Source organism: Phytophthora cinnamomi (genome assembly GCF_018691715.1).
Source record: "Phytophthora cinnamomi strain GKB4 chromosome Unknown Contig37, whole genome shotgun sequence".
Lineage (NCBI taxonomy): Eukaryota > Oomycota > Peronosporomycetes > Peronosporales > Peronosporaceae > Phytophthora > Phytophthora cinnamomi.
Window position 1 is genome coordinate 1,212,877 of NW_027150970.1, and position 144,179 is coordinate 1,357,055.

General features: G+C 54.0%; 6 protein-coding genes across 6 annotated transcripts in view; 5 read left to right on the top strand and 1 right to left on the bottom strand.

Annotated features, from left to right (window-relative positions):
• Positions 1-39,390: 39,390 nt before the first annotated feature.
• IUM83_11927 (L-aminoadipate-semialdehyde dehydrogenase-phosphopantetheinyl transferase-like) lies at positions 39,391-77,537 on the top strand (the record flags this gene model as incomplete). Its single annotated transcript, XM_067936519.1, has 3 exons — positions 39,391-39,792; positions 76,729-76,878; positions 76,950-77,537. 3 exons carry the CDS (start codon positions 39,391-39,393, stop codon positions 77,535-77,537), a joined length of 1,140 nt encoding a protein of 379 aa, XP_067792175.1.
• Positions 77,538-78,992: 1,455 nt separating this feature from the next.
• Positions 78,993-84,418, bottom strand: IUM83_11928 (uncharacterized protein; the record flags this gene model as incomplete). The annotated part of the gene is made up of 2 exons (XM_067936520.1): positions 78,993-79,125; positions 82,536-84,418. 2 exons carry the CDS (start codon positions 84,416-84,418, stop codon positions 78,993-78,995), a joined length of 2,016 nt encoding a protein of 671 aa, XP_067792248.1.
• Positions 84,419-85,267: 849 nt separating this feature from the next.
• Positions 85,268-85,759, top strand: IUM83_11929 (putative RxLR effector; the record flags this gene model as incomplete). The annotated part of the gene is made up of 1 exon (XM_067936521.1): positions 85,268-85,759. One exon carries the CDS (start codon positions 85,268-85,270, stop codon positions 85,757-85,759), a length of 492 nt encoding a protein of 163 aa, XP_067792177.1.
• Positions 85,760-86,254: 495 nt separating this feature from the next.
• Positions 86,255-110,228, top strand: IUM83_11930 (uncharacterized protein; the record flags this gene model as incomplete). The annotated part of the gene is made up of 3 exons (XM_067936522.1): positions 86,255-86,845; positions 108,408-108,962; positions 109,218-110,228. The coding sequence occupies 3 exons, from the start codon at positions 86,255-86,257 to the stop codon at positions 110,226-110,228; spliced, it is 2,157 nt and encodes a 718-aa protein (XP_067792142.1).
• Positions 110,229-141,608: 31,380 nt separating this feature from the next.
• Positions 141,609-142,268, top strand: IUM83_11931 (Carbohydrate-binding protein; the record flags this gene model as incomplete). The annotated part of the gene is made up of 1 exon (XM_067936523.1): positions 141,609-142,268. The coding sequence occupies one exon, from the start codon at positions 141,609-141,611 to the stop codon at positions 142,266-142,268; it is 660 nt and encodes a 219-aa protein (XP_067792188.1).
• Positions 142,269-143,568: 1,300 nt separating this feature from the next.
• Positions 143,569-144,179, top strand: part of IUM83_11932 (Carbohydrate-binding protein) — a gene marked incomplete at both ends in the record, with an annotated part of 672 nt that continues 61 nt past the window's right edge. The window contains one exon of the mRNA XM_067936524.1: positions 143,569-144,179. This exon is cut by the window's right edge and continues 61 nt beyond it. Within this exon, the coding sequence (XP_067792189.1) occupies positions 143,569-144,179 (611 nt within the window).

Consider the following 144,179-nt stretch of genomic DNA (forward strand, 5'->3'; position numbering starts at 1 on the left):
GATGAAGGCTACCGCGGGCTGCTTGTGAGCGTTGGCCTGAGGTTCGAGACGAACCCTGGGGATTTTGAAATCGAACGCACGCTGTTGCGTAAAAAGACAGGGGGCACTAGTGTTACCTTCGATATGGCTAACGGTGGCGGTGGAATCAGGGTTGTTAGTACGATATAAACTGGGCATGTAAGACGCTAGAGCAACGTACAGGTACTCCATTTTGGTAAGCGATGGTGATGCCCACGATGGAAACACTTCTACACTGATGTGAATGAGCACTCTGTAGTAAACACACCATATTAATCCTGCCACAACACATGAAAAACAAGTAAACTGGAAAACTTACAAGGTTCGAAGTCCTTGACACGTTAGATGTGAGCGCGAAAACCATAAGCCGCAATCGTTATTCTATAACGTCCTTGGGCATACTTACCCACACTTTGCGATAACGGAAAGAAGAAGTGGATGCCTGGTGACGTCTCTGAACTGCGGAATTAGTTTGCGGTACTGTACTAATCGTAAGCACTTCATAACGCTACTTTGTTGATATTGTTATTTGTGTCGAGGTCGCTGAAAGGAACCTTCCTGGTACATTTGATTTTGCATTTGTGCTAGCTGATTCTCCAAAGCCTTGATCTGGTTTCGACTCTTTTCGAGTTGTCCTAGCTGGTGCTGTAGTGTTTTGATCCTGCTTCTACTGTCTTCGCCATCTTTGATCAGCGTCGTCACCGCAAGGCGAACTTGGTGGCTATCCAGACCTTGTAAATAGACATCAGACTCGATGTCGCGGATCCGCTGCTTCGTTTTACCCGGTTCCACTTGCGCGAGGGAAATTCCGTCCAGCACATCCTCTTGGGCGGCGCGCTCTCGTTCGCGATCTTCACCCCAGCGGATAGCATGACGTGCCCAACGCTTGTCGAGCTGCTTGACGAACCGGGCGAGACGCTCGGAGATTGCCCCTACCGCACCCTTCCGGATAGAATCTGCCGCCTTGATCGAGTCGGTGTAGCACATAGGACACTCTTGCTCCCTAAGGACGCAACACGGGACACCTTCGCCAACGGACTGTAGATGGACGCGGACCTTCTCACCTTCTATATTGTAGGTCATGAACGTTTTCTTCAACGCCATGAATGTCTGCATCCAATTGGCTTCGTCGTTGATCAAACTCTGCACATATGTATCCCATGCTTCCGAGAGCGCGTCGGGGCTCGAGCGGGATAGAGGATCGTACCTCATGCCCTTGGACTTGGCGTAGAAACGTTTCTGGAAGAACAGGTCAATCAAATAAACACGCGAATCCCAGACATCAGGAATGATGACGTGGGACAACTCCTTGCAGTCGAACAATGCCCTACCGCGACCGTTCTTCCGATGCCCACCCATCAACGGCATGAAGTCGTCCAGCCAGGGATAGTGAGTGTTTGTCAAACGGAGACCAAGTGGTTCGGCTCCACCAGTGATCACACTAGCAGATCCAACGCCACTCTCACCGTGACTTGAATTACCGCCGGTGATAACACCAGCAGTATTCAACGCGTCACCATCCCCGATCTCGTCAACTTCGTCCGAGGTGACGACTGAGGCGTGCGGGCTTACACCGCCGACGTAGAAGGCGGGTTCTTTCTGGCGAACGGGGTCGATCGGTTGGGTCGAAAGCGGGATCTCCGGATCGGACCTCGGGGTGTAGGCGTCGTCGTCGCTTTCCGTCTTTCTTTCGTTGCTCGATCCATGCTTGGGTCCATTGCGAGTTCCCAAATGAGGACTGTCGATGGTGGTTGGAATTGTACAGCTGAGGGAGGAAAGAGATGACATAATTTGCGCTTTTGATCACTGTATGAAACGAGGAAGGGCGACATTGCCGAGGTTGACGTGCCTGTCGCGATACAATAACTTCATAAACTCAGGGTGGGCGACGTAGTCCCAACGATATGGCGCAAACAATTATTACGAATTGGGTACGAGGACCTATTTAGTAATTACGTCCACACCTTACCCATTTGCTTGTAAAAACCCTGTGTGACGTCATGCGATGATGTCATGCAGGCAGCAGCAGCAACGCACAAACGGCCGACACGAACGTGTCTCCGTCAAACACACCCAGCTCGATAGCCATCGGAGACGCCATGCCGGCTCTGGGAGCGGGCGGTGCGCCGGCCACGGAGCCACCAAAACGGACTTCCAGACGACGTGTAGCCACGCTCAGCGGTGGGGGCAACACAGCGACGATAGCCGACCCACCCAGCTCGATAGCCATCGGAGACGCCATGCCGGCTCTGGGAGCGGGCGGTGCGCCGGCCACGGAGCCACCAAAACGGACTTCCAGACGACGTGTAGCCACGCTCAGCGGTGGGGCAACACAGCGACGATAGCCGACCCGCCCAGCTCGATAGCCATCGGAGACGCCATGCCGGCTCTGGGAGCGGGAGGTGCGCCGGCCACGGAGCCACCAAAACGGACTTCCAGACGACGTGTAGCCACGCTCAGCGGTGGGGCAACACAGCGACGATAGCCGACCCGCCCAGCTCGATAGCCATCGGAGACGCCATGCCGGCTCTGGGAGCGGGCGGTGCGCCGGCCACGGAGCCACCAAAACGGACTTCCAGACGACGTGTAACCACGCTCAGCGGTGGGGGCAACACAGCGACGATAGCCGACGCGCCCAGCTCGATAGCCATCGGAGACGCCATGCCGGCTCTGAGAGCGGGCGGTGCGCCGGCCACGGAGCCACCAAAACGGACTTCCAGACGACGTGTAGCCACACTCAGCGGTGGGGGCAACACAGCGACGATAGCCGACGCGCCCAGCTCTTGCGACAAGGAAAGCGCGATGGAGGCGATAGAAGCGTGCGATATTCCCGCAACAGAACTTGGGAGGTCCCCATCGCTACCCAGACGAAAACGACGACTGACCACCAACGCTGCCAAAACCATTAGATCAGACCCGCGAAAGAAGACGTGTGTAACAAGTAAAGTATCGCGAGAATTGAAGGAAGGGGATACGACTGACCAGCGTGGAGTAACGCTGCAAGCCTTGCTGGATTGTTTAAGCGGAGACGTTCCCGTGGGTACGGGGGCGACGAATCAGCAATTGTTGGAGGCGATATCCGCGCTACTGTCCTCTCCGGATGACGGCAGTGCTTCCGAAGAAGCTGATTTGGTGGTGGGTGAGTATAATGAAGAGCAAAGGGAAAGAGAGGAGGAGGTACAAGCCCATGAAGAAAACGGGGTGCGCCATCGGGAAGCCGATTTAGCTACTGACAGGGATGTGAATGTCAGCCTAGAAGATGAACTGGGTGATTATGAAGAGCTGACATCGGACTGTTCGTCAGAGTTTGACGAAGGATCGGGATCTGAAGATGGGGATCTATTGCATGTGAACTACAACGCCGAATGGAGTGATGAAGCTGTTGCTGCGTACATGGAAACGTTAGGTGACGATATCAATGACGACGATACACTCTTAAAACTGGCCAAAAACAGGAACGAGATAAAGGCTTGGGAGGAAGCAGGATGGGAAGAAGGTAATGCATTCATTGCGTGAAGATCGATTTTTAACAGAAAAATTTACTTACCATCTTCTGTTGTTGCGTAGTATCTGGCAGCGTTGAACCTCAATCAGAGTATCGTGGGATCTACACAGGCGAATGGGGGCCGACCCCGAATGTGCTACGCCATGCAGAATCCCCAATCGATATTTTTTGGTTTTTCTTCCCAAAACGTTTGCTCCGACAAATTGCTGACGAAAGCAATCGCTATGCAGCCCAAACTGTGGTAACCCGCGCTCGTAGAATCAGAGACCGGCAAATTTCCAGCCAACGCCGCGGGTCCAGGACAAAGGAGGTAGAATCATTGGCGCAGATACGACAGCGACTTCGGCAGATGAGGATGTTTCAACCGCACGAGTATGCGGTAACCTTTGGGTTGTTGATTGCGCGCATGTTGTGTCCACAAAAGCGGCGTCTATCTACGCATTGGAGCACATCGAGTGTTGGAGCTCTGCCAATCGGGACATTCGGAGCGTGGATGCCCCGTAATCGGTACGTAGCATTTGAATCGTTATACAACTAGATTCCTCCCGCTGATGCGTATTTGGAAATGCATATAGGTTTGACGAAGTTATGCAACACCTCCATTTCTCGGATAATCAGAGCGAGATGGCAAAATATGATCGAGCATGGAAAATCAGGCCAATTGTCGACACGTTACAGTCAACATTTTTGAGTGGGTACAAGCCAGGGGTTTCCTTTCGTTTGACGAAGGTATGATTCCTTCTCATTCAAAATACAATGGCACGCGGATGTATATGCGCGATAAGCCACATAAATGGGGAACGAAGCTGTTCCTCACGTGTTGTCCAAAAACATCGTACTGTCTCAGGTACGCTGGTTCAGTATAAATATGGTAGGTCTAGTATTAACCAGATTCGCATGTACTACTACCAGGCTGGAAGTCTACTGCGGGAAGAAGGCGCATCTTGGTGGCCCACAAACGATTGATGACAAGTCGGGCCCAGCAGCCGTACTCCGCAACTTGGATATGGTGCTACCTAAAGATCGCCAATCGTACCACGTTGTCGTCGTTGACAGGTTTTATACATCGGTTGCGTTAGCTCTTGAGCTATTAGCTAACAAGATATATATTGTTGGAACGATTCAACAACGGCGAATCGGGTTTCCCTCGGCGTTGAAAGAGAAACGAAAGAAGCGACCAACCGAAATTTCACGGGGATCGTATAAAGTGGCGCGGTCGAAAGCAGTGCCAGAGATGTCAGCTTGCTGCTGGTGGGACTCCAAACCAGTGCATTTGCTTGCAACTGGCGCAAGTCTACAAGAACTGACTGTTGGTATGAAAAATGTAGCACTAGTGTATGGTGGTGGTGTACTGAAAGATTGTCTACGTGATATAGGGCGCAATACCTGGGCGGAAGGAGAACCATCCGAGATTCCATGCCATAAACTAGTCAAGGATTATCATTACAACATGGGGTGTGTGGATGTTCATGACCAGCTTAGGCTACAACGCTTCTCAGTACAAAATGCGTTTCGGTTTAAGAAGTACTACAAGGCGTACGTGATGCAGCTTTTCAGGATCTGACATACCGAAACTAACTAAATGTTGTGTTTTTGAGTGCAGACTATTCCTAGGTCTTTTGGACCTTGCTCTAGTGAACGCATATCTTGTACACCGGACGCATTATTCCCGAATGGGGAAAATGGGAATGTCTCACTCAGGTTTTCTAGCCATGCTTCACGCGCAACTTCTCGCAGTGAAACCGACCGATATGGAGGTAATTTCTACAATCTTGGCAAGCGAACATATTTCCCGCTCCTTCTAATCACAAATATTTTTTTAGGAGCAAGACGATCCCACACCATTTCAGCAGCCACTAGCACGACGCTACATCAATAGGTCGGATCATGTACCTTCGGAAACGCAAGATTTTCATGGCGAAGTCGGTGATCCAGATAGAAAACGTATGCATAGGGCATGCAAAGTCTGCAGTATACTCGCTGCTCCTGGAAAGCGGGGCAAGAACACGAAATGGCTCTGCGAGACATGTTCTGAAGGTCGGACTGGGGAGTAAGTGCCCGTGGAATTGATGCGAATTCGGTTTTAGAATGATAACCTAACTGTTTGGCTTGTTGCAGCGTTTATTTGTGTCAGCTCATCCGTCACGAGTCCTTTGGTATCAAGAAATCATGTTTTTCAATATGGCATGAGGACTGGGACTCTGGAAAACGCCTCCCGGTTCATGTCGACAAACGGATTCAACATCGAAGGCCAACCGGGAAAAAGCGCCGACACCAGACGGGACAAACGATTTCCCAGACAATAATGAATTCAGCTAGACCCAACGTGATCGAAAACAACGGGTTCGCAAACTAACTAACGTTGTGCTCGGGTAGGTGCAACTTCCTCGGAATAAGCAATGAATCATAAAACCGATTCGACCGAACGTACATCGGACTAAGGAGTTCCAATAGCAAAGTTAGGTCAGCCAACGACTTTTCTCTCAGTAGCTCCATATGTATATGTAATTTTGTCCGTAAGTTTCACTCTCCTATCGCCTCCAGCGATCACTAGATGTGGTAGCAGTGGTTCAGCGTGTCATGGTCAACTCCCTTTGCTCACAAGCGAGGATTGATACGTGGTCATGATGTTAGTATGGGTGTGTATACATCTGAGTTGGTGCTACGAGATCGTGCGGCGGAGACGCTGGCGACGGTGCAGCTGGTGGTGACCTGCAAGGCCGTGGTCGAGGCCCCGCCCAAGCGCAAGGTGGGGTCATTTGCTTGACGCAAGTGAGTCCAAGTCCAACTCACGCATTAGCATTGCGTCCTCCTCCTCGAATGCCTTATAAGCAGCAAGCACGATTTCGCCCATGGCAGCAATCAGCTCCTGCATCGTCAGCAAAACTACCTCATATCCTTGAAACAGCGTTTTCCGTAGTGGATTCGGCAGGTGGTTGGACTCCACCGATTGAATCGATTGGTTTTGATGGTAGGATCTTCACAGCATGACAACGACTCCGACAGACTCGTGCGGTTCAAAATGACGTAGATCCACGGCGTGCACACCACGGGCTGGATGTTCACGACCGCCCAAACCACCTCCACTGAGGCCACAATGTATCCGGGGTCCATGATAAAATGCGTTGCGTAGTTGCTCTCAAGTGCATGCTGACGCGTTGACACGCGTCGTTCGCTTGCGCTCGGCTGACCTTTGGGTGCGCGAGGGTGCGATACAAATGCTTGGTAGCGCACACACAGCACTGTCATTCTCACCACGAAGGAGATCTGGTCGCCGTGTCCCGAAGCATTGTTCCGGCTTCACAAAGGAACCGAAGCGTGACACCATGTCCACAAGCTCCAGCTTCCGTGGCGTTGACAGTTCTTCCAGCTGCTAGAGCGTGAGGGACCCCACGTGGTTCAGCGCGTGCGCTCGCGAGAGGGGGCGTCCACTTTGAAGTTGAATTGGCAGCGCTTGCGCTCGACACTCCACTTGGTTGTTATCAGGTAGAACGTCGTGCTGCCGTAGCCACCTTCGTCCACTACCACGTGCCGACACATGCTCGACGATACAGTAATAAAACATGACGCGAACTGTATCAACCAAATGATCTATCCTATGTTGAAAACCTTATACAAACAACACTGGCAAATGGTGGTTTCCTCTCACAGCTATGGTGCTGCCGAGAGCACGAACAGACCCCGAGTGACAGATCCGCCACGGTACCGCACGCCACACTACAGCAGGCAGCAACCAAACCAGCGACCAAGGCCGCTGCAAAAGAAGACTACGCGCCTATTACACGTTGAACACCAGATGCCCGTCGTGTAGTTGCGCAATTAGTAAAGCCGAAACAGCAGAAATGAACAATACAGGCGTCTTAGAGTCTGCCATGGAGGAGAAACATGGTTGAGATGGCGACCGCGGAGGAGGAGGGCACCCGAGGGAGAAATAGATTCCTAGTGCAATCGAAGCAACTACCGGAAAGCTTCGAACAAAGCACACATATGCGGACACTGTGTGACGACCTCAACAGCACGATCCAGCAGGAACACCTCAATGATGGCGGTATATACATTGCGCTGTCAGTCTCCTCCCAAGACATCGGGCACCTTCAAGGCAGCCATCGCCACGACGACTCAATCGTCAACCGCAAGAACTATCTGGTGTGGTGTGGCACGCAGTACCATAGCTATGGCATATATTTGCTGGAGTTCCCGATTCTGTCATTTGACGCACAATTTGAAAAAAATATTACGAAATAGTTCCCGAATCTGTTATTTCCCCACACACGCACCTGGTATTTTTGTTCTACATCGTCTAACTGCAGTATATGATGTATGATGTTTTGCAATGCGTTTGTCGCTGTCACCTAGTGTTTTGCCCGAGTTATAATTTCTGGCGACCGAAATAAAAACAGATGGCCACTAACTCGACCAAGTTATTTTACCAGCCTCGATATCGATCTCGATTTACGCTATCTGTGGTCGAATTGCCGATCCAAAAACGCAATTCGGGCCGATTTATTTAAATCGCGATGACTGTGTACGGATTATAATGCTTCGCTTTAAATATGTATAATATGCAATTGGACACTTACATCTGGACACTTTACGAGTGGTCGGCAGATCGCGCTGCCGATCTGTCGAAGCACCGCAGTTTCCGAAAATCTTCATCGTGCACAAGTGCAGAATGCACTCTCTCGACTACCGTTGTCGAGCAGTTTTTCTTATGCATGTGTATGGAATCTGTATGCAGTATGTTAGTGATATATTTTGACCCAATGTGCGAACACTGCAACGTTGGTACAAGTTGTTTTTGACCGATGGTCTGGAGATCGAACTAACCGCTCGTCGCGTTGGCCGAGTGCCGTGGTTACCCGTGTTCGAAAGTACGTGAAAGCGCACCCTACATTTTATTTAGAGGAGCTACAGCAGTTCATACGAAACGCGTTTCCTAAAGTAAAATGGTAGTGTAGTATCATGTGGTCTTACATGGCGGGGAGCAGCTCGCGCGACAGAGAAGCGGAAAGCCGAGTGATGCAGGAGCCGCACGTGCACTCACAGACGAAGCTAATGAGCCGTTAAACACGTCCAGCAGAGCCGTACCGGAGTAGCAGTGGCCGGCGACGTTACCTCGGTGTCCTGAGAACCAACGATGCGCCCGTTATGTTAAGTAGGAAGAGGTGATGCGACTTACCTACGCCTGGAGGTCGATTTACTACCGTCTCGCATTTTTATGTCTTCGAATTATTTTATCTCAGATATCGATATAAGCCCTAAATCCGAGCGACAAAATATCTGCAAACCACAATAACTTATAATATGCATGCTTCCTTTACATGATCCCAAACCCTTTATTATGCCTACAAATTATTTAAGCCAATGATAGACACGAAAGGTAGGTTTATTAGCCAATCAGCTGCAAGCGCCGGACAAAGCTAATCCGTCGCAGCCAGGAATCCTCCTCGTTGAGGTCCCTGGGTTGTCCTTCCTCCCATACTACCCTACAGCTACCTAACACTTGCAGGCAAAAACAGTGGCCTCTGTTTCGCCTGGAGTAGGCGGACACAAGATAGACCCCGTAGGAAGATTGAGCTCGTTGAGACGCTCCACCCCTCCCTCCCCCCCCTTACAAAGATTAGTATTAGAAAAGTGTCCAAGTCCAATGGAACATTGGCTTGGCCTCTAACTCTCTCTCTAAGTAAAAACTAAGTCTTTCAACTTCATTCCTTTAGACAAATCGATGTCTTTCTTCCTCGCGGCGGCTATGTCGCCGTCCTTCATCGCTTGGGTAATTGCGCCGTCATGGCCAAGGAGTCGCAGTGCCATGTCAACAGCATGCTGCGCGCAATCATTTTGATTGCTTGGGCGTGCTTGCATGAGACGGGCGAACTGGGCATGCGCTCTCGCCCATCTCATGAACGGCTCGGTTGCACCACCGGACTTCCAGGTCAGCACGGCCTGGAAGTACCAGTCGGGGATGCCGTCGTCCTTGAGCATGGACGCCGGCTCCCAGGTGGTCTCGGCGTAGTGCCTCCACGCCACCAAGAACTGCTCCGTGCTTTCCTCGGTACGGTGGTCGATGAGCATGTCGACCTCGTACCGAGGAGCAGTCCTGCGCGCGCGCTTGGCGGGAGGCCCTAGCATGCCCGCGTACGACACCGCGGGCGTGGCGCGGAGGCGCTCCGACCGCCGAGCACACACCACTACTGGTGTGGTGGCAGCAGCCACCGAGGTCTCCTGTTGCTGCGCTTGGGCCCCAGCCTGCCCGATATGAGAACATTGGGGCGGCCGCGGGCTCATTGCGCTGCAGCTTGAGACCTCGGTGGCGCTGGTGTTGTTGGCTGACGGGGTGGAGGTCTTCTGGGTTGACGGGGCGGAGGTCTTCTGGGTTGTCTATGCGTGAGGCAGAGGCGTGGACGGGCTTCGAGGAGCGAGCAAGAGTTGAGGCAGTAGTGCAAGCATTGTCGATGATGATGATGATGATGAATTGAATAATGAACTTGTTAATGTTGTGCTCTAGTTGGTATAGACTCTAGTTGGTATAGATCTACCTACTTTCTACAGCTAAGTGCATCCCTGCCACAGCCACCTGCTGACCATCACCGCTTGCTGCGGTATGGTAGCAGGTGGCCGCTCCAGTGTCGTTGCTCCGTTGAAACCTTGTCGCCGCGCCCACGCTCTCAAAGACTTGCAGCGCTTGAGCACCGGCATGCTGCTGCGCCAGTAGGAACATGACGCACGCGTTGGTGATGCCCTGCAGCAACTTGTGAGTCGCCTTGGGCTGCTGGTACAGGAAGGTCTTGAGCAGCGCCTTGGTGTTGCTGTAGCTGCCCTCGATCAGGTAGCATATGAGCGTGAGCGGGGCGCCCACGAAGCCGACGAGCAGCACCTCGCCGTTGATCTTCTGGCGCGCCAGATTGAGCTTGTCCAGCATGTAGTCCAGTATGTAGTCCAGCATGTAGTCCAGCGAGTCCTCGATGTCGTGTCGCCAACTGCGCTGGAGAGTGAGCACTTCTAGAACAGGTTTCTTTTGTTTGAACGCACTCAACCAATCGGCCGCTAACTCGCGTATTGCACTTGCATCGTTGTTATCTGCAGCTCGAGCATTGGCCTCGCGTCGTAGCTCCTTGAAGCCCTTAGTCTTGTACAATTGCGTCCAGCGGTTGGCGACCAGTTTGAGGTCTAGTTCTTGAGACAACGCTGGTGCGAGCTTTGAGTCGATGCTGCTGCTTTCAACCTCCAGCGCCAATGTCAGGGCGTCTTTATAGTCTTCGTCTGCTCCATCGAATCGTGCGAGAAGGCTGCGCAGGTCGCCATGCAGCACATGTGCTTCGATCCTCTCTCCTGACTTCAGCGGTTCAAACGTCACCGCGATATCACACGCATGTAGCGCATGCTGCGTAGCTGTCACATCATGCTCAGACTTGACCACACGCCGCGAGAGCGTCGCGCAACGGTGAAGCCCCGTTCGCACATGCTCCGGCACCTGCTGCTCCGATGGTAGCACGCGTCTCGTCAATAACCTTTCCGTCACTTACGTTCACACGAGTGTCGTCACTCTCTTCGGTGGTCGATGTCCGCCACGCGACCATCGAGAATGCCCAAGACGACGCCGAGTACACGACCGCGAGCTGCACCAAGTAGGCGACCACCAAGCCCGCCAGCACGAGTTTGTAGGCTCGATGGCGGTTCTTCTCTCGCCGTAGTCTCCTCCTGGTCTCGGGCTGCGCGGGCGTGTCAATGGCGCAGCCGAAGCGCTTGCGGAAGGCCGCGTCTGCCTGTCGGTAGCGCTTCTCCCAGCGGCGCTTGTCCTCGCCGCTCTTCCACCAGCGGAAGTCCTCGTCCAGCTCCACCTCCTCCACTTCCTCCTCACTCGTCCCCGTATCTTGGTGGTAACTCTCGAACAGCTCCTCAGCACTGGGGTCGTCTCCTCCTCCTTATATTCTTCTTCTTCAATCTCCCGCCCTTCTCCTTCTTCCTCTTCCCCTCCGACGGCTCGTAGTCGCTCTCCGAGTCCTTGTTCGAGTCCGGGAACGTCATGAGGTGGAATGCAGTGCGAATACCTCGCCTACGCAGCGCCGGGGCCTGTAATAGTGGGAACTCTTCCGGCTGGGGTGGTGTGTCAACTTCAACAGGGCTCGGGCCCGTCGCGCCCTGCTCGGCTGCGACCAGCTGCTGCTGCTTGAGGTCAATAAGCATCGTCGTGGTGGTGACGGCGGCGCCAGGCGTCTCCACTGCTGGGCGCGGGGCCGAGACGCCGTCGCCGCTGACTGGGAAGCTCAGCATTGCTAATCGTCCGTTTCGAATGCGTTTTCTGAGACCGACATGAGACATGAATAGTATTCCCATAGTTTATAAAACTATCCACTCAGCGCGGATTTTATCGATCGGAATGCAAGTTGATTCGCTGAAGGGAGATATGAATTATAAGGCGATGTAGTTTACGGCCGCGTGACTGCTTCATTTCACAATTTCTTCGAGAAGCTCCAGGTAGCAGTGCAGGACCAGGCCCAGGCCTAGACGACATGACCCGTGGCAACCAGCGAGACGTGGACCGCGCGGTGCGTACTGACAGCTAGATTTGCTGCCTTGCAGCGCTGTTTGCACCGTTAAAAAGTCCAGAAACTCATTGGTTTTGCCGTGGTGTTGCTACTGTTATGCTGCTGCTCCACCGCGCGCCCAGGCGCGTCAGCGCCAAGAATGCCAGCCAGGGTAACCCGCTGGCCAAGCGCAAGGCCGACGCCAAGGCGCTGCAGGACAAGATCGCGCGCAAGGCGGCCATGAAGGCGGAGGGCGGCGACGCCAACGCCAACGGCAACTACAACAAAAGCGGCAAGCAGCAGCCGAAGAAGAAACAGAGAACGGACCCATCGGGCGGTCAAGGGAGGGTGAAGAAACAGGGGAGACCGGGATTAGAGAGAGAGAGTTCTCTGCGGACGGACGAGTTGGTGGCTCTCGAGCCAAAGGGACCGTAGGGCAGATCATGTACTACCACGTCAAATGTGGTCTATCGCACGCAGCTCTTAAGCAGGTGAGGGAGGGGCGACGAAGCTGTTGTAGGAGACGGAGAGAGCGATGAAGCGTACTTTTACTCTAGCATGGCTCGAAAGTCGGCCTGGTTGATGCGGCCGTCGTGGTCGGCGTCCGCGCACGAGGTGAGCACGTCCAGGTCTTCCTCCGTAAGCGCGCCGTAGCCCAGACGCTCGAACACGTAGCGCAACATCTCGCGCGAGATGAAGCCCATCTCCTCCGGGTCGTAGGCCTTGAAGGACTCCGCCACGGGATCGAAGTTCTTGACTCGTTCGGCAGCATCAGAGCGTTCAGGTACTCCTCCGTGAGCTCGGCCTCCTCGCTGAGCAGCAGACGCACGTCCTTGAGACTCATGTTGTCGCAGAAGATGCCCAGGCGAGAGCGCAGGTTCTCGAGCGTCACGTGGCCACATCTAGGAACTGGAACGACATCCGGATCTGTTCCGGCGTCACCAACACTCCGCCGAACTCCTGCGCGAACCATTGCAACAATATCAAATGTCAGTAGTCTACGCGTGCAGCAACTAAGTGCAACCATCGGGGACTCACATTTTGGGGCACTTCCGAGGCAAACGAGTCCATCTGCGAGGCACGGCGTGACATGCTTCGGTAGCTTCATGCTGCATCGCATGTAGCAACGGAGCTGCGCTCCACCGCTGCAGGAGCGGTATTGATAGGGGTTTAGCTAGAGCTAGCAGTGCGTCGTTGACTGCAGTCAATAACATAAGGCCCAGAAAGAATGCAAGCTGCAGGAATGGGAGCGTCGTCCCCGCCGTCGTCGGGCAGGGAGAGCATACTTGCTTTATGAGGCCCAAATTCGGAGCCCAAATGATGCAAATATCGGACCTAAATACCATACCCAAAATCGAATATTTGCGGACTGAAGACGATGGACCCGGCGGCGTTACCTCGCCGAGCTGCTGCGCAAGATGCCGCGAGTGAGACCATCGTGTAGCAGGCGGTATTCACCCCCGAGAAGGCCTCGGGCGGCCAGACGGTGCTCGTGGCAGCCACAAGCTCGGGGCTACTGCACATCTACCAGCTCGGCCAAGTCATGAAGCCCGCATACTGGGACCAAGTGGGGCGGGGCGAGTACGTTCTCGCTCAACAAAATGCGCCACCTGCTTATTCAAAATTTGAGCACTAAGTCTTGCGTAATGTACCCATTTTATTGTGTGTGTACCGAAGCCTATGTTATGCCATGCACCAAAGTGTAGTTACAGAGCCAGTGACGGTACGTCTTTCTATTGAGAGTGATGAAACTCACGTGGTATATTCACTTAGCGCTACAACGCGAAATGCGTGGTCGAAGTCATCGTCTAAGCTAAACTCACCAACTTCTCGACCAAATGATCTCGTACTGAGCACTGCATCAACGACGTCTTGGTCATTTTCGCAAACTACATCCTCATCATGCTCAATGTTGGGGTGCAGGCCCTCATCCAGCAGCTCGATCAGCTTGCAGTTTGATCCGCGTTGTAGATCCGACTTGCTCCTATATCCTCTGCTTTTGCCTTCAACTCCTCAGCAAATTTGAGAGCAATTTGATCGAGCTCGGGAGGGCGAATCTGGCCCTGTCGCGTTCGTCAACGCAGCGAATATCGATGACGCGCTTTGAAATGGCTTGCCAGCACCACGAGGCCTTGAACGGTTTGATACCAGCGTCCTCAGCTACATCTAGCGCTTGAATGCGCAGCATGGTCGACGTGACTGGCACACCTTCGTCACGCATGCCATTCACCCACCGACCTCTCTCTCCATTGGCAGAATGGTGGCCTCACCTTTCTGGCGAGCTTTTTTCTTGTTGGCACCTCCGCGTTGGGTACACAATGCTTCGAGTTTGGCCTGAGACCGGCGCCATGCCAGAATTAGGGTCCTGCGGTTGTTGGCCTAGGCTGCAGGCAGGTCCGGATAGTAATGCAGAATTGTCTACATAGCATCGTTGTGGGCCTCGAGATGACGTAAGACGTCAAGCTTGTGTGCTGCAGAGAACGAAGCAATCTCACCTTGCGGCCAAGGCCGCCCGGCAAGCGCTTTCTTCCTTTGGGTTGTCTCGGAGCCATCAAATGGCAGAATAAGCTCGGGAGAGGTAGATGGGGCGCTTGTACGCGATAACAATGTTATCATAACATAGGTTGCTTCCGGATAGCTCTCTCATTGGCTAGATTGGCACTGTATGCGATAACATATAGTATATGATATCATAGGGAATTCGGTACAGGGCGACCGCCTTCCCCAGCCCAAACCTCTCGTTCCAGGCGCACTCGACGCAGATCTACTCGCTCCGTTTTGCTGGAGATGACGCGGGCCATTATTCTTTGGTATCAAAAACTGCAGTCAATGTGACTGCCAGTACTACGGCAAGCTCTGACAAGATAGTTTATTTTTAAACTATCGACGACAGTGGGAGAGACCAGGACTTTCGCGTGTGGAAGTGGAAGGACATTCTGGCGGCGGTGAAGCACCCGGCAAGCACCAAGAAGCTGCAGCTAGCGCACGTAGACCACTTGAAGCGGCGCACGCTTGGTTTCCGAGGGGCTCTGCCGCCAGCCTAGGAGGTGAACGATGTGGCCGTGAGCAAGACATCGGAACATTTGTTCCTGGCCGGAGGAAAAGCGTCGCGCACGAGTGGGATGTCGCCACGCAGCAGTTCACGCGACAGTTTGAGGGGCACGAAGACTTCTTGCACGCCGTGCGCCACCTGCAGCATTCACAGGAATTGGTGACGGGGTCGGAGGGCGGCACTCTCGGCGTCTGGGACGTGCGTCAGGAGAAGAAGGTCGAGTTCCTGCGGCCTCAGCCGGCGACGCAATCGTCCTCAGCATCACCGGCCTTGCCGTCGCTGTGGGTTGGAGCTGTTGCTCACGATGAGTCTGAGATGTGGCTGGCATGTGGTGGTGGCAGTAGACGGTCTCCTGGAGGCCGATCGAGTTCTGGTGGGTTCCTTAGAATGTGGCATCTGCCCTCCCGAGTGCCTGTACACTACACCCAGACGAGTGATGTTCACGACGTCGTGTTCCACCACATAGAGCTGCTCGGCGTGGGGAATGATGCCAGTCTGAAGAAGTGGAATCGCAGCTCGGGTCAACTGCTCGCGGCTGCCAGATCGACGTTGCCCTCCTGTCATTTTTGTGTCGCTGACCACGCTACGGATGTCATTGCCGTGGGTGGCGTCGCCCGCGCGATCGACATCTACACGATGCCTGGTGTCGTCAGCTTTTAGCTGGTTGCTGAGAACGAATCGAGCTCTAGCTTGGCGATGTCCATGGGTGTGCAGGGGGGTTGCTGCAGCACGGGGCCCACCTTGGGCACTATCACGACTCCCATGCCCATGGCCTGCGGGATCACCAAAATGTTCGAGACGATGCTCACGGCATCCATGTGGTAGCGGTGCAGCAGCTGCAGCCTCACTTCCACCGCCAGCTCTGGCACGCAGCACAGGTCGTAATCATGACGCAGCCTCTCGCAGAACTCTGGTAGGTGGCTGTGCATACAAAGAGAGCATAGCGGTAAGGTTTACGATCCGTTGGGCCACAGGCAGCTCAAAGGGAAGCGGATCTGCTCACCTTCCGGTCAGACGCATGCACCACACGGATACGCACTCAGTTCGGTCGCCACACAGCAGCCGGTCTTCTTGAGCTTGGGCAGCTGGCCCAGCGGCACGCGCTCAAGCGGCGTGCACGTCATGAGGAAGGGCAGCGGCTTACTGGGCTTCGATCCTTCTTGCTCTTCTTCTGCTGGTGCTGCACGATGAAGGCAGCGGCCGAGAGCGCTGTGACCAGCGGCGTAGTGGTCACTTCGCCCATGGTGGGTAAGGAGGAGGAAGCGGAGCGAGAGTTGCGGCGGTCTGGCGCTAAAGGCGCGGGCGGACGCCATTGGCTGGAGGAGACGGGCGCTTTTCGGCGAATGAGCGCGCTGATATTACCGGCTAAGTTCACTTCAACTTCGCCCTGGTAGTGCTGCACTGCTGCACTGCTCCGGGTGCGTGTTGCTGTTTGACACGAATGGTCAGTATGGTGCTGTGTGGAGTGAGGGCAACTCGCCGGCTTTTAAAAACAAGGTTTTTGCTTGTCCGAAAGTTGCAAGTGAAGATTTTGCTTTGGTGGTCACTTTATCTTCTCGTATTTTTGTTGTACTGTAGGGGTTGGAATGGCTAACCGAACTTACTGAGGGTCTGTGCTGCATATTCCTCTTTGTGCTTAGGCTGGTCCGTACCACCACAACTCTCCTAGAGCTTCCGAGTTATTTGTTCATTTCCATGACGAGTTTGTACACTATTCACCTATCCTATCAGTCGAACCTGTCTACTCTTCTTTCTCTCGTTGGCCTTCCAACTCTCGAATGTGTCTACTTCGGGTAATTAGATAATGTCAAAGAAATCCCTTCCACGGGTGATCTCCCAGCGTTACAGGTCATTGCGTAGGAGGGGCTTCCGTTTGTTTGTTCACTCCCCAACGTTGCTAAGTACGAGAGTACGTTGGAGATGGTGTTTGTGCATTGCACAATGTGCAAGACATACCTGCTTGTTGCAGCGGGTTTCTGAGCGAAGTCGATCCAATACGACTTTCCCAAGCTGTTGCGGGTCAGTTGACAGCTCCAACAACAGTAGAAATTACAGCAGGCACGATGCGTTGCCACGGTTCTGCCTCGACATAGCGGACGACGAATCGCTAGTTCCGACCACCGCAACGCTTTCCATTCTGAACCAATTCGAGACCAATGTTTCCAATTTTTGTGATGCGTACCCTAGCAACGTGTCCGACTGCGTCCTTGGTCGGCAAACGCATAGACGACGACACCTGCAAGAGGGTGTAGTCTCGCGAGTGTTCATCGGAGTCCGAGGGTCCCGGAATCTGCTTCAACGAGAACATTGGGAGGACCGAGTGTGTCTACTCACAAGAGACGATCGATATGCGCAAAGATGAGATCGCGGCCGGCTGTAGCTGTGACAAGGTAGAGGCGAAGTGGCTAGATTGTAAATGGACAGCGAGATACCTTGACACCATTAGGTCTCGTTATTGATTGCGTCTCGTCATAATAGTGACTCTCCTGCCGCAGGAATTCTGCTCGCCGAATCGTAAGTCACCACGCCCAGAGCCTGCAGGTTCTCGGAGTCCTACTACTATCCATGCTGACTACAGCACGCCTTGGTCGACGATGTAGAGTTGCGTGCATAGTACGTTTCCGCCTGGTACTCCTCGTGGCAATACGGGAACGTGGCGCCGTTCGAGTCTAGGTTGAGCAGGTTCTTGCTCGCGTAGAACATGACGTACACGCCGAGGATCGTGGCGACGACGATGGTCAGCATGGAGCCTACGCGCTCGCGCATGGGGAGTTTGTTCCAATAGTGCTTGGGGTAGAAGATGAGCGGTAGAGACAGCCGAAGCGCTCGTGAAATTGACGAGGTCGGCGAAGTGGTCGCGCACGAAGATGGAGGCAACCACCGGCGGCGCCAAGATGCACAGACGCAACAGGATGTAGCGCAGCATGTTGAGCTTTGCCGCGGAACTCGGCGAACTCGGCCTTGTACTTGACCGCCACCTGGAGGTTTCCGTGTAGTTGCACTCGATGTCCGGGGTCGCTGGCGACGCGACGGGGACGGACGAGAACTTCTCGACGATCTCGACGCTCGACAGTGGGTGTATTCTTGTGCGTGCCCAGCCGGAACCGCTCCGCCATGACGATCGCCGAGAAGGCGATCACGATGCGCACGTGCATGAAGAGGTAGGCCATGATGACAACGCCGTGGTTGGGGACAAAGCCCACCACGGACGTCGCGTACGGGTCGGGGGTGTAGACAGCCGAGAAGAGCGGGTTACCTGAGAGCTGGCAGCGTCCGGCAGCGTACCCCGCGATGGCGATGGCCATGAAGATCACGGTGCCGACGTTCATGCTGACGGTGATGATGCGCGGCATCTGCTCCGGCTGCATGTGTAGGCACTGCAGGTCGGGGTTCACAACGGCGGCGCCGTACGCCAAAGCGAGTAGCACACGCTAATTTGGGCTTACCCCCCCCCCCCCCCCGCTACCGTCGGCTGCAGTGAGCCGGGAACGTCTGCTGCGCCAGGATATCCACTTGGTTCTTCTTCATGAGCGCCTTGATATTGTCCAAGGCCGTGTTGGTGGGCTGAGGGGAGCTCAACGCGACACCATCTAAGCCGAGCGGTTCCCCTGCGAGCTGCTTGGACAGAGAGCTTAGACCGCTGGAGAGGGGAAGGGAGACCGGCCGCATAACCTCTTCACCGTGCACAGGACCAGCTTCGTCATTGCAAAACAATGGAAACTATTATTTTTGACCAATCGTGAATTTTAACTGTTTCCCCCAATTTTCGCAGTGTCAGCTTGTCACACGTCACAAAACTTGATGAGTGACACGTAGACTGTACAGATCACATTTATGTTTTCGTTTTCCTAATCTGCTATCATGTCTGCGGCTCCGACCTGAATATTTTTGTGTCGTCGGAGCCTCCGACATTGGTGAATGGGGGGTTAACGTGACTCCGAGGATCGAGGTGGCAATTCATCGCCCACTGTAACGGGGTTACACGTACAAGTGGCTGCAAGCCACTTGTGAATTTAACAGATAGGTTATCTGTTAAAGGTTTTGGATACTTCCTCACATTGGTGTAAGACACACCGATGGATACATTGAAGTGGACCACCACAGTGAGTGGTCCACACATACCCAAAGATCCTATTGGTAGAAAGCAGCATCTTTCTACCAATCAGAGACACATATTAGCGGGGCTCTGACAGCCAGCCGCTGTCAACCCCTTTCATAGATGATAAACTGTTTTAGCAGATTTTAGAGGAAGATCAATTCACAAACAATACAGTTCTCATTTTACCTTAAACTAGCTACTTGGAGTCTTGTCTAAGTTAACTTATATTTGTGTACTCAAATATAATTAACCTAAGTAATTACTAAGTACTTACGCTTCCTCATACACGTAGCGCGACGTGTAAGCAAAAGTAGTGAGTCCAGTTAGACCCACTACACCTGGTAGCACTTTGTAGTCCGTCCAACGACCGACTGCTTGACGTTCGTACGCGGTGTACGAACGCGGAGCCGAGAACCACATGAGCACGGAGGTGCCCATGGAGAGCTCCAACACGCCTGCAACGCGTGTTGCACGCGCTGACTGCCCCCACCTGTCTGACCCAGAGTGGGAGGCCCTCCAACGACTGTCAACAGTCATTGGAGAAGCGGCGATAGCTACAATGCTGCGTACGCTATCGCCGACGGAGCAACATGGTGTTGCTCTGGGGTTCATCATGAAGGAGCAGCGTGACGCTGCTTCCTCAGTGACGGCGTCGTCAGGGACGACACCGCGCGCTCAACCATTAAAGTTGAGCGTAAGCAATTACGTGGGAAGAGAGGGCGAGCCTCTCCTCCGTGGCTTGTCGAACTCGACACAGCCATAGCGGCTCGACGCATCGTCGACCCGCTGTCGAAGGTTGCGTTCGCCATGTCCTGCCTTGGCGGACGCGCGAGGAGTTGGGCGTATGGACGCCGACTCTCAGATCCTACGTGCTTTAGCACGTACGAGATATTCAAAGAGGAGCTCAGGCAAGCGTTTGAGCCCCGCAAAATGAGTTCCGGTCGAGGGCGGAGTTCCTCGACCTTCAGCAGGGTAAGTATGACGTCCATGCTTACGCGCAGCGTGCACGGTACTTGGTCTCGAACATCGTGACCAACCCGATAGGCGAGGCGACTAAAGTCGTCACATTGATGAAGGGACTGAGAGATGGGCCTGTGAAGACCTATCTCTTCCGAGAGTACCCGAGTACTCTCGAAGCTGCGATTACTCTCGCAATGCAAGAAGAGTTTAGCCTGCGGCAGGCTAAACTGCATGCGAACGTGCCGAGGTCGCAACCGCGCCCGGTGGCGAGGACGAGAGGTCCAGAACCAATGGACCTCTCGAACACAACAACCGCTGGTTACCAACAGCAGGGAGGTAACGTGCGATGCTTCCGTTGCGGAAGGAGCGGTCACTTTGCACGGGAGTGCACAGCTCCCATGCCTCCTGGGGGTGGCCGTCGTGGCGATGCTAGGCATCGCCGCGGGCCAACAAAAAGACGCGAACATCCAGTAGGCGCGGGGCGCCCTACTGGTAATGCAGTCACGCGTGCCGACATCGGGCACGCGACACTGAGGACTGCAGCCCCCAGTGAGACCAGCTCTCACTGCAAGAAACAAGATGACAGGCCGAACCTAGTCATCTTGAAGGTTTACTCGAAGAGAGCGAGTGACTCTCTTCGAGCATTGGTAGATTCAGGCGCGTCGAACAACTTTGTTCGACTACGGAGCCTGCTGAGTCTTAACTTCGAGGAGGCAAATGTACCTCGAAGTCTTCTGGAGGTACGACTGGCAACAGGTACCATCGTGAAGACCAAGAAGCGCGTCGTGAACGTGCGCTTCTCGTACAAACAACGGGTGTTTGTCGAACACTTTATCGTCCTGGAGATGGACGATAAATTCGACGTAGTAATGGGCATGCCGTGACTTGCACGGCATGATTCGGTGATAGACTGGAAGAAGCGCACGCTCGTGCGCTTCGGTCGCGACTGCGGAAGAGAGAGCGATGGCCCTGTTACCGCAGCGCACGCACCAGCAGGTGCGCGCGGCTCACCAGTCGAGACAGCGCATAATGCCGCTGTCCCGGAGCGCCCAAGAAGTGCGCGAGGGCGCGCACAAGTGGGATCCACGTCGGCGGTGCTGCCGACGTCGGAAGATGAGGATGTGTCGGTTCCGGGAACCAACACTCGCGTTCAAGTACGCATGGGACAGTCCCTGACCCGAAGAGGTCAGGTCGACGACGATGCGTCGGCTCCCGGTCATGAGGGGCTCCGCCAATGAATGGCGTCGAGGTGACGAAGGCGTGTCAACTCCGGGAGTTGACGCCGCAAACAGTGCGGACGGTTGCAAACGTACCACACTGACGCAATTTGCATGCTGTCGTGCAGCCGGGCTGCACGACGAAGCGCCATGCGATCAAGCCAGGCTTGATATCGCGCGCCCGCAGACAGGGTCTGCCGAGGAAGGAACACATTACCGTGCAGCCGGGCTGCACGAAGGAAAATGCGGTCAAGCCGGGCTTGATACCGCGCGCCCGCGGACAGGGTCCGCCGGCGAACAACTGTCCACGGCCGGGCCTGGACCAGAAGAACAACTGTGCGGAGCCCGGCTCCGCACAACAAAAAGACGGTGCATGCGGAGAACGCTGCGCAAGTCTCGGTCCGGGACCGAGACGCAACAAGAGCAGTCTGCTGGGCAGACTGCGGCGGTGACGCCGACTGTCAAGACGCTAAGCGTCTTGACGCGCACCGATACTGGATTCCAGTATCGTGACATGGAACTCGCTAGTCCTCCGACGACGGCGTCGGAGTTGACTTCGCTTCCAGCCATGAGCTGGAAGCGCTTCACGCGCGACTTGCACGATGGACGCATCGAGCAGGTCTGCGTTATTTCGAACAGCGAAAGAACGGCGAGCGAGAGCGAAGAGCTGAGGCAGCTCTTCATGGGAAGTACCACTGAGAGTGAAGACACCCTCAGTGCGAAGACGAAGCGAGAGCGCTTCGAGGAACAAGGTTGGGACTCGCTGAAGTCGAGTCCCTATTACGAACTGTTGAGGGAGTACAAAGACGTACTCCCGGAAGAAATTCCTGCGGAGCTTCCGCAGGATAAGGGCATTCAGCACGAGATTGATCTCGTGCCTGGCACGAAGTACTGTGTCACGCGGCAGTGGCCACTGCCGCGAGAACAAGTGAAAGCGATCGACGACTTCTTTGAAAGTCGTCGCAAAGCAGGACAAGTGCGGGAATCAAAGTCCCCGCACAGTGCTCCGACGTTCTGTGTCAAAAAGCCACAGGGCGGATGGCGCATCGTTCATGCGTATAACAAGCTGAACGATGCGACGGTACCGGCGCAGAAGCCGATACCGCGAAAAGATGTTATCATCGATTCGATGGCCGGGAGCACCGTTTACAGTGCTCTCGACTTGCGAGATGGATTTTATCAGATCCTAATGCGTGAGAGCGATATCTCCCTCTCACAGCAGTGAGTACGCTAAGCGGCATGCTCTGGGAGTGGCTAGTAATGCCACAGGGGCTTAAGAATGCCCCTGCGACTTTCAACAGGTGCGTGACGCACTTGTTGCGCTCGGTGCGCGACTTCGCACCGAGCTACTTCGATGATGTATTCATCCACAGCCGGGCTGTGGACGGGAAGACCGACGTAGAGATGCACAGGTTGCATCTCCGGAAGCTACTTGTGCTTATGCTTTCGCATAAGCTCTACGCGAACCTGAAGAAGTGTATCTTCGGGGCGAGCGAGATACCCGTCCTCGGGTGTCTCGTAGGGAAGAATGGTGTTCGCCCTGACCCGGAAAGGTCAGAGTGATTAATGAATGGCCAACGCCTTCAAGTGTCAAGGAACTGAGGCAGTTCCTTGGCTTGGCCACGTACTTGTGCAAGTACGTGGAGGATTACGCGGGCAAGATCCGCCCGCTGTCACAACTTCTTAAGACAGAAGCTGTGTGGAAGTGGACAACCGATTGCCAAAAGGCATTCGATGCAGTCAAGCGGGGCTTGACTGAGGCACCGATCTTGGCAGTGGCTGACCAAGATCGCTCATTTCACGTAGTGTGCGACGCATCCGACTTCGCGATCGGATGTGCGTTGATGCAGCACGATCACGAGGGCCGTGATCGTGTCGTCTACTACCAATCGCGTCAGCTGAAGCCAGCTGAGCGCAACTATCCGGTGCATGACAAGGAACTCCTTGCCATGAAGTATGCACTCGCAAAGTTCCGAGTGTACTTGCTTGGGAGTAGACCATTTGTGGTCTACACCGACCATGCTTCACTGCGCACCGCAGTGAAGTCGCCACACATTTCACAAAGAATGGCGAGATGGCTCTCATTCTTTGCGGAGTATAACTTCCGGGTCGAATACAAACCCGGAAGATTGAACGTGGTGGCCGACGCGTTACCACGTCGGCCGGACTATGCAGAAGCTGTTGACGGCAATGCCATTGACGCCATGCGATCGAGCAAACCCACATCATCTCTGTTGGATGACGTGAAGGCCGCGTACGCGCACGACGCGGACGCGAAGCTCTTGCTGGCCTATGGCACAACACCTTCTGACAAGGCTCGTCAGAAGTTGCCCAAGCACCTTCGTGCGCGTGCACACCGATATCGGGTGCACGACGGACTGCTTCTTTATAATGCAGTCGACGACAACGCGGACCGCGTTGTCGTGCCAAATGACCATGACCTGCGACTCAGGATCATGTGCGAGTATCACGATGCCCCGTCTGCGGGACATCTCGGACGTGAGAAGACATACGTCCTTCTCACGCGTGACTTCTACTGGCACCATCAGTACAAGTGGGTGCGCAAGTACATCCGTGCTTGCGAGGTATGCCAACGCGTAAAGCCTGCGCCATTCGCGCAGGCTCCATTGCAATCACTACCGACTCCGTCGGAGTGTTGGAAGTCCATGACATTGGACTTCATCTTTGGTCTTCCCCCGGACAGCGGAGGGAATACCGGTGTTGTGGTCTTCGTCGACCGCTTCAGCAAGATGGTACATCTTGCTTCGGTGCCGGCAGAAGTGACCGCAAAGCAGAGGGCCCGTCTGTTCGTTGACATGATGTTCAAACACCATGGCATGCCGACCGACATCGTGTCGGACAGAGACCCACGCTTCACAGCGCACCTGTGGCAAGAAGTGTTTACACTTCTTGGGAGCCAGCTTTCCATGTCGACTGCGGATCATCCGCAGACGGACGGTCAAACCGAGCGCGTGAATCGCGTGCACGTCGATATGTTGAAGAGCTACGCTCACTCGTTCTAATACTGGAGCGAGTGCTTATCGATGGCAGAGTTTGCCATCAACAACTCAGTGCATGCCTCGACCGGGCATACACCGTTCTACGTGAATGCCATGCGGCATCCCCGTCTGCCGAGTTTACTCGGAGTGATGGCTCCCACTTTAAGTGGGGGAGGATCTACGACTGCGATACAGCAGCCGCAGAAAACCGCTGACACTTGCACAATGTCAGCTGCAACAACGAACAAAACGCATGAGTATGCGCAGGGCGCAGACTCCTCCAACAACAAGGACAAAGACCACGGGTCTGCGCAGGGCGCAGACACCGCGAAGAACCGGTCACTCAAGCGGACCGCGCCTAGGAAGCATTTCGCGCACTGAAAGCCCTCGGGCACAGCGCACGGCACAGTAGCCTCCTCCGCAGCAACGTGGAGTTGCTCCAATTTGCCATGCTTCGAGTACGCCTCGAAACGATAACGCACTTGCTTAATCCGATCACGGTAAGCATTCGGTTTCTTGTTGAAGTTCTCAACAAAAGCATTCCAACTTTGACAAAGTGCCTGCCACTCGGGCACTTTGCTGCGAGAAGATGTCGTCTTGCTTTGAAACCATCGGAGCTCATGAAAGAGTCCGATGTAGTAATCGCGCCTTTGATGCGTTTCCGCATCAAAGTGCAGCTCGGCAGCCACAGCGCCATCTTTGATGGCGCTGCATACGTATAACGGCACCTCATTCGGAGGTACCGAGTTCCCATACCGGTCCGAGATCTCGGACGCGGACGGCATCCATGGATCGCACGCTGCAGGCGCAGCGCGCGGAGAGCCTTGAGCTTTAACATCACGCGCTGCAGCAGCAGCGCGCGGAGTACTGAGAGCCCCAGCTGAAGCGAGTGGGGTATCACTCTCAGTACGCGAACGCTTCGGACTCGAAGCGTCCGATTCGTCCCCTTCACGCGGGCGAACGTTCTTGGCGTGAGGGTCGAGCGATTCGCTCGACACTGAGTCTTTACGCTTTGAGGGCGAGTCCTTCTCGCCCTCCATGTTTTCATCGTCGTCGTCGAAGTCGACGACGTCGCCATACTTCGCCAGGAACCCCGCGCGTCTAACCTTAGGGGGGGGGGGTAACGGAGTTACACACACAAGTGGCTACAAGCCACTTGTGATTTTAACAGATAAGATATCTGTCAAAGGTTTTTAGATACTTCCTCACCTTGGTGTAAGTCACACCAATGGATACATTGAAGTGGCCACCACAATGAGTGATCCACACCTACCCAAAGATCCTATTGGTAGAAACCAGCATCTTTCTACCAATTAGAGACTTGCATATTGGCGGGGCTCTGACAGCTAGCCGCTGTCAACCCCTTTCATAGATGATAAACTGTTTTAGCAGATTTAGGAGGAAGATCCATTTACAAACAATACAGTTCTCATTTTACCTTAAACTAGCTACTTGGAGTCTTGTCTAAGTTAACTTATATTTGTGTACTCAAGTATAATTAACTCAAGTTATTACTAAGTACTTACGCTTCCTCATACACATAGCGCGACGTGTAAGCAAAAGTAGTGAGTCCAGTTAGACCCACTACACATTGTGACTGTTTTCTACCTACCTGCGACGTGTACTCGGGGCTCTGGATTGATTTGGCCTCCCCGGTGCCATCCTGGTAGCGTAGTGCGTTGCAATGTCTGGACTCAAGAGATTAGTTCTCTGTGTTCGACAGTAGGACACTCTAAACGGTTTGGTAAGGTATTGGCGTGCGTCTCGCACTTTGGTTTGGTCCCGCAGAGTCGCTGCGGTAGGGGATCTCTGGTAGATCTCGTACATATTGTACAACAAGTTCTCGTACAGTGGGAAGATTTACCTCGCTGTACAAGTGTGCCCGTGACATAGTTAACTGAAGTTTCTGCCCGCGAGTGTACTACCCCCCCCCCCCCCCCAATACTCGTCCCTTCACATTGCACGTCTTCTAGGAATTACGCTAGAAAAAGATCCGCGTCTTGCTTCAAGGGTACACAAGGTGAGGCCCGGAGATCCTGAGGATCTCTGGGAGTTTGGCTTGCAGGGGTACCCCCCCCCGTAGTTGCGTGACAGGACACGTGTGGGAGTTTGTTCGTTTTTATCTGAAGGGCTCCACCACAACACCGCCGTAGACCATGAAACCATCCTGCCATTGCTAATTCGAGAGGACACGGCTCTCACTCCTGTCGACTTGTGGACTGCACCTGGTACGGTCGACACCACAGGGGTTCCCGGTTCAACTCCGCTCGGTGGTGCAGTTGGTGTCCTCGGTCCAGGACCGGCCCAGCCACCGGATGTGGCACTCCTGCCTCATACTACCGGCCAGTCCGGCATCATAACGTCCCTCTTGACGGCTTTGATGGCTCAACAACGTACTGCTACTGAAGCTACGCAGGCATTGGCTCGTCAGGTGGCCACACTAACCACCCTCGGTCAAGACCAGCACCAGGCGCCACCACTCCGTACCGGCGTTCCCGTCCACCGCTCGGTGGACCAGCTCCACCTTGCCTACAAAACCCTGGCACAACATGCCCTGGATCCAGAAGACGTCGCGGACCCCCCGCGTTCACCTCGTGGCTTCCTGAATGCTCACGGGCGGAGCCATGTTCCAGCCCTGCGAGACCGCTCTCACACCGCGACCGATCGTTGTGGCCAGTCGCCACACCGTTCCCGTTCCCGGTCCAGGACCAGGTCATCGCGACCGAGCTCGGAGTCAGACTACGTCGCGCCGCTCCCGTTCATGGCGTCGCATGCTTCAGAGCAACTCACCAGCGCACCAGCGCTACACAGGCCGCGTACTCAACGATGTCATGCTCAGGACAGACTTCCACCCGCAGGACCCTGGGCCTTCTACTCACGGGGACCAGTACCACGTCCCAGCTCATAACCCAGGCCGCCAGGCGGCTCGATCGCGCCCTGCTAGCGGCACCACGACCCGACCAGGTCGGACGATCATCCATCCAGCTATCCGCCTGGATAGGTCACCGGGTGAATTGTTTGATGGTTTGGAAACTTTGACCAGTCTGGTGTAACGTTCACCGACTTGAACGCACTTTCCAAATGGCCGGGAGGTCGAAGCAGCGTAGGACCAGGGATACTACCACAAGTTAGAACCCCAGAATATACACCCTTCCAGATAACCAAATACAAATGCAGAGTTATACACACACAAATGGCCGCCACTAATTCTTAGACTCTCGGGCGGTGGGTCGTACGCCAGTCAACTATCAACGTTCAAGGCACTGGTCAGCCTAGAGCGCTTCTTCCTTCACGCACACCACTCTCCAAAGAGAGATATACACAAACCAAATACAATCGCTTCTTGTACGCAGTCGATCAACTATTCCAGGGGGTGACCGCTATGTAACCACCCGAGATAACCTTGTGAACATGAAATGGGTAACCACTCTTACCTACACGCAGTGGGCCCAACTGGGATATGGAATACGCGGATCACTTAGGCGCCGGAGCCACCGATCCCCACGTAATTGGACTTGAGTGTGTGGGGAACCCCGCGCTGACCTTGTCCTTGGTGATCAGCGGATCCGATTCCTGGCTGACACTTGCTTCCACGTGCGCAGTAGGGGGTAAAAAGAACTCTCTGTTTGTTATCTGCTAGACTATCACTAGGGGTATGTAAAGGTATCCTTCTTCGGTGTTCTTCTATGTTCATCGTCGGCGTCTGGCGAAATGCTTGCCTAGGTTATACTTGGGGTAGTTTGTCTTGACTTGAATATACCAGCCGTTCTTGCCTTGACTTGGTTATATCCATCTTGGCTTGATTATACTGGCCAGCTGTTGACGTCGACACTTCCGGGCTGGATCTTGCACAGCTTCAAGGTACGTATCTTTATGCGTGACTGGCTTCTCGGGGGGCTTCGTACACAACTGCGGGCAAGGTTCCACGAGTCCATCCATATCTGATACTGAATTTCATAGTCAGCCGTTCTTCAACGCAAGTGTATCCGGTATCTGCGTTCAGGGATAACTTGCACTCAGGGGCTTTGTCTTGCCTGAGGCTCTGCGGTCACAGGCAGGATGACCCCACTTGGTAGCGTGACGACTGGCTGGGCTTGTCTCGGGTGGCCAGCGGTCTGTGCACTGTGCACTTGTCTTCAAGGGAATCTCTGGGTTCCGGGTGCACGAAATCTGTGTGCGTTCAAAACCTAGGCGAGGCGGGACACCATAGACGATACGTTCGTGCAAGCGTTTTCGACATCCCTCTTTGTGTCAACCCGCTTAAGGATGGGGGCGGCTTGTGCGGAGATCCTCGCTCAGGGTTTCTCGTCTCAACGCGGTCTTCCAAACCTAAAGGGACCATCGTAGGTTTCTTCGCACTTTGTTCCGCGGAACACAGTCGAATTCCGACTCTGAGCTTGTCGCACGGTGCAAAGCCGGGTCCGGGAACAAAGCCAGCCAATCAGAATGACGGATTTAGCCACGCCACCGACCGGGTCAGTAAGCAATTGGTGGCTTTCGAGAAAATCCTTTTCAGCCTCGTGTCACTGGCACAGGCTTCACTGCTTCAACAGCGTAAAACGCACGCTCCGTGGCACCCCGCGCGCTATGCGTCCGTATGACGCCCAGCCATCACATGACCCAGTGCCTGGCATAGGCCTCACGGCTTCGCCTACGTACGACACAACACTTGCAGCACACAGCGCGTTAGGCACAATGTCAATGAACCTGCGTACGTCTGACGCACATACAGCGGCACCCCGTACGCCTGGCGTTCGTCCTTCCGGCTCTGACGCTGGTTGGCCCTAGTCCTGTATTGCCAGAAGTACCTGGTGCTCTTCCTGTGATGTCGCCGACGTCTGACGTCGTTCGTTCTGGCACAGTCCCAATGGATCTGCGTACGTCTGACGCACATACAGCGGCCTCCAGTGCGCCAGGCGCTCTACATCCGATGTCTTCGGCATCCGACGCCTCCCTGTTCACTCCAACCACGGCGGTCACGGGCGGTCACCTCGTCGCGGCTTTCGACGGGGGCTGTCGCCCCGAACGGGCAGAAGCGCGTACGCTTGGTGTGTCTGGTCGGCTTCCCATGAGCTTCTCCAGTGGGAGGCTCATACATTCGGTGACGTCCAGACCAACAACGCCATGGAGGCCCAGGGCTATCTCTCGTGTCTCAGGTGGCTGCGACTGCGCGGTCACACCGCCAGCGTCCATGTGTTCGGTGACTCAGAGTTCATCGTGGGCCAGGCCCTCACGCAGTCTGAATGCGAGGCTTTACACCTCCGCCCGTACGTTGCTGCTATCCGATCCTTGGGGGCGGTGTTGCTCCTCACTAACTTGCGGCACGTACGGCGGGAGTTCAACACCACGGCTAACGCGCTGTGTAACTGGATCATGGATACCACCTCCCCTGGGGTGGACGACCATATCCGTGGCGGTGCCTGGGCTTACCAGCTCCAGCCCAGCCTGGCTCAGAGCCCCGCTGTACTCTGCTCCCTTACGGGCTGACCGGCCCATGACTGACAGACGAGCTCCCTTGCGGGCGACCTGGTCGCTGGTGATCTTCGAGCTCCATACGCTCGACCGCCATCATTCGAAGGCGATTTGCGCCGCGGTGGCCAGATCGCCCAGTGCGCGATCCAGGGCGTGATCGACCGGCGCCTAGTTAAGGCTACACCACCGCCCGAGTCCTGAAGTCCGAGTTCGATATCGACATCTCTCGTTCCTGGGTCGTGAACGGAGTGCTCCTCTACATTCCAGCGGATGTCTTCAACACACTGCGATCTACCGCCAGGCTGTTTAACATCCCGCTCCTGTGGATTCGGCGTTCCTGGCTACAGGTTCTTCGCCGTTATCTATCCCTCTCGTCGATGTTGGCATCCTGGGTGCCCTCATCGTGGTTCCCCGATTGGGAATTACCAGGGCATTGCGCGCATTTAGAGGTCAGACCTCCGACGCCCCTCGACTGAACAAAGCGCTCCGCCCATGACAGTACGAAGTCCGCTTGGCCACGTATCCGTAGCTCCGGCTCCTGTGTGCCATCGCCACAGACGGCATCGTTCCTCCATGGACCAACGCCGCCTCACGGCGTGGGGTGCGACCCCTTCCAGATAACACTGGCGGTGCCGAGGCCGGCGCGGCAGTGGTCATCGACAAGCTCCTCGCTGCCTACTACAAGGGACGCTGGTTGATAGTGAACCCAGGACTCCATTCAAGTTCGTTTGCACTGGTGCCCAAGAAGGAAACACCTCTCCACATCGACAGGCGTATCATCCATGACTTGTCGGCGCCGCCTGGCGGCTTGGTTAATGATCAGACCAATTCCCTAGCATCTCCTGACGCTATATGGAATCCATTTGATTCAACGCGCGCGATCTCCATCGCCGGTACCGTGGGTACGCTATCTACGCCGTGGTCGCGGATATCGCTGACGCATTCCACCATGTCCTCGTACATGCTGATCACGCGTCCGTGTTTGGGAGAAGAATACCGCGTTCCCACCATGACATAGTATCGGGCATGGCCATCTTCAGGTGGACGTCACCTCCGGGTTTCCTGGCGGTGTTTGGCTAGCTGTCAGACACTACCAACGCACTGGCGCATCAAGCGTTCTCGACTACTCGGAACCGTTTTGGATATTCCAGTGGGTGGACGACATCATCATCATCGAAGTCGACATCGGCAACCGCCTTCAGAAGGAACTGCAACGTGTCCACGACGGTGTCAAACTCATATTCGGATCAGCAGGCTGGTACGAAAGGAAGGTTGCGACCTGGTCGCGATGTTTCCACGCTGTCGGCATTGACTTGGACATTCCCAACGAGCTCATCTCGGTTCCTCAGAGGAAGATCCAGAAAATGCGCAAGACATTGGACGACATCGCCAGGCGAAAGTTCGTGACAATGAAACAGCTGGACAGCCCGGTTGGAGTCCTGCGGCATGTCATCAGTTTCATCCCGATCACAAAGCCTTTCATCCAGCGTTTGGTGGCCATCCAAACAAGATGCCGGAGACGTCACAAGGCCGGTGTACCAATGCTGGAGACCCTTCAGAAGGACATCCAGTGGTGGAGAGAGCTAGCCTTCCAAAACGAGTTCGCCGGGATCCCCATGGAACTGTTCGAACGCAGAGCGCACATCGACGACGTCTGGCTGGTGCAGATACATCAAAACGGCCTAGCGATCTCAAGTATGGTTCTCAGATAACGTCTCCTGATCACCTGCACCGATACCGTAGTGGACGACGTTGAATTAACCCATGGGATCACAGGGTAACCAAGAAATGGGGACCATGTCCAACTACAAAGGACGCCTAGCGTCACGTTACTATCAACAGCGAGTACCGCTGGGTCACGTGAATCATCGAAAGGTTGAACCGCCTTTCACCTGAAGGGCAGGAACACCCGCGCCCGTGCGCTCCGAACCAGGCTCATCACTGGATTCACCATTCGACTTACCCGTTCATGGAACCATGGAGAAGACCTCAAGTGCGATATACATACTACTACTAACCGGTGCCACTATGATGAACAGATAGCGATCGCTGTCGAAGGATCGAGGAAAAGACAACACAGCTCAATGGGCTGCCATTGCCAAAAGGACCTCGGACGATACAGATAGAAGTGCAAGTTCTGGGAGTCGTTCTACAACCACCTCCGTTTCCTGCATGGATTGACGAACTGCCCAGGGCATAACAATCCAGGATGGTCAGCCTGGTCGCCGCGTTGTGCGCCTCAGAGGGGCACAACAAGTCCAGGACAAGCAAGAAGTGCCAGACGTTCGACCAAAGATGGCGGCGACAGCATTCGTACACAGGCAGTTCGGAATGCCAGACTCGACTACCGCGACCCGTATTTGAACTCACCACTCATGGATACAAACACACGAACAACCAAGCGGACAAGAATCAGCCAGTCCTATACCGAGGCTGCGCAAGATACGAATTCTCGTCCAGCTCAGCGAACCGCAGGACTCGCTCGTACGGGGTCAATCGTCCGAGGATTCTTCCTCTGGATAGAAGCTCAGAGCTTGAGGGTCCAGTGACGACCGACAAATCGGTCGGAACCTACCGAGGGTATTGCGTCATGGCGCACAACGTGATCATGAAGGACAAGCACGACAGAAAAGCGAACCCATCAGCCTCAGAGGCACATTCAGTTGACACACTGTTCGAGACCCACAAAGGCGGCCGAATCATCAAGGCATGACGGTCAGGTACTACAGATCCCTTGACTCAACACTGTGTCCGGTCAGAGCAGCTCAGAGCTGCCTCCAAGTCCGCGCAAAGTGGCTCGCGGGAAGGTGGTCCAGGGCCTCTACCTCACATCGATATCAAGAAAGGAGACAGTCAAGAAGGCGAAGACAGCCAGCAGCAAGGCAGCTGCAAACCCATGGAGCTGTCCCCGAAGAACTACTCCTGTCACTCAATCTGAACCAGACGCGCCTGTGCGCTTCTAGCAGCCGGCAAAGGTGACCTGGTCATCGGATCATTGGGAACATGGTGAAATTGGTTTTCTGCACACATCATAGTACAACCCGACATGATCTGCGACGCGGCATGTAACATGATCAAGGCCTCCGCTTGGGAGTGCCATGAGCCAAGTCTCATACCGCTCTAGGGGAAACCAGCGAGTCTAACTCTCCGAGCTGATCAAGTCTACTTGCCCCATTCGCAGTGAGTCACGAAGGAAAATAACTTTGGGTAGCGTGAGTAACGTCGGTTCACAATCCAAATGAGCGGCCCACTTGAGGACCAAACGGTCGGATATCGGGAGATAAAGCTCTCTATGAGATCTGGATAGAAGCTAGCAGTGACGGTGGCACAGACATCACGTTGGCGGCCGGGGGGGGGGGGGGGGAGTGGCTACATGAGCCTTGGAGGCGGACGCCGTCGATGGGGCTCTTGTGACGTAGGTGCAGCAGTCTAGTGTGTCTATTGGCAGGGGTTTTGGATTTGTTTGGTCCCAATCACCCCGGAAGTGAAGGTACCTCCATACCACGAGGTGTTCGTTAAATGGATACATCTTCGTCTTCATTGGCTTCGTCCAGGAAAGCTTTCACCCACCTCGCACCAGCATCGCAATCCATTACCTCACGCATTGTGTGACAGGAAAATAGCAATACCGCTCTGAGATTTCCACTCGCCATTGCCAAATCATATGTAGCAAGAACTTGTCTGCGTTTGTTCTGCTCGTACCTAATTGAGATGAATCTATAGTGCTATGGAGACTATGAAGAGGCACAAACGCAAAGCCCACCATGAGCACCAGAAGCACGTTGAAAGATCGTTACGATCTCACCAGGCAAGGTGAGGCCACCAAGAGCAATGTCATAGGCAAGAAGACGGTGTAAATGTACCGCCGAGGAATCACTCGTTATCTGTGCTGGCTCTACCAACACAAGAGGACCGCATAACATGCCGATCACCAACACCTACAGACCGTATTCGTCCTACAGGAGTCCCACCTCATGTTCACATGCCGCTTGCAACCGAAAATCAATCAGAGCAGTTTAGAAGGCTGCCGCTTTCGGTAAACTCGGTGGCACCAGCTGTGATTTCGCTCATGGAATTTGAATTTAGTTCTCAGGTGCACCTGTTATCACCTGAAGCTCTTGATGCCAGCGTCTCCCGCGCGCTGAACGAGTGTGGCGTTGTTGAACTTCTACAATCTGTTCAAGTGCAATGCGAGTCACAGCCGCGTCTACACGTTGATACTGGCTCAGCTTTTCTTTCTGGTGAGCACCATTCAAACCAAGAAGCTTCTGATACTCCAATCACAAACTTGCGTATGCAAATCTCTCGCTTGACACGAGTTCGTGCTGATTTTGCTATCCCACCATGACTTTAGAACGTGCGTGTGAGTGCTGGTGTTGTGGCACTCCATCGGGTGATTATGGATTATTTCGCTTTCTACAGTGGCAAGATCTTTCAAGTGCCACAAAACGCAAACTCTTTCGCACTACCGATACATGCCGATGGAAGTTCAAACGAGAGTCATTGCACGATCAATCAGGCTTGACCACCCGACGATAGAGCAAGCGCGCCCAATGCTCGAGACAGTGTTACTGGACCTACCGATCAGAGTCGTTACAGCTAAGAATCGTCAGCGTCGTAAGAGACAACTCATATCGCCAAGTTCTTTACAGGAAATTCGAGCAAACCGTAGAAATCCCGGTGGGAATAACTGTACATGCAGTTTAATTATACTTGGTGTTTGTATATAAAGGGCTAGGAGAGGGTCCGGGGAACCGTCATGAGATGTGATTATTGTGTGTGAGCAGTGCTAAAACAGCCTTAAACTGCATTCCGATCACCAATTCTCCCTCGTAAATGTTGTTGTATGCAGCATTATGAGGAAAACGACGAAGCGGCTCTCGAACAGAGCCTGAACACACTCAGCTTGGTTGCAACATTGCTTCTCTAAATATCGGACAATGAAACTTCCCATACAAGCATGCATATACACAGATGGGGTGTCACCGCTACAATCTAACGCAATCATTTGATGCTGATGAACTGGGGTTTTGCGCGATACAAAAGCTAAATCAAGTAGATAACCAGCCGTTTCAGCAGTAAGTATTCAGCGTGAAACGGTTGTAAAACGGTTTCTCATGATGTTCCTTGGAATGTGTGTGAGCGTAGACAAGGTTACCAGGATGCAACTCTAGATGCGCACGAGAGAAGACAGGCAGAGAATCAAAGGCGTTTCATACGTATGCTTACGCTTAGTCACACAATATGAGCTGTAAACGTAATTATCCTGATGTATTCAGGTAGTGGTAGAAGCGCGTCGCGCGCCGGAGCGGAGGATGGAACAGACTTTGCAGGTCCGCTGTCGTCGTTTTGTTTGTGAGACTTCATTTCTCCACTCATTCCTTTGACGTGCTGTATGCGTCGACGACTGAGTGCTGGTCGAAATTGCTCCATACGCCGTTTGGGTGAGTGAACGCCGCGTTCCGAATGTATTTCCTTCATACATGTCCGATGGCTGCAGCTGGCACAGCTGCAGGTGCAACGGCTTCATGTACTTCACGTGGGTGAGTGGCCGTCTTGTGAAACTACTCATGAACAATGTATCCATTCACGATAGCCACATCTATCAATCCGAGCACTAACGACTTGTAGTACTTGTAAAACCTTAGCACACGCTGAAGAGAGTATTGTTGTAGTCGTAGCTGACCATGGACGTCCACGCCTCCCTTGAGGGCGTGGTAATACTTGACCACCCTGGGGCACGTGTGGTGTAGCAGACGTGCCAAAATTGTTAGCTTCCCACTCCCACACCAACAACACCTACGATCGTCGAGCGTAGGCTTGTCGGGTGATCCGAAGATCGCCCAGTCCGTTTACAGCGGTGTAGTGGCTCCTTCCCAGACACCTGCCAAGCCCTTCCAGGAGCCGTGCCACGAGCACACAGCACGCTCCCCTTACTTCGTCCACCTCTTCTTCTCCTTCTTCTCCTTCTCCTTCTCCTCCTTGAGCCCGTGCCCTCCACCAAAGGATGGACGGCGGCTTTCGCCTTGATGGGCCGTCGGTACCAAACTTAATTCGCTGGCGGGCCGAAAACCCGCGCTCGTACGTTCGACGAGCTCCTTGCCCTGGGGGCTGATGTCCAGAAACCACCACACACTCGCACACGCTTCTTGGACTTGCCGGGTGGCCAAGATCACTTCCGTCACTTCGGTAAGCCGATCTCAGCGGTGGGCATGATCTAGTCCTACGGGGACGGTAGTACCTCGAAGAGTCGCTGCGTGCCGCTTGTGTTGGACCCCGAAAATTCCACTCTGTATTTATGTTTGATTTGCTGGGCTCAACGGCCCTCGCTAAGGTCCCTATACAAATTTCCAATGAAAATGGGCTGTTACGGCCTCTCCCATACTAAAACTAAGTCCCTTCGCTGACCGACCCTTTAGCTCGCCGACCTATTTGGCGAAACTACCCGGGTCAGTGTCCCGTGTACAGACATGGACCAGACTGGCTCTGGTCACCGAATTATGTACCTAAGTGTGGAATCAGAAATCGCTTCACCACAACCTTCCTGATCGGGGCCCGAACCTAGCTGGCGAGTGTCCTGATCATCACTCTCAGACAGCGATTCTCTTCTCCATCGAATACCAACTGCCAGTTCGCAGAGCTCCCACGTATCGGACACCATGAGCGGCGCTACGGGTGACGCTCCACCTCTTGCGCCCCCTCTGGTAAGTAGTCACCTCGCGCATCATCTTGCCCACCGATCCGTCTGCTCACCTGTCGTCGTCTTGTTCCCGCTATTGTCTGGCAGGCGGCGATTGACTTGACGTCGAGTCTCGCGCCGGCGAACGGGGAGCCGCCTGCATCCGCTGTTTCCGTAGCTCCTCCGACCTCCGGCACGCCTCTCACGGTGAAGGTCGAGCGCCAACGCGTGCTGACTGCGTCAGGGCTTCATGCGCCGACCGCGCCTCCGCCGACCCCGGGGTCAAAGGTGATGCAGGCTCGCCCGGCGACTTGGAGCGAGTTTTAGCGCTGCGCGATGACCGTCTGGAGTTCTCGATGGCTGAACAGGAGGCCAAAATGTGCAAGCTGCTCGCGTACATGTTCGCCAAGCCTCCTGTTGGTCCTTCGCCCGAGCTCTATCGCCGGTTGCAAGGTGCCTCGTCGATCGTCGATCGACGTTTCAAGCCGAGCGCGCACGTCATGCTGCTGAGGTCCAGGACAATAACCGCCTAATCGCGACCCAGATGGGCGATTATCGTCGAGACTCAGCGAATCGTCAGCTCCTCCTCGGTCGCTGTTACGAGTTGAACGAGCAAGTCCAGCAGCTGTCCGGGGCGATCTTAATGCAGGGCGGATCGGGGTACGCCATCCTGAAGCGCCGACACCAAGACAAAGATCGCGAGATCCGCACATTGGTCCGAGCTCTCAAGTTCTCGCCGCTAGTCAGCGCATTCCAGAGGCAGAACCCTTTTCTGACAGTCGCTGCGATGCTCGGTAAGTTCTTCGTGCCTATGTGGTCGCCATTCACGCCCTCATCGATCTTGTCCTCTCGTCGATCTTATTTTCAGGTCAGCCGATACCCGGCTTGACAGCGGACGAACTTGCGGCTTTTCATGACGCTTCCGAGACACTGCGCCAGGCTGGGCTTGGAGCGTTCAGTGACGCTGGGCAGCATACCCCGCCTTTACCGCCACCAGCTACCCCCGTCACTCCTGCTCCCCCCTCTCGGCCTCAACTTAGGTCGTCGGGGCCTGTTGTTTCGAGTCGAGGTTCGCGTGGACCCCTTCATCCGCCGCGAAGTGAGCCTGCTCACTCGTCGGGCCAGCAGTTGGACGATTCTGAGCGTCGTCTTCAAGCGAGATCGTCGCGCGATGGTCGGTTTCTGGAGCGAGCCCAGCGATCGCTGAGCTTCTCACACGCCAGCACATCGGCCCCGCCTGCTCCCGCGGGTAGTCTCTCGTCGCCGGTTTCCGCTCCACCCGAGGTCGCCCGATCGCGATCTCCTTCGCTGGTCGTTAATCGCTCCAAGAGGCGTCGGTCCCTGGATCCAGACGCAGACTCGTCCAGTACATTATGCGACGAGGGCTCTCCTCGTCCGGCGGTGAAGGCAAAGAAGCAGAAGAAGGCCTCAAAGGTTCGTCGCCGGCTGGATCACGAAGCTGTCCCGCCGAGACAGAATGCGTCGGTCAGGAAGAATCGGTCGCCGAAACAGAAGACATCGGATCGGTCGGCGAGCTCAGAGACTGTCGTCGGTGGGGTCCCAGCCTCGGCTTCACCGGTCGGCGACACTGCTCTGCCTTCTCGTTACCCTACTCGGGCCGCAGGGTTGACTGGATCTACAATTCAGCGAGAGGTACGCGCCCAGGAGTGTGCGAGTGACGCTGAGGTATTTGGTGATGCTTCGTTCGTTGAAGCTACTGCCGACGAGTCGCAGGTGGTTGAGGTCGTTGCTGAGTTAACCTCGGTCGTCGAGCGAGCGGCGGCTTTCGACTTCGGAAGCGGTCGAGTCTACCTCTCTGGCGGCCGCGGAGTGCTCTTCCCAACACCAGGGCGACAAGGCGGTGCTCGGTGTTTCCCCAGGGACCTCCACCAAGTCGCCGGCTCTTTCAGCCGCGTCGGATGCTCCGACTGAAGAACTCGGTTCCTCTGCCCCTGGTACGTCTCTTATTACGGATAATTTCGCCGGCGAAGAAGGCCGAAGCAGCTTCTACCCTTGCCTCGCTGGGAGCCAAATCCTCTCGTCTCACCACCAACTCTGTCATGATCCGGGTTTTGCCTCCTCGGAAGCATCCGGCTTGGAGTCCCCGCGATCCTGATGGAAGCGAGGACGAGGGTTCCGAAGACAGCCAGGGGTCTTCCGAGTCGGACGGCGAGACAAAGTCGGCGAGAGACAGTCTTGCTGCAACTTCCCTCCATTCGCCGACGAGACTCGCTGAGTCTCCGTGATTCTGATGCTGTGTCCGTTCCTCGCTCGCTCGGAGATGCCCTTGCTCAGGTACCCGAGACGGGTTCTAAAGCTTCCGCAGTCCAGGCGCCAAGTTCAGTGCCTCCTCCGCTTCAGTCTGTTCGTGTTAGGAAGACCAAGGCTGCGTCGTCAACCAAACCTTCGAAGGTTCCAGCCCGGTCGACGAGATCATCGAAGAAAATCTCGGCGAGCCATCCCACGGCCGCTTCTAAGAGGAAATCTGGAGCTAAAGCTGCCAAGCCCAATGTGTCCAACCCCAAACACAAGGCCCGAGTCAAGCAGGAGGATGGTTCCCCTCCTCCTCATACTGATGTAAATGTTTTAGTGGCTCGCGCTGCGCAGTCGATTCGGTTGGAATCTCGCGAATAGGGGCCGATGAAGCGTCTCCGAAGTCTGCCGTTCTTCAACAAGGCTTCCCGCCGGTGTTGGGACAAAATCTTGGCCACGTGCGTCCCTAAGGTGGTCTATGAGAAGGCTGACGATGGTGAACGAGTGCGGCCAACGCCGTGTTCAATCGCTGGGTTGGTGGCTTTCACTAATTTCGACAGCTCCAAGCATCCTTGGCGTGTGGCATTTCACCACACCGTCTCCCCAATAGCATGATCTTCGTCGACGATAACGTGCTGGATGGGTTTCCTCCTGTGGAGAACGGCAAGCGGTCGACGAAGCCCAGATCGCCTTTGGAGTCGCTCAGTCTCGGCCTATGCCGATCGCGTCGTATCGCTCGCTGGGACTTGTTTTTGGCGCTCTGGGAGCGAATGCATTGGATTGTTGAGTCCAGTGTTAACATCTGGCTCGCCGAGACATACTTGGCTTCGAAAAACCCTGACAAGATCGACGAGAAGTTCACGGAATTATGGTTGAAGTTGAAGCGGTATCTCCACGATCGCAAACAGCGTTCGGATCTTCTACGCTTGGCGATGAAAGAGCTCGGTGATACTATTGTGGAGGCCGTGAACCACAAGATCGATGACCAGCCGGTTCCTTTACCGGATACAGAGGTATGCTTTGATCCTGCAATCCCATTCTGCCCTCTCGTGAGCCTTCCATGGTTACCGAAGTCGGCCAACTGGGTCGCCGAGCTAGCCAAGATTGACAGCCACGACCCTTGGCGGAACTGGTGGCTCAATACACCCGGGCGGCACCCATATAACACCATTTTTTGCCACGATCATCCCGACTTTCTACTATTCCTCCCGGCGGGCATGGATTCGGACGCCGTCGGCAGACTGGTCGAAGATGAGCCGTTGGTCGATGAGCACGAGCCACCAGTTCTGCATTCGGCGACTGAAGTTCCACCAAATCGCCCGGGCCAAACCTCGTTCGTTCCACTGAACGTCGTTCACTCCGCTTAATTTCTCGTTCTTCGCCGAGCTGTGCGGTTCGTCAAGCTTCAAGTAATATTATGATGCAGTCGTCTTTGGAAGTTCCTTTCTTTTCGCAGTGTTGTCCTCTTTTCCGCACAGCGCCCAGTCCATATCAATCAAATTCAATTCAATTTATGCAGTAGTTGGTACAGTCGTGATATACTCGACGAAGGCCTGTACCCTCCCTCGCCGAGGTCAATATATAGTACAGTAGCTTAAATGCATAGTTCGGCAGCCTGTACCCATCGTCGATGGATTCCTGGCGCTGTTGCTAACTTTCATCGGCAACTTGAACCATTTGGAAGCGGTTCTCGCGCTTGCGCTGGAGGAGGTAGTCAAACAATAGTCCTCCGCACGATAAATTTGATACTTGTTTCCAAGTCGGTTCGTCGTAGCCTCGCCACTTAACGTAGAATTCGCGCTGGGTGCGCTCTGTAGTGGGCCTACTTTGGCTCACTACTTTAGCTTACACGCCGCGCTACGTGTATGAGGAAGCGTAGGAGTTTATTAATAATTTGAATTAAGTATACTTGAGTCCACAAGTATAATATAAATCAAATAAAACACCAAGTAGCTAGTTTAGGGTAAAATGAGAACTGTATTGTTTGTAAATTGATCTTCCTCTAAAATCTGCTAAAAACTGTTTATCACCTATGAAAGGGTTGACAGCGGCTGGCTGTCAGAGCCCCGCTAATATGCATGACTCTGATTGGTAGAAATATGCTGCTTTCTACCAATAGGATCTTTGGGTATGTGTGGACCACTCACTGTGGTGGTCCACTTCAATGTATCCATTGGTGTGTCTTACACCAAGGTGAGGAAGCATCCAAAACTTTTAACAGATAACCTATCTGTTAAATTCACAAGTGGCTTGCAGCCACTTGTGCGTGTAACCCCGTTACACCATCCCCCCCTTAAGGTTAGACGCGCGGGGTCTCCGCACGTCAATCTTCGGAATTGACCATTCGTCAATTCTCCGCGTTTGGAGAAGAAATCCGCGCTCATTCAACGATGAGCGCGCCTCAGAAGAAGTCCGCAAAGTCGGTGGGGAGTCATCTCTCCATCGACAACTACTTTGAACGCCAGAAGGCGGAGTACGGTGACGTCGTCGACTTCGACGACGACGATGAAGACATGGAGGGCGAGGAGGACTCGCCCTCAAAGCGTAAAGACTCAGTGTCGAGCGAATCGCTCGACCCTCACGCCAAGAACGTTCGCCCGCGTGAAGGGGACGAATCGGACGCTTCGAATTCGAAGCGTTCGAGTACTGAGAGCGATACCCCACTCGCTTCTGCTGGGGCTCTCAGTACTCCGCCCGCTGCTGCTGCAGCGCGTGATGTCAAAGCTCAAGGCTCTCCGCGCGCTGCGCCTGCAGCACGCGATCCATGGATGCCGTCCGCGTCCGAGATCGCGGACCGGTATGGGAACTCAGTACCTCCGAATGAGGTGCCGCTGTACGTATGCAGCGCCATCAAAGATGACGCTGTGGCTGCCGAGCTGCACTTTGATGCGGAAACGCATCAAAGGCGCGATTACTACATCGGACTCTTTCATGAGCTCCGATGGTTTCAAAGCAAGAAGACCTCTTCTCGCAGCAAAGTGCCCGAGTGGCAGGCACTTTGTCAAAGTTGGAACACCTTTGTCGAAAACTTCAACAAGAGGCCGAGTGCTTACCGTGATCGGATTAAGCAAGCGCGTGATCGCTTCGAGCCATACTCGAAGCGTGGAAAGCTGGAGCAACTTCATGTTGCTGCTGAGGAGGCAAATGTGCCGTGCGCTGTGCCCGAGGGCTTTCAGTGCACGAAGTGCTTTCCAGGCGCGGTCCGCTTGAGCGACCGCGACCTGAACGGGTACACGTCGTTCCGTGTGCCCAAGAGTCTCAAAGAGCTCCGTGCTAAGTTCTTAGCACGTGCGGGTTCGGGCGCTAGCGATGATCGCAGCGCTCGCACTACTTCCGCTGCGCCAGCGCGTACTGCTCCTCGTACGCCCTCACCATTTCCGGAACGTCCTCCAGCAAGACGTTCCGCGGCTCCCATGTATCTTGATGGGGAGGAAATCCTCTCCAACGAATACGAAAACGAGCCCCTTGAGGGTTCGTTTTCGGGATACTATGGTCAACAATCCGCTCAACAATCCAGCGGGTTGAGCCGCGGGCGTCACGGATCGGCGGTGGCGGGGGTGGGAACACGCCCCGGGTTGATCAGTACGCGCCTCTCCACGACCGGGTGACCGCCGTGGAGCGTTTGCAGGGCGCTGAGATCGCCGCCCTGAAGCAGGCGCTGGCGAACCAGAAGGCCCAAGTCGCGGCGGTCTCACAGACAATTACGGCTTGTCTTTTGGTGATGAAATTGATTGCGTCCGAGCTGAAGTCATTCAGCTCGCTCTCCGCTAGAGGCCCGGCCTCTGCGTGGTTCTTTGCGGTGTCTGCGCCCTGCGCAGACCCGTGGTCTTTGTCCTTGTTGTTGGGGGAGTCTGCGCCCTGCGCAGACTCATGTGGTTTGTCCATTGTTGCAGCTGACACTGTGCAAGTGTCAGCGGTTTTCTGCGGCTGCTGTATTGCAGTCGTAGATCCTCCCCCACTTAAAGTGGGAGCCATCACTCCGAGTAAACTCGGTAGGCGTGGATGCCGCATGGCATTCACGTAGAACGGTGTATGCCCGGTCGAGGCATGCACTGAGTTGTTGATGGCAAACTCTGCCATCGATAAGCATTCGCTCCAGTATTAGAACGAGTGAGCGTAGCTCTTCAACATATCGACGTGCACGCGATTCACGCGCTCGGTTTGACCGTCCGTCTGCGGATGATCCGCAGTCGACATGGAAAGCTGGCTCCCAAGAAGTGTAAACACTTCTTGCCACAGGTGCGCTGTGAAGCGTGGGTCTCTGTCCGACACGATGTCGGACGGCATGCCATGGTGTTTGAACACCATGTCGACGAGCAGACGGGCCGTCTGCTTCGCGGTCACCTCTGCTGGTACCGCAGCAAGATGTACCATCTTGCTGAAGCGGTCGATGAAGACCACAACACCGGTATTCCCTCCGCTGTCCGGGGGAAGACCAAAGATGAAGTCCAATGACATGGACTTCCAACACTCCGACGGAGTCGGTAGTGATTGTAATGGAGCCTGCGCAAACGGCGCAGGCTTTACGCGTTGGCATACCTCGCAAGCACGGATGTACTTGCGCGCCCACTTGTACTGGTGGTGCCAGTAGAAGTCACGCGTGAGAAGGACGTATGTCTTCTCACGTCCGAGATGTCCCGCAGACGGGGCATCGTGATACTCGCACATGATCCTGAGTCGCAGGTCATGGTCATTTGGCACGACAACGCGGTCCGCGTTGTCGTCGACTGCATTATAAAGAAGCAGTCCGTCGTGCACCCGATATCGGTGTGCACGCGCACGAAGGTGCTTGGGCAACTTCTGACGAGCCTTGTCAGAAGGTGCTGTGCCATAGGCCAGCAAGAGCTTCGCGTCCGCGTCGTACGCGTACGCGGCCTTCACGTCGCCCAACAGAGACGACGTGGGTGTGCTCGTTCGCATGGCGTCAATGGCATTGACGTCAGCAGCTTCTGCGTAGTCCGGCCGACGTGATAACGCGTCGGCCACCTCATTCAATCTTCCGGGTTTGTATTCGACCCGGAAGTTATACTCCGCAAAGAATGAGAGCCATCTCGCCATTCTTTGTGATATGTGTGGCGACTTCACTGCGGTGCGCAGTGAAGCATGGTCGGTATAGACCACAAATGGTCTACTTCCAAGTAGATACACTCGGAACTTTGCGAGTGCATATTTCATGGCAAGGAGTTCCTTGTCATGTACCGGATAATTACGCTCGGCTGCTTTCAGCTGACGCGACTGGTAATAGACGACACGATCACGGCCCTCGTGATCGTGCTGCATCAACGCACATCCGATCGCGAAGTCGGATGCGTCACACACGACGTGGAATGGACGATCTTGGTCAGCCACTGCCAAGATCGGTGCCTCAGTCAAGCCCCGCTTGACTGCATCGAATGCCTTTTGGCAATCGGTTGTCCAATTCCACACAGCTTCCTTCTTAAGAAGCTGTGACAGCGGGCGGATCTTGCCCGCGTAATCCTCCACGTACTTGCACAAGTACGTGGCGAAGCCAAGGAACTGAGGCAGTGGGAACTGCCTCAGTTCCTTGACACTTGAAGGCGTTGGCCATTCATTAATCACTCTGACCTTTCCGGGTCAGGGCGAACACCATTTTTCCCTACGAGACACCCGAGGACGGGTATCTCGCTCGCCCCGAAGATACACTTCTTCAGGTTCGCGTAGAGCTTACGCTTTCGCATAAGCTCAAGTAGCTTTCGGAGAGCACCCTGTGCATCTCTATGTCGGTCTTCCCGTCCATAGCGCGGCTGTGGATGAACACATCATCGAAGTAGCTCGGTGCGAAGTCGCGCACCGAGCGCAACAAGTGCGTCACGCACCTGGTGAAAGTCGCAGGGACATTCTTAAGCCCCTGTGGTATTACTAGCCACTCCCAGAGCATGCCGCTTAGCGTACTCACTGCTGTGAGAGGGAGATATCGCTCTCACGCATTAGGATCTGATAAAATCCATCTCGCAAGTCGAGAGCACTGTAAACGGCGCTCCCGGCCATCGAATCGATGACGACATCTTCTCGTGGCATCGGCTTCTGCGCCGGTACCGTCGCATCGTTCAGCTTGTTGTAGGCATGAACGAGACGTCATCCGCCCTGTGGCGTTTTGACACAGAACGTCGGAGCACTGTGCGGGGACTTCGATTCCCGCACTTGTCCTGCTTTGCGACGACTTTCAAAGAAGTCGTCGATCGCTTTCACTTGTTCTCGCGGCAGTGGCCACTGCCGCGTGACACAGTACTTCGTGCCAGGCACGAGATCAATCTCGTGCTGAATGCCCTTATCCTGCGGAAGCTCCGCAGGAATTTCTTCCGGGAGTACATCTTTGTACTCCCTCAACAGTTCGTAATAGGGACTCGACTTCAGCGAGTCCCAACCTTGTTCCTCGAAGCGCTCTCGCTTCGTCTTCGCACTGAGAGTGTTTTCACTCTCTGTGGTACTTCCCATGAAGAGCTGCCTCAGCTCTTCGCTCTCGCTCGCCGTTCTTTCGCTGTCCGAAAGAACGCAGACTTGCTCGATGCGTCCATCGTGCAAGTCGCGCGTGAAGCGCTTCCAGCTCATGGCTGGAAGCGAAGTCAACTCCGACGCCGTCGTCGGAGGACTAGCGAGTTCCATGTCACGATACTGGAATCCAGTATCGGTGCGCGTCAAGACGCTTAGCGTCTTGACATTCGGCGTCACCGCCGCAGTCTGCCCAGCAGACTGCTCTTGTTGCGTCTCGGTCCCGGACCGAGACTTGCGCAGCGTTCTCCGCATGCACCGTCTTTTTGTTGTGCGGAGCCGGGCTCCGCACAGTTGTTCTTCTGGTCCAGGCCCGGCCGTGGACAGTTGTTCGCCGGCGGACCCTGTCCGCGGGCGCGCGGTATCAAGCCCGGCTTGACCGCATGTTCCTTCGTGCAGCCCGGCTGCACGGTAATGTGCCTTTTCGCCGGCAGTCCCTGTCTGCGGGCGCGCGATATCAAGCCCGGCTTGATCGCATGGCGCTTCGTCGTGCAGCCCGGCTGCACGACAGCATGCAAATTGCGTCAGTGTGGTACGTTTGCAACCGTCCGCACTGTTTGCGGCGTCAACTCCCGGAGTTGACACGCCTTCGTCACCTCGACGCCATTCATTGGCGGAGCCCCTCATGACCGGGAGCCGACGCATCGTCGTCGACCTGACCTCTTCGGGTCAGGGACTGTCCCATGCGTACTTGAACGCGAGTGTTGGTTCCCGGAACCGACACATCCTCATCTTCCGACGTCGGCAGCACCGCCGACGTGGATCCCACTTGTGCGCGCCCTCGCGCACTTCTTGGGCGCTCCGGGACAGCGGCATTATGCGCTGTCTCGACTGGTGAGCCGCGCGCACCTGCTGGTGCGTGCGCTGCGGTAACAGGGCCATCGCTCTCTCTTCCGCAGTCGCGACCGAAGCGCACGAGCGTGCGCTTCTTCTAGTCAATTACCGAATCATGCCGTGCAAGCCACGGCATGCCCATTACTACGTCGAATTTATCGTCCATCTCCAGGACGATAAAGTGTTCGACAAACACCCGTTGTTTGTACTAGAAGCGCACGTTCACGACGCGCTTCTTGGTCTTCACGATGGCACCTGTTGCCAGTCGTACCTCCAGAAGACTTCGAGGTACATTTACCTCCTCGAAGTCAAATCTCAGCAGGCTCCGTAGTCGAACAAAGTTGTTCGACGCGCCTGAATCTACCAATGCTCGAAGAGAGTCACTCGCTCTCTTCGAGTAAACCTTCAGGATGACTAGGTTCGGCCTGTCATCTTGTTTCTTGCAGTGAGAGCTGGTCTCACTGGCGTCTGCAGTCCTCAGTGTCGCGTGCCCGATGTCGGCACGCGTGACTGCATTACCAGTAGGGCGCCCCGCACCTACTGGATGTTCGCGTCTTTTTGTTGGTCCGCGGCGATGCCTAGCATCGCCACGACGGCCACCATTGTAGTGCACGGGAGCCGTGCACTCTCTGGCAAAGTGACCGCTCCTTCCGCAACGGAAGCATCGCACGTTACCTCCCTGCTGTTGGTAACCAGCAGTTGTTGTGTTCGAGAGGTCCATTGGTTCTGGACCTCTTGTCCTCGCTACCGGGCGCGGTTGCGACCTCGGCACGTTCGCATGCAGTTTAGCCTGCCGCAGGCTAAACTCTTCTTGCATTGCGAGAGTAATCGCAGCTTCGAGAGTACTCGGGTACTCTCGGAAGAGATAGGTCTTCACAGGCCCATCTCTCAGTCCCTTCATCAATGTGACGACTTTAGTCGCCTCGCCTGTCGGGTTGGTCACGATGTTCGAGACCAAGTACCGTGCACGCTGCGCGTAAGCATGGACGTCATACTTACCCTGCTGAAGGTCGAGGAACTCCGCCCTCGACCGGAACTCATTTTGCGGGGCTCAAACGCTTGCCTGAGCTCCTCTTTGAATATCTCGTACGTGCTAAAGCACGTAGGATCTGAGAGTCGGCGTCCATACGCCCAACTCCTCGCGCGTCCGCCAAGGCAGGACATGGCGAACGCAACCTTCGACAGCGGGTCGACGATGCGTCGAGCCGCTATGGCTGTGTCGAGTTCGACAAGCCATCGGATGAGAGGTTCGCCCTCTCTTCCCACGTAATTGCTTACGCCCAGTTTCAACGACTGAGTGCGCGGTGCCATCTCTGACGGCACCGTCGCTGAGGAAACAGCATCACGCTGTTCCTTCATGATGACCCCAAAGCAACACCGTGTTGCTCTGACGGCGATAGCGTATGCAGCATCGTAGCTATCACCGCTTCCACAATGACTGCTGACAGTCGTTGGAGGACCTCCCACTCTGGGTCTGACAGGTGGGGGCAGTCAGCGCGTGCAACACGCGTTGCAGGCGTATTGGAGCTCTCCATGGGCACCTCCGTACTCATGGGGTTCTCGGCTCCGCGTTCGTACACCCTGTACGAACGTCACGTAGTCGGTCGTTGGACGGACTACAAAGTGCTACCAGGTGTAGTGGGTCTACTTTGGCTCACTACTTTAGCTTACACGCCGCGCTACGTGTATGAGGAAGCGTAGGAGTTTATTAATAATTTGAATTAATTATACTTGAGTCCACAAGTATAATATAAATCAAATAAAACACCAAGTAGCTAGTTTAGGGTAAAATGAGAACTGTATTGTTTGTAAATTGATCTTCCTCCTAAATCTGCTAAAACTGTTTATCACCTATGAAAGGGGTTGGCAGCGGCTGGCTGTCAGAGCCCCGCTAATATGCACGTCTCTGATTGGTAGAAATATGCTGCTTTCTACCAATAGGATCTTTGGGTATGTGTGGACCACTCACTGTGGTGGCCCACTTCAATGTATCCATTGGTGTATCTTACACCAAGGTGAGGAAGCATCCAAAACTTTTAACAGATAACCTATCTGTTAAATTCACAAGTGGCTTGTAGCCACTTGTGCGTGTAACCCCGTTACACGCTCTGTGCCTGTCGAAAGTGGCCACCGGTCGTCAAGAATGGCTTCGACAATGTACTTATCGTCTCCGGTTCCTGGTTCCCAGCTGTCTTCAGGCAACAGTTCTTCATCGAAGTCGAACCTTTCATCTTCGTCGAGTCCTTTGATAAGTTCTGCGGTTGGTCGATGATCATCCTCGCGTACAGCCTTCAGTCTGGACACGTGCACCACCGGGTAGAATCGGTAGCCCGCTTTGTTTGGCAGCTCGAGCTCGTATGCGAACTCTTCTACCTTGCGCTTGATGCGGAAAGGTCCATGCCATCGGTGAGCGAGCTTTTTTACCAGGCCGGGTTTCACTCGTTCCATAAACAATCACTCTCGGCTCCCCGGTTGGAACAGTGGTCGATGAGTGGGTTCGCTCGCCGGTTTACTTCGCTCGCCCAGTGGTACCGCTAGTCGTTCCGTCCTGCTCAGAGCCTCACTGTGTTCCTTCGCTCACCGAGCATTCTCCGTTGCTTGGTAGTGCTTCACCATAGATAGTGCGATTTCGTGCGGTCGGTTAGCTTCGCGTCTCCAAGCCGCTGCGTCGCTCTTGTCACAGTCGCCGAGTCTCAGCGAGCTTGTCATTGCCTTCAACGTTGATTGCCGTGGACGAGGTAGAATCGCGTCTCTTTCCTTGTTGTATCCATCGAATTATTAATCGCGTACACCATTTTCTCAGCAATCTCGTCCCAGTCTTGCTGGAGTGGATCTTCTACGTACACATTTACGGCTTGGGTCACCGATTTTACTAAGCGTTCTTGTTGTCCGTTTGCTTGAGGTCGGTAGCTGAGCGTCGCCCGCGACATCGACTGAATTAGCTCGAGGAATTCGTTTGAAGGTTTCATTCATGAACCTCGGATCGCGATCATGTCGGATCGTCGAGGGAGCACCAAAACGACGAAATACGCATTCCTCGAACACGTCCCCGACGTCTTGTGACTTGGTGCGGCTCGTAGCCTTGGCGATTACGTATCCAGTGAAAGCGAACATTGGAATAGCAGCAGCGATAGGTTACCTCGTCGAGGCTTCGCCAATGGTGTCACAAAATCCATTGACAACAGCTGAAACGGGCGGTCGGCGAGTATATTGCCCGGTGAGTAGCCCCTTAGGTGCGGTTTGCCTTTGCTGGTGCTGCAATCTGCACAGGCACGGATAAAGCCCAATCCAATAGTAATCTTTCTTGACCCGGTGAAACGTGCGCGCGATTCCTTGGTAGCCTCCCTCGATCGAGTCGTGGCAGCTCTGCAGGACCTCGGCTATCATAGTCATCGGTACCACCAACCTTAGCTGAGTTTCTGTGGCGCCAGTCTCGTCTAGCTTGCGTCCCTTTCCCACATAGTGCAGCACATCCTCTACGTCCAGGACAAACCGGTCGGCGAGTTTGCTTGCATTGGTCACTTGTGTGAAGCTGAGGGTCGCCATGTCACCACGGAGGTAGGTTTTCAAGTCTGCCCACCGCTTCTCTTCATCCTGGGCAACTCTGACTCGTCGGATACGCTCTGACTGTACTGTCACCGGGTCCGGCAATCGACTGACGTCTTCGGCTGTCGCCGGAATCGGTCCTGCAGAGTCTGTCTTCGTGTGGAGCTTTCCGGGTGCTTTGCTCGCCGAACCTGGCGATGTGTTGGATGCTTTTACACTGTTTCGCTTCGTTGACCTCTTGCTTCGGGGAATAGTTCGTTGATTGTTCGCGCCTACAGGCTTCACCTGCCGGCTGTGACTCCTTGTTACAGCGGTAACTTGCGGTGCTTCATTGACTTCGTGCTCTGTTGGTTGCCTGCTGTCCGTCGCTCTTTGGGCGTTCAGGTTTGCTTCGGTAGCTGTTTCCTCGTCGACGTACAGCACCTCCAAGATCGTGTTGAGTGCTTTGAGCTCGGTCTTCCTTGCGTCGCTGAGCACCACCTTGGTGACTTGGCTCTCCAGTGCGTCAGTGGCCAACGAATTGGCCGAGGCGTTGTACGTTCTGATTGCGTGTAGATACGCACTGAGTTGAGTTTTGCCGTGAGTTTCTTATGTTGTACCAATTTCATCTGCAGCGTTTCTTTCCGGCACTCGATCACCCCCATGGATTGCTGGATTGCAAGTCGTGAATCGCCGACTATTATTAAATCTGTCACCCCATTTTCTATCGCCGCCTTGACCCCGTTGTTCATGCCAGTATATTCGGCGATATTGACTGTCGTCGGTGGCAGATGTGCACTCGCAGCGATCACGATGTCCCATGCCAGTAGTCGCCACAGAATCCAGGAGCAACTCCCATGTCCGCCGCGCTTCTCTGTTATCGCTGATCCATCAAAGGATAGTACGTAACCTTCGTAATCGCATGACACGCTCGCATAGAGAAGGTGCGGAGCCATTCGTACACTCGCTGATCCTATCGAGGGCGGAGCGAGAGGTGCCACTGCCTCATCGAGCGCCACGAACGGTGTCATGGGCGATTCCAATAGCTTGGCGAACTAAATGTCTCCTTCCCGGACCCGCTTGACTTTCAGATGCCACTGCGATAGGAAGACGGCGAATTGCACCGACCTGCCAAACAATGATTGGACTGGAATACCCATTCCAGGGTCGAGAAGTGCGGGTCATCCGCAGCCGGACCTCCTAATTCTTGGTCGAGTTCTGGCAACCTGGCGACTGTCACGTATCCAGGCTCAGCGACAATTCCCACACAATCGAGGATTGTACCCTGAACGAGATCTGGTCGTGCGCTCAACGCTCGCATTCCCCCACCCTGCGAACAGCTGTGCGGCTCGATCATCGTCGAGTGGAAGCCGTGGGTCTTCACATGCGTTTTTTTGTTGATTCGTCGATCGACTTTCCTTGGATTCTTCAGGCTGCTGGGGGGTCCAGAGCTCATCGCCGAATCTCGTGGTGGTATGGGGAAAGCTTAATCTCGGTGCTTCGTCTGACATTTCGCTCTCTGTTCGATTCGGCGAGACTTCATCGATCACCCCTTGTTCTCGAGCGTCTCTATATGCTAGGTCATCGATCTTCTTCCACTGTTCTTCGCAGGTGAGTCCGCGTGGAGCGTCGTCAGGTCGCCTGTGAGTACCTCCCGACGACGCATATTCCTTCATTTCTACTGCTGGGGGTTGTCTTGCCAGCCATTCCTCGTAGAGATGGAGTTCTTGTTCCAGCAGGAGGTTGGTTTTCGACGCTCAGTAGGCGATAATCTGCCGCTCGCGATGTTTCTTGGTGTGGAGTTGCACGTATCCATCGTCGAGCGGCAGATCTCCACGCGGTATCCACCATACAAACGTCAGGTGAGTTGGACACCAGACTTGGCGTTCGGTAACATTCGTCAACCTGACTCTAGCAGGCCGACCAGACTTGCCCAGCACAATAGTTGGGACCAACTCCTTGGTTCGCCGAGTCCAGAACTCATGGGTGGCCTCGTTTGGCGGGTTGCGTTGCAACTTGAACTCGACGGTTTCGCCCGAGGCTACCTCCATTGGTTTCGATGGACGCCCGGGTACATGCTGTCCTGAAGACCACGGCACGCTCATTCGTCCATACCTTGTCTTTAGCGATACCTTGGATGTCAATTCGCTTGTCTGCATTCACTCTCCGTCTCAGCTGCAATCTTTTCACAAACGATTCGCTGTCCGCGCTCACATTCGCGCCCGTGTCCAGCAATATCTTCGTCCTCCTGTCGTTTACTGCTCCCATCACAAGTGCTCGCATCCGCGAGCGTTTATCAAACCGCGTCCTTGACCACCACCCCTGGCGTTCACGTTGAAACAGTGTTACCACCCGGTCCCGCGGTGTCCTCGTCTCGCGCACCGTCGCACTTGTGATAATTCCCGTGTATTCGTCGACCTCCTGACTTGGTTCCAGTAAGGTTAATTCGTCGACCGTGCTAAGTCTCCTGTCATTGTCACGTTCAGTCTCCGTCGCATCATTATTTCCCTGCCTTTCGCTTCGCCGAACAGCGGCGAACACGAAGTTCACTTCAATCGCCGGCTCCGCCAACTGTGGCAGCCCGTCAGGGTCCAACCCAGTTATAGTTGGCGGGCGCGCTCGTTTAAATTGCTGGAAAATATGCCTTGAAGCTCAGACGGAAGGGAGTCCTTGCCGTGCTTCGATTTCAGGAATTTGACCGCCTCCTCGTAGAGATTGTGGTGCTCGCATTTACCATTCGGGTGTACTTGCGTGCGAAACTTGAACCGCCGGAAGCACCGTTGCGCTGAGTGACGCAGATCGCCGCAGGCCGCGCACGGTCCATACTCAGGGCGTCCACGCCTGTCCTGGTTGCTCCACTTAACTCGGCGAGCGTCATACCGACGCCCTTCGCCCACTGCCGTATCCGTGCGATTAGGACATTGATTCGCCGACTACGCCCGGTCTCAGCCACGTCGACATAGTCAGTGTCGGATTGATAGTCGGAATTGGGTGAGCGATCTGAGTGATCGCTCACGTCCGAGTAGTCGTCGGTGGTGGCTCGGCTGTGTGATGTAATTGACATACGATCTTGCCAGGCGTCGTAAAGCTCGTCGACGAATGCTGCGGCCACGGTGTCTTGCCCGGCATTGCGGTCATCACGGCGGTTTCGGCTGTCACCCCGGCGATCGTCCCTTTCGCTTCGACGATCGTCACGCCTTCCGGAGTCATTTCGTCGACTTCCTTGACGCTCGGGTTTACGCGCGCCGCTGCCTCGGTGGTCATAGTGCCGTTAATGACCGCTTCCACCTTAGCGATATTGTCGAATCGCTGGGGAATCAGTTGTCGAACTAGCCCTTCGTCTTCACACGTGTCGAGGCAGCGCTTGACGTGCCTCGCGTCGATAGGTCCGCCCGTCTCGTACATTATTTTCGCCGCGCGGGCGTAGCCATTTAGGCGCAAAGGGTAGTCACAGATGTGTTCGTCCTCATCCCGCTTGGCGGTGTAGTATCGGTCTTCAGCTGTGTGATCGTACTGCGAACAATAGTAAGGCATAAACGCCTCGCACAGCAAAGACCACCTGCTGCGCGTCTTCTTCGGGAGCTGACGGACCCAATTGCTGGCGCCGCCCTCCATGCACAGTTGGAATGGCTCACACCAGCGGTTCTGCGAGGTGTTCGTTCCCTCCATTTCATAGATGAACTTCTTGAGCCACCGCAAGTGACCGCTCACTGCGGTTGCGGGTCCCGGAGAACTTCGACAGCTTGCTGAGCGAGATATGGTGCGTCAGCTTAATTCGCTGAGTTCAGTCTTCATCCTCTCGCTGGTATGATCTTCTGACTTGCGCTACCAGGTCCTCGCACGGGTCCGCATATTCGGGCTCGTCATCGAAATCGTTGTCGTCATCGTCTCCAATGGAACCCGCTGGTGCAATTCGTCACCTCCCGCGATCCTTTTTTAGCGTGACCATGTGCGCGTCCATAAAGTATGGCGAGTCGGTGGTCATGCTGAAGACGTTTCGCTTCGTGTCGGGGGTTCGCAGAAGAGGATCCATCGACGATTTCTTTAGCGTCGTCGGCAGTGGGATCGTACTTGGATCGACATCGCCGAGTTTCCGCACCATCGTCGTTCCATGTACGCCGAACGCATACTTCAGTTTCCGCCTCCACTTGGTGAGCTCCGAACTAACTTCGCTGAGGTCCCACACAGCCAGTGCGACCTTGGACGGCACTGCAGCGCACTCAAATCCCAATCGCCTCCAGCAACCGCTTCGTTTGCTCGCCGAGCTGGGTCAGGGTGGCACTGTCGATTGGCGCGGCCAACTCCTTCTCGAGCGTCACCCATTTGGCTCCGCCGACTTCCTTCGGCGCAAACATCATCACCCACGCGCTGGTGGCGGTCATTGATCGACCGATTTGTCCCAGTATCTTGTACGCATTCGTAGTATCTCCGTTCACTGTACGGCCTCTCCCATACTAAAACTAAGTCACTTCGCTGACCGACCCTTTAGCTCGCCGACCTATTTGGCGAAACTACCCGGGTCAGTGTCCCGTGTACAGACATGGACCAGACCGGCTCTGGTCACCGAATTATGTACCTTAACTTGGAATCAGAAATCGCTTCACCACACACGGCACCTCGACTTGGTTTATCCCATCTTGCCGCACGACACGATCAATCTCAACACTTCCACCAGTACACAGAAAGTATATGGGACGTGAAACCTACCAACTTATTGCTGTCATATTCGGCACTAGGCGAGATTTGGCGATTTTGAAGGATCCTCGGGCATTGGAGTTGGGCAGGATCTTCTTCTTCTCAATGACTTGTTTTCAATAACCAAGTCGATTTGTCATAATTGTCCCTACACAATAGACGCCCATTAGCCGTAGCTGGATGGCTAACGCCACTGATGTAATGGGCCCTCCATTTACGTAAGTAGCTAGACATCTATCCGATATTGCATAAGTAGGCATGGTCGGCACACGACTAGCGTGTGCTGACTCGTCATCCTCTGATTGGCTGAAAGGTGGGGAAGCCAGTCCCCATCTCCAGCCAATCAGCTGTCGACCTTTGTTTGAGTGGTTCACATTAGCTCTAAGGGCTCGCGCTCCGGTCTAATAATAAACCAGAGTTGAATTTACATCGGACGTAATACTTGGCTCTCAGTCTTACTGAGAACAAGACGCTTCCTCAACACCTAGGTGTAAGCCAGTGACGGGCATACACCAGACCCGTTACAACTGGTAGCACTTTGTACTCCTTCCCATGACCAAGTTCGAGACGAGTGAGAACCATCCCGCCGGACCTCCTGCCATGACGCTGGAGCATGCAGCCTTCCCCATCTCACGTCTATCGAGTGGCAAGCGGTGCACCGCCTTGGGGCGGTGTTAGGAGAAGTGGTCGTCACGTAGCTGCTGAGCTCAGCGACCCCCGACCAGCATCGCCAAGCCAACCAATAGTTCATGGTCCGCGAGGTCGCCGAAGCAAAGCGGCGAGTATCAACTCTCTCGCAACCCTCACGGAACAACGCCGTGAAGATGGAGACCTCTTCATATTCTCGGACGGGCCCAGATCGTCTTCCTCTGAACCGCTGGTTCAGAGAGATTGATATCGCAATCGCCTCGAGGTTAATCGAGGCACCGTCGGCCAAAGTGAATTTCCTACTATCCCGCCTCTCCGGCAAGGCCAAGGAATGGGCCCTCGGCAAGCTCGTCGTCGACCAACACGCGTTCCCGACTCTGGAGACACTCCAGAGTGACCTTCGTCTCGCATTTGAACCACCACAAGACGAATCACGTGTTCGGACGACGTTCTTCGCCCTCAAGCAAGGCAAGATGTCCATGCGCGACTATGTCCAGAAGACGCGCCATCTCGCTTCTTGCATCGTCATGAAGCCGATCGACATGGCGTCCCAAGTCCATGTCTTCGTATCCGGGATGCGCGAAGGGATGACGCGATAGTGTCTTACGCGGGCCGAACCCGCGACCCTGGAAGAAGCTTTCGCCCTCGCGTTACGCGAGGACTATGTGGTGACATCCTCGTATGCAAGGACAACTCCCACAGAGACTAGTCAGCCGGGTCCTGAAACCATGGAGATCGACGCCGTTGACGCGTAGCAGCGTCAGCAGTGGCCGTCCTCGAGGCGAGGACGAAGCAGCCGAGACGACCGTCCGATGCTTTGCTTCCGGTGCCGGAAGCCTGGACATCGCGCGGTGGTGTGCCGCGCGCCGGCTCTCGTCATTACCTACGTGGAGCATTCCACGTCCGGCGAGGCAACCCCGGCCGCACAACGAAAAAACGGTCGGGACCAGTAGGGGCGTGGTGCCCTACTGGTTGGAACGGAGGTCCGGGTCCACCGGTGGCAGACCGCCCTCCTAGCCCCCCCCCCCGTGCTTCACGCACACTTCAATGCCACCACTGCCAGCGGCGACTCGAGACTGATCATCGTCAGTCTGCTTGTCGCCGGCGCCCGGCGACCTCTCCGCGCGCTCCTGGATTCAGGCGCGACGAACAACTTCTTCCGCGCGTCGTGCCTGTCGGTGCTCCCTGATAGTGTTCGCGTCCGGTATGGTCCGGGCGAAGTGGTAATCAAGCTTGCTGACGGAAAGGCTCGCCGCGTTGCGCGGCGCGAGGTCTCGTTGCCGTACACGTTCGACGGCTTCCACAGCAACGACGATTTTCTCGTAATCGAAATGAATTACGCGTTTGACTGTATCCTGGGCATCCCATGGTTGACCCGGTACCAGCCCCAGATCGACTGGCTGGCTCGTTCAGTCAAGCGTCCCCAAGACTTCGACGTGAGCGAGGTATTTCACACATCTCGTGGTTGCACCAAGAGACTGGCCCCACGTCACAGTCGTGGACGGAGAGTTCACGACGCACATTGTGCACAGAGCGAGCGATGGCCCTCTCTGCACGACCTGCGCAGTGCTGTTGACTGGCGGTGACGAAAACGAACGCGCGCGGGAGGGCGCCCGTGAGAGACAAACAAGCGAGCACCCGCACTTCTCGCGGATGAAGAACGAGGCGGTCGAGCAGCGGCTCCCGCAAGACGATGCCGCGGTTGGTCCGCATTTACCACCGCGCACGACCGGCGCGGTCGAGGACGAGCTCTCGCGCCTAGAGGAGGGTGCATCATCGTCCAGCGGGAGTGACACCTCAGTCTCGAGCAGGGGCTCGAGACGCACAAAGACCTCCCGCAGGTCGCGGCGACGATTGAAGCCTCGCCGGAGTTTCGCTGACCCACGTCCAGGACCGACTGAATCGGTCTGCACAATCGAGTATGCGGACGGCGCTCCCAGCCAGACGCGCGTCATAGAAGTCGCGAGCCCACCTCGCGACGCCAAGTCCATCACCAGCCTCCCAGGCCTCTCCTAGATGAAGTTCCTCGACGACCTGAAGGCCGGGGACATCGAGCAAGTCTGTCTAATCACCGACGCTAACTCGGTGCCTCACGAGATTGACTCTGTTGAGCTCGACGACGCGTCGCCAAGGCCAAAGAGCGCTGAACCAAAGTCAGCGCGCGAGGAGCGCTTCGCCGCGCAGTCTTGGGAAACCCTGAAGGCGTCTGGTAACCCGGTCTACGAGACAGCCCGCGAGTTTGCGGACGTCTTCCCAGACAAGGTCCCTTCGGCTCCGCCAGTGGATCGTGGCGTTGGCCACGAGATAGACCTCGCACCCGGAGCGAAGTATTGCGTGACACGGCAGTGGCCACTGCCGCGCGATCAAGTCAAGGCCATCGACGACTTCTTCGAAGGTCGCCGGCAAGCCGGTCACGTTCGCGAGAGTATCTCCCCACATTCGAGTCCGACCTTCCGTGTGAAGAAGGCCGCGGGTGGTTGGCGCATCGTCCACGCTTTCAACAAGCTCAACGACGCCACCATTCCGGCATAGACCCCGATCCCCTGCAAGGACATGGTACTGGATTCCATGTCGGGCAGTGTCATCTTCAGTGCCATCGACCTGACCGATGGCTTTTATCAGATACTGATGCGCAAGAGCGACATCCCTCTCACGGCCGTCAGTACTCCCAGCGGAATGCTCTGGGAGTGGCTCGTCATGCCCCAAGGTCTGAAGAACGCACCCGCCACGTTCAATAGCATGGTTTCCCATGTGCTTCGCCCACTCCGCGACTTCGCGCCGAGTTACTTCGACGACATCTTCGTCCACAGTAACGCTAAGGATGTACTCAGCGCGCTCGAAGTCCATATCCGGCACTTGAGGCAAGTCTTTCAAGTGATGAGAGAGAACAAACTGTACGCCAACCTCAAGAAGTGTGTATTTTGTGCGCCGGAGATTCCGGTGCTCGGCTGTTACGTGAGTACGAGCTGACCCGGAGAAGGTTTCGTCCATTTTCTCATGGCCTACGCCCACAAGTCCCACTGAGCTCCGCCAGTGGCTGGGTCTTGCGAACTACCTGCACAAATACACGAAAGACTACGCCGGACTGATCCAGCCTCTATCATCCCTGTTGAAGAAAGACGCCACGTGGTCTTGGTGTCCCGAGCACCAAGCCGCATTCGACTCGGTGAAGAAGAGCTTGGCGTCTGCGCCAATACTGATGCTCCCGGACGATTCGAAGACTTTCCACGTTGTGTGCGACGCTAGCGATTTCGCTATCGGGTGCGCGCTCATGCAGTTCGACAATGAAGGTCATGAGCGAGTCGTGAGTTACCAGTCACGACAGATGAAGCTGGCTGAGCGTACCTATCCCGTACACGACAAGGAGCTCCTTGCGATGCGGTATGCCCTGATAAAATTTAGAGTGTACCTGCTGGGTGAACAGGCATTCGCCGTGTACACAGATCATGCATCGCTGCGGACAGCGATGAAATCGCCGCATCTATCCCAGCGTATGGCGCGCTGGTTGCCGTTCTTCGCCGAGTACAACTTCGTCGTGCACTACAAGCCGGGCAAGAACAACATCCTCGCCGACGCGCTGTCTCGGCGACCCGATTACGATCCATCCTCGTGTCGTGTTGGGTCGTCAAGTGATTGACGACGAGGATGAAGGCGATGATCACTGCGCAGTGTGCGCAGCGTCAGGTATCAACCTGACGTCTGTGTCCCCCGAGATGGATTTACGCGATGAGATCGTCGCGGCGTACGCAGACGATGCGGTCTACGCCAACATCTTGGCGTACCTCCGCTCTCCCAGTGACGAGACACTGGGAGCCCTCTCGCGCAATACGCGCAACCAGATCGACCGCTACCATCTTGACAATGATCCATTGCACTACAACATCGATCGTTTCGATGCTCCGCGAGTCGTCGTACCCAACGACGACAGTCTGTGAGCTCGCATCATTCACGAGTTCCACGATAGTCCCATGGGCGCACACTTGGGCCGCGAGAAGACCTTCGCGGCAGTATCCCGCGACTTTTACTGGCCCCGCATGTACAAATGGGTGCGTAAGTGGGTCCGCACTTGCGAGACCTGCCAACGAGTGAAGCCGTCCAAGTCGTCACAAGCGCCCCTGCACCCACTGCCGATCGCAACTGAGGCCTGGCGCTCAGTTTCCATGGCCTTTGTCTTCGGGCTCCCTCCCGATGTCGACGGTCGGAACGGTGTCTTGGTTTTCGTGGATCGATTCAGGAAGATGGTGCATCTCACCCCCGTGAGTGATACGGTCACCGCGGCTGAGACCGCGGCTGAGACCGCGGCGCATTTCGTCGATTGCGTATTTCGCCACCACGGTTTACCGGAGTCGATCATCTCCGATCGTGACCCGCGGTTCACGTCCGCGTTCTGGACCGCCCTCTTCCAGCTTTTGGGGACGAAGCTGTCGATGTCGACGGCGGCCCATCCGGAGACGGATGGCCAGACAGAGCGGGTCAACAGGGTCCTCGACGATGTTCTTCGGAGTTACGCAACTTCTTTCGCGAGTTGGAGCAAGTTCTTACCCCTTGCCGAGTTTCCACTCGACGGGGCTGACCCCGTTCTTCGCGAACAACGCGCGGCACCCGCGCGTCCCAGCTCTCCTCGCCGTGGGCCATCCCACGGTGTCTCGTGCCTCCGCTCTGGGTGGGGATGATCACGGTGGCAATGATGAATATATTGTGACGAGTGGGGCTCACGACCCCGAGTCACTGAACGCGGTCACCCGCTCCAAGGCGAAACAGGCTCTCGCGACGCCGAGCTCCGCGGCGTCTCCTCTCGCAGCATGGACTGCGCGAACCCTGATTGACCCCGGTAATACCGGTACTCAAATCGCGGCCAACTACGTTCCGAAGTCCCCGGCGCGCCAGGTCGATAACGCCGCCGTTTCGGCGTTCGTACAGCGACGCGCGTCAATTGCCCGTTTTGTGCGCGATGCACTTCAAGATGCAGTGGATAAACAAAGAGAACGCGGACAGGCGCGGACGCAAGAATATGCTATCTTCCGGATAGGAGAGCATGTCCTCCTGTCGACCGACGGCATTCGCTCTTCCGCAGTTACCAATCTTGGCGCGAGCAAACGCGCGCCTCGTTTTATTGGACCCTTCAGAGTCGTGAAGGTTAACGGTGAAGCCTACACGTTGGATATTCCTACGTCATTACGATTACACCCGACGTTCTACGTCGGCCGGCTCAAGACGTACCACCCCGCTATTATCCCATCGACACTGGATCCTCCGGCGCCAGCGCCGGAGCGTAAAGCGAACGCCCCTCTCGGCGCGCCGTACACGCCGCCGACTGCCGCGGCTGTGCCCCCGTCCGCGGTGCTCCAAAGACGCGCATCTCCAACTCCCGAGCCCGCGCCAGTATCTCCCGGTTCGACTGGCGCGCCGCTTCAAGCTCCCTCCGTGTCTGCGCGATCTGCGCAGTGGCCTCCTCAGCCTCCACCTGAGCCTCCAGAGCACGATTTGCTGCAGCCTCCACTTCCCCCTGGAACACCCAGGCGTACGACCTATCGCTGCGAACCCCCTCCGCCGATTGTTGTCTCGGCTGGCCAAAAGTGCTGGATCGTGGATCACCTCGTGGCGCACGAGGACCCTCCTCGTGCGACGCCTCGTACCCGCGCTCGTACGAGTAGAACATCCACACGCGGGATTCCCCCCGCGCGGCGCTATCGAGTCCGCTGGCTTGGTTACCCGCCGGACGAGGATACGTGGGAACCATGTTCATCTCTCCTCCGGGATGCCCCGGACGTGGTCCTCGAGTACGAGAGCGAGATCGCGAACGAGAGCGCCGCTGTCACCGACCATGCGGCGACCAAGATCGCGACCGAGAACTCCATCGACGGCGACCCTGCGGCGACCAAGATCGCGAACGACCACGAGCCGACGGGGATGCACCCCGCCGAGAACGAGCGCGGGGGCCTCCGCCGCGATTAGAAGCCACCGAGACCTCATTGAGCGCGCGCCGATATTTGGCGATCCACGACTGCTCCGCTTCACCGAGCGGCCGCTCGGCGACCTCGCTAGTCCAGTCCACCTCGGAGTAATGCTCCGAGCTGCCGCAGACGCCACAACCCTAGCAGACTTGCACGTAACAGACCCGATCCTCATTCCGCGTGTCTGCCGTCGTCCCCGTTGTCATCGCCGTCTCCGCAGGCGTCATCCCCGATCTTTCCGCTGTCTCACTCGCACTTCGCTGCGTCCTGCCCCTCGCAGCGCGAGTCTGGTTGTGCTCCTGCGGTGCGCAGGAGCTGTGGTCCACACGCATCGTGATCACCCAGTTAACGCCGCGCCAACTGACGTCTCAATTTCCAAGAATTTCCCCGCTTGCACTCACGTCTCGTGAGTGCTGCCTTGAGAGGAGGGTGATGTAATGGGCCCTCCATTTACATAAGTAGCTAGACATCTTTCCGATATTGCATAAATAGGTATGGTCGGCACACGACTAGCGTGTGCTGACTCGTCATCCTCTGATTGGCTGAAAGGTGGGGAAGCCAGTCCCCATCTCCAGCCAATCAGCTGTCGACCTTTGTTTGAGTGGTTCACATTAGCTCTAAGGGCTCGCGCTCCGGTCTAATAATAAACCAGAGTTGAATTTACATCGGACGTAATACTTGGCTCTCAGTCTTACTGAGAACAAGACGCTTCCTCAACACCTAGGTGTAAGCCAGTGACGGGCATACACCAGACCCGTTACAACTGAAGTGTAGGAGCGGTCGACCACCACGATCCGCATTCCTTGCTTCTCGACCAAACACTTCCAATAAGTTTCTAACCACGGCTGCGGGGCCTGACTTCATATCTGGCTGATGGGCATCACTTGCGTGATGAATTTTTCCGCAATAGACCTCAAAAGTGTCGATATTCAGCATCAGTAAAGCATCAGTAGTCTGATTAAACTGCATAATACAGCATAACACGTGAAATGACCAAAACAAACTTTCCGAATGCAGTACGCTGTGACAGCACTGTAGAGCATGAAAAGCTTCGTTCCCCACTTGTGCGGCTTGTCTTTCATGTAGACACGCATCTTGGTGAAACTTGAGCTGCTTGGTAGCACCACCTCATCAAATGCGACATGCGAGGGCGCGATATACCCGCGCACAAAAGTTCTTTGAAGCACTTCAACCACTTTGCGAATCTTCCAGGCGCGATCCATGTGTGCGCGAGGATTGCGGTTTGGATTGGAGTGGAGGTTGCGCGAGATCTCCATGAAGCGGTCGCGAGGCAGCACAGACCCAAAGCACCCGCGTGAAATGGCACTCGGGTTATCGGTCAGATAATTTTATTCTACACCGAATTCGTTGCACTTTCGAGACCTCAAGTCTCATATTTTGATCGAGAAATATTAGCATTCCATGAATCTTGAGAAATTGCCCTCAAGTCACCTATGTTGTAAAGTTTCGTGCTATCAAGAAGCAGTCAAGGTCTAGTTCAATTCACTCGTGGACCATGACATGCATTCTCTAATTTTTTTATTTTATTTTCCGCGGATAATGCCGTTTGCGCCCAGGGTGCACTCTAGTTCTCCTCCTTACAGCCGTATTTTTTTTCTCTTTTAGTGGATTATGATATAGTATCTGTTTACACAGATATGGTTTACCTGACACTCCCAGATTAAAACTCAAGTTGCGCACCTTAGTTTACCTACGTTGGACATCGTTACTCCCAAGTTCACCAAATAAAACATCCACAGTCTCAACGATAAAAGTGTTGCTTCCCGTGGCCGCCGAATGTGAGCGTCGTACCACGTATTTTCTATTGGAGTAATGGACCTCACATAGCAATTAGGACAGAGGAGGACAGTATGTCATCGGCATGTAGTTCTCAAATTTCCAAGTCAGCCTAACTCGCCCTGCCATCCGAAAAACCAAACCATGACGTTCCTGTCCTACATCGTCGTTATCCTCGCTGTTGCTGCTGCTGTGTCTAGCTCTGCCACGCAGGACCTGGGAGAACAAGCTGCTTCGCGTTCCAAATTTGTGAGACCATGCGACCCAGCCAACTCCAACCCAACATTAAAACCAGCAAATGCTGCAACTCTCTCAGTGATCATCCTCTGTACAAAAGCTTTAAGCTGTGCTGTGTTCAAAGCAGCTCAACTCCCCGTGCATTGTGAAGTACTTATGTGGGCAACTGAACAAGCAAAGCAAATCAAGGCATGCACTTCTTTGAAGCAACCAATTTGAGATTCTTGTCAACACAAGCAATACAAACCATGCACTCGACTACTCAGTGAATAATCAAAATGAACGTGTCAGACAAATATATATTGTATGTTACTTTCATTTAATGAAGTTCGTGTGGAGCAGGACGGCGTCTGGGGGAACAAGACGAGAGCTCGGAAAAATAATTATTTTATTTTACTAATAGGGTGGCTCAACTGTCACTGGACTCTGTAGCACCCGCGGATCACCCGCCACCTCCATCCTTAGCTTTACGCTATGTGACGAGCAAAACCGTCTCTGCAGTTAGAGCCCTTGTTCGACTACAGGTACTGCACACATCCAAGGCGGCCAGCATCCAGCTCTTCGTGCCCACTCTTGGCCGTGGTCAACAACGACCACCGCTGCATAACGACAATGACGCCGAGAAGAAGATCAACAGGCAGTGTCATGCTGCAGGAATCCTGCAGCAGGGAAAATTATCCTGCTCAACCCGAAAATGCTGTGATTTTCCTGACCGTTTGTTCTTGTTGTGAGAAACCAATGCGTACCTAAACGTCCTAATCTTTAGGATTTCCCCCAAAATCCACGTTTTTATTACGACTGGGTTGGAAAAAAAGTACAGTAAGTAACATTACAGGCGAGGTCGAGCGGATGCGAGCCCGAGACTCACTCTGTGCATTCACGAATAGTCAACACCCGCCAATTAGGTGGGGGCGTGTCTGCGCGAGCGAGCGGAGCGAGTGCTGCAACCCGATATAGTTTTTTCTAGACACCGTGCCTAGTTGAGACGAGGAGGACTTAGCGTAAGGGGTTGGGGCAGTTCGTGCAGCGGTGCCCCCCGAGCGCAGCGAGAGAGGGGCGGGCCAAGTCCACAGACGAGAGCCAACGCGCGAGTGTCCTGTCAATCTATAGTCAAAACAAGATGAATATTATTGTGTCTCTTTGGATTATCTGTGGATCTTAGGACGGATTTTAGGGGATTTTATTAGGACAGATAATTAGTTTTAGGACGCTTTTAGGTAGGCACAGGGCGCGTTCGTTGTTGTTAGCAAACTAATGATGATAAGTAAATAAAATATTAAGAGACGAACGAATAACGGATCAATGCCGCGGACATGGAAGGTAGCTTACTTATGGCGACACGCCTGAACTAGGTCGTCTGCAACTTGGCTAGGAACACCTGTGTTGTGAAGTGCAGCTGCAAACATTGATACGGATTGCCGTGATATGGTCGACCTCGCGATCGAGATACTATTTCGATCAAGAAGAACAACATTTCATGTCATTGAGGTCAACTTGCTGCATTTCTCGTCCTCCACCTCGTCGATATCATCATTCGCTTCAGCATTCGATTCATCATCTCGGTGCAGTGCCGCCATAACTCTTGGATTCCACTTGACGCCGGAAAATATTTCGACGATCAATTCGGCTGGAATACACACTCTAGCTCACAAAAGGTTCAAAATAGGGGTATTGCGAAATTCTTGTCCACTTCTGCCGCAACTCATCATGGCGGTCACGCACAAGTTTCATCTTGCCAAACTAGGCAATCACCGAGGATCACGCACTATAGCGTTCTTGCGTATTATATATATCACCCAATGCTATTAGGAACCATCGGATTCATAGCTCAATCGAGCAGCCCCCCCGGTTTTAGTAACAGCGATCTAATATTAGCGCTTGACTGTATTATCATATACTTCTTTTCGGACGCTCGCCACAAAATCCAGAGCTGTTCCGGGCGACCCACGGCTTTGTTCTTATTCCAGATATTGTTCTTAAATGAAACAGCGGCTCGACTAATAAGGGTGGACGGTGTAGTGGTTGAGGTGTAGCAAAGTCCAATCGCTGAATAAGGATATTAACCATTTCGTGACCTTACAGCTAAAGCGGTTGTCAAATACTCGCTGATAAAACTTGAATCGTATCAGTGTTGAAACTCCATTTCTCCACCGTTAGTGTCGAAGTCAGTCGGTTAAAGAGGAATGCGAAGCACTACGCGTTGGTACCATATACGAAATAGGATCGAGAACTGAAGCAGGGAGTCGGCATAAAACAATAGGAAAGGAGGAAGCGTCGCCATCATCGAAAACATACAGTACAAAATCGAAGCCAAAACAGTGAGTAACGAACAATTCGAGAGGCCCTCTATTATTCGCTAGTAACGGGGATAAGCACATGTTGCTTGTTCAGGACTCCACACTTTGACACCAGAATGTTAATTATTGGTGCGATGGCTGGCGCGCAAGCCACTCCGCGTTATACGCTGCCGTTTTAGCGCTTTTTCTTTCGGCGATGATCCTGTTGAGGAAGCTTTGCCAGCTTTGTAGCTCTTTCGGTGTGAACTGTGCGATACCCCTCTTTATGTGGTCGAAATTATGGCCCAGATCGCTAGCCTTTGCACTAAGACGTTCGAGTTGCTCCGGGGTGAAACGGTCAAAGATACCGCGTTCCTCATCTGACTCATCTTCCACAGTAGCGAAACCGCGTTTCGCAGAGTCATCGGAGTCATCCTCCTTGGCAGGCTTGCTGTAACTTCTCAGACGTCGCTGGCTCAAGCCGTCGAGCGCCACGGTGATCTCGGAATCAGTGGTCACAGCGATCGCCTCGCTTGCGAAGAGGAAGGAGGCTGCGGCAATAACCAAAACTTGAGAGAGACGCATGGCGTTCGTTTGTTGTTGGGCTTGGGGATCTGAGCGTAGGGAAGAAAATTGCAGAGTGAGGGGAACTGGGGACAGCAAGCGCTCTCGCTTCCGGTAGCGTGTCCGGCTGGTGGCTATCCCAAGCTGAGCTAGGGATCGCCACTAACCAACCTATGTACTGTGCTGTATTATTAGGCTAAAACTACATGTATTAGTGCACGTATTATCGTACAGTAGCTGACAGAGCTGCCAACAGCTGTATATACGGTATTTCTGCAGCATGTCTCAAAATGGACACCATCCTGGCTCAAAATCTCGTTTCCAAGGCTTGTAAGCGTTGGACGGAACACCAAACACTTGTAGTGGTGCATACTCGCATTCGGTTTATTATCGGTTTATTAATAAGGTCCGAATTAACCCAATGATAACTACTTCTCTGTTCTACCTTGATGAACGCTTCACATGTGAAGTTTACTCATAGTTGTGAAGGCGACAACTCGGTCATTCTTGGATTGACGCTCATGACACCTTGTAGTGGAGGAAATCTCCAGCCTGTCCACGCTAGCAACTTCAGCACCAACTGATTGCAGTCAATAACGGCAAACATGTTGACTGCGACAATAATCGTGCGTATGACGAAAACCAAGCTGAGCATAACGTAAAGCTGATGGCCAGCCAGAAATCCAGTTCGCCATAACGACAAACGTGACGACTAGCTAACGACAAATTAGAATACAGCACTGGTTGGCAGGAGCTGCAACACTTGGAGTACCTCGTGACCTATTCACATTGCTATTTACCTTTGGCAATACACTAATCAATGGCTTTTCATAGGGTATATTATAATCTATGAAAAACCATAGATTTGGCTCTTTTCTGGATATTCTATAAGTAAAAGTACTGTTGCCGATCGACTAACAACGTCACTGTTATAGCGAGTGCCCACGTTGAGACTAAAAAATCGGATGGGAACTAAGAGCATGATAGCACCTGGGGACCACATGCTCTCCGATTTTTTGGTTAAAGGGGGATTCTTAAGACGAAAATAAAAGGTCTACTAAGAATCTTGAAAATTCGACCGTGAATTGAACTTTCGACTATCACACAAAACAGCTGTATGCGATGGATGAAGCCCAGCACAGATGTTGCTTGCCAGCAGATACACATAGTACAGATCCGTGTACACTGTAGCCCCCAAAGCTCTGCACTATTGCGGACTCGACACGGATCGAACTCGAGGCTTCGATATTAGTGGCCGTAACCTACGCACGTTACCCTATATTTTTTGTGCTGAACACCTAAAGGCGAACCTTACCACTTGGTAACATTGCTGCTCTATTAGACTTAAGCACCAGTAGATAAGTCCACATTGTATCCCAAAACCAATAATATTGTGCCGGTTCTCTTATCTTGCCCAAACCGCTGGGCAGGTCGTATACTCACGCTGCGAGGTCGCTCGTGAGCTTCGTAGTCTCAACACAGTACTGGCCGTCAGAGATCCACTTGATCTCCCCCTGCCGGAACGCCCGCCTCGTGCGTTCGTTCCAATTTTATTAAGAGATTAGTCAATAACCTCAATAGAGCTAGCAAATCCCAACACTATACTCGTTCTCGTCCTCGTACAACCACTCGCACGCGTTCAAGTAGCACGCCGGTTGTCCCCAGATCCCGCGCGTGACGCTTCTGAACCACACCCGGACCTCAGTGTCCGCCGTTGCTTCCACCCACGTCGTACGCCGCGTGGAACCCACTCGTCGCACCGCTTGCTGCCGCACTCGTAGTCCACAGTGGCGTCTCTGCCACCACACTCGTTCTCAGTTACTCTCGCCTCGGGAGCTCTCTCTCCACCTCGTCCAATCCGTAAGAGGGGCGCTCACTTCGCTGTCGCCCTCCCTTGTCCGATTCAGAAGTGAGCCTTCACCTCGACTCGTCCGATTTGTAAGTAGGGTGCTCACTACGCCTTCGCCCGTCCAATTCGCAAGTGGAGCGCTCACTTCGCCGTCGCCCGTCCAATTCGGAAGTGGGGCGCTCACTACGCCGTCACCCTCACTCGTCCGCACGTTTACTCAACCGACCGCCTGGATGTACTTCAACGCGCTCGGCTGCACGGCGGCCGCGCTCTCCACCAATGCGCGTCCTCCGATCGCGCCACTCGCACGTCTGATTCTCCTCAGCGTTCCCGCAACGTATCCCCAACAAACTCGCTCTCTGCTCGTCGTGCTCGTCGTGCTCACTGCACCCGTCGAGCACGTCGCGTTCACCGCGCACATGACGTTCATCTTGTACATGTGCCTGCTGAAGGCCCACCCATAGATCTCCACTGTTACAATATCAAGCGTTAGCTTACGGCTCTTATCACGGGCTTCTCGACACCAGAAAACAATATAGTCTCACAGGTGATACGTTGACCGCATAAATGATATATACATCACGCCTATAGTGAAACAAAACGTGTTAGAAGAAATAACCAGCCAAACACGACAACGGATTAATCGCACCGATCTGCTTCAGCCCTATCTTGTGCACGACGATCACGGAGTATGCGCTGCGCCTCCACGCGAGCTTCGTAATTGAGATGACTAACAGGCGCTACAGATTCTTTCCACTGTAGTTCGGCGTCCGTCTCTCGGTTTTCGTTATAAACCCAACGGACGACCCGTACATATGGGTATCCTGCCTGCCATCTTGCTCATGCTCTTCCTCCTCGTAATCTGAATCATCGCGTGGGATAACTACAGGCATGACTGGCTCAGGAACTACTTCAGGTGGAGCATTCATGGGCGGATCTCGCCGAGCCGTAGAAATAGGTTGAGCGGACTGGTACGAATTGTCGGTAGGTACCATAGCAATTGCTTGGGGCGGAGGTGGCCGCTGAACATTGTTAGGAGATGCACTATCAGTAATTGTGGGTGGAGGCGGCCGCTGCAAATTGGCAGGAGGAACGGACAAGTTATGCTCAGCTCGGCTATCTTGTTGCTGGTGCTCAGGGAATTCCCTCACCACATCGGCCCGGCTATATGGCCTTGTGGCCCTCTCAAGAAGCTACGGATGCTTCGCGCAACTTCTCGGTTTTCAACTCCTCTGCGCATGAATGTTACGCACAAGGAATCTATCGCACATCCTTCATAGTTATCCGTAAGCCTAAAATCTTCTGCAAATTTTCCGGAACTGTTTTATAGACAGCATATTTGACAATCCTGGAATGAAATCACAGTGCTTTTAACGCGACCCTTTTTAATATAACTTTATCGACGGCGACTAGATTGAAATTTTATGATAGTTACACCACATTTAATTGATGATTATTGAGTGAAAGGTTGGCATTAAGTTGTAGTTTCATTCTTTGATGGATGGCTTTGGTCTTTGCGTAAGTTGTGTTGTTTTGTATAGCACTGCCACAACATATCTCGATCTGCGAAAGGAGAGTCACTTCGTACACCGACCGGTCACCACTATAGCCTCGAGCTAGGAGCAGAGCCCCTCGCCACTGTCATTCCGGCGCAGCATCCGCTCGTCTTAACTACCACAATACGGTGCACGGTCAAGTCGCCAGTTCTACTATCAATTACCAGCAGCGTTCGATCATCACTTTCGCGTTGGAAATGTCTTCAACACTACCAAGCACGGCTTTAGCTCTCCATCCGCGTGTGCAACGAGTACTCCGCTTGCACATCTCTGCACCCAACCATCATGGCTCGCTCGCCTTCTACATATATGCATATAATTTTGCCTGTGCATAGATTTCTCGACGTTATGTACTGGTACTGCAGTTATTAGTACCGAACTTATGTATTACTACTTATGCACTGGTGTTTAGGACAGCAGTATAAAATGTGTATACTGTTGTAGCGACCGGCGAAACGGCGCAGAGGAAGACGACGACTAGAGTGAAGATCCACGGAGGATAGCTCGAAGAGTCGTGAGGCGGGGTGTTGGAGGAGGAGGCTTGAGAGTCTTTATGGAGACTCGAGCGGAAGTTGGTAAAATGGAAAGTGAGATTGAAATGGTTATTTGTTTGTCGACTATGGGCTACCTCGAAGAGGTACTCCCTTGTTACCCTATGTAATTATATGTATTTCACTATACTAGATTATCCGTAGTCCTTGAAGTTGAATCTTGAAGGTAGGCAATGACTGCGGTTCACTTGAACTGGTCCGAGGACTTACTTGAACCGTGTATAGTAATTCCTAGCAAAAAGAACGAATGTAAAAGTTGTGCACTCTTTGATTATGCTTGTCCAAACATGTAGATCACCTGTGCCCATTCGTGTGCCTGTACGGTAACCTAGTGGTTGAAATTGGAACGAGTGGCACTCGATGCCTCAGCGTCTTGGCCGAGGGGCATGACGCTGGTGCGTCGTTACAACTGTGTAACTCATGTAATAAGTATAAACGCACATAATATGTGCACTATTATTTACCTCATAAGATATACACTAGTGAGATAATAATTATCAGTAAGGGAATGTCGAATGTTGGCTGGTGTGTAGTTCTGATCAATCAGTCGAATGGTCTCGTTCTTCATCTGACGAGTGATGGCAGGGCGAGGGGGGGACGCGACACTCGACTGATGCTCTCCATCAGTGTAGAATATGTGAACTCCAGTCGGCTCACAGCCTAGCGTAGGTACACGCTGGATATCCTTAAATGTTGGATGTTGTAGACGAGCACTTGTACTCCTCGCGTGTTCGTCTATACTGATCGTACAAGCTCTGCATGGCCGCGACGTACTATAGTGAGCAAGCAACGATCTCATGCCGTCAACCTTCTGTAGCGCTGCGGTATCTGACGCGACCCTGTCTATCCCCACCCAGTTGTAGCTAAAAGGCATCACTACCAGCGCTTAAGGTTTGTCGGCGAATGCACCGTGTAGTGATGATGGTTTATTTTAATATAGAAGTCGACTCTCACATCCGCCATGGTGTTCAGCTGCTATATACAACCGCGCACAAAATTAGCAACCACATGGGTTGGTATGGATTCCATGGTAGGTACAATTTCACGCCGCAAAGACCGGCGGGTTCGGAGCATCACGCTCCACTGCGACCGACAAGTTTTTTTGCCGGGATTTTCACTGCCAGTAGCAGCAGCGGCGAAAGCACGATCCAGTCTAGCCGCGACCTCGGAGAAAACGGAGCCTGGTCGGCATGCGACGCGTGCTCGAGGGCCGTGTCCACCCTGTGTGGCAGCCTTGTCCGATGCGGCCCACGCCCGCCCTCTGCCGCTCTATCAACATTTAGAGCAGCTGCATGTGATAACCCCTTGTGAGCTCCCCGTGGAGTAGACCCGCGCACAGGGAGCTGGTGCAGGCGCGGCCGGCGCGAGAAACACGAGCTTTTGCTTGTCAAGTGGTCGCCGCTACCCGTGCCCGATTAATAGCGGGCCCATCTTCGATAGACCATCAAACACCTGCAAGGTCAGCAGAGTTGAAACGTGCGGGCGACGCGTTGATCCCCAGACGAGGAAGCCCTGAAAGGCGTGACCGAGCAAGCAAGCAAAGCCGCCATCAAAACTGAACGCCGTTACAAATCTTCACCAAGCAGCAAAATTCAGTAGCGCGGCAGCATGACGTCGGCTACTACTGAACCCGCCACGAGGATTGTGCTCCGCGAGCCACCACGAGGTGATTTCGCAACCTATCGTGGAGCTCCATGCGTTTGTTAGCGCTTGGTGCTGTCCTGAACGCCGTATCCATCGTCGCGCGTGCAATAGCGTCAACTTCGTTTCAAGATAACAGTGCGGATGGACGCGCGCGATTGGCTAAGAAATTCAGCGTTACGCCCAAAACGGATATCAAGGGCGGAATGTCAGCTGAAATTCGGCGCTGCGGATGCAAAGCGCGGTGGATTGGGGGCATCACGAGGGCGGCTGCGATGGGGCAGTAAAACCACATAGTGCGGCGGCGCCTACTTGTCTCGATTGCAGCCGGCCAAGACTGCTTGTCTCGCGTTCACACATTCTCCCCTGGGGGAGGGCGACGGTGATCCTCGCCCTAACAGTTTCTCATCGAACCAAGTTCTCGAAGCCGTGAGGCAGGACGGAGTAGCTGCGCTTGCACGGGTCCCGATAATGATTCGATTGGAATGGGGGAGCTCAGCTCTGGAAGAACAGTCGAGTTAGCCACACAATAGGCTACTTGGGCGTGTTCAACTCGACAAAAAATCTCGCCAGTTCGAGGGCATCGCCTGCAAAGCAAACCACTACAGGTGTCCCCGCTGAATCTGCAACTGCCATCGGCTATCTACCGCGAACACAGAGTGTGCGGGAGTCTGCCAGTGCACAAGATTTGCCACAGCTGTCTGGTGAGATGTACTGAATCAGTAAGATCATTGCGGGCCAATGTCTCTCTGTGTGAAACATCGAGTTGCTAGATCACGGTAGAAAATGAAAGGCCCACAATGAACATTATATCTTGCAGGACATGCAGTGTGCACAATAACCAACTCCATTTACCTAAAGTCCTCATGACGAACCAGTCCAAAGTTAACAAGAAGGCATACGTACGCCTGTCGCTGAGTGAGAAGGTCATGGTGTGCGAGATGGCGCACAAGCCGACCGGCAACCGATCTTTCAGCATCCACGCACTTGCTGACTGGGCAGTACATTAGCGTCTATAAAAGCAGTACATTAGTGTCTATGCGCAACCTGTGCAGATATTGTAACCTCGCAGTTTTTTTTAGTCCCACCTTTGCAGATTCAGCGGGGACACCTGTACCGCAAACAGCAGGCAGTTGTACAGTAGTCCACAGCAACCGCAAGGAGACCAGGCTGTCTGCCCCGCATCATCTGTCCTCAACATGTCCACGCCAAGCCGAACATGCAACAACTTGCCTCCTGTTCGCCAATGGCGCTTGCCCAGCCCCCACGGGCGCAGACTCGCAGACGTTCCGCCCTTCATGATCTCATGCGACAAAAGCGAACACGCTGTGTTCGCGGTTCATGCAGCGGAAGCTCCGACGCTCGCGTAAACCACAGCCCAGAGGAAGCCCGAGATGCTCCGCGCTCTGCTCGGCTGCAGCAAAAGGCAGTGCTGCCGGCCGGAGACGAGAGCAGATCCTTGGCGCCGATCTTCGTTAGCTGGCGGAGGGAGCTCGTTGAAGTTCAGAGCAGATGGCCGCAAATTGAAGAGCCTTTGGCCGAGTGTCCTGTCCACGGCGGTGCCAGCCCTCAGACTGAGGCTCAGCCGGCCGGCCGGAACGCTGTTGCCTGCCCGCATGAACGGCGAGCCGCGCAGGAAGCTAGCTATGCACGGGTCTTCGAGGATGGATGCGGATGGACTTCAGCCACGGAGGACACAGCACTGTGCACGCCGAGCAGAGCGGCGCGCGCGCCGAGAGGGTTTGCATATCTCGGCGGATGCAAATACCGCCCACCTTACATTCTCACCAGAGGAGGGAAAATGCAGCACCGTACGGAACTGGAAACGCTACAACGACGTAACAACCACGGTCATCTAGCTTGCGGCAGTAATAATCACGGGCGAAATTACTGTGTATTCGCTCTGTTTAAGAGAGAGCGAGACTCATACAGTCAGATCTCGGCGTCGACATCGATCAGGGTGGTCTCATTCCACATGTCCCGGTTCGCCCTGAGGAATGATAGCATCTCGAAGTTTGCCGCGCGTATGCGGCTCCGCTGCGGCGTCAAAATCATCTTGCTCTCAGAGAAGAAACGATCGCACGCGTCGGAGGTGGTGGGGATAAGGTTGAGAAGGGAGCTATACCGTACACCTAGCTCGCCACGACGCTGCTTGCGCCCAGCTGCCATAACTTGCTCAGCGTAGCCGGGCTCGCGCGACTTCCGTTTGGAGCGCGTTGCAGCGCCGTTGCGAGTCACCGCTCCTGTGCGGGGTGTGGTGTCCTCACCGACCTCGAAAAGTGTCAAAGCCGCCACCTCCGCGCTCGTCAACTTGGTGCCGTTGATGACCCCACAATGCCGTTCTCAAAAGCGGGTGAGTGCGCGATCCTTGCACTCGGTTTGAGATGCACGCTCATGATGGCATACTCACCAAAGAAGAGAGAAGATGATGAGCCGCACCTCAGCATAGCTGACCGCTGGCCGCTGAAGCCACTTGGTCACACTCTCAGACTTCTTCATGTGGTTGAGCAGCTTGCGGTGGTGGCGGCCGTCGGCACCAGGTCCTCGACGGCGTCGACCTTGCGGTTTCCGCCCGGATGCGCACGTAGCGGTGCAGCATCTCGAACGTCGAGGACCAGCGCGTGCCGTTACGCTTGAGAGCGTGCAGCTTGGTGTGCTTGGACAGCTCAGCCGCGTTGTTAGGACGCCGCAGCTGAGGCATGACGTTATTAACCTCGTCTAGTGCTGGCTCGTGGTCAGTTAAAAGTTGAAGCGGTGACTGGCGCAGCCAATCAGAGGGCAGCCGAGCCGCGTCGCTATGGCCTGGTTTGTGCTGCAATCGTCGCTAACAAGGAACTGGACAATGTCGAGAGTCTTGTGGTACACAAAAAGTACCATACGCAGCAGCTCGATGTGGGCATCTGTAACGGGGTTACACGCACAAGTGGCTGCAAGCCACTGGTGAATTTAACAGATAGGTTATCTGCTAAAAGTTTTGGATGCTTCCTCACCTTGGTGTAAGACACACCAATGGATACATTGAAGTGGACCACAATGAGTGGTCCACACATACCCAAAGATCCTATTGGTAGAAAACAGCATCTTTCTACCAATCAGAGTCATGCATATTAGCGGGGCTCTGACAGCCAGCCGCTGTCAAGCCTTTCATAGATGATAAACAGTTTTTAGCAGATTTTAGAGGAAGATCAATTTACAAGCAATACAGTTCTCATTTTACCTAATCTAACTCACTTGGAATCCTTTCTTACTTAACTTATATTTGTGTATTCAAATATAATTAACCTAAGTAATTACTAAGTACTTACGCTTCCTCATACACGTTGCGCAACGTGTAAGCTAAAGTAGTGAGTCAAGTTAGACCCACTACAGCATCGGCGTCTTGACTGCCCTCGTCCAGCGGCGAAAGAGCAAGAAGGCGCTGGAGCACCACGCCATCGACCTCATAAACGGCAAAGACGCCGATGTAGTGCATGGTGGAATGGCTGCAGCCGTCGAACAATAGGCTGACGATTAAGAAATGCTAAGTGGCCTCAGGACCTTGTAGGAGGTCGATTCTCGGTTGGAGGCGGTGAATTGGTGGTTGCAAGAGTCTCAGCTCGGCTTAGCCACCCGTTCTCATTTGACTATTGGTGTAGTACCGTATTGTACTGCAAATTATTGTCTAATATATTATTATATGTAAATCTCTAGACACCGTAATACATAATTGAATTCGTCCAATTCATTAACTACGGAACGGTAATCATATTTTTCCTACCCTTGATTCTCGCTACAAAGGCGCTGCGCTGTGGTTGCCGCCTTGTGAGCGTGGACAAGCGCATGTACACATGGAAACGGTGGCTGATCGAGTCTCTGGTACGCGTTGAAAGGCTGCCCTGGGCAGCCTGCCCGCTGTCGAGAGCCATTGGTCAGGGCAAAGCCGATGAATTTTTGCGTTGGGAAGGCTCTCCCCGGCGCTGCATCGGAGGCTCCCTCGACATCGAGATCGACGCGCAGCGGCTCGACATGCAAGGCAAGACTCGCGCGAAAGTATCTTTGACGGAGGCCATGGCGGCACCAAACCATCGCAGGCAAGCGCGACCCAGGCGTCGCGCAAACGCATGCGTGGACTGTCAGATGCTTCGCCTAGGGCGACATATCCGGCGCATGGGCTTCAGTCCGGCTGGAATCGTCGGGGCGCATGTGCCGCATCAAGTCGCGGTGGCGTCTGGTGCATTCCAGTCCCTGTTGTGACCCCACGTTGGTTTGGCGTGGTATGCGGTATGTATGTACACATACCTACCATGTAGACGACTCATGGGGATGGACTTGAGACTAAGATGGCGTGCGGGTGTCGATTGTTTCGATTGTTGAGACCCGCAAACGAGCCCGCGGCCCTCCTGTGGCCGACGCCACCGAGTTGGTGTCCGCGGTGCTTGCCTCGCTCGGAGCGGGCGGTTAGCGTAGACTCGAGCTACATAATCGAGTCGAGTCGAACTGCGCTGGACGAATGAATTGGTGTCGACCTTGCAAGAACTCTGCCTTCAACAGCATGTGACTGAGCTGGGTGGATACGATGGTCCATCGTAATCCACCGGTCACCCAGCTCAGCCACGCACGGTGGACGGACGCCAGCCCAGCTACAAAGGGGGTATAGATGTTCTTTCAAGTCTTGCAATCTAAGTAACTTCTATATTACACATTCCTCCCGGCCAGAACCAAAGGGCTGTATGCATGTCATATTCGTTCGATTCAAAGGTTGCACTACATGTAGTAATTTAAAAAAAAAACTAGGGCTTTGCGAAGGTTGGGACAAGTGAAGTCGATTTTCATCACGGTTACTTATTTCAGACCGACGAAAGTACCAAAATCCTGCTTCCAAGGTGCGAACTACATGTATGAGATATCTGTGAACAAAGAGTTCAGTTATGCGGTATTCGACCTGACACTACAATCGTATTTTCTTCCAATCACAAATCCAAAATGGCACCAACCCCCCACAGTTTCCACTTCGTGGACGTTGATGTCGTATCCCGACAGGTATGGTCAGAAACTACATCTATTCCCCCAATTGCAGCTAGCTGGAGCCAGCTGACACCCAACTTGGATGTACACCCAACCTTAGGTGCGAACCCAGTCAAGGAGGCAGCACCAGGAGCTCCCTAGTGCATGCACGCAGTTAGTGTAGCGTTAGGATCACGGAACGCAGCTAACTTTCAATTCTCAGTTTCCAATTTGCTCTATTCCTCGCATCACCGGTTCACAACACGGGTGCTACGGCAGTTGATGCGTGGGACCCGTCCTCCCCTGAATGGCATCGACTGTTGCGCCAGCTCCCTGCGCACGAGCAGCAGCAGGTGACGCGCTTCGTGTTCGCGAAAGACCAGAAGCTGGCGCTGGCCAGTCGCTTGCTTCAGCGGAAGCTCATCCACGAGCTGTTCGGCGTCGACTACGACACCATCGACATTGCACGCACGCCCGAGGTGAGTCTCACTCTGTTCTGTTCGTGACAATACTGTTTGTTGTGTTGCTCACGTGTGTTGCTTCTTGGTAGAATAAGCCATACTGGAAGCGTTCGACAGAGAGCCATGCCCCTCCATCGTGGAACTACAATGTCTCTCACCATGGCACCGTCCTGGCAATTGCCAGTGATTCTTGTGCTCTAGTGGGGGTGGACGTTGTCCGGCTCACAGATCGTCCTAAGCGAAAGACGTCGGTGGAGGAGTTCTTCGGAGCTTTTGCTGATCACTTTAACCCTGGGGAGTGGAAATACATCCGTGAGATCGAGGACGAAGATGAACAATACAGTCGATTTTATCGACTTTGGTCGCTGAAGGAGGCGTACATCAAGGCGGTGGGCATCGGGCTGGGATTTTCATTGCTGCGAGCCGAGTTCGCCCGCGTAGATTCGACCGGGGAGGACCACTGGGAACTCTTTCTGGACGGACGGAGGGCTGGCGAATGGCGATCCACACGCGCCCAAATCGATGCGGTGCGCTTGGCGAGCGTTGCATACGGACCATTCTCGGCAGCGTGGAAACCCGAAGCAACTTCCCTGTTCTCAAATACTAGATCGCTTACGGATGCGCAGAGTGCCGATGTTGCTGGCAAGAGTGAAGACAAGGTCGAATGGCGGGAATGAAGAGTACAGGATTTTCTTCGCTAGCGCCAGTCTCACTGGTAACATTTTTGTGTGGGTGTAAATATATTGTGCCTTGCACTTGTTTTGGCTAAACCACGCCTAGAACAAACCAAACCACGTGGTTTTGCTCCGTAAACAAACCAACCAAAATTACCAATGAACCAGGTTCTAAACGGTTTCGTAGTTTGGTTCGAAGTGGTTTGAACCAAGTGAGACGCTGCAAACCCAAGCAAACCACGAGAATGTGTTTGGCTAAACACCTCGATTTGAAACTGTTCACGATGCAGCTCTTATCGGGAAGTACCGCGTTGCACAGCCAAAAGGCCGAGCGTCGTTGAAGGCTGGAGTCGCTGTCAAATACGAAAGCTGCAGCATGGTGAGATGCTCACCGCCTTCGGGAATGCAATTCCTGCCATCCAGGAGGTGCAAGCGAATAAGCCAACATTGCTACCGATACCAGCCGCAGATTTTAATTCTTCGGGTATGCCGCTTGCTTGGGCGGGGCCTCTGAAGAGAGCCCACTGGGAGTACAGAGAGCCATATTGACCAACCAGGCAGCGGAAAAAGCAAACCATCGGTTGCAGCTCAAGCTCAACTCCAAACCACGAAACTCCAAACCACAAGAATAGTTCAAGAGCGTTGGTCTGGTATCGTTCAAACCAAAGTAACGGGTAAAATTGGTTCAATGGTCCCGTAAGTCATCCCGTAAGGCGTCCCGTAATACGTACCACAACAAATATAAATTATGTGTTCCGTAATAAATTACGAAACCGGTAATATATAACGCAGTGCGTTACAGGATTGGCCGAGATTCTTCTGCCATTCATGAGTTCATTTCAAAAACGAAAGAAAAACCAGACTAGAATCGGTCTCGCGCACAGGACCCCATGTATTCAACCGACATCAAGTGGAGAGGTGTGGTCATTATGTATTATGTCTACAACATCGATATTTCTACCATCTCTACTGTACTAGGTGTATCAGAGTTTTGTTAAGACGTTCAAGATGGTAAATTGTATCATGGTTTGGTCAAAACGTATTTAATCTGATCGTCGTTTATTCGGTTTGTTAGTTCAATGCTACGGTGGTGTGGGTGGTCTGCTCGGAACACACCAGCTCACGCTGTGCTTCCGTTTAGCAGTGGAAATCGTGTATCGTTTGTTGGCGGATGTAGACGTCAACGGTTTTTTTTTGGCTGGGGAATCACCCAAGGGACTTTATGCGCGATGCTTTCCATGAGATTTTACATGTACATGAGGCCGAGTCACGAAACCTGGTACATCTTGGAGCCCTCGGGGCCGAGGAGCCTGTCGCAGAGCTGCGGACCTCGGGGAAGTAATCGTACTCGACGGCGGCGCTGCGTCTGGAGGCGGAAGTGGATGGTACCGGCGTGGAGTTGGCTGACGAGAACGAGTAGGAGAAGGACTTGAGCGCCGACGTCTCGTCCAGCAGGAGCTAGGCCTCTCTCTCACGCGCCACCGTCTCGTAGACACACATGACCGTCGTGTAGGACAGCAGCATGTCCAGCACGACCATGGCAAAGAGCCCCGCACGGTAGATGGTGTAGGCCACACTCAACACTGGACTCCTAACCAAGGGCACATTTCACTGGCAGAGGGTGAGGTTTTACAAATCGAAAATCGGAGTACCGAAGTCCGATTTTGCATCAAAATCGGACGGCAAATTAAATGAAAAGCACAATACTAAGAACTATTAATAATGAAAGTACTCAAAACATGTGCACTGCAAAAACCAAGTGTAGCGATTGGATCTGATTGGCTCCCATAATTACTCACTGTAAAATGTGCAAGGTTTCCTGCTTTGTCGTTTGAATTCGTCGTTGCCTGTAACCCCGTTACATGCTTGACGAGGGTTTAGCCATCACTGCTGCCTTAATTACGAGATATGAGTCCTCCACAGCTGCTGACTCTGCTGCAGAGCGGAACACTGTTCTCTCGCTGCAGTGACGAGGGTTTAGCCATCACTGATGTCGATGCCTGTCTTAATCACGAGATATCGTTGTGGCAACCAACTTCTCTTGGAGAAAGCAAATTGAATTCTGACAGCTTAAAACATGTAGAGCTTGCTAGGCCAGCTCGCTACGAGGCTCCCACCGGGGCCTCCATGAAGTACAGGCGCTTCACCAGCTGCCATCCTGGAAGAAGCCGCCTCTTGAGATTCATTACAGATTCCTTTCATACTCCTGATGCACCTTGAGATGCAGTGAGATTCACATCAACCTGACAGACAGCCTGGTGAGAATGTTGAGCACAGGCTGGTGTCAGTAGCAGGATTCGTTTGAACCCATTCCCCACACCGCCCACCAAAACGAAGTCCACGCTCGGTAGACGAACCTTGTAGACGAATTCGTCTACAGCACTTCAACACCACACAGGTGTCGCAGATCAGTATCATCTTGGTGACTGGCATACTCTTTCACCTTGACCGGGACGTCCGCAAGCATGACAGACAACGGCTCCCACGAGTCTTCAATGGATTCCAGCCCGATCCAAGATACTAGTAGCTCATGTTGCCGAGTCGTGTTGTTGAATCGATGATTGAGGATGCTCTCAACACCCAGCACTAGCCCTTGGCTCGCCACATGCTCGACGAGCTCTTCATTGACCTCAAGACTGGGGTCATGGTAGTACTTCAGACGCGACCCGTGCACTTCGTGCAGAGCTTGCGTCAGCAGGTGGCGCACCATGAATGAGTGCGATTTCGCTTCAACCACTTGAAATGGGCCTACCCAGCGCACGAGCAGCTTGCCCTCACCTAGTCTCGCGTCAATTCGAATCCACAGAACAAAATCGCCGACAGAGAAGTTACAAGTCGTCCCCTTTTTGCGAGCTTGCTGATATAGCCTCCGTCTCTCTTTGCGATCTGCAACATCCATGTGCATGGAATGAAGGCTCTCACGCAGCCGATTGAGAAAGTCCTCAACTTTGCTCAGGTCGACTTCCTGCAGCGGCTCGCCTCTATCAGGAAGCAAGCAGGTGTCGAGCGGGATCGATGCCGGGAGCCCAGTAAATAGCTCCATAGGTGACTTGTTTCCAAGCGACACCACCGGTGTCTGGTTCAGATTAGCTTGGACCACGGGCAAAAGGTACTCCCAGCTGCGTGTATCGAGTCGCAGCTCGAGTAACAGAGCACGCACGACTTGCAATATGTCGCGATTAATCCTCTCCACAGTTCTGTTAATCCAAGGCGTGTAGACGGGCACAAAACTCTGCAGACCACGCAGTCTGGTCGCGAGCTCCGCCATGACAGCACTACGGAAATGACTGCCATTATCAGTGGACCATTTGGCGGGGAGGCCAAAGCGCTAGTGCCAGTACAAAATTGCAACCACTGCGACGTCACTCGTTGGAGCGTCGCAAGCGACAAGCTCACAGTAGTGCGTAAGCTCATCCTTCAATACCAGAACGTACTTGGTGGTGCCATACGCTTCTCCCATCGTGAGATAATCCATGTGCAGCACCTCAATGCGCTTGGTGGCGGTTTCAGTCTCTGACCACGGGCGCTGAATGAGCTTGCCGCCTTTGATGTGTTTACACAAGAGGCATGCATTCACAAAGCGCGATATCACAGCGCTCAAACTCGCGATGGCAAAACGCTTCTCGAGCTGGGTCGTCATGGCATCAATGCCACGGTGTCCCTGGATTCCACAGTGAACGACGACCAGGATCCGAAGCAGCAGATCTTTCTCTTGCATCGGGATCCATAGTTTCCCATCGACGTACACTAGTCCGTCACGCTCTTCGGCACCACTTGGCCGAGCACGATTGTGGTGAGACTGTGCAGTGACAACCGCCTCGAGCGAAGGCCACTCAAATGCTTCATCCTGCAATGGTCTGAGTAGCCTCGGCTCTCGTTGGCTGCGGGTCCTCACAGCCTTCACCTTCACCAACGTCTCAATGTTTTCCCGCACTGGCCACCTCGAAACCAAGTCTGCCCAGTGGTTATCTTCTCCGTTGACGTGCTCAATAGTGTAGCGGCTCCCAGCTAGCTTCATGGCCCAACGCTGGAGTTTACCGCGCACGTGCTTCTTCAACTCGGCACTTGGACAGAAAATTTGGATCAGGTTCGCATGATCCGTGTAGATGCGAAACCCAAGCGGGCTCTGTAGCAAATAGTCCAGCTCGGACACCGCGTACACCACCGGGTAGGCTTCCTTTTCAACAACAGACCATTGTAGCTGCGACCCCTTGAACGACCCGCCCTTGCACACAAGCAACTCGTGACTCTTCTCATGAACCGGGACCCCATCCTTCCAGCACCTCACTTGAGTTAGGATCACTGCCCAGCCACGATCCGATGCATGTGTGCTAAGGCAGACAATCGCTTCATCATCAGCGAAGGATAGCTTTGCCGAACTACCCAGGCTGCAAGAAAACCTGGTATGCAGCGACCTCATCGTCACTCCACGAAATCGCCACACTAGCGGCACGGCGCTTCCGACGGCTATGGCCCTTCATGACATCATCGAACTTGGCTTGCAATGGAGCCACCGCTCTGCCATAATCAACCACAGAATCCCGGAGCCAATTCGCAGCGCACAGGAAGTGCTGCAGCTCCGCAGCATTATCTGGCAAAGGAAGAGAGGTCAGAGCTTCAATTCGAGCAGGGTCATGCATCACCCCTTGTCCATCGATGATCTTTCCACACCACAATACAGCATCTTGGTAGATGGTGCTCTTCTTCAAATTCAGCTTCAGGTTGAGTACTCGTAGTCTTGCGAAGAACCGCTGCAAAACCTCCAAGTACTCCTCATGAGACCCAGCGTACAAAACGACATCATCCACGTAGACAAGCAAATGGTCGTTGATTAGATCTGCAAAGGTAGCCTGCATAGTGGACTGGAAATGCATGGCTGAGTCCACCGCACCTTGGGGAACTCGTGTGGGAGTAAAAACGCCCTCGTCCGTCTGAAAGCTGAATGGCTCCCGACTGTCCTCGTGGATAGGGAGCTGCCAAAAGCCTTTAAACATGTCGAACTTGCCCAACGCCTTAGCGCCCTTCACACGCTGAGATACAACTGCAAGGTTCGGCACGCTTGCTGCAATCGGCACAGTCATGATGTTGATAAGGCGGTAGTCATATGTGATGCGAAATTCTTCTCCATCCGCCTTTGGAACTGGAACGACAGCACTTGCCCAGCGACTGGCATTGTTCGGGTAGATGTAGCCACTTGCAACGAGCTGCTTGACATAGTTACTCGTGTAAGTGCTGGCCAGGGGCGAGTAGCGTCGCGGCTTACAGCGAACAGGCTGGCTACCTTCCTTCAACTGCAGCCGATAGGGCTCGACACGCGCGGGCTCTCCTGCTCCCACACGAATACTCCGCACATCACGGTAGTCGCTGACCACACGTCTAAGTGTAGACATGTGCTCCGGGGAGAAGCCATTATCACCTGCGTTAGCGACCAACTGGTCGAGCAGCTCCTGCACCTCTGCTTCATCATCTTGACCAGTTTCGGGATCGTCCGGGAGGCTGTCATTCTCCTCGCTATACACACCGCTGCTGCTCATCGCCAACTGTTCCATTTGGCGGCCCACATCAATGCTGAGGGCGACCAGCGTCGGATTTCCGAGCAAGAATTCTTCTTCGTCGTCATCCACGATGATACAGCGAACGTTGGCCACGTTGACAGGTCCTGCCGCAGTGCCCATCATTACGTCCACATCACAGCTTGTCCTGCAAGCCAGTAGATCTCCACCGACTCGCTCCAAATACACTGGCATGAGCATATTGGTCACAGCCACCGGCGCACCACAAGCTTCCAGATCACGTAGAGCACTGGCTGGTATGACATTCACGTCGGATCCGGAGTCAGGGCGGTACGGCAATTCCACCAAGCCATTAATCACCACCTGGCGATTCCCCGGTAGACGACTGGCTCTGGCAGCCTTGACCTTGGCCACCTCGGTATCCTTCATTCGCTGGTAGCACAGCATCTTTTGTTCTTCTGTAGCCGTCGGACGTAGTCGAACTACGTGCGGCCCCTTACAGAAGTAGCATCCATCGCGGGGAGGCGGGCGAGAGGCAGCCCCGCTGCTGTTTCCGGGCTTGGGCCCTGCTGTTGGCGCCCTCGGAGTGCCTTGGGGCCTGTTGCTGACCCTCGAGGCGTCCGGACGCGAAGTCCTTTTACCCTGGTCTCCCTTGCTCGGCGGTTTCCGCTCTGTCTTCGCCTCCTGTGTCAGCATGTGATAGCGCTGCTGCACTTTGGCGCGCGCTAGGACCAACTGGTGCAGAGCAATGTCGTCCGTCTTCGCCTCCCTGTGCTGAAGCAACACCAATCGCTTGATCTCCGTCTTCAGCACTGCTGGTGCCAAATTCTCAACAATGCGTTTGCACCGGTTCTTCATCCGATCTCGGTAGTCGGATCGATCCTGACCATCAGCGGCCAGCATAGAGGTAAAGCCATGCTCTTCAATCAGCTGGTCGAAGTCGACAAAGTACTTTACAACTCGAGCCTGCACATCTTTCTCATCCATGTCCATCTTCAAATGCGTCTTGAAGAAGTCATACATGTCTGGTATGTGTCCGTTCATCACTTCGCTGACTCGCTCCTGGATTTTGTCGAGGATCTCTTGGTGGGTGATGGCGTCTCGCGGCTGGCGAAACACATAGTGCGCGAGGTAGTTGAGCAGCTTCGGTGACAACGAAGCTCGTACACTGCGCAACACTGCATCCACGGGTTCTTGTGAGATGCGGCACCGCTCGACAATCTCTTCTCGATAGCGGCGGCGCTTTCGAAGCCACTCCACCAGCGACTCCTGGTCCCACGACTTGAGCTCTGGGGCCTTGATGATTTCGAATACTGGGGGTGGGGCCGCCATCTCGACGTCCCCGTCAGCGTCGACGCGAAAACTCGGCATCCCGTGGATCTTATCTTCTTCCACTTGCGGGGCGGTCCTCGGTCGGCTTCTTCGTCAGCTGACTAACACTTGGCCTTTGCCAAAGTTAACTTTGTGGCAACCAACTTCTCTTGGAGAAAGCAAATTGAATTCTGACAGCTTAAAACATGTAGAACTCGCTAGGCCAGCTCGCTACGAGGCTCCCACCGGGGCCTCCATGAAGTACAGGCGCTTCACCAGCTGCCATCCTCGAAGAAGCCGCCTCTTGAGATTCATTACAGATTCCTTTCATACTCCTGATGCACCTTGAGATGCAGTGAGATTCACATCAACCTGACAGACAGCCTGGTGAGAATCTTGAGCACAGGTTGGTGTCAGTAGCAGGATTCGTTTGAACCCATTAGCAGGATTCGTTTGAACCCATTTCCCACAATCGTCCATAGCTGCAGACTCCACTGCAGCGCAGTACCGTTGCAGTGATATTTTCTCGGCCACTTCCCTTGTTCATTTCGATCTTTGATGGCAAAAAGAAAGCTTCAACAGTCCTCGAGTTGAACGATGCACCTCCTTCTGCTGATGAGCTTGCCGCTCTTAGCCTTTTGTGTGTCTATCGATGCCTACGCGTCGGTGCCAGGTCCCACACTACCAGTGTCCGACTTTTCTGACCCCACTGGCGACCACACTATAAGTGCAAATTCTGGCATCTCCCCAGCAAGAGCTGTCTACGATCCTGACGGCGAAGATAGATCAGGGTTGTCCGTGCCTGTCGCCGATAAGGTCAAAACCTTCTTTTCGTCGTCGAAAATAACCCAAAACCACCTTCAGATATGGCTCGACAAGGGAAAACCCACAGACGTAGTTTTCGCTCGCATGCGTCTCAGCAAGGCCGGAGGCTGGCTGTTCTACTGCGACGACTTCACTCGCTGGCTCAAGTACGTCGACGACTTGCGTTCAAAGAACCCCGCGAAGGAAACGTCAGCGATCGCAACACTCACTGCTCATTATCGCGACGCAGAGCTGTACAAATTGACTGATGAAGCCACGAAGGTCACGAGAACGAAGGAGCTCGCCACGGAACTGCAAACAAAGCAAATGAAGCACTGGGTGCCCGTTGCAAAAGATCCTGACGATGTATTTCACTTTATGGAGTTGTACAAAGTGAAGGAACACATTCTCAGCAACCCGAAATTTGCCACTTGGGCGAAGTATGTGGACGATTTCATCGCAAAGTATCCCAAAAAAGAGGCGTCCATGGTCCCGACGCTCTTGAATAACTACAAATATATAGCTCTATTCGGAATGGCTGAGGCGGCGATGCGCGTGGAGGGAACGAAAACCGTCGCCACCAAACTCCAGGATTAAATGGTCAAAACCTGGCTAAACAGTAAAAAATCACCGGATGACGCTCTGGTAAGACTTGGACTTGGCGAGCCGGTGTATAACATTGTGGAGAGACCACTCTTCAGTAGTTGGCTCACATACACGAATGCCTACAGCACAAAGCTTCCCCACGAGAAGGCAACAGCTATCGAAACACTAACGCGGAAATTCGGCGATAAGCAAGTGGCGCAGATGCCTGGTTCGGCAAAGTCGAAAGATGCAACGCGAAGTATTGCCACCAATTTGGAATCCGTCCAGCTGGAAATGTGGTTCAGAGGCGAAAAATCTGTCAACGAAGTACGAGTGTTACTAGGCCTCTATTCGGTCGGTGACTTCCGCGGCGATTCTCTCCCCAACACGTGGGTCTCGTACATGAATGTCGTCCTGAAGGAGAACCCTGGATAGGCAACGTCGATATTGACGAAATTTGAAACTCATTTCAGCGACAGACCTTTTCACCAAATTCTTCAAGCAGCCATGAAGTTCTCCAGTATGGAGAGTGCTGCAACTAAAATCCAGGCGGAGAAGATTCAAGGGTATCTCGCGAGTAACCAATCTCCTCAAAAGGTTTTTCTATGGTTGAACCTTGACAACATGGGGATTGATCTGCCTGGTGATCCTTTGTTCACGACGTGGATGAAGCACGTCAAGGACTTCAACAAGAAGAACCCAAAGAGTCAGGAATCGGTATTTACACCAATTTGTATGTATTACAGCTGCTACATGGGAATGATCAACAAGGCGATGAACAATCCGAGCACTGTGAAAATCGCCAAACTACTGGAGAGGGAGCAGTCCAAGTACTGGTTAGATCATAGGGATCATCCGGAAAATGTGTTCCGTTTCATGGACTTGAACCAGGCTGACGAAAAGATTCTTGCCAATCGAAACTTCAAAAGTTGGGCTAAGTACCTGAATGACTTCAACCGTCGGTACCCCGAGGACAAAACGAGGATGATTGACCGTCTCCGGGCTTACTACAACGACATCAATCTTCTGACGAAATTAAATGCGGCAAAGGAGGACCCAAAGACAAAAAAGCAAGCGATGAACTTGGAAAGCGCTCTGGTAAACAAATGGATAGCTGAAAGGGAACCGCTGGCAGATCTTAAAATGCGATTCAATCATTTGGGATTCGCCGATGGGCTTCTTGATAGATATGACGAGAAGATCAAGGCACTAACAGGAGCTACTTCGTAGAATCAGAAGTTTTGAGCGGCATTTGGAGGTGGATAATCAACCGTATTTCAGTGCCTGTGTTTATTTTCTATTAGTCCTGCCACACAATGAATCTCGCTCAAACTCGTACCAAAAGCCATCACATCAAAACCAATAAATCGTCGTTTATACAGGAGTCGTGTCAGCAGCAGCCGTTTTAGCGACACCACCACAGGTTATGCCAACTTTCGATGCATTGTACATGCATAAGCAGTATCTCACTTCCCACGGAATTGCATAAACTCGAGCTTCTTGCCAGGGAATCCATAAAAAAGTAGATGAGGATAACTTCAGGCAGCAACCTTCCTGTCAATGATGGAGGACGTGAAGCATTAGACGGACCCTTTCGTGAGTCGAGTCCGGCCTCATCGACGAAGACCCATGCTATATATGCCAAGCACGCAATTGTTAAGAGTTATTCACTCACGTTTCTGCATACGAGCCAAACGCAAACTGCCTAAGGAACTCCACTTGTAGCGCAGATAGTTTTGGCAGTTTGTACCTGCTTGATCTGGATGATTTGGTTCACCCTAGTCAACATTGCACCGAACGAGACAGCGAACCGTGTCACGAACACGGAGAATTTCGACTACGGTTCGTTCTGGGTAACGGTAGCCACATTTAGGCTCTCGGTTGTCGCTGTAGGATATATTGGTGTTCTGGTCATTATCCTCCCGGAAGACACTTGAATCCAGCCCACAAGCGCTGCGTAATATTATATAAGTGATAATTAACTAGTGAGTTCACCCAATGTAGCGCGATGTCAAAAATATGTTTTGTGCTGGGTTATAAGCCTGTGCAAGCGAACCTGGCAAACTGGCAGCCGAAGTAACCAGTCTGCTTCCTGTCCTCGCGTCTGTCACTTCGTCCAAAACACTCCGCACGTCTTTTTTTGACTGACTAGATGGAGTATCCTGTCGATGTATAGTTCAAACAAGATGGATTATCAGTCGATTTTATGACGGAATTTCAGGGATTTGTGTTAGGACAGATAATTAGGTTTAGGACATTTTTAGGTATTAATACCCACAGGGCCAGTTCGAGTGGACATCAACTGCCTGCTAGCATTTTGTGCAGGACAATTTGTCCGCAAAATTCCAATTGCAAAGCGTGAGAACCGCCTAATGAAGGGGTTTTCAGAATAGGGCCAGTGCAAATAGCACTTTGCACCAGAATTTGCAGGATACTGTTCCTGCTTTCCCTCATTGGCTAAAAACGGTTAAAAACCATGGAGGCGGTGGAGTGGAGCGAGCTAGAGAGAAAGGTTGGGGAGATCAAGCGCAACACGGTGAGCACCCGCCCCCGAGCTGTGTACTAGAACTCATACGGTCGCTTTATCACGTGGATATTTTTTAACAAGCCTAACCTCGTGTCATCTGCATTTACTGAGCGGCTAGATGATTTGTCTGGGCTCTCTGTTAAACAAGTTCGTGGGCGCCTCAAACCCCTTCTCGATGGTGACGAATCACCCCCCCCCCCCCCTCAGTTTGACGCCCTGCACGTCGAAGTGTTCATGACTTGGCTCCTCACCCCCCAAAAAAGCCCGACGGTAGCCGTCTAAGCTACTCCTCTCTCAACACCCATCGAGCAGCATTCTTCAATTTGTATCGCGACTATGGGCGCGAGATGCCCCCCGAAATGGAGAAGGATCTGCGCCGCTACTTTAAAGGACTCAAGTGTGAGAAGGCGAGTGCTGCGTCGCGATGTGAAGTGCACGCGATGACAGGCAAGAATCCACTATCGTTTGAATTGTATCTCTACTTGTGTGAACAGCTTCTCAAGTTTCCATCAAACGACATGATTTTCGCGCGGACATACTTGATTGTAGCCTGGAATCTGATGTGCAGATCAGCTAACGCTTTTGGGACCTGGTACGCACAGTGAAGGGGGATGCACTGTGCATGTATTTTGCACACCAAAAGAACGGCCAAGATGGTAGCAGGCCGCGTGACGCCAGGCAAATTTACGCCAATCCTCTCCTACCATCGATCTGTCCAGTACTTGCCTTAGATATCTTCTGGTCCGCTACAGCGTTCGATGAAGGCGATCAACTATTTCCCGGTAGCAATACAGTACGAGCGGTTCCGCAAATGCTTGCAGCGCCTCCTACAATTTGATTCAGTGGCTGAAGAATTGCGCCGGAGAGGTGTCGATCGAGACGAGCTTGGTTCGCATTCAATGCGCAAAAGCGCAGCAACGTTCTGTGCCTCGTGGTCCACGGCGTGCCCCTCCTCAACATCTGTGCATCTTCGATCAGGATGGTCGCTGGGTGGCGAACAAAACACTTACCTTCGCTACGAAGCTGCAGGTGATAAGCACGTTGGAAGGACGGTGGCTAGATTCCCTCCAGATAGTCACGCGTTTGCGATGCTTCAACCTCATTTTGATGAACGCGACTAGCAGATCGAAGAAGCTATCGGGTGTGTGTTCCCTGGTTTGCCTTTGCACCTCACATACATCGGTGAATTCTGCTTGGCATCGATTTTCTACCACGCGTCATATCTGCGAGAACACTTACCTGCGAACCACATACTGTTTGAGTCAGCGCTATTTCAACACCCTCGACTATTACGTCAGTTATCAGTAAAGGTACGCTGCGGGTTTAGCGGACCCACCACACGCCTACAAGCCACAGGAGTACCCCCACACGTGTCAAATTCTGGGCAAAATGAAGAGCTTACAAGAAGCAAATCTGGAAATTATGGAGCGGATTGACTCCACGCGGCATGGAACGGTGAAAGCCATTGTTAGCGAGTTGGAGAGGCACGCGATTGGAGCCAACGCCGTGGCGTTTGATAGTCTAGATGAGGCGCTAAAGCGGTGCCCTGCCTCCGCTGTTGTTACGGAGCTAGTGCAGCAGGTTCACACAGGTACACATGATCACAGCAGTGAGCAACTCGGTGAGGATGGCCCGCCAACTATCCCAACCTTCAGGTGGGGTGGTCGTCTTCGTCGAGTTCCCTCAGATTTCAGGCTCCCTGACGGCTCGGTTGGGCTGTTGTGGGTGTTGTGGCAGTGCGGGAATGCTACCAAGAAGACCCCCCCCCCCGTTAGGATGCTGGACGGTAGCGATATACCGAGTCGCAACCTTCAGAAGCGTCTCAGTGACATCCGTTATCTGATGAGCATCGTTGAGGAGGGAGCAAAACGTACCGGCTTATGGCGCGCTAGTCAGACAGTCGAGGGGGCTGTAAAATGTTCAGTGCGTGTATGGGGAGGATTTTAGTTCCTCAGCTGACGGCATCAACTCGTAAGCGGCGAAGGGGGCAGCTTAGCTGGACGACGGTAGTGGCGCTTCACCGGCGGGCTCACAGACAGCAAAATACGTAATAGTGATTGGCCCCTTTTGTTGAGAAACTTTAGCTCTCATTGACTATAAATATGGCATTGCCGTGTCCTGCAAATGTCCTGCAAAATGCGTCTAACAATCATTTGCATGTGGCTTGCAGGGCCACCACGAACCTCTCACCGGTTTATTAGCCAAGTGAATTAATCAGATGTTGGACGAAGGTTAACCCATGTGATGCCCCTCTAATCGCGCAGTACCTGGAGTCGAAAGAGAGCTCTAACTGCAGAGATGATTTATCTCGTCAAATGGCCTGGAGCTGAGGATGGAGATGACGGGAGATCCTGTCGTGTCCGCGGGTGCTACAGAGTCCAGAGACAGTTGACACACCCTCTCAGTAAATAAAATAATTACTTGTGTTATTTCGAGATCTGGTCTTGTTCCCCCAGACACCGTCCCGCTCCGCGCAGACTTCATTAAATGAAAGTAACACAAAATAATATATATATTTTCTGACACGTTCATTTCGATGATTGACTGAGTAGTCGAGGGCATGGTTTGTATTGTTTGTGTTTAAAAGAAACTCAAATCAGTTGCTCTAACGAAGTGTATGCCTTGCTTTGCTTTGCTTGTTCAACCACACACTTGATGTCTACTTAATAATACACGGGGAGTTGATTGTGCAGCTGTGGACACAGCAGCGTTTAACGTTTTTGTACGCAGGATGATCGCTAAGAGGGTTGCAGCATTTGCTGATGTCAATGATTTTGTCGGAGTTGACTGTCCATGTCGCATGGCCTCACAAACTTGGAACACGGAACCGATTGTACTCTCATATCCCGGGTGTGAGAGCTGGGCACAGCAGCCACGACAGCAAGGAGAACGACGATGGAGGACTGGAACTTCATGGTTTGGCTCTTCAGTTGACGGGGCGTGTAACGGGCCAGGTGTGTGCACGTCACTAACTTACACGTAGCGTGAGGGAGCTTAGGTTCAGACTAGGAATTAAGACGACCAAGTAGGCAGTCTTGGTGAAAAATCAACTCTGTTTTATTTTAGAGCCAGGCCGGCTGCCCCCGGTCTCTTGCGAACCACTCAAATACATGTCAGCACCTAATTGTGTGAAATGGGGTCTGGCCCCCCTATTTCAACCAATCAGGCGATGCCGTTTCAGCACACGCTAGCCGTGTGCTGGCTCACCTGCTTATGTAAATTCAACCTACCTACTTATGTAACTGGGGGCCATTACATCACCCACCTCTTAAAGTTGCGCATACGCAACATGAGCACAATCACACATTTTCCAAAAGGACACCCGGAGAACACCGGAGAAACCTGACGCGGCGGAGGAACGGCGCTCGCTCTACCGAGCGACGTACGGCGATGGAGACGCAGCAAGCTGGCACACACCAAGCCACCGCCTCGCGAGGAGATACTTCAGGATCATTCAAGCGGTGAGCTTCGGCAGCGCGTCTGCGAAGAATCGTGGGATCAGGATCAGATGTGTTTCGTCAGTGTGTCGGAAGGGTGTGCGACATGTGGGACGTTTCGACCAACACTAGCCCAGTGGGAGGCGCAGCTCGCCGAGAAAACGCTCGGTGTTGAGGAGGTGTGATGGATCGCCAAGTACAAGCGCGCGCCCTCCCACGTTGCTCGAGCAGCGAATCGAGACGGCACTCAGGGGAGCCGTTTGCACTGGAGCCGCTCTTCGCCTTAACGTTCTCATTCACCAGGTCGCTGGCGTTCTCGTTCTTGTTCGCCGCGGGGCACGCCTCGGGATTGCTCGCAGACTCGGGCACTTTCTCGAACTCACTAACAACGTATGGAACGTCACGGAGAAGGTTGGCGCGATCCTCCCACGTATCATCTTCAGCAGGAAAACCGAGCCAGCATACCCGATACTTCCCCGCAGCCGGGATTGCGTGGCCACCGGAGCGATGATCACGTGCGCCACAATATTGTCGACAATCCAGCGGAGTTCGCCCGCCGAATCAACAATCGGCGGTGGACCCTCACGGCGGTACTGCGCCCGGTTGGCCGAGCGTGGACGAAGTTGTTTATGCTGTGAATCGATCGTGGGACGCGCACAAAAATGCTGAGCGAGCGGTGGTTCGCGCCTGGCGCGTTGAACGCGTGGCGACCGAGTTTCGACGGTCCAATCGCGAGTTGCTGACGCGTCTGCGGGACTTGGAGGGTCGCGTTTTCGGGTCGGATCAATCGGGGGCACGTCCACGCGAGCGGGAGCCTGGTTCAGATGGTTCAGTGGCTCGTGAGACACGTCGGTCTGGGCGCCCGACGCACGTTCCGCTAAGGGTTCCTGGTGAATCGAACACGGGATCTCGTTGGAGAACGTTGGGTGGAGGCGCAACGAGGACGGGATGTTCAGCGTGTATGCATCGCCAATGGACTTCAAGATCTTGAAAGGGCCAATGAACCGTGGCGCAAGTCTGTTTGCGCCGAGGTTTGTCACGGCGGAGGATCGGATACCTTCAGCAGACAGTAACACACGATCGCCTGTGTGAGATGAATCTTTGTTTTTTCGCCCATGTTTGTCTGCGTTCTCTTTCTGCTTGTCCACTGCAGCTTGCAGTGCATCTCGCACAAACCGTGCGATAGCTTGCCGTTGTAGCTCAAATTCCGTAACCGCTGCATGATCAGCGGGGTTCGCCGAAGACTTCGGCGCATAGTTGGCTATTGGGTCGTCCGATGGATGCGCTGCCGAGTGGCCAGCGGAGTCAAATAAAGTACGTTCCGTCCAGTCAGTGAGTGGAGTCGCCGCGTTGCGCGGTGCGGCGAGGGCTTTCTTCACTTGGGCGCGCATCACAGCATTAGCTCTCAATGCACTCGAAGACGAGTGTCGCGTCACCAGCGTCGCGGCCGGTTTCTGCCTCGCCGGCGTCTCTGTCAGCGGTAAGTCCACAGCGGCTGTTCGTCCCCCACCAAAAGTGGAGGTACGTGATCCCATGGGGAGACCCAACGAAAGCATAGCGGGGAAGCGCGGATGCCGCGCGGAGTTAATGAAGAATGGAGTCAGACCCATCGATGAGTGCACAGCGTTGTTCAAGGCGAACTCGGCCAACGGCAAGAATGCACTCCAGCTCGGGAATGATGTCGCGTAGCTGCGGATCATGTCTTCAACGACGCGGTTGACACGATCAGTCTGACCGTCCGTCTCCGGATGTGCCGCGGTCGACATCTTCAGCTTTGTGCCAAGCCATTCGAAGAGCTTGGACCAGAATGTGGCGGTGAGGGGGGGGGGGGGGTCTCGATCGGAGACCATCGATTCAGACAACCCATGGTGTCTAAACACCGCATCCAGGAAGAGCACCGCGGTTTCTTCCGCGGTGACGGTGTCGGACACTGGTGTGAGGTGGACCATCTTACTGAACCGTCCACGAACACGAGGACTCCAGTGCGGCCCTGCTCATCGGGAGGTAGCCCGAAGACAAAGTCCGGTGGGGATTGGGAGTGGGCACCGCAGGGCCTGTGGGGACGGCGACGGCTTTACTCGCTGGCAGATTTCACAAGTGCGCACCCGCGTGCGTACCCACTTGTACAAGTGTGGCCAGTAGAAATCTCGTGACACCGCCGCGAAAGTCTTTTTGCGTCGCAGGTGACCTCCGACAGGAGCATCATGATACTCGTGGATGATCCGCGCACGAAGGTCACCGTCGTTCGGCACCACGATGCTCGGGGCATTGAAGTGGTCGATGGCGTACATCAGTAGAGAGCCATCGAGACTATAACGCTCGATGTGACTGCGAATTGAGCGCGATAGAGCCTTCAGTGTCGCATCGCTGAGTGAGCGAAGGTGTGTCACGATGGCAGCATACTGTGCGTCATGTTCATACGCGGTAGTGATCTTCTCTCGCAACGACATCGCAGGGGTGACGCTCATCACATACAAGTTTGACGCCACACATGTCGAGCACGACTACTCGTCCTCATTGTCAGGTGTCTGACGCCCAAGTCCCTCGCGTGGATCGTACTCAGGACGCTGGGACAACGCGTCGGCGAGGATGTTGTTCTTGCCGGGCGTGGTGTGTACCACGAAATTATACTCAGAGAAGAATGACAGCAAACGAGCCACACGCTGATATAAATGAGGCGATTTCATCGCTTTCCGCAGCGATGCGTGGTCGGTGTAGACCGCAAATGCCTGCTCCCCGAGCAGGTAACCCTGAACTTGGCCAGAGCGTAGCGCATGGCGAGGAGCTCCTTGTCGTGCACTGGATAATTCTTCTCTGCCAGCTTCAACTGGCGGGACTGGTAGCTAACCACTCGCTCTCGACCCTCCTCGTCGAACTGCATCAGGGCACACCCGATGGCGAAGTCGCTCGCGTCACAGACGACGTGTAATGGATTCAACTCGTCCGCTAACATCAAGTCGGGCGCGGACGACAAGCTCTTCTTCACAGAGTCGAAGGCGACCTGGTGTTCCTGTCGCCACGACCACATAGTGTCTTTCTTCAGTAGCGACGACAATGGCTGGATCAGCTTGGCATTGTCCTTCATGTACTTGTGCAAGTAGTTCGCCATGCCCAGCCACTGACGCAGCTCGGTGGGATTCGCGGGAGTCGGCCACGAACATATTGACGCGACCTTCTCGGGGTCAGCACGGACTCCATCCTTGCTCACATAGCAGCCTAACACCGGGATCTCTGGTGCGCAAAACACACATTTCTTCAAGTTCAAGTTTGCGTACAGCTTGTTTTCTCGCATCACCGGGAAGACTTGTCGAAAGTGTTTCAGGTGGACTTCCGCGGCGCTGAGCTTGCCCTCAGCGCGACTGTGTACGAAGATATCATCGAAGCAACTCGGTCCGAAGTCGCGAAGTAGACGCAACACGTGAGAGACCATGCGATTAAATGTTGCCGGTGCGCTCGTCAATCCTTGGGGCATTACTAACCACTCCCAGAGAATGCCGCTCGGCGTGCTCACTGTGGTGAGAGGAATATCGCACTCTCTCATCAGGATCTGGTAGGACCTATCGGTCAGGTCGATGGCACTGTAGATCGCGCTACCCGCCATGGAGTCCAGCACCATGTCCTTCCGTGGGATTGGTGTCTGGGCGGGGATGGTGGCATCGTTCGGCTTGTTGAACGCGTGAACAATGCGCCACCCGCCCGTGGCCTTCTTCACGCAGAGGGTTGGACTCGAGTGCGGCGAGATGCTCTCACGCACATGGCCTGCCTTGCTGCGACTCTCAAAGAACTCGTCGATGGCTTTCACCTGATCCCGCGGAAGCGGTTACTACCGAGTGACACAATACTTCGTTCCAGGCACGAGGTCGCTCTCGTGGCGTACTCCGCTAGGGAGGAGGGTTCAGCGCGGGTTAGACAGTACCGTATCATGGCCTCGCGCATCCCAAACACGAAGACGTGCACCTGCGACGCCGTGTCGGTAGGGTGGATGGTGGTACACGACGCGAGGTGTCGTGTCTTCTGGATGTAGTCGCGCATGGGCATCTTGCTTTGCTTGAGGGCGGGTAATTCCGCATGAATGCGCGAACCATGTTATGGCGGCTCGGAGGCGAGCCGCAGATCACTCTGGAGGGCCTCCAGGGTGGGTAACGCGAGAGGATCCACGACGAGTTTGCCGAGGGCCCACTCCTTTTCCTTCCCGGGAATTCGGGAGAGTAGAAACTTGGCCTTCGCCGTCGGCGCCTCGACAATCCGCGAGGCGACAGCGATGTCAATCTCTCGAAACCAGCGGTTCAGTGGTAGTCGTTCGTCTCCCACGCAAGAATACGTGGACGTTTCCAGAGTCACGATATCGTTCTTGAATGAGCACGAGGGAGTTGACACGCGCCGATTCGCGTCGGCGAGCTCGCGTTCCATGAACTCTTGGGCGGCTTGGCGCTGTTGTTCCGGCATCGCTGAGTTCAGCAGCGATGTAACTACAGTCTCTCCTGACACGTCTGTGACGCGATGGAGAGCTTCCCACTCAATGCGCAAGAGGTGAGGGAAGGGACCGTGTTCCAGGGTCACCCCTGAAGGACCAGACGTCAGGACTTGGCTCATCTTGGTCCTGGTCGTTGGAAGGACTACCAAGTGCTACCAGGTATAATGGGCCAGGTGTGTGAACGTCACTAGCTTACACGTAGCGTGAGGAAGCTTTGGTTCAGACTAGGAATTAAGACGACCAAGTAAGTAGTCTTGGTGAAAAATCAACTCTGTTTTATTTTAGAGCCAGGCCGGCTGCCCCCGGTCTCTTGCGAACCACTCAAATACAGGTCAGCACCTAATTGGGTGAAATGGGGTCTGGCTCCCCCTATTTCAACCAATCAGGCGATGCCGTTTCAGCACACGCTAGCCGTGCGCTGAATCACCTACTAATGTAAATTCAACCTACCTACTTATGTAACTGGGGCCCAGTACAGGGCGGGTTAATCTGGCTTGGAAATTTGAGAACTACATGTCCATGACATACTGTCCTAATTCCTCTGTGATGTCCATTACCCCAACAGAAAATACGTGGTATGACGCTCACATTCGGCAATATGAGATTGCGTGCTCGACAGTAACTTGCGAAGTGACTTCCAGTAGCAGTTAGACAAAGCTCCCTAACGTTACTTGCCTTACAGGAGGGGCGTGCCTTCTAGTAGCACCCTCCAGCTCTGCAGCAGCAACCACTGATACTGATTATGCAATACCGCGGTTGACGCGACGTCGATTATGTAGTTGTAAAGGTTACGCGGTCCTGCTGTCGGTCGGTGTCAATCGGGCTGCAGCGTTGTCGGCGTCGTCGGTGCCGGCGTTGTCCTTGGTCTGGTTGTCATCATCGTCTGATCCAATACTCCATACTTCCCCCCCAACAAGGCACAACACACTCAGACCACCTTCGAGGCACATCCACTTGTGACTGCATCCATGTCAGGTCGGTACAACCAACTTCGACTGCAACAGGGTCAAGTTGTATCCATCTCATGGGATCGACCATAACGTTGCTGCCAGCCACCGTAGGACTCCCAAGTTCTAACTGCAATGATTCAACAGCATGACATTCAGTATACTTTATTTGGCTGGCCTCGAGCGCAACGCCTTGCAGCGACGCGTGCTCGCGGATCTCAGCGGTCTTGTCGAGATCAGAATCGTGGTAGAACTTCAAGCGGGAGCCGTGAACATCCCGTGAGTAGGTGGCAGATAAGAATTGAGTAAGGTAGGGCCTTTGTTACCTGAAAGGGCCCCAACCAGCGCACGAGCAGTTAACTGCCCTGCACTCGCTAGTCGACACGCGACCATCCCCCTCGGTAAAGTTGCACAGAATACCCTTGGAGCGGGCCACTGGGGCCACGCGCTGCTGCTCGCGGCGTTGGCAGACGACGCGGTGCATCCCATACAGGCTGCGGCCTAGCACTTCAACTGGTTGATGAACCGAGTTACGGCTTGGCGTGTGTTTACCAAAGCAGATCTCCGATCTAGAAGCTCAACCGTCACATTCATACCGTGGTGCCCCTGGGGGTTACAATGTGCCATTACAAACAGGCCCTTCAATAACGTCTTCGCCCCCGCCGGCAGCCACAACTTCCCGTCAACTTCAATCCCCTCTTCAGTCGTCACAGCGGTATCCGGTGCGTCTGTTCTGTGCTGCTGCTGCACCTGAACAATCTCCTACCTCGTCGGCCACGTGAACATGTCGTCCTGCAGTGGCCGTTGCTCAGACGATGTCTGCGCCGACCTCGTCGCGACTCGTTTTACAGCGAGAGACTCCACCGCAAATGGGTGCGCTGGCTGCCCCCAGCGAGAAATGATGTTAGCCCACAGATTGCATTCCCCGGCAATTTGGTGGATGACATAGCGGCAGCCCACCAACTTCAGTGTCCAGCGCTGCAGTCTTTCTTTGACGTGCTGCTTCACCTCCCGGTCGGGCGTGAAGATTTGTATGAGGTTCGAGAGATCGCAGTACGTGTGAAAACCCTTTTCACGCACAAGCATGTAGTCGAGGTCCCCACAAGCCTTGACGATGGAGTACACATCCTTCTCCACTATTGAGCAGTTCTTCTGTGCGTTTTTGAACAGACCTCCACGACAGACCAGCAGCTCGTGCTGCTGCCCCTCCGCCGGGACGTCTTCCTGCCAATTCATAACTTAAGTTAAAACCATCGCGTATCCAGTGAGCGAAGCATCCGAAAACATACCCACAGTCGCCACTTTGTGGGGGAATACCAACTTGCAAGAGCGCTCGACCATCTCGAGTGTCCTCTGAAATGTTGCCTTCTCATCATTGTTCCATTCCAAGACAATGCATTGAGCTACTCCGCTCTCAACACGAACGGATCAAGTCTGTTCAACCGGTTTCGAGACTTTGGACATACTATGGGCAAGACATTGGAGTTGGAGCTGACAACGTCCTACAAGGGTCCCAATCACAAGCTTGCTAATGATGCGTCAACAGGTGTCAGCGTTATCAAGACTGGAAAAGACCCGCCGATGTTCGATTTATACAGCGTTTTGCGCGACAAAATGCTCGCTCTCTCAGGCAAGGAGATGACCTTTTCTCATCCATACATCGTGACAGCCTGGAATCTCATATGCCGTTCCTCCGATGCTTTTGAAATCCGACACGCACACATGAAATGGAGAGGCGATACAAATCAGATCTACTTTGCGCACACGATGTGTCAGGCTAATGTCACACGGGTGCCACCGCGAGGGCGCGGTGGCCCATTACAGTCCTGTATAGGTTTAATGGTTGGGACGGTCATTAGTGCCGCGATCATCCCAACATTCAATCTCAGAGTCATATTTCCTGGACGCCTGTGTAAGACGGTAACGACCTCAAGCCCGTTAAACCTGGAAGTACTTAGTGATCCGTCCAACGACCAAGATGAACAATACGTCCACCCTCGGAGGGGCGACCGGCATGTCGCTCGAACACGCCAGGTTTCCTCATCTGTCGCTGTTCGAGTGGGAGGCACTGCACATACTCGCTGCAGTGTCAGGTGGCGGCTTCATCAAGACATTGCTGACTGCTGGCACAGATCAACAACAACACCTAGCTGCCCAAGCGTTCATGGCACGTGAGCTCGCCGACCTCCGTCAGCGTGCGACGACTCCCACGTTGACCAACTACAAGACTGACATCGTCAAGCATGATGTCTCCACGTACAGCGGTGAAGGCGAGGGCCGCCTTCACCTTAACCGCTGGTTCTGCGAGGTGGTCATCGCGATTGAAGCTCGGCAGTTGTCTACCGAGCTCGCGCGCACTCGCTTTCTTCTGTCCGAGCTGGCAGGGAATGCAAAAGAATGGGCGCTCGGCAAGCTCGTCGCCGACACCCCCTGCTTCCCGACTATGGCATTCATGAAGGCCGACCTGCGGATCGCGATCGAGCCACCCCAAGATAAGAGCGTCCAGCGATCACCCTTCCAGCCGTTGAAGCCAGGACGCATTCCCATGCTCGTTGCATCCAGCACGCGCGGCACCTCGTGTCGTGCATCACGACGCATCCAGTGGGCATGGCTACACAAGTCCATGTCTTCATCTCCGGCATGAACTCTGGCTGCCAGCGTTTCTACCTGACTCGGAAGACTCCATCGACACTGGAAGAGGCTTTCGCAGTTGCGCTACGCGAAGCCTACAGTGTGACGGCGTCACAGGCATTCGACGTCTCTCAAGCCCCGGTGCTTGAGCCGGAGCCGATGGAGGCGGATGCCATTCAGCATTATGGTGGACGTCGGGGGCCGACGTCGTCGTCTCGAGCAACAACATCGCCATCGACGCGCAGTCCGCGTCCGATGCTGTGCTTCTGCTGTGGTAAACCGGGACACCGCGCGCCGTTGCCCATGCAGACGAACATCACAATCGCGAACGAAGTCGCCGGTCCAAAACAACGGCGACAACCAGTAGGTGCGAGGCGACCTACTGGTCGTGGAAAGAGCGATGGTTCTCTGGTGGTAGAACCACCTCCTAGCCCTCCCGTACTGCATGCACAACACATCCGGCAGTGACGTGAGACTGATCGTGTTCAGTCTCCACGTTGACGACGCGAAGCGGACGCTTCGCGCACTGCTGAACTCAGGCGCGACAAACAACTTCGTTCGCGCCGAAAGCCTGTTGGTGTTACCAGCGGACATGAGCATTCGTGAAGGGCCTGGAGAAATGATATTGAATTACGCTGGTGGAAAGCCGCGGCGTCCGCCGCGGCGCTCCGCCACCTTCGCGTACGAGTTCGATTGGTTCCGTAGTTCCAGGGAGTTCGTGGTGATCGATCTGAGCGCTTCGTTCGAGTGCGTCTTCGGCATCCCGTGGCTGACTAGTGGCTCTGGATGACTAGTGGCTCTCCAGTGGTGAAGAGCAAGAAGATGTGGTTGAGCATGGGTTCCCGCGAGTGGTCGAGCGGGAGCTCTCTGATGACGCCGACGCGGTCGTGTCCAGCGACGCACGTCCAGGCGCCGATGCCGTGTCCCGGCGCCCCCGTTTACCGGCCATGATCGAACCTGGGCTCTCCTCGGCAGACTCGGATGACACTCCGCGTCCGGTTCGCCGTCGCAGCCGTAAAACCGCGCCGCCCTCGTGCGCCATCGGCGGACTCGATCAAGGCTGAGTCTGAGGTGATCTCAATCCTGGTGGGGGACGACGCGGAGACGCCTCTGCGTATGCGCGACGTCGAGGCCGCACGTCCTCTGCGTGACGACGTCGAGATCACTCGGCAATCTGGTCTCTCGTGGAAACACTTCCTCCGTGAGTTCAAGAAGGGCGAGATTAAGCGAGTGTGCATGGTCGTCGCTGAAGACACTGAGATCATCGCGATCGTCGACGACAGCCCGTCGGACCTGGCTTCCGACGCGAGGATACGCCCGAAAGGAGCTGAGCCGAAGAGAGCTCGCCTAGCACGCTACGCAGCTAAGTCGTTGCCGGCACTTGAAGCGTCTGGCAACCCAGTCTCTCTGCTTGTGCGTGAGTTCATGGATATCTTCCCGGACAAGGTCCCAGTCACTCTTCCACCCGACTGCGGAGTTCGGCACGAGATCGACTCGTGGGAGGTGCGAACTACGGTGTGACGCGACTGTGGCCGCTTCCCCGCGACCAGGTCGAACCCATCGACGCCTTCTTTGAGAGTCGCCGGCACGCCGGCCACGTTTGATAAAGCCTGTCCTCACACACCAGCCCGACGTTCTGCGTGAAGAAAACAGCCGGCGGATGGCTGAACGTCCACGCCTTCAACAAGCTCAACGACGTCACTATTCCGGGAAATACGCTGATCCAGAGGAAAGAAATGTTGCTGGACACTATGCCTGGCAGCACCAAGTACAGTGCCATTGATCTGATAGATGGCTTCTATCAGATATTGATGCGCGAAGATGACGTGCTGACTGCGGTCAGCACGCCTAGCGGGAAGTTGTGGGAATGGCATGTGATGCCACAGGGCTCAAGAATGCCCTCGCCAGCTTTAACCGCATGGTGTCCAGCTTGCTTCGGCCGTACAGAGACTTCGCGCCTAGTTACTTCGACAACATTTTCATTCACAGTCGTGGCGAGGGCGGCATCACGGACGTCGAGGTACATCTCCAACAACTGCGGAAGGTGTTAGCGGTGGTGTGGGAGAATAAACTGTACGCTAACTCGAAGAAGTGTATTTTCTGCCCCCCGAGATTCCCGTGCTCGGGAGCTACGTCAGCAAGGATAGTGTCCGTGCTGACCCCGAGAAGATCGAGGTCGTCTGTGCGTGGCCTACGCCTCAGGGCCAGAAGCAGCTCCGACGGTGGCTGGGTCTCGCGACGCACCTCCACCACTACTCGAAGAACTTTGCGTCGACCATCTGTCCGCTGTCCCAGCTACTCAAGGCCGACGCCACGTGGCCGTAGCGTCCCGATCACCAGGCCGCCTTCGACGCGGTGAAGACGGGCCTGCCCACTGCGCCTCCGACCATTCGAAGTCTTTCCACATGGTGTGCGACGCAAGCGACTTCGCAATAGGCTGCGCCCAAAAGCAGTTTGATGATGAGGAACGCGAACGAGTGGTGAGAAACCAGTCGCGTCAGCTGAAGTCGGCGGAGCGAAACTACCCTGTACACAACAAGGAGCTGCTAGCCGTGCGCTACGCACTCATCAAATTCCGCGTGCATCTGTTGGGTGAGCAGACCTTCGTTATCGACACAGATCATGCGTCGCTGCGGACAGCCCCCACGTGTCCAAGCGCATTATGCTCTGGCTCTCGTTGTGCTCCGAGTACAACTTTGTCGAACACTATAACCCGGACAAGACCAACATCCTCGCCGACGCGCTCTCACATCGGCCAGACTACGTGCAGTCGGGTCGCTACGCTGTTTGCGAAGATGACGACGACTGTGCAGTGCGCGTCACGGAAGGAGTCGCTGCTGTCGATGTTGCGACGACCAGCCCGCTTCGTGACCTGGTAACGGTCCCGTTCGAGTCGGAAGCGGAGTGCTCCGAGATGATCAGGTACCTGAGGGATCCGTCAGCAGCGGTGCGGCCCCCTTTTATACCCACGTAGCCGTGCCCGCGTCGTCCGCTACGGACTGGATGTAGCCCTGCTGACCTACTGCGTCGACCGCTCGGACCCGCCACGCATCGTCGTCGCGCTGGGCGACGATGTCCGTGCTCGGCTAATCCACGAGTTCCACGGCGCGCCCAGCGGCGGCCACCTCGGACGTGAGAAGCCGTTCGCGTCGCTGTCCCGGGAATTCTACTGACTGCATAGGTAAACTCGGCAGACGTGGATGCCGCATGACATTCACGTAAACGGTGCATACCCGGTCGAAGCATCAACCGCGTTGTTGATGGCGAACTCCACCATCGACAAACACTCGATCCAGTACTGGAACGAGTGAGTGTAGCTCTTCAAAATGCCGACGAGAACGCGATTCATGTGCTCGGTTTGACCGTCCGTCTGCGGATGGTCTGCCGTCGACATGGAAAGCTGGCTCCCAAGAAGTGTAAACACTTCATGCCACAGGTGCGCTGTGAAGCGCGGGTCTCTGTCCGACACGATGTCGGACGGCATGCCATGGTGTTTGAACACCATGTCGACGAACAGACGGGCCGTCTGCTTCGCGGTCACCTCTGCCGGCACCGCAGCAAGATGTACCATCTTGCTGATGCGGTCTACGAAGACCACAACGCCGGTGTTCCCTCCACTATCCGGGGGAAGCCTAAAGTTGAAATCCATAGACATGGACTTCCAACACTCCGACGGAGTCGGTAGTGATGGCAATGGAGCCTGCGCGAATGGCGCAGGCTTTACGCGTTGGCATACCTCGCAAGCACGGACGTTCATGTGCACCTACTTGTACTGGTGGAGAATGTAAAAGTCACGCGTGGTAAGAACGTATGTCTTCTCACGCCCGATATGTCCCGCGGTCGGGGCATGGTGATATTCGCACATGATCCTGAGTCGCGGGTCATGGTCGTTTGACACAACAACGCGGTCCGCGTTGTCGTTGGCTGTGTTGTAGAGAAGTAGTCCCTCGTGCACCCGGTGACGGTACGCAGGTGCACGAAGGTGCTTGGGCAGCTTCTGAGGGGCCTTGTCAGAAGACGTTGGGCCATAGGCCAGCAAGAGCTTCGCGTCCGCGTCGTGCGCGTACGCGGCCTTCACATCATCCAACAGAGATGATGTGGGTTTGCTCGATCGCATGGCGTCAATGGCATTGACATCAACAGCTTCTGCATAGTCCGGCCGACGTGATAACGCGTCGGCCACCTCATTCAACCTTCCGGGTTTGTATTCGACCTGGCAGTTATACTCCGCAAAGAATGAGAGCCATCTCGCCATTCTTTGTGATATGTGTGTGATTTCACTGCAGTGCGCAGAGATGCAGGGTCGGAGTAGACCCCGAACGGTCTACTCCCAAGCAAATACACTCGGAACTTTGCGAGTGCGTACTTCATGGCAAGGAGTTCCTTGTCATGCACCAGATAGTTGCGCTCAGCTACTTCAGTTGACGTGATTGGTGTGTAGACGACACAATCCAATCACGGCCTTCGTGATCGTGCTGCATCAACGCACATCCAATCGCAAAATCGGATGCGTCGCACACTACGTGGAGTGGGCGATCTTGGTTAGCCACTGCCAAGATCGGCGCCTCAGTCAAACCCGGCTTGACTGCATCGAATGCATTTTGACAGTCGACTGTACAAATCCACACAGCTTCTATCGTAAGAAGCTGTGACAGCGGGCGAACCTTGCCCGCGAAGGTCTCCACGTACTCATACAAGTACGTGGCCAAGCCAAGGAAATGCCTCAATTCCTGGACACTTGAAGTTCGGCCTTTCATCTTTGATTTTTTCCTGGTCAGGGCGGACACCGTTCTTCTCCACGAGACACTCGAGGACGGGTGTCTCGCTCGCCCCGCAGATACGGTTGCATCGTTCAGCTTGTTGTACGCATGAACGATGCGTCATCCACCTTATCGCTTCTTGACACATAATGTCGGGGTGCTGTGTGGGGACTTCGATGATTCCTGCACTGGTCCTGCTTTGGTACGACTTATGAAGTCGTCGTGGATCGCGTCCACTTAATCTCGCGGTGTGGCCACTGCCACATGACACAATGCTTCGTGCCCGGCACGACATCAATCACGTGCTGAATCCCCTTATCCCGCGGAAGCTCCGTAGGAATCTCTTCTGGGAGTACGTCCTTGTACTCCCACAGTAATGCATAATAGGAATTCGACTTCCGCGAGTCCCAGCCTTGTTCCTCGAAGCGTTCTCGCTTCGTCTGTGCACTGAGAGTGTCCTCACTCTCCGTGGTACTTCCCATGAAGAGCTGCCTCAGGTCATCACTCTCGCTCTTCCCTCTTTAGCTGTCTGAAAGAACGAAGACCTGCTCGATGCGTCCATCGTGCTAGCCGCGCGAGAAGCGCTTCCAGCTCATGCCTGGAAGCGAAGTCAACTTCGACGCCTTCATCCCCTTCATCGGAGGATTAGCGAGTTCAATCTCCCGATACTGGTACCCAGCATTGGGACGCTTCAAGACGTTCAGCGTCTCGACGTCCGGTATCACCGCCCTCTGTCTGCCCGACAGACAGTCCATGTAGTGTCTTGATCCTGGACCGATTGTTACACAGCGATCTCCACCCGCGCTGTCTTCTTGTTGTGCGGAGCCGGGCTCCACACGGTGTTTCTTCTTGTCCCGGCCCGGCCGTGGACCGTTGTTCCCCCGGCGGACCCTGTCCACGGGCGCGCAACATTAAGCCCTGCTTGGTTACGTGTTTCCTCGTGTAGCTCGGCTGCGCGGTCGTGCTCCTTCACCGACGGACCCTGTCCACATGCGCACGATATCAAGCCCAGCTTGATAGTATGGTGCTTCGTCGTGCAGCTTAGTCTTCACGATGGCACCTGATGCCAATCGAACGTCCAGAAGACTTCGAGGTATATATATATCCTCGAAGTAAAGACTCGACAAGCTCCGTAGTTGAACAAAGTTGTTCGAAGCGCCCGAATCTACCAAACGGAAGAGAGTCGCTCGCGTCCTTCGAATAAACCTTCAAGATGACTAGGTTCGACCTGCCACCTTGTTTCCTGCAGCGAGATCTTGTCGGACCGGGGGCTGCCGCCCTCCGTGTTGCTTGCACGATATCGGCACGCGTGACTACATTACCAGTAGGGTGCCCCGCGCCTACAGTTTTTTTTGCTGGTCCGCGGCGAAGCGTGGGATTGCCACGACGGCCACCTCCGTTGGGTATGGGAGCTGTGCACTCCCTTGCAAAGTCACAAAAAAATCCTTCCCCAACGGAAGCATCGAACACTGCATCATTGCGGCTGGTAGTCAGCATCCGTTGCATTCGAGAGCTCCACCGGTCCCGGAAATCGCGTCCTCGCTACCGGGCGTGGTTGCTGCCTCGAGACTTTCGCATGCCGTTTGTCCTACCACATGCTAAACGCTTCTTACATAGCAAGAGCGATCGCAGCGACGAGAGTACTCGGGTACTCTCGGAAGAGATAGGTCTTCACTGCTCCATCTCTTAGTCCCTTTATGATCGTGATGACATTGGTTGTCTTGTCTATTGGGTTAATCACAATGTTCGAGACCGAGGAGTTTGAGATTCCTGACAGATCGGTTCGTCATGCCTGGGCGTTGTGGAGTTGCGACAATAAATCCAAGCAGCTAACGTCACTTTGCTTGATTGCTGGACGTGATATGCCGTGTCGTAAGCAGAAAAGTGATTGAGTGAGCATCCGTATCTAAGGACGATGGATAGAGAGCGCTGCTGCCCCCAAAAGCCTAGTGAACCACAAGCAAACAGTCGAAAAAGCAACACAAGTATACCGAGAGAGTGCGCATGCACGCCAGCGGCGTCGCCGTCAGTTGAGCCGCGCCACCGTCGCCAAACTGCTGCCGAAGAAACACACGTTTGCTTAGGTGATGTGTCTTAATATTGCTTTAGATATTCCGTTCGTTCTAGGGTTGTAGAACTGTTCCACTACCGTGCGTTTCTTATCAGGAGTTGTTGTGTCTGTTGCTTGCCCGCGGGTTTCCGTCAGAATCATCTTGCTACCAATCACAGGCGTGTATGTCGACCGTACAGTACAACAATAGGTATATTGTGCTGTAGTATAGTGCTGATATCATCTTTTCTTTAGTAACAGAAATAGGTAGTTTAGTTGTTTATTTCACAGCACGACTGCCCCAAACGGATATAGTACAGTAGTCGAAGCTAAAACCGAACATAACCGCAATACTAAATGGATAATTCGCCTTCATTTTTTACCAGTCACACTCCAAGAGAGCACTGCTTGAAACTGATACTTATTGTAGTGGGCCTACTTTGGCTCACTACTTGAGCTTACACGTCGCGCTACGTGTATGAGGAAGCGTAGGAGTTTATTAATAATTTGAATTAATTATACTTGAGTCCACAAGTATAATATAAATCAAATAAAACACCAAGTAGCTAGTTTAAGGTAAAATGCGAACCGTATTGTTTGTAAATTGATCTTCCTCTAAAATCTGCTAAAAGTGTTTATCATCTATGAAAGGGGTTGGCAGCGGCTGGCTGTCAGAGCCCCGCTAATATGCATGTCTCTGATTGGTAGAAAGATGCTGCTTTCTACCAATAGGATCTTTGGGTATGTGTGGACCACTCACTGTGGTGGCCCACTTCAATGTATCCATTGGTGTGTCTTACACCAAGGTGAGGAAGTATCTAAAACTTTTAACAGATAACTTATCTGTTAAATTCACAAGTGGCTTGTAGCCACTTGTGCGTGTAACCCCATTACACTTATGCCCAATAATACGGACGTGTTAGCTCGCACGGACCGTACAATGAACCCAAATTGTCTGGGTTATTGGTCAGCTACTTTTATTCTACACTCAAATCGTCGCACTTTCGAAACCTGAGTCGAACGTTTTGATCGAGAAATATTGGCAATCTATGAAGCTTGAGAAATTACCCTCAACTCACCTATGTTGTAAAGTTTCATGCTACCTAAAAGCAGGCAAGGTCTAGTTCAATCCACTGGTGTTTACTTGACCATGACATGCATTCTCTATTGTTGATTTTATTTTCCGCGGATGATGCCATTTGCGCCCAGGGTGCACTCTAGTTTTCCTCCGTACCTGCAGTTACGGTTGTATTGTACTTTTTCTATTTTAGTACAATATATTATAATGTCTATTTACACAGCTACAGCTATAGTATACCTGATACTCCCAGATTGAAACTCCTGTTGAACATCTTAGCTTACCTACGTTGAACATCGTTGCTCCCAAGTTCACCAAATAAAACGTCCACAGCCTCAATGATAAAAGGGTCGATTCCGGTGGCCGCCTGTGGTGTATTGGATCAGACGACGACGACAACCAGACCAAGGACGACGCCGACGACACTGCAGCCCGATTGACACCGACCGACAGCAGGACCGCGTAACCTCTACAACTACATAATCGACGTCGCGTCAACCGCGGTACTGCATACTCAGCATCAGTGGTTGCTGCTGCAGAGCTGGAGGGTGCTACTAGAGGGCACGCCCCTCCTGTAAGGCAAGTAGCTTTAGGAAGCTTTGTCTAACTGCTAAAGGAACTCACTTCGCAACTTTGGTTCGAGCGCGCAGCGATATAAAGCATTCTTTGACGAAACCAAGAACAAGCATCGCAATGCCAGGCATGGTAGACTACGAACTCGACACAGAAGGCGACGTTACGATGACCGTGCTTTAGCCGATCTTCGAGGTGGTGGCCGCACCGGAGCTTGCCGTGTGGAGCCAGGCTGCAATTACTTCGTTCATCCGAGTGCGCAGACAGTATGAGACCAAGATCACTGAGCGATGCTCGACCACGGGCGAAGTTCCAGAAACCGTGGCCTGGAGTATGCGGACGTCTCCAAAATCCCGGGTGCTGGAGCATGTAGCTCACTACATTCTCAAGACGAAGATGGAGAATGTGACCGATGCTATGTTTCTCGCGGAGGTGAAGCGTAAGATTGGAGGAGCGGTGAACGACCGAGTCCCCGACGTGTCCCGGTTCTTCGCTGAGCTGAAGATGGACTTGGGCGAGGTCGATGTCGAAGCCCGGATCGTGAAGTATTATATGGGTTTCGCCAGGTTGGTCGAAGACAATGGTCTTACTGGTTTGTTGGGCCGTGGGGGAGCTGTAGATGAGACGGGTCGGCAGAGGATGAAGATGAGATGCAAGATGCTATTGAAACATGTGGCCGCCGAGATTTTGAAAGTTGAGTTGACTGGAATAGTCGAGTTGACTCATCGCGAGGCGAAGGTGAATGACCTCGCTCTCCACGAGCTGACGATTGAACGAGCGACACACCAACAACAGTACTGTCTAATACGGAGCGAAGTGAAGCCGAATAGTACACTACGCCCCAACGAGGACAACAGCACGGCTGTCAAAGTTCACAACCGACCTGCTAAGCAACTGTCGAAACCAAAGAGTGGCCGAGGTGGTGACAGTAATGCTGAAGGACCTCGGAAACCTTCTCGCGACGAGTGTTTGGTGTGCAAGGGTCTGCATTAGGCCCGAGACTGCTCGGCCGCATCGGCGGAGCAGAAGGCCTACGTGGAGAAGATACTGCGTGAGAGACGGAGCCGTCCACAGGAACGGGTCAAGACGATCACTACTGATGGTGAACCTGCATTCCGTAGCGCTGTGATCAACGGCATGCTCGATGTTCCTTTCTGTCCTGTCACGGGCTCAGATGTTAACATTATTGGTCGCCGAGTGATGGCTGAACTGAGGGATTTAATTCCGGAGCTGCCGACGGTGACTATTGATCCGCCTCTAGAAGTTGTTGCCGCTGGTGGCAATTTGATGCTGTGTCACGAGAAGGTTCAACTCGACGTGCAAATCGTAACGGCGGTGGGACCTCTGTGTTTGCATGGCATCGAGTGCATATGGCTTGAGCCCCTCGAAGAAGAACTGCTGCTTGGCAAGTCGACCTTGCAGTCGATTGGCGTGGACTTCTATGGGGTGTTCGAGCAGTTGGCTCAGCAACACATTGATGCCGCCGGGTTTGAAGCCGATGACATCCCCAGTAACCAGATGCATGTGTTGGGGGCTCGCAAGGACAACAAAACCACTAGTTTGTTGCACAACATGGTCGATGAGGCAATCAATGCAGGATTTGAACCGACTATGGCTGACCAACTTCGCCAACTGGTGATCGAGTACTCTGACGTTTTTCGGGTCAGCCTCGGTCGTGACGAAGCTACCGACGCCCAACCACTTGACGTGTGGCTACAGGAGGGTGCTCAGCTCCATCGTAGTGGCGTCCGGCGGTATCCCGAGGTCCAGCGCCAGTTCCTGCAGGAGTATGTGCGAGAATTGGAGGAAGCAGGATTAGTAGGGCTAAACTCCCAGCGTCGGTGGGCATGTCCATCGCTCCCGGTGGCTAAGCGTGTCACCGATGAATACCGGATTACAATCGACTACAGACCCGCGAATCGGCTCACCGTGCTGCTAGACGGCGCGGCACCGAACATTGCTGTAGTGACAGAGTCTGTGGTGTCGTGTAGGAACACACGCTAAATTATACATTGGCACACTTTCCCCACAACAACACCCACCAAGTCACCGAAGACTCAATGGGCTTGTTAGGGTTAGAACCTGAAGGCCCAGGAACTTTCCCTTGCACCGGGTTGGATCTTCCTCTGTGCACCAAGCTTCCGCTGGTCGATCGACGGAAGACTCAGCGTCACTAGCCACTAGCAAAGGCTAGCACGCTCTCACACGCAAAATATACATCCCAGTCCCTCAGAAGGAAGGGTCCCGGCCTTTTATGGCGTGATACGAGGGTGCCGGAGCTATACTCCGGCGGGAAGAAATAAATGGAGTGCGCTCTCGCTCCTCCAGTTCCTGGCGACGACTCGTCGCTACCAATACACCGGCCACTAACTCTTGGCCCTGCCAGGGATGAACACACGCTACACTAGTAGATGTGCCCACCGACAGTCATAATCCTACCTACCAGGTTTACCTTGAGCTGCAGGTCGTTCACTACAGGCATCGGTGTCGCCCTTGCGTGGTTGGGCGGAAAAGCTGTTCTGTTATTGTTGCCCGAAGGCTTATCTTGTCTTCTCTTAAGTTTCCTATCGATCAATACAAATATCAAGTATAAACGCGTCCGTTTTTGGACCGCCAGTTGTAACTCACGACTCTTCGACGCTTTCTCTGCGACGTGACGGCGCTACCGACGACCCAAACGGCCGCTGAAACGCCACCGACGTCTGGGGACAGGCGCCGACGACTCATAAGTTCGGATCTTGCCAGTAGGTTCGCACTGTACTTAGCGAGGTGTAACCGCCAACTCTTGACTTGGGACCGTCGACGAGTCATCGCCACCGACCAATTTAGGCCAATCAGCGACCGGGGCGTTTGGTCCAATGACTGACGATGTGCCAGTTGGCACCGGCGCCTCGAGCCTTCTTCGTCCCGTGTCTCGGCTTTGGGTTTTGGCCTCGGCTTCATTTCCCGATACCACAACTGCCCCCACCGCGACTCGAGCCGCGTGCTGGTGAGCGTCGGGGTGCTCCTGCGCCATGGTCGGTACCTCGCGCGCTGCCTAATCCGCCGTGAACTCGGCGCTCAGGACTCTCGGTGTGTCTCGGTCTTCGCTCCAAGTAAGCTGTCTTCTCTTGTTCGCTCGCCGTCTTCATTGCTAACCAGGATCTTGGTATCTTGGTCAGTCTACGCCTGGTCGAGAGAGCGCGCGCGGTGCTGGCAGTCCGCCTGCTGCTCCTGCTACCTCACACTCGGCGGTGTCCGAGGATGAGATCGTTGCTGAGTCGACGGCCAGTTCGGCCACGGTGAGTTTCCTGCCGTCTTCTCGCTTTCAGTCAGCTTCACGCGAGGTGCTGATGCTTGGCGGCTTTGTGCGTTTGCTTCCCAGGTATTCCTGTCATCTCCGGGGTTGAGTTCACTCGCTGGCGGCGATACGCCGAACCAAGCTTCGCTGGAAGCTTCCGCTGAGTCGTCTGCGTCACTGGCCACCTCTCCTGCTGCTCCTTCGGTACGTCTCGTTGACTTGCACCTTGATCTTGAGCTGCTCTCGCTTACCTTCGAGGTTTTTATTTTCGTCGCTTGTCTTGCAGGACACTTCTCTGGTTGGCGTGCCCGTTGGTAATACTGCCAGCGACTCGGTTGCGATCCAGTCGTCGCAGCTAGTTTCTCGGCGTTCTACTTCGAGTGCTCAAGCTGGCTGTTCCACCACCGACGACTCGCTGATCACGGTGTCGCGTGAAGCTCTGGAACAGATCGTCATGGAAGCCAGTGCTGAGGCGTCGGAGCGCGTGATCGCAGTGTTGGGTCCTCGGCTTGATCTCATCGGCCGTCTTAATGTCACCCTGCACCAGGGTCCCAACATTCGTGGAGACCGCCACGTGGGCTCTCGCTAGGCTGCTGCTCGCTCGTTGGAAGACGTGGTGGCGGCGGCTCAGCCCAACATGGGGGTCCACGATGACATCAACTTTGACTTGTCTGTGATGCGAGGCCAGTTGCATTCCGCTGAAGCCGCGCGTGCTGCCGCCGAAAACTCGGCGATGAAGGAATCGTTCAAGCACGAGAAAACCATGGTGAGGCGAGGCCGATGAAACCTTGATCGCACAGGGGTGGTTTGTATAGCGTAGCCCAGGAAAATACTGGGCGTCAACAGAAGAAGAATAAAACCCAGAGTGCCGCAAAGCAAACCCTGAAATTCACCCTCCCTTGTTTGGCGTGAGTACCTTGCGTGATCCCTGTCGGCTCGTTTATCTTCGACGGAACGGCACTTCACCGGTGTTATAAATGTAGCCTTTGAAGAAGCGCTGAGGTCACGTCTAATCCAGAACGCGTCCTCGATGCTGAAGGCAACCCAGAATTTCAGATCACCCGAACCCAGAATATCACGAATTCAGGATCTAGGATTTCACTTCCAGTCTGGGTGCAGCTTGGAACTCAGAAGGCACCTTACCCAAGTGCTCTCTTAGTCCGATAACCAACAAATACAGAGTATACAACACTACAACTAGCCGTCACTTATTCTTTGGGACCCTCGGACGGTGGGTCACTCACACACTAGGCTCACTCGAGTCTAAAATCCAGGCGCCTAGCTCGCCTGAATACTCGCCAATACGCGCACCACCCCCAATTAAAAGGGAAAATACAATCACTATCAGTTAACCTTCCCGTCACACGCAGCAGTCAACACAATATCCTGGAGGCGACTACTTAGCACTCCAGAACACAATCGGGAACATGAAATGGGCTACCACGAGCACAGCAAGTGACCCAACTAGGATATGAAATAGACGGATCACCCCAGGAAGCACAAGGCGTCTCTGGTCACCACCTAACTGGACTTAGAGTAGGTGGAGCTCACACAGACGACCCGTCCTTGTAGTCGATGTGCCCTTAATGTCCCGCAGTCGTAGTCTCAGGACCTCCGGATTTCCGACGGCAGGCTTGGCCGAAGTCACTTGCGCGTTACAGGGAAAATTGAACTCTGTTTTGGTTATCGACTACACTATCACTTCTCTCTTCTGCACTCTTCTTCGGGCAAATGTCTTCGGTTCACTATGCTTCGGGTCGAATATCTTGGCTTCAGTATACATTGGGTTCAGAGGTCCTGACTAGTGACGACTTGGTCGTCGCACCTTCGTCGTGGGTTAACAAATGACTTGGTATCACCATGCAGCGAGTCCGTTGTCTTGGTTACAGTATAGTGTGAGCACTCTCCTTCTTCTCTTCGAAAAAGTCGAGTCGACAGGTCTTAGTGGATTCCCGACTGTTCTTCAAGCCACACATCACTTGATTGCAAACTGGCCTCAAACTGGCTCCAAACTTGCTCTGCATTCACACTCAGGATTCCACTTGGTATCTTGGGTGATTCTTGGAATCTTGGTGTAACCTGGTGAATCTTGGCGTAACTTGGTGAATCTTGGATGTCGGCTTGAGAGATACTTGGTTTTAGTATAGGGCGTCTGGATTCACGGTCTAATCCCAGGACTCCATCTTGAAATCCTGGGGTACTTGTCTTCACACAAGTGAATCTTGGGTTTCCGTGGTGCACTCTGGGTGCAAACTCTTCTTCATCACAGACTAGCGTGTATCTCCACAAACATCAACTTGTACGGCTTCCAGTGCGTGATCATGGTGGTGGTAGTGGGTGTTTCTTGGTACTTGATCCATCTTGTCGCTCTGGACCACAGCAAGAGGAGGTGTACTCTGGGATACGTTCTCCAGAGACACTTTCCGCCAGCATTTAGGCACTCGTCGTATGGGAAAGTTCGGTGGCTGGACTGAATGCACTGTTGAATCCGGGGTGTGCACGCCCAGGATTTCACACTTCCAGCCGGTTGGGCCCATCTGCGGTCAGGCGCAGGATTCCTTCCACAAGAACACGCCCCATCCCTGTCGCCACTCATGTCACACGGGTACGGCCGCGCCGCATCCTCTCTCTCTCCACCAATCACAACTCAATATAGACTCCAATTCAAACCAGTGACGGTTCGTCGTCAGCGAAAATCTGGGGTCGCTATGTGTCAACCGCCCCTCCTCGTCCAAGTCCATCATAGAGGAAAATATTTCGAACTGGTGAACCATGGCCAGACCACTATCACACAAGGCGCGCCGCAGCGTAGAGTTCGACACGGCCGTTGCACTCTGTCGCCTTCCAGGATTTCAATCACTTCTGCACCCTGTCTCCCCAACGGTTGGTTGTCAGAACCCATCTTCAAGGTACTTTTCCCGAAAGCACAAAATCACTCGCGCGATGCGAGGTCACATCGCCATTTCACAGCTCGTCAACATGACGGAGAGCTCCTCTACAGCGACGCCAGCGCCCGGCACGGCGCCTTCGGCGCAGCAGCGAAAATCTGGGGCCGCTATGTGTCAATGGAGTTCCTCAAGCAAGCAAACGCGGAGCTCGAGCACTCCAAGAAGTAGGTCAAGCGTTTGCGAATCTTGGAGGCTCACTGCCTCCAGGAGATGGAGGGTTTTCGTGGAGCCGTGGATGCGCACACCGAGACGGACGCCCGCTTGAAGAACCGCGTTAGAGCTGCTGACGATGAGTGCAAGCGTCTGGCTCTCCAGCTCGCTCGCGAGCAGACGGCATTCAAGGCTGCCGAGGCGTCGTCGACCGCACAAAACAAGCGTCTTCATGATCTTCTGGCTCGCTTGGATACCGGCTATGACTCGTCGTCGACTCGCCTCCAGCGCCGAAATGAAGACCTTCAAGAGCAGGTGAAGCGGCTAACGCGCGCCAACCGGACTCTTCGGGCGCACGTCAAGTTTGAAGACATGGACCCAGACGTCCTTGTGTTGATCTCCGAGGGTTCGTACTGGTTGTTGAGTTGCTGCATGTGCTGGCTTGTGTTCTCATTCTGGGCGATGACTCATGTCTTACAGGTTTGCCGACTGGCGAGTTGAACTGGGACCTGCTGGACATTAGCCACGAGACTCGGTGGGTCCTCAAGGACATGTTGACTAATACCGATCCGTCTCGCACCGAGGATGCCATTGCCGTTGACTTGGCCCATGCTGCCTTCCTGGAATCGGATTCTCACGTCGAGTTGTCGTCGGAGGAGCGGTCGGCTGAGGCGAACAAGACAACGCCTGGAACCCGTGCTGCCGACGTCGAAGCAGACCGGGCTTCACGCGCCGCGCAGGTTGGTTGCTCACGCAAGCGCTGCTCGCAAGAGGAGGCCGGTTCCCGTCATGTGCGTGGTCGGTCAAGCTCTGTTTGCCGTTCGGTGTCGCAAAAGCATGTTCGTTCTTCGTCACTCCGTCGCAGTCCGTCCGCCAGTCGTCCGGGCAAGAGACCTCGCCGCTCCGCCGAAGACTCAGCTTCTGCTCGTGGATCTCGTATGTCTTCTTCTCGTCGAGGTGGTAGCCGTGAGTCTTCGGTGACGGCTCCTGGTGATTCTCGGTCTTCTGCTCCAGATGGTGAGCACTTGGAAATGGAGGTGGAGGTTGTCGAGTCTTCCGGAAGTGTTCCTGCGGCTGCAAGATCACCGTCCGCGTCGGCGGTGCAATCTTCAAGTGCTTCTAGGGCTTCGTCGTCCAAGGGCAAGTCGAAGCGGAAAACCAAGGGGCGATGGGATCGTTCTCAGCCGTCTACCGGTCCGCCAGCTCGCGCCGTCTTCTCCGGGGCCGCTGCCAAGTCTTCGTCTGACAGCTCACCTGTCGTTCCTTCGCGCAAGCCTTCTCGTGTGGTGGAATCCTCGGATGAAGATGCTGCCTCGTCAAGCACTATTTCTCCTCCTTCCGAGCAAGTTCACGTCGACTCTGGCGCTTCTCTTGAGTGGTTTCCAGACACTGGTTCGGGGGCGGAGAATTTGGTTATTGGATCAGTGATTGAGTTACCGGAGGGCGTTCCCCAATCTTCTTCTCTCTTGGAGCTTCCAGGTTCCGAGTCGTCGGGTGCTATCCAGGGTGTTGGTGTGGAGCCTAAGAAGACGCCTCCTGCTCCACCGAACACTCAAACGAGTCACCGTCGACAACGCCGTCGTCCTTCCGTTCCACGCCATCCTGCGTCTTCCGGAAGCAGTCGAGTCGTCGCCACTTTATCGTCCACTCCTGGGTCGGATCCGAGCTCCCAGCGTCCTCTTGCGGGATCAGCAGCCTCTCGTCCGATTCTCCAAGCAAGTGGCCAAGTGGGCTGCGCCTTAGATCGAGTCGCCTTTTACGCGTCCTGGGGATCTCAAGTGCTGGACCCAGATGCTGAATGCTCGGTTGCCTGTACCGGTGCCTCGGGATCTCCGAATTCTTTCCAGTCCTGAAGGCATCGCGGCGTTCGCGGATTACAAAAACCCTGATCATCCGTGGCAGAAGCTGCGCCGACGACTCCCGTCTCAAGCGTGTCTTTTTGACACTTCAGAGTTTGATCCCGACTCCAAGGTGTCCCAGTGGGCTTCGCCGATGACTCGGGTGATGGGATATTGGAGCAATTTCCGTGGGAGTGGCAACTCGGACAACGCCGACCTTGATTTCTCGCTTTGGGAGCGCGATCACTAGATCCTTCCGAAGGCTGTAACGGGGTTACACGTACAAGTGGCTGCAAGCCACTTGTGAATTTAACAGATAGGTTATCTGTTAAACGTTTTGGATACTTCCTCACATTGGTGTAAGACACACCGATGGATACATTGAAGTGGACCACCACAGTGAGTGGTCCACACATACCCACTTGATCCTATTGGTAGAAAGCAGCATCTTTCTACCAATCAGAGACATGCATATTAGCGGGGCTCTGACAGCCAGCCGCTGCCAACCCTTTCATAGATGATAAACAGTTTTTAGCAGATTTTAGAGGAAGATCAATTTACAAACAATACAGTTCTCATTTTACCTTAAACTAGCTACTTGGAGTCTTGTCTAAAGTTAACTTATATTTGTGTACTCAAATATAATTAACCTAAGTAATTACTAAGTATTTACGCTTCCTCATACACGTTGCGCAACGTGTAAGCTAAAGTAGTGAGTCAAGTTAGACCCACTACACCTGGTAGCACTTTGTAGTCCGTCCAACGACCGACTGCTTGACGTTCGTACGCGGTGTACGAACGCGGAGCCGAGAACCACATGAGCACGGAGGTGCCCATGGAAGCTCCAACACGCCTGCAACGCATGTTGCACGCGCTGACTGCCCCACCTGTCTGACCCAGAGTGGGAGGCCCTCCAACGACTGTCAACAGTCATTGGAGAAGCGGCGATAGCTACAATGCTGCGTACGCTATCGCCGACGGAGCAACATGGTGTTGCTCTGGGATTCATCATGAAGGAGCAGCGTGACGCTGCTTCCTCAGTGACGGCGTCGTCAGGGACGACACCGCGTGCTCAACCATTAAAGTTGAGCGTAAGCAATTACGTGGGAAGAGAGGGCGAGCCTCTCCTCCGATGGCTTGTCGAACTCGACACAGCCATAGCGGCTCGACGCATCGTCGACCCGCTGTCGAAGGTCGCGTTCGCCATGTCCTGCCTTGGCGGACGCGCAAGGAGTTGGGCGTATGGACGCCGACTCTCCGATCCTACGTGCTTCAGCACGTACGAAGTATTAAGGAGGAGCTCAAACAAGCGTTTGAGCCCCCGCAAACGAATTCCGGTCGAGGGCGGAGTTCCTCGACCTTCAGCAGGGTAAGCATGATGTCCATGCTTACGCGCAGCGCGCACGATATTTGGTATCAAATATCGTGACTAACCTGATTGACGAGGCGACCAAGGTCGTCACGTTCATGAAAGGACTTAGAGATGGGCCTGTGAAGACCTATCTCTTCCGAGAGTACCCGAGTACTCTCGAAGCTGCGATCACTCTTGCCATGCAAGAGGAGTTTAGCCTGCGGCAGGCTAAACTGCATGTGAACGTGCCGAGGCCGCAACCACGCCCGGTAGCGAGGACGGGAGGTCCGGAACCAATGGACCTCTCGAGCGCAACAACTGCTGGTTACCAACAGCAGGGAGGTAACGTGCGATGCTTCCGTTGCGGAAGGATCGGTCACTTTGCACGGGAGTGCACAGCTCCCATGCCCGCTGGAGGTGGCCGTCGTGGCGATGCTAGGCATCGCCGCGGACCAACAAAAACGCGAACATCCAGTAGGCGCGGGGCGCCCTACTGGTAATGCAGTCGCGCGTGCCGACATCGGGCACGCGACACTAAGGACTGCAGCCCCCAGTGAGACCAGCTCTCACTGCAAGAAACAAGATGACAGGCCGAACCTAGTCATCTTGAATGTTTACTCGAAGAGAGCGAGTGACTCTCTTCGAGCTTTGGTAGACTCAGGCGCGTCGAACAACTTTGTTCGACTACGAAGCCTGTCGAGACTTGACTTCGAGGAGGTAGATACACCTCGAAGTCTTCTGGAGGTACGACTGGCAACAGGTGCCATCGTGAAGACCGAGAAGCGCGTCGTGAACGTGCGCTTCTCGTATAAACAACGAGTGTTTGTCGAACACTTTATCGTCCTGGACCTGGACGATAAGTTCGACGTGGTAATGGGCATGCCGTGGCTTGCACGGCATGATCCGGTGATAGACTGGAAGAAGCGCACGCTCGTGCGCTTCGGACGCGATAGCGGAACAGAGAGCGATGGCCCTGTTACCGCAGCGCGCGCACCAGCAGGTGCGCGCGGCTCACCAGTCGAGACAGCGCTTCATGCTGCTGTCCCGGAGTGCCCAGGAAGTGCGCGAGGGCGCGCACAAGTGAGACCCACGTCAGCGGTGCTGCCGACGTCGGAAGAAAAAGATGTGTTGGTTCCGGGAACCAACACCCACGTTCAAGCGTGTAAGGGACAGTCCCTGACCCGAAGCGGTCAGGTCGACAACGACGCGTCGGCTCCGGGAGCCGACGCACCCTCGGTCATGAGGGGCTCCGCCAATGAATGGCGTCGAGGTGACGAAGGCGTGTCAACTCCGGGAGTTGACGCTGCAAACAGTGCGGACGGTTGCAAACGTACCGCACTGACGCAATTACATGCTGTCGTGCAGCCGGGCTGCACGACGAAGCGCTATGCGATCAAGCCGGGCTTGATATCGCGCGCCCGCAGACAGGGTCTGCCGGCGAAGGACACATTACCGTGCAGCCGGGCTGCACGAAGGAAAATGCGGTCAAGCCGGGCTTGATACCGCGCGGCCGCGGACAGGGTCCGCCGGCGAACGACTGTCCACGGCCGGGCCTGGACAAGAAGAACAACTGTGCGGAGCCGGGCTCCGCACAACAAGAAGACGGCGCAAGCGGAAAACGCTGCGCAAGTCTCGGTCCGGGACCGAGACGCAACAAGAGCAGTCTGCTGGGCAGACTGCGGCGGTGACGCCGAATGTCAAGACGCTAAGCGTCTTGACGCGCACCGATACTGGATTCCAGTATCGTGACATGGAACTCGCTAGTCCTCCGACGACGGCGTCGGAGTTGACTTCGCTCCCAGCCATGAGCTGGAAGCGCTTCACGCGCGACTTACACGATGGACGCATCGAGCAAGTCTGCGTTCTTTCCAGCGAAAGAACGGAGAGCGAGAGCGAAGAGCTGAGGCAGCTCTTCATGGGAAGCACCACTGAGAGTGAAGACACTCTCAGTGCGAAGACGAAGCGAGAGCGCTTCGAGGAACAAGGTTGGGACTCGCTGAAGTCGAGTCCCTATTACGACTGCTGAGGGAGTACAAAGACGTACTCCCGGAAGACATGCCTGCGGAGCTTCCGCAGGATAAGGGCATTCAGCACGAGATTGATCTCGTGCCGGGCACGAAGTATTGTGTCACGCGGCAGTGGCCACTGCCGCGAGAGCAAGTGAAAGCGATCGACGACTTCTTTGAAAGTCGTCGTAAAACAGGACAAGTGCGGGAATCAAAGTCCCCGCACAGTGCTCCGACGTTCTGTGTCAAGAAGCCACAGGGCGGATGGCGCATCGTTCATGCCACAACAAGCTGAACGATGCGACGGTACCGGCGCAGACGCCGATACCGCGAAAAGATGTTATCATCGATTCGATGGCCGGGAGCACCGTTTACAGTGCTCTCGACTTGCGAGATGGATTTTATCAAATCCTAATGCGTGAGAGCGATATCCCTCTCACGGCAGTGAGCACGCCAAGCGGCATGCTCTGGGAATGGCTAGTAATGCCGCAGGGGCTTAAGAACGCCCTGCGACTTTCAACAGGTGCGTGACGCACTTGTTGCGCTCGGTGCGCGACTTCGCACCGAGCTACTTCGATGATGTATTCATCCACAGCCGGGCTGTGGACGGAAGACCGACGTAGAGATGCACAGGGTGCATCTCCGGAAGCTTCTGAGCTTATGCGAAAGCATAAGCTCTACGCGAACCTGAAGAAGTGTATCTTCGGGGCGAGCGAGATACCCGTCCTCGGGTGTCTCGTAGGGAAGAATGGTGTTCGCCCTGACCCAGAAAAGGTCAGAGTGATTAATGAATGGCCAACGCCTTCAAGTGTCAAGGAACTGAGGCAGTTCCTTGGCCACGTACTTGTGCAAGTACGTGGAGGACTATGCGGGCAAGATCCGCCCGCTGTCACAGCTTCTTAAGAAAGAAGCTGTGTGGAATTAACATCCGATTGCCAAAGGCATTCGATACAGTCAAGCGGGGCTTGACTGAGGCGCCGATCTTGGCAGTGGCTGACCAAGATCGCCCATTTCACGTAGTGTGTGACGCATCCGATTTCGCGATCGGATGCGCGTTAATGCAGCACGATCACGAGGGCCGTGATCGTGTCGTCTACTACCAATCGCGTCAGCTGAAGCCAGCTGAGCGCAACTATCCGGTGCATGACAAGGAACTCCTTGCCATGAAGTATGCACTCGCAAAGTTCCGAGTGTACTTGCTTGGGAGTAGACCATTTGTGGTCTATACCGACCATGCTTCACTGCGCACCGCAGTGAAGTCGCCACACATTTCACAAAGAATGGCGAGATGGCTCTCATTCTTTGCGGAGTACAACTTCCGGGTCGAATACAAACCCGGAAGATTGAACGTGGTGGCCGACGCATTATCACGTCGGCCAGACTATGCAGAAGCTGTTGACGTCAATGCCATTGACGCCATGCGATCGAGCAAACCCACATCATCTCTGTTGGATGATGTGAAGGCCGCGTACGCGCACGACGCGGACGCGAAGCTCTTGCTGGCCTATGGCACAGCGCCTTCTGACAAGTCCCGTCAGAAGCTGCCCAAGCACCTTCGAGCGCGTGCACACCGCTTTCGTGTGCACGACGGACTGCTACTCTACAACGCAGTCGACGACAACGCGGATCGCGTTGTCGTGCCAAATGACCATGACCTGCGACTCAGGATCATGTACGAGTATCACGATGCCCCGACTGCGGGACATCTTGGACGTGAGAAGACATACGTCCTTCTCACGCGCGACTTCTACTGGCACCACCAGTACAAGTGGGTGCGCAAGTACATCCGTGCTTGCGAGGTATGCCAACGCGTAAAGCCTGCGCCATTCGCGCAGGCTCCATTGTAATCACTACCGACTCCGTCGGAGTGTTGGAAGTCCATGTATTTGGACTTCATCTTTGGTCTTCCCCGGATAGCGGAGGGAACACCGGTGTTGTGGTCTTTGTAGACCGTTTCAGCAAGATGGTACATCTTGCTGCGGTGCCAGCAGAGGTGACCGCGAAGCAGACAGCCCGTCTGCTCGTCGACATGGTGTTCAAACACCATGGCATGCCGTCCGACATCGTGTCGGACAGAGACCCGCGCTTCACAGCGCACCTGTGGCAAGAAGTGTTTACACTTCTTGGGAGCCAGCTTTCCATGTCGACTGCGGATCATCCGCAGACGGACGGCCAAACCGAGCGCGTGAATCGCGTGCTCGTCGATATGTTGAAGAGCTACGCTCACTCGTTCCAATACTGGAGCGAGTGTTTATCGATGGCAGAGTTTGCCATCAATAACTCAGTGCATGCCTCGACCGGGCATACACCGTTCTACGTGAATGCCATGCGGCATCCACGCCTCCCGAGTTTACTCGGAGTGATGGCTCCCACTTTAAGTGGGGGAGGATCTACGACTGCAATACAGCAGCCGCAGAAAACCGCTGACACTTGCACAGTGTCAGCTGCAACAATGGACAAACCACATGAGTCTGCGCAGGGCGCAGACTCCCCAACAACATGGCGACCACGGGTCTGCGCAGGGCGCAGACACCGCAAGAACCACGCAGAGGCCGGGCCTCTAGCGGAGAGCGAGCTGAATGACTTCAGCTCGGATGCAATCAGTTTCATCACCAAAAGACAAGCCGTGATTCGGTTTGTCCAAGACACAATAGCAGCTTCTGTTGATCAACAGAAGCTGAACGCAGACAATGCGGGCAGAGGCAACACAAATGAATTTAAAGTTGGTTCATTAGTTTTGTTAGCTACACAAAACCTGCCTAGACATGCAGTTTCGGATTTCGGAGCAAGCAAGCTTGCTCCGCGCTTCATCGGGCCGTTCACTGTGTTGGCACGGCACGGCAACGCATACACGCTAGACATACCGTCTAGCATGCGCCTCCATCCGACCTTTTACGTCGGACGGCTGAAGCCATACCGGCAGCACGAGCCATCTAGCTCGGCTGACCCGAAGCCTCGGCAGGAGCCGAAGCAGCAGCGGAGGACTTGGCCTCGGCGACGAGCAACCTCTCCTCCAGCGCGCGGACGCGCTGGAGCAACCCCTTCATCTGGGTCCCCAGCTCGACCTGGATATTCGAGGCGGTCTGCGAGACCGCCGCGACTTGGGCCTTCTGGTTCGCCAGCTCCTGTTTTAGGGCGGCGAACTCAGCGCCCTGCAGACGCTCCACGACGGTCACCCGGTCGTGGAGAGGCATACTGATCAGCCCGGGGCTGATCATACCCGGGCGTGTTCCCACCCCGCCACCGCCGATCCGTGACGCCCGCGGCTCAACCCGCTGGATTGTTGAGCGGATTGTTGACCATAGTATCCCGAAAACGAACCCTCAAGGGGCTCGTTTTCGTATTCGTTGGAGAGGATTTCCTCCCCATCGAGATACATGGGAGCCGCGGAACGTCTTGCTGGAGGACGTTCCGGAAATGGTGAGGGCGTACGAAGAGCAGTACGCGCTGGCACAGCGGAAGTAGAGCGAGCGCTGCGATCATCGCCAGCGCCCGAACCCTCACGTGCTAAGAACTTAGCACGGAGCTCTTTGAGACTCTCGGGCACACGGAACGACGTGTACCCGTTCAGGTCGCGGTCGCTCAAGCGGACCGCGCCTGGAAAGCACTTCGTGCACTGAAAGCCCTCGGGCACAGCGCACGGCACATTTGCCTCCTCAGCAGCAACATGAAGTTGCTCCAGCTTTCCACGCTTCGAGTACGTCTCGAAGCGATCACGCGCTTGCTTAATCCGATCACGGTAAGCACTCGGCCTCTTGTTGAAGTTCTCAACAAAGGCGTTCCAGCTTTGACAAAGTGCCTGCCATTCGGGCACTTTGCTGCGAGAAGAGGTCTTCTTGCTTTGAAACCATCGGAGCTCATGAAAGAGTCCGATGTAGTAATCGCGCCTTTGATGCGTTTCCGCATCAAAGTGCAGCTCGGCAGCCACAGCGTCATCTTTGATGGCGCTGCATACGTACAGCGGCACCTCATTCGGAGGTACCGAGTTCCCAAACCGGTCCGCGATCTCGGACGCGGACGGCATCCATGGATCGCGCGCTGCAGGCGCAGCGCGCGGAGAGCCTTGAGCTTTAACATCACGCGCTGCAGCAGCGGCGCGCGGAGTACTGAGAGCCCCAGCTGAAGCGAGTGGGGTATCACTCTCAGTACGCGAACGCTTCGAACTCGAAGCGTCCGATTCGTCCCCCTTCACGCGGGCGAACGTTCTTGGCGTGAGGGTCGAGCGATTCGCTCGACACTGAGTCTTTACGCTTTGAGGGCGAGTCCTCCTCGCCCTCCATGTCTTCATCGTCGTCGTCGAAGTCGACGACGTCACCGTACTTCGCCTTCTGGCGTTCGAAGTAGTCGTCGATGGAGAGATGACTCACCATCGACTTAGCGGACTTCTTCTGAGGCGCGCTCATCGTTGAATGAGCGCGGATTTCTTCTCCAAACGCGGAGAATTGACGAATGGTCAATTCCAAAGATTGACGTGCGGGGACCCCGCGCGTCTAACCTTAAGGGGGGGATGGTGTAACGGGGTTACACGTACAAGTGGCTGCAAGCCACTTGTGAATTTAACAGATAGGTTATCTGTTAAACGTTTTGGATACTTCCTCACATTGGTGTAAGACACACCGATGGATACATTGAAGTGGACCACCACAGTGAGTGGTCCACACATACCCACTTGATCCTATTGGTAGAAAGCAGCATCTTTCTACCAATCAGAGACATGCATATTAGCGGGGCTCTGACAGCCAGCCGCTGCCAACCCTTTCATAGATGATAAACAGTTTTTAGCAGATTTTAGAGGAAGATCAATTTACAAACAATACAGTTCTCATTTTACCTTAAACTAGCTACTTGGAGTCTTGTCTAAAGTTAACTTATATTTGTGTACTCAAATATAATTAACCTAAGTAATTACTAAGTATTTACGCTTCCTCATACACGTTGCGCAACGTGTAAGCTAAAGTAGTGAGTCAAGTTAGACCCACTACAAAGGCCGTGGAGACCACGTTCTCCGCAGTTGCTGCTGACTTGGATATGATGGACTGGACTGCCGCGCGGAAGACTCGGACGAGGAAGGACTTGGATACTTTGAAGACTGCCTGGTCGAGGTTCGTGGTCGAGCGCAACAAACGTAGCGACCGTTTCCGCAGCAAGGTGGTGCCGTACATCTGGAATTGGGGCAGCAGCCAGGATCCTGGCTTCTCGGAGGTGAAGCCCGAGTTCATGCTCGAGCCGACCATGCCTGGGTATTCTTTGGAGTACTTGCCTTGGGAGCCCAAGACTGTCGACTGGTTGAGCGAGGTCGCGGCCCTGGACGCTGCAGAGCCTTGGCGGAACGGCTGGATCGATGTACCGGAGCAGCATCCCTACAACACCACGTTCGTCCCGTGCAACCCGTCGGCTCCGCTCTTTGTCCCGGCTGGTTCTTCACACGCCAATGTTGGTCGTCGAATTGTTCCAAGTTCGTCGCTGCAGCCGGGTGAGTTGAGCCCAGAATGGGTGGCCGAGTTTGGTGATGCTCGTGTTCCTGCTGCGTCTGAGTCTTCGCCGAATGCTGCGTCTGCCCCGGAAAGACAAGAACTGGATGCTGCTGGTGGCTCCGACGACTGGAGTCTGCTAGGTGTCTTGGCTCGGGCAGTTGTTGCCTCCGATCCTGATTGAGTTGAAGTTGAGTTCAAGCGAGTCGTCGGCAGCGTCTTCTATCCATTTGGCTTTCATTTCCAGTCTTGCATCTGAGGTGCCGTTCATTTAGCTGCCCGTCTTGGTAGCGTTTAATTTTTTATGTAAAAGATAATGCCGCAGCAGCTGTTTTCGTCTGTGGTCTTGGGTTGCGTTGCCCCAAGCACAGGTCATCATGGCGAGACTAGTCTTCGTCAGCGACTTGAACCATCTGCAGGCGCTGTTCACTTCTTTTTCGGCGCAGATAATCATAGAGGAGCCCGCGGCAAAAAAAGGTTAGCGGCTGGCTCCCACGTTGGTTCATCGTAGCCGACCCATGTGACTCTAAACTCGCGCACTGCTCTCTCAGTACCCGTGGACAGTGGCACACGGTCGTCGAAGATGGCTTCAGCTTCATATCCCCCGGCCACATGATCCGGCTCCCAGCTGTCTTCAGGGAGCAGCTCTTCACCAAAGTCTAGCCGCGTTTCGTCGACATTTCCGGGCGCGAGACGAGTCTTCGGTCGATCTCCAAACTCATCAACAAGCTTCAGTCGGGAGATATGGACGACCGGATAAAATCGATATTCACTACGGTCCGGTAACTCGAGTCCGAAGGCATAGTCTTCGATCCTCTTTTTGATCCGGAAGGGTCCATGCCACCGGTGTGCCAGTTTCTTGGTAAGGCCGGGCTTGACTCTCTCCATGTACAACCAGACCCTGCTGCCGACATCAAACGGGGTCGACAATATTCATTTCCGACCTGCAATCGACTCAATTCCGCCAGTCTTCGGTGGACCCACCCTGTCCCGAGAGACATGTGCCCCCTGTCCCGCAAACGGTTGGTTTGGGGCACTCGCCGACGACTCGCGAATCACCGGTGGCTCATGCGTACTTGGTTTGAGCGACAGGTCACTTGGGACGGGGGTGTCTTGTCCCGTAGACGGTTGGTCTTGTGCCGCCGCCGACGACCCGGGATCCCGAGTTTTCGCCAGTATCGTCTTCTCTTTCCTGCTTAGTTTCGCGTTGGGTTCCCGTGCTCTGCGAGTCTTCTCGGTGGCTTGGTATTCTCGGGCCATTTCCATAGCAATCTGTTGTTGTCTGTTGACCTCGCGGCGCCACGCCAGTGCGTCTGACTGCTTCGGGCTTGCCATGTGGAGCGAGGATGACATGGCTTTCAGCGTTGACTGGGCATCCCACCCATGCAACAGGTAGAATGGTGTTTCCTTCCGAGTCGTGTCTTGTGAGTTGTTGATGGCGAAGAGCAAGCGCTCCACGATCTCGTCCCAGTCTTGTTGGAGCGGGTCTTCGGCGTATACCTTGACAGATTGCATTACAGTTTTGACGGACCGTTCTTGCTGTCCGTTGGCTTGCGGCCGGTAACTCAGCGTTGCTCGGGACCTTGACTGCATCATTTCTGCAAACGCTTGGAACACTTCGCTCATGAACCGTGGGTCGCGGTCATGGCGGATGAGTGATGGCGCACCGAATTGTCGGTATATGCATTCCTTGAATGCTTGTGCCAGATTGAGTGCGCCCGTATCCGCCATGGCTTTCGCAATGATGAAATCCGTAAAAGCACATTGGAAGAGCAGCAGGGCTGTGTTGTCCCTCCGAGTCTTCGGTAGTTGTATCACGAAGTCCATAGACACTATCTGGAAAGGCCGTTCCGTCAGCACGTGCCAGGAGAGTATCCTTTCAGTTGGGGGCGGCTTTTGCGGGTGCTGCAGTCGGGGCACGGCTTCACGTGCTTCTCCACGTCGGTGTAGAGTCCCAACCAGTAGTAATCTCGCTTGACTCGCTGGTAGGTTCTCACCACACCCTGATGGCCACCTTCCAGCGAGTCATGCCAATTCTGGAGTACTTCTTGAATCATTGTGGTGGGTACCACTAGACGCAGCGGGATCTCTTCTTGCGACTCAGCGTCGCTCCGACGACTCCTTCCCATGTAGTGTAGCAAATTGTCCTCCGACAATACGAACTTATCTGCGATTTTCCATGCATCTCTGGCGGCTCGGTATCCAAATTTCTCGACAACTCCACGTAATAAGGCCTTCAGGTTAGCCCATCGTAATTCTTCGTCTTGTGCAGCAGCTATGCGCCGTCGTCTCTCTTCTTGGACTTCCACCGGATCAATGTCATGTGCGTTAGGAGCTGCTAGTGGAGCTTGAGTCGGTCCTGGAGGCTGAATCTCGGGAGGTTCCCGGCTAGGGCGAACCTTCGGCGGTGGCTTCGGCTTGTCGTGTGTGAATCGGGCATGTTTTTTTTCTTGCTCTTGGTCTGCGCCCGAGTCGTCTCCAGTACCATTCCAGGCTCTGGACGCACGAAATCGTCAAATGTTTTGCGTTTCAGGGTTGAGACGCCGTCTAGAATTTGAATAGAGCCTCCTGGAACCAGGTTTTGTGCTTCTGATCCTTGCGGCGGCGGCTCGTAGATCACTTCTTGTATCCGATTAAGTCCGGCCAACTCTGCTTTCCGGTTTTCACTCAGCATGACCTTGGAAACCTTTGACTCCAAGGCTTCTGTTGCCAACGAGTCCGCGGCAGCATTGTATTCGCGTACCACGTGCCAGTATTTGACTGACCGCAACCGTGCCGTAATCTCCTTGTGATGATTCAGCTGTGCCGTCACCGATTCCTTCCGGCAAGCTATCACCCCTAGGGATTGCTGGATCGCGAGTCTCGAGTCTCCCACGACCACTAAGTCTTCGGCGCCGTGTTCGATCGCGGCGAGAACGCCGTTGTTCATGTCGGTGTACGCGGCGATGTTGAACGTGGTCTTCTCGAGGTAAGCGTTCGCTGCAATAACTATTTTCCACTCCGGAAGGCTCCACACGATCCATGAACAACTGCCGTAACCACCGTACTTCTCAGTCTTCGCTGACCCATCGAATGAGACCACGAAGCCTGTATGAGTCGTCGGTAGGCGTGCATAAACCAAGTTTGGGTCCATGCGAGCCGTCAGTGAGCCTTTAGTCGGCGGGGCAACCAGTTCCAGTGAGTCATCGAGATCCACGAAGTTGGTCACCGTCGACTGGATCAACTGGGGGAAGGCACAGTCCTTCTCCTTAACTCGTTGGACGATCAGGTGCCACGGGGAGAGCAATACCGCAAATTGTACAGCTCTCCTAAAGAGCGACTTCGACTTGGTAATCCACTCCAATGTGGAGAAGCGAGTGTAGACTCGTATTATCCGTCCCGCCAATTGGGTGTAGCAAGTCTTCAGTAGTAGTAACAGCGCTAGCACCTCTTTCTCCGCCGCATGATAGTTCATCTCGGCATCCTTCAATACGCGTCCGCAGAAGCGAACAGGGTGCAACTCGTCATCATGCAGCTGTAGCAGAGTGGAGCTCAATGCCCACTCATTTGCGAACAGCATGACGTGCACTTCCTTGGTGCGGTCGAAGTGGCGGAGTATCGGCGCTGCCGCAACCTTGTCTTGGAGAGTTTGGAAACTCCGGTGGGCAACTGTGAGGTCACCCCCCGGTGCGAAATCGTCTTCTTTCAGCTGGTACAGCGCCGCACCGTAGACAGCGAAGTCTTGGATGAAGCGGCTGTAATAATTCAGCGCACCTAGGAAAGACTGCATTCCCTTCTTCGTTCGTGGGAAATACAGCTTGGTGATCGCGTCCAGCTTCTTCGGGTCGGGCCTAATGCCGTCTTTTGACACTTCATGGGACAGGAAGTCGACGCGTCCATGCACGAAAATACTCTTGGTACAGCTAACGCTGATCCGGTACTCTTCAAAACGACTGAGGAGTCGATCCAGCGTCGCCAAACAACTGTCGAAGTCTTCGCCACCGAATCAGTTATCGTCCACGAAGGCTCGTGACACATAGCGACCCCAGATTTTCGCTGACGACGAGCCGTCACTGGTTTGAATTGGAGTCTATATTGAGTTGTGATTGGTGGAGAGAGAGGATTCGGCGCGGCCGTACCCGTGTGACATGAGTGGCGACAGCGATGGGGCATGTTCTTGTGGAAGGAATCCTGCGCCTGACCGCAGATGTGCCCAACCGGCTGGAAGTGTGAAATCCTGGGCGTGCACGCCCAGGATTCAACAGTGCATTCAGTCCAGCCACCGGACTTTCCCTTACGACGAGTACGTAAAGGCTGGCGGAAAGTGTCTCTGGAGAACGTATCGCAGAGCACACCTCGTCTTGCTGTGGTCCAGAGCGACAAGAGCCGTACACTCCCTGGCAAAGTGACCGATCCTTCCGCAACGGAAGCATCGCACATTACTTTCGTGCTGCTGGTGACCAGCAGCCGTTGCATTCGAGAGGTCCATTGGCTCGGTACCTCCCGCAATCACTACTGGGCGCGGTTGCGACCTCGGCACGTTCGCGTACAGCTTAGCCTGTCACAGGCTAAACTCGTTTTGCATTGCGAGAGTAACCGCAGTGTGGTGTGAAACGCCAAGTTTTGAGGAGCACCCAAGTGGAACAGCGTACAAGAGTCGCCTAAAAGCGAAATTGACGGTACTACTCGGCTGGAAGGGTACACTGCACCAGTCAGCCGAGTTGTACCGAGCTAGCGTGAGCCTGAAGACCGTTCAACTCGGCTATGAGGACGAAAGAACACCAAGAACCAAGGGCTAACCAGCGGCGATCAGAGGACGCGCACTGAGTCCACAGCCGAGTCCAGGAGGGAGCTCAGAGGAGGCCAAGACAGGTTTCAGTCGCCGGACTCGGCTAACGGTACCACATAATGTCCGGATAAGACAGGGTTAGCCAAGGTCACAATGTACTGTCAGGATACGGACTCTGCCGAGTCCAACGGCCACTCCACCTAATCCAGGAGTCGCTCCACTGAGTCCAAAGGTCGCTCCTCCGAGTCCATGGGTCACTCCACCGAGTCCAAGCGTCGCTCTGCCGAGTCCGTTGAGTTATCCGGACAGCTTATCCGTCTCAGCCGAGTTCGAAGTATCGCTGAGAGGGTGAAGGGTCGGCCGAGATCCGAAACCGCTCCATTTCACTTGATTTTTGTATAGAACCTCAGGGATAGTGGAGGCACTCTGAAATGGCGCCCAAGAAGACATAAGAACAAACAGAGCAGAATTTTCTCGGCCACAACACGTGCACACTTTCCAGTAAGTCCCTGCACGGGGTCGGATTATGCCTGCCGTCGGTACCCGAGAGGCATAGCTTGTAGGTTTCTCGACTGGCAGCGCCAAGAGATTAGGTCGGTCCGGGTTGGGCGTGGGTCTCACCAAGCGCGAAGGAAAAGTCTCGCTAACCCAGCGAGCCGGTACGCCGGACAGCCCTGGTGCCGTTACTCTTAAAGTCGGGCTGCTTCTGCCCCGGCGACCTGTAAAAGCGCTCGCGCGCCGCCGTCCATCCTTTGATGGAGGGCACAGGTGTGTGTGAACGGAGTCCACTAGCTCGGCGGATCTCCGGAAGGGTGGACCTCGGTTGGCAGGTGTCGGCGAAGGGCGATCCACCCGCTGTCCCGGTTGGGCCGAACCTCGAGGGGATAACCCCTGCGCAGGCCAACAAGCGCCGACCTAACTCGGCGATTGTTGTCGTTTGTGCTGAAGATCCATATCTGACGATATTTGTGTGTTCTGTACACCATAGCAGCTTCGAGAGTACTTGGGTACTCTCGGAAGAGATAGGTCTTCACGGGCCCATCTCGCAATCCCTTCATGAGCGTGACGACTTTAGTGGCCTCGTCTATCGGGTTGGCCACGATGTTCGAGACCAAGTACCGTGGACGCTGTGCGTAAGCATGGGCATCATGCTTACCCTGTTGTAGGTCGAGGAATTTCGCCCTCGACCGGAACTCATTTTGCGGGGGCTCAAACGCTTGTCTGTCTCCTCCTTGAACACTTCGTACATACTGAAGCACGTAGGATCCGAGAGTCGGCGCCCATACGCCCAACCCCTCGCTCGTCCGCCAAGACATGACATGGCGAACGCGACCTCCGACAACGGGTCGACGTTACATCGAGCTGCTATGGCTGTGCCGAGTTCGACAAGCCACTGGAGGAGAGGCTCACCCTCTTCTGCCACGTAGTTGCTTACACTTAGATTCAACGACTGAGCACGCATGTCTTCCCCGACGACGCCGTCACTGAGGAAGCAGCATCACGTTGCTCCATCATGATGAATCTTGAGCAACACGACGTTGCTCCGTCGGTCATAGAGTACGCAGCATCGTGGCTATAGCCGCCTCCCCAATGACTGTTGACAGTCGTTGGAGGGCCTCTCACTCTGGATCCGACAGGCGGGGGCAATCAGCGCGTGCAACATGCGTTACAGGCGTATTGGACCTCTCCATGGGCACCTCCGTGCTCATGTGGTTCTCGGCTCCGCGTTCGTACACCCTGTATGAACGTCAAGTAGTCGGTCGTTACACAGACTACAAAGTGCTACCAGGTGTGGCGATCCTGCTTTGGCTCACTACTTTAGCTTAGACGTTGCTACGTGTATGATGAAGCTTATGTTTATTAATAATTTGAATTCATTATACTTGAATCCGTAAGTATAATATAAATCAAATAAGTAGCTACATTAAGGTAAAATGAGAACTGTATTGTTTAAAAATTGATTTTCCTCCTAAATCTGTTGATCATCTATGAAAGGGATAGCCAGCGGCTGGCCGTTGACATGTACTTCTCTGATTGGTAGAGATATGCTGCTTTCTACCAATAGGATTATTGGGTATATGCTGACCACTCATCGTGACACGAAGCGGCTCCAGAAAATTTGCCCAAGTCTCTGCTCAGTGGCCCGGCCAGCGACAGGCCCGTAAGACATGCGACGGAAGAGCACAAGAGAAGAGCGAAGACACAAGCAAGAAAGAAGGCTCAAGCAAGTCCAGACAGAGAGCCGAAGAAGATTACTCAAGATCGTCCAGGCTCCCGCCATAGTGAAGTCAAGTCAAACTCCAGACTCATTGGTCTCCGGACCCCGGACGCAGGATTCCAGACACCAGGCTCCGGACGAAGATCTTCGATGGGCGACCGGTCGCGACCCGTCCCAGCCTGATTTGTACCCAGAAAGGCCTTCCAAGTTTCAAGTATACTCCGACCAAGATGTTAACGACCGACCAAGACGACCGACCATGATATGTTATGCACCGACCAGATTCCTGCCCTATCCATGAACTGCTCGACATGCGACGTGATTACGCCACGCCCCGACTATAGTGAAACCAAGATAAAAGAGCTGATTCCAGAGAGAACAGTAGATACAGAAGCCTAAGAAAATATAATCAGAGAGTTCAATTTGCCAAGAAGGGCGCAAGTGCTTCCCCGTCCCCAGGGACGAGGTGTGCTGTCAAGTAAGCGAGAGGAACAAGCCTCGACCGGAGGGATTAACCCTGTCGGCGGCCCTAAGCTACAAGACCTGCGTTTGGACGCGTCGTGACCGCGAATACCGCCGTGGAACTCTCCCAAAGGCTAAGACCAAGTTAGGCGGTGATCGGGCGACGCGCGCTCCGAGGTGACCTGTCCTCTTTCATATTCCAGTTGTTGGTCCTTCGTTCGGAGGTTCCATTTCATATTAACTGCGTTTCTAGGAGGTTGTGTGTAGTCACCCCTAGATCCGATCGATTGACTACTGTGTGATAGGATTGTATATTGTCTGACCGGAGGTTGTTCTCCTTTTTGGAGTTGAACATTTGGAAAGTCTTCCGCCTGGAGTTAATTATCTCCTTGCGGGAGCTGGTGCGCGTGAGTGAAGGGTGCTTTCGGACTCGACCGGTGGTCCGGAAGAAACTCCAGTAGACCGGTGTACGCCCCCCCCCCCCCCCCCCGCTCAAGGGCCCCCCAAAGAATAAGTAGCGGCTGTATATTTGTATATTTGCATATTAACTTTCTGATTTTGAAGGTTTGGTTGGAAGGGTCTGCCTGTGATATCAACCCCAGTCGTGGAGACCTACGTTTGAAGTAACGTAAGCGCTCTACACCCAAGACCTTATCATTGTGAAGACAACTCACCAGGTGAAGTTCGTTCTATCGAAGATAAACGACACCTACAGGGATTCACAAGGTCACACGCCACCTCCGTTTGGAGCACCTAGTGCTGCTATCGGAGTCTGACCCCATTGGGAAAATCCGTAAGGAGGAGTAATTCTCCGGACGGGCGGCCCGTGGCATCGTGCTATACACCTGGGCGGCGAAAGGCGCTCACCCGCCTCGCCACAATCGTGATGGCCGAAAGTGTAGCATGGGTGTACCTTACACCAATGTGAGGAAGTATCTATTTTCTAACAGATACATGTCTGTTAGAACTACAAGTTACTGTAACCACTTGTGCGTGTAACCCCGTTACACGCAGCGGTCATCCCTAGAGGCGCCCATGGCCTGCGAGAACTCGCCCGGCTGCGACTGCGCGAACTCAACGAAGATCATGGCCCGCATTGTACGCGTCGATGAATTCCAGATACTAGGCAAAGCCGTCTTCCTCGAGCAGCCAACGAGCCTGTCTGCAACTCTCCATCTTCTCTGCGGACACCATGAACTCGACAAGTACCGTGAGTCGCGAGTAACCTGCGTACCAATCCGATCCGAGATCGTCCAGACGTACCACCGAGTTGTTGTCGCAGCCCCATGGCTAGAGGTTTTCCGCCCAACTATACGAGTTAAACGTTATGCGGCCTGGCTCTCAACCGTGCGTGCAGCAGTTTGCTTCGTGCGCGCCATTCAAGGATCTCGAGGGAGCGAGCGGTTGTGCAGGACGGAAACAAAAGAAAACAGCAGCCACGACGCCTTGACGGTTGCGCGGGCGCAGATTTAAAGGTAAACTACTGGTTGAGGTGAAGCGGATGCTAGGAGACGATGAGAAGTGAAACATAGCAGTCGGTGATAAGAAGCCGAGGTCGTCCAACGGCAACTCCAGCGCGAAGACGAGAAACAACAACTTGATTTCGACTTCAGCAGGCACAGTAAGCAGGTATGAAGGGGCTTCAATTTGCAAAGGGAGTGAGTGTAAGGGTCATAGCAATGTACCAAGTTAGCGGTACATCACGTTAGAAAGGATATTGTTAAATAGGTGCTCCCTCAGCCACGTTTTTGGCTGCTAGATGCTGGTCGGGGAATGACCGCCGCACCACAATCTCCTCGTCAACCCAACTACCTCTGCGTCCTCCTCCGCCGCCCACCGCAGGACCAGTTTGTGTCAGAACGGGCCATTCATACTGGGTGCTGCCACTTATCAACGAATGGGAATAATGAGGCAGATTGGGTCGGAGCGGCTTCGCGCCCAGATTTGAATCGAAGTTGGCGGGCGTGTCATCCCTCCCCGAGGGGGAGGAATCTTATTGCAGAAAAGCGTGAACCCCATTGCGTACCTATGCGGTGCTATCCCACTGTGCATACTGGCGTTGTAACGCTTGGCGTCATATACAATACATTCATTAGTTCTGGTTTCGTAAACGTGGTGATTTACGATAAGCATTATGGGACGACGTACGGGATGGCTGCATCGTAAAGTTTACGGGGCGACCCGTCAACTAACAATTGCACTCAAGAACGAGCGGCGACAAAGTGAGTAGCTGGTTTAGAGTACAATATAGTACTTACAATACAACCCCCCCCCCCCCCGTTTTCGTACCCACTGACTGCTGTTAGCTCTTATACTAGACAAATCGGAATATGGTCAATTTATTAATAGCTACCAGTAGTAGTACAGTAGTCAGGCCTCTCAAAATTAGGTAGTGTGTGAAGGGAAAGTGCAAAATGCCTAATCCTGTTTTTGCAAAATGCCTAATTCCCGATCGGCCTGAAACCACCCTAGCTCGCAGTCTATTCGAGTCGCTGCCTGTGCATTCCACCTTTCGGCGCTCTCCACCTCCTAGCACGAATGGGGAAGACAAAAGGATCAAGGCGAGGGTTTAAGAAGGGTGCTCGTGGAGACCAACAGACCGCACCACAGCCTAAAGTCACTGGTGCAAACCGCTGTGTCAACACTGCCCTTGTGCAAACTAAAATCACCCCTCTGCAGCAGCGGCAAAAATAGATCCCTAAATACGAGGCTGAGCTTGGACTTCAGCCTACGAGTTCAAGTGTTTTGTTGATGGTGAAATTACCGAGTCATGGTGCAAATTCTGTCAAGCGTTTGGCCGCGAAATTGCACCTGCTGAAGAGCGCACCGCATTTACGAGGCTGGCTGAGAAAAACACACGCCCCAAGACCACAAATATCAAGTCGTTCTCATCTTTCAGGCGTGACCACATTCTCACACACATATTGCAGATGTGGACTGCGAGGGCAATTACACGTTACTGTTCGCATTCGTCGCTGGAGTGGCGGCGATATCGCCCGGCACTCACTCAGTTGAGAGTGAGTTCAGAGTCTTGAAGCAAGTCAAGAACCCGCAGAGAACACCTCTAACCGACTATGCAATTGAAGGCCAACTCCAGTCGCTGCAGTACTTCTTTTTGGTCGATCTAGCTGAACGCGTCGCTAGGAGTCCACGTAGCTAATTCACTTGAATAAAGTATACCACCTGCATGCCTAACTCGGATTGTGAGCCATTTGTATCGAATTACAATTCACTTGAATAAAGTATACCACCTGCATGCCTAATTTGGATTTTGAGCCATTTGTATCGAACTTCGACAACTCCCGTTGTCGAAGCAAAGATTTTCATCATCGTTGAAGATAACCAAGAACCAATAGTGTCGTAAGCGGTCAACAAATGGTTTTCATAGTATCGGTTCAATAGCATTAGTTCTATTATGCTTTGCAATGCGTTTGTCGTTTTCACCTAGTGTTTTGCCCGAGTTATAATTTCTGGCGCCCGATATAAAAACAGATGGCCACTAACTCGACCAAGTTATTTTCACCAGCCTCGATATCGATCTCGATTTACGCTATCTGTGGTCGAATTGCCGATCCAAAACCGCAATTCGGGCCGATTTATTTTAAATCGCGATGGCTGTGTACGGATTATAATGCCTCGCTTTATATATATATATAATTTGCAATTGGACACTTACATCTGGACACTTGACGAGTGGTCGGCAGATCGCGCTGCCTATCTGTCGAAGCACCGCAGTTTCCGAAACCTTCACCTTGCACAAGTGCAGCATGTACTCTCTCGACTACCGTTGGCGAGCCGTTTTTCTTATGCATGTGTATGGAATATGTATGCAGTATGTTAGCGATATATTTGGGCCTAACGTGCGAACACTGCAACGTTGGTACAAGTTGTTTTTGACCGATGGTGTGGTTGATGAAGGAGATCGAACTAACCGCTCGTCGCGTTGGCCGAACGACGTGGTAACCCGTGTTCGAAAGTACGTGAAAGCCCACCCTACATTTTATTTAGAGGAGCTACAGCAGTTCATACGAAACGCTTTTCCTAAAGTAAAATGTAGTGTAGTATCATGTGGTCTTACTTGGCGGGGAGCAGCTCGCGCCAAAGAGAAGCGGAAAGCCGAGTGATGCAGGAGCCGCACGTGCACTCACAGACGAAGCTAATGAGCCGTTAAACACATCCAATAGAGCCGTACCGGAGTAGCAGTGGCCGGCGACGTTACCTCGGTATCCTGAGAACCAACGATGCGCCCGTTATGTTAAGTAGGAAGAGGTGGTGCGACTTACCAACGCCTGGAGGTCGATTTACTACCGTCTCGCATTTTTATGTCTTCGAATTATTTTATCTCAGAGATCGACCTAAGCCCTAAATCCGAGCGACAAAATATCTGCAAACCACAATACCTATTCAGACTTTTCCCAAAATGCCTAATCGAGGTCAAATTAGGCAGGTAGGTATTTCTGCCTAATTTTGAGATACTCTATACCGCATCGCCCCTGTCCTAAGCGAACTGCAATGTATACAGTTTACGGTACATCTGTTGCCAAGACTCAGAATTAAATGATAAAAAGTAAAAGTTAGAATAATTCTTGGTATTTTGGACCAATCAAAAAGTATGGACACGGCGGGAATTGAACCCGCGTCCATCCGCATAAAATTGCTGTGCTCGAATAGACAGCTTGTGTCTGCGCATGAACCGACAGCGCCATGAATGAGACGCCTTGAAAACTGCGAGGGAAAGTCATTCGTCGGCTGCAACTTCCAGCGCCTTGTACTTAAGCATCTGGCACGAAACAGGACAGCCATCCTTACGCATAGAGTTGATCCACAGCACAACATCACCTTCAGTGTCACAAGAGAGGACGGTGCCCTGTCCACTGTAGCGTAGATTCTTGAGGTGACCCTTTCCTTCATCACAGACCGCTACAATGTGACCCTGTTGTTTTTTCCATTTTGAAATCTGCTTCTGTTTCCGCAGAGTATCGGACTCGCTGCAATTTGGGTAGAAGTGTGGAATAGCTTCGTTTACAGAATAGCCAGCAGCCAGGAATTCGAGAAGGCGGCGCTTGTGCGTATAGTCGACTGCAATGCGGGTGTACCGCTTTGGCTTTTTGCCGGTTCCTGTGGTGCGTGGTCTACCCATAGCACTTTGAACGCTGAGACCGAATGGCTGGTGGCAGCCTATAATTAGCTGGTCAACATGGAATTTTAACTACAGACATGCGGTGTCAATGCATTGTTTTTATTGGCTAAAATAAAAATTCGCTTAGGACAAAACTTCGCTTAGGACAGAGGCGATGCGTTATTGGCATACAGAGTCTAATAATATAATAGGTGCGGCATTGATTACGCGAACACGTACATCATCATCATCACCATCACCATCATTGTCTCCGTCCTGGAACACACGGAATGAAACGTCGATGGTCAATAGCGCGAAGGGTGGAAGCAGAGAGGCAAATCTCTTCGGAACGAATAGCTTCCTCCCAGCACCAAGACTCGCCCTAGCAGAAGCGCCAACAATCTGCGTTAGCAACAAGTTCATCAGGCTTGTCACGAGCCGCTTGTGCACGGACCAGCATGACTTTCTAGGCCTTTCGATTCTCCTCTAAATCATAGACTTTGAACCAACACTGCAGGGCGGCAAACACTCAGTACATTGGCTGAATTCCGAGTCCATCTGATTGAGTTCCCATGCACTATGCACGTTCGGAAACTGTTCGAGCTAATACAATGCAAGTGCTTGTTGCAAATCTATATCAGTACACTAACGTCTGCGCCACCTTTCATCCGTACGGGTACATCGCACCGTATTTAAGATCTCCTACCGCAGAGAGATCTCCTAGTTTATACGCTAGAAAACGTGCAAAACGCTATTGTCAGAATGAAGATTTTTTAAATTAACTGCACCTGTTGCTGAAAGGGGCTGGAGCGAGTATCGTGGTAGGACAGGTAGCGTAAGGTGTGGAAGTGTCTTTGGATACTATCACCGATGAGCTGTATGTATTGCATGTACGTACGTGCGTTTGCGACACCGCAATCACTACTTGTGTCTGCCCTCGCCAACTTCTCCGGATACACCTGTTACTACGCAGTAGTGGTCGTTGTCAGTCCTCTCTTACTCTCCAATGGAGGCTCAATGTACGTACGTATTAGTACACGCACAGTAGGTATGGATATGTAAATCCCTGGTCTGGCCTAAGGTTATCGACTTCAGGAAATATGGTCGTGAGCCCTATCAGGTCCCTGAAATTAGTTTCAGCATCAAGCGATATCTCGAGGTGCACGTAGAAGATGTGTGTCCACGTGGCTGCAGCGTACAGCCACGCAGACACACTCATCCCTTATCCATACTGTTCATATTCATAAGAAAGGATGATTGATGTACCGGTACATGTACAGACTGTACATCATCTGTCCGATCAATCGATCCTATCTTTATCTTGCCGTAGTGCAGCACCGTTGCCAACTTCGCACGCAGTGCGAAGCGAGGCTCGATGCCATGAGTTAGGTGCAGTGTCAGTACAATCGAGCCAACGGCAGCTCCCAGGGTCTCGGCGATCTGGGAATGTGCACCGTAGTGAAATCTTGGGTTTGAAAAGGCAAAATGAAAAATGATATTGTAACTTAAAGTCCGTACTCCCTTGTGCCCTAAATTTCAAGGGCAATCTTGTTGAATGCAATTGTTAGTTGACGGGTCGCCCCGTAAACTTCTCATTTGAAACCGTCCCGTAAATCGTCACGTAATACGTATCGTAAATTACCGTGTACCTACGACGATCTTCGCTTCATTCTTAGTTTTCCAACCTACCACCAAGCAACTCAATTTACAACAATGAAGTTCTTCTTTCAGGCCGTGGCGGCGGCGGTTATGCTACTGGCAAGCGGCACCGACGCGGAACTTTATCGACTGAGCGAGAAATTCGGCGAACCCCACGGCACCTCTTTTTCGGATGCGGGCTTTGCCATCGCTGGACAAACGGTGCACTCCGTCACGATCCGCACGGGCGAACGTGTGAATGGCGTCGGAATCGACGTTACAAGACCGGACGGGGAGAGGACCAATCTGTTCCACGGCGGCAGCGGCGGCTACCCAGAGACTCTCGCCCTGCAATATGGTGAACGCCTCCTGTGTTTGGAGGCCCACTGGGGTAAGTACCATGGTCGTACGCGCATCCGGTACATTAAGATCACCACTACTAGTGGCAGATCGATTGATGGTGGTACCCCCACAACCAAGATCGGGAAGGTTTGCGCACCGGATGGTTTCCAGCTGGGCGGCTTTGCTGGTTCGTCGGGCGTGGAGCTCGACCAGGTGGGTGCTGTGTGGGTCATGAACTAGGCTCGGACCAAGTCCCTGCTCCAATACATCTGAGTAGTGGATTTCTCAAGATGAGGTTACTACCGATTACCGATGGCGCAAGGAGATCAATTCGCGTACATGTAGCGAACACCAGACCAGCTATCCCGATAATTGACAGTTTCCCGTTTGAAATCAGTTTTTTTTTATTTTAAGCGGTTAACGCTGGTGGCACACAGTTTGATATCAGTGATCTTAGAGATCGGTACGAGCGCTCGAAGGGAAATCTGCCAGTGGATTAGTAGTATCGTATTGGAGAGGCTGACTGGTTGATTGGCAGGCCTCTCAAAATTAGGCATAAATACCTACCTACAGGCCTCTCAAAATTAGGTAGTGTGTGAAGGGAAAGTGCAGAATACATAATCTTGTTTTTGCAAAATGCCTAATTCCCGATCGGCCTGAAACCACCCTAGCTCGCAGTCTATTCGCGTCGCTGCCTGTGCATTCCACCTTTCGGCGCTCTCCACCTCCTAGCACGAATGGGGGAGACAAAAGGATCAATGCGAGGGTCTAAAAAGGGTGCTCGTGGAGACCAACAGACTGTACCACAGCCTAAAGTCACTGGTACAAACCGCTGTGTCAACACTACCCTTGTGCACACTAAAATCACCCCTCTGCAGCAGCGACAAAAATAGATCCCCAAATACGAGACTGAGCATGGACTTCAGCCTGTGAGTTCAAGATGGTGAAATTACCGAGACATAGTGCAAATTCTGTCAAGCGTTTGGCCGCGAAAATGCACCTGCTGAAGAGCGCACTGCATTTACGGTAGAAGATAACACGTCCTAACTGGTGTCCTAAACGTCCTATTTGTCCTAAAATCGCCCGTAATTTACGGTCACTATCGGTCACTAAACTGAATTTTTTAGGACAACTTCGTTTGTTTTATGTTGAATCTTGCACTTGTCGCAGTAAAATATTTGAGCGTTCAGTTATGCTTCGGGCGAGGGCGAGCGGATGCGAGCGCAAGCCTCACACAGTGCATTCACCCGTTTCCATCACCCGCCGATTAATGACGGTCAAGGACGTACACCACATGCATTACGGACCTTCCGGATCTTTGCAAAACATGCAACCCCCTCCCCCGCACTGTAGGTGATGCTGTTGTACTGCACAGTATCTCTACGCTGCCATCACCAGACCGTCCAACTCACCGCTATGCACCAGCATCTGTGTGACGGTGGTGACCGTGGTGACCCCACCAGTGCCGGTACACTAGCTCCGGTCCACAAGATCGAGTATCCATCCAGCTCCACCCTGGTAAACACCAGCCTAGCGCTATGATAGCGCAGCAGCGAGACCCGTCGGCTGGCAGGTCGGAGCTAGTCGGGGCTAGTCGAAGCTAGTCGAAGCGGAGTGAGGTTGACGTTTGGTGTCCGCCAGGCAGCCATCCAGCCAGCCTCGCTTCTGCCTAACGCACTCACTCATTCTCAAATCTACTCCCTTGAGCACCCACCCATCGAAGCAAGCCGCTCGATCTCCGCCAGAGCCAACGCTCTACCACTACTACCACACCCTACCGAGCGATCCCAACCATGTTCAGTCTCAGCAACAACAGCAAGATCTTCGTCTTGTGCGTCGCCGCCGCGGCCGTGTCGAGCGGTGTGCGCGCGGAGAAAGAGGTCGCCGAGACCTTCGGCTTGCTCGGTGTCCCCGGCGTCGGCGTGGGTCCCGGCGTCAGTGTCGGAGTGCCTGGTCTCGCGAGTGTCGGCGTCGGTCTGGGCAACGGCGGCGTAAACGTCGGCGCGAACGTGCTGGGCCTCGGTGCGAACGTCGGAGTGGGTGTGCCGGGCGTCGGCTATCCGTACGGCGCGCCTGTCAACAGCTACAATGCTCCTCCGCCCGCTGTGAACAGCTACAACGCTGCCCCCGTCTACCCCAACAACGGGGCGCCCGCTACTGTCGTGAACAGCGCTCCTACAACAAGTACGACAACGAACTCTGGCGTCAACTCTGCGAACACCAACGCGAATGCCAACGCGAACGCCGGCAACAATAGCCCGTACTCGAGCAAGACCGCCACCGTCACGAACGGAGACGGAACGTCGAACACTGCGTCCGTGTCGAACGGTAATGGTGCGGCAACTGGCGGTGCGTCGGCGAGCGCCACTGCGAGTGCGTCTGATAGGGCCACGGCTGGCGCTGGCGCCACGTCGTCTCAGAAGACGTACCGCCAGCTTCGCTCGGTGGAATGAGCGAGTGCAATGTCCTCGGCGTCTGTGGAGAGGTGAGGTGAGGAGAGGAGACGCGAGGCGAGGCCAGGCAGCTCTGGGTAAGCTGTGCAGCGAAGAGCTTGGTGTATTTGGGCAGCTCTGAATCGTCCCGCCACGAATGGCTCCTGTCGTTAGTGTTACGTTCTTCTGTTTAGTCCATTGCGTAAGGAGGTACACTCCACTCGAATGCAATCCGTTTTTGTCTTCTGATACTAAATATTCCACGTGTATTAGCGTACGTGCAGTGTTCTTGACGTGTGCATTTTACCATTCGTGGCCAGCATGTAGTGGAGACTAGAGGTTATAGGAGCGAGCCCGGTGGATGTGGTGCTCGTTGCGTCCGTCGTCAACAATGTCATCCAATGTCATTCGAGCGACTCGTTGAATTGAGACTTCCTGATTGGCCTAGCGCACTTCAACAAAACGCATACAAACGCTAGTATAACCTGGACGGATACAAACTCGAAATCAAGGGTGCCGAGCCGAGCTAGCGGCCAGATGTCGTCCTCCGTCCACGTGGTGCCCTGCATCGCCACGGCACACTGCACGACTGAGACTCGATGCAGTTACTACTTTGAAGTATACAAAACGAGCTCACGGTTCTACCAGCAAACCGAGTTTCGAATATGTAGTGGAAACGCGGATAAGAAGGCGTAGAGAGTGAAGACCGACAAAACAACTGCTCCGTAAGGAGACACGAAGTCGTGACTCCAGCCGAACATGATGGCATGACTAAAGCAGGCGTCGTTCTTGGGGTCAATGACGGTCAAGGACGTACACCACATGCATTACGGACCTTCCGGATCTTTGCAAAACATGCAACCCCCTCCCCCGCACTGTAGGTGATGCTGTTGTACTGCACAGTATCTCTACGCTGCCATCACCAGACCGTCCAACTCACCGCTATGCACCAGCATCTGTGTGACGGTGGTGACCGTGGTGACCCCACCAGTGCCGGTACACTAGCTCCGGTCCACAAGATCGAGTATCCATCCAGCTCCACCCTGGTAAACACCAGCCTAGCGCTATGATAGCGCAGCAGCGAGACCCGTCGGCTGGCAGGTCGGAGCTAGTCGGGGCTAGTCGAAGCTAGTCGAAGCGGAGTGAAGTTGACGTTTGGTGTCCGCCAGGCAGCCATCCAGCCAGCCTCGCTTCTGCCTAACGCACTCACTCATTCTCAAATCTACTCCCTTGAGCACCCACCCATCGAAGCAAGCCGCTCGATCTCCGCCAGAGCCAACGCTCTACCACTACTACCACACCCTACCGAGCGATCCCAACCATGTTCAGTCTCAGCAACAACAGCAAGATCTTCGTCTTGTGCGTCGCCGCCGCGGCCGTGTCGAGCGGTGTGCGCGCGGAGAAAGAGGTCGCCGAGACCTTCGGCTTGCTCGGTGTCCCCGGCGTCGGCGTGGGTCCCGGCGTCAGTGTCGGAGTGCCTGGTCTCGCGAATGTCGGCGTCGGTCTGGGCAACGGCGGCGTAAACGTCGGCGCGAACGTGCTGGGCCTCGGTGCGAACGTCGGAGTGGGTGTGCCGGGCGTCGGCTATCCGTACGGCGCGCCTGTCAACAGCTACAATGTTCCTCCGCCCGCTGTGAACAGCTACAACGCTGCCCCCGTCTACCCCAACAACGGGACGCCCACTACTGTCGTGAACAGCGCTCCTACAACAACTACGACAACGAGCTCTGGCGTCAACTCTACGAACACCAACGCGAATGCCAACGCGAACGCCGGCAACAATAGCCCGTACTCGAGCAAGACTGCCACCGCCACGAACGGAGACGGAACGTCGAACACTGCGTCCGTGTCGAACGGTAATGGTGCGGCGACTGGCGGTGCGTCGGCGAGCGCCACTGCGAGCGCCACCGCGAGTGCGTCTGCTAGGGCCAC